General features: G+C 48.4%; 2 protein-coding genes and 1 non-coding gene across 3 annotated transcripts; 2 read left to right on the top strand and 1 right to left on the bottom strand.

Moving 5' to 3' along the window:
* Positions 1 to 5560: 5560 nt before the first annotated feature.
* On the bottom strand, positions 5561 to 63870 carry RET (ret proto-oncogene). The gene is made up of 20 exons (XM_019719108.3): positions 63552 to 63870; positions 41499 to 41762; positions 39508 to 39795; positions 37156 to 37397; positions 35746 to 35941; positions 29745 to 29944; positions 27503 to 27761; positions 26733 to 26858; positions 25970 to 26080; positions 25236 to 25358; positions 24090 to 24346; positions 21366 to 21513; positions 19838 to 19945; positions 18580 to 18794; positions 18377 to 18499; positions 12990 to 13060; positions 11642 to 11779; positions 10455 to 10554; positions 8897 to 9044; positions 5561 to 7596 (listed from the first exon to the last, which is right to left on the bottom strand). Exons 1-20 carry the CDS (start codon positions 63607 to 63609, stop codon positions 7439 to 7441), a joined length of 3333 nt encoding a protein of 1110 aa, XP_019574667.2. The 5' UTR covers positions 63610 to 63870; the 3' UTR covers positions 5561 to 7438.
* Positions 30639 to 30745, top strand: LOC141573007 (U6 spliceosomal RNA). The gene has a single exon (XR_012498592.1). It is a non-coding gene; the product is annotated as a U6 spliceosomal RNA (small nuclear RNA).
* A 36839-nt stretch (positions 63871 to 100709) lies between the features above and the next one.
* On the top strand, positions 100710 to 115226 carry LOC148755203 (KANTR integral membrane protein-like). The gene is made up of 2 exons (XM_088792653.1): positions 100710 to 100917; positions 115156 to 115226. Exons 1-2 carry the CDS (start codon positions 100710 to 100712, stop codon positions 115224 to 115226), a joined length of 279 nt encoding a protein of 92 aa, XP_088648779.1.
* Positions 115227 to 143440: the final 28214 nt, after the last annotated feature.

The raw sequence follows: 143440 nt of genomic DNA on the forward strand, positions 1-143440 counted from the left end.
AGATATAGAGATATAGAGATATAGAGATATAGATAATATAGACGTATATAGATATAGATATATAGATATTTCTTCTCCATTTTTGCACACAAGAGCCAGAATGTGCAGGCGTCTTGCTGGGTCTGCACATGTTTGTGCTGAGTTGACATTATTTTACCTTTTCCCAAATAAATCCTTTTGGTGACAGAATACCTAGTTGATATTATTGTTCAGTTGAGAGCCTTCCCTTGGCCTGGCCACAAAGGCTTATCCCCCTTGTCTTCGGGCAAATGATCTACTGCAAAATTTGTTGATGCTTCTGCTGAGCTGGTTCTAGGTCCCCCACTTGGCCTCATGGTTCTTCCTATAGGACAGACATTACTACTGACCAAGAACACAATGCTTTTCAGCCAGCTGCTTAACCTCTTATGAAACTGTCTTACTCTCTCCCTCTTACGTTACTATTCACTGCTGTGACACCCCCAAATCCTGACACTTTTCTTCCCCTATCAGAAGACAGAGAGCCTTGTGATTATTTTACCTCAGATAATTAGGGAACTCAGTACCTCACTCAGATTTATTAGTCTCCTATTGAGAACCCTGATCTAATACTGTTTGTGGGTGGATCATACCTCAAAACTAAAGCTAGAAGTTAACAAACAGCATATACTATCACTAACTTAATGTCTCTTTTAGAATATAGTTCTCTACCTGAGGTAAAATCAGCCCAGATGGCAGAGTCTATTGCATTTACTAGGGCTTGTCAACTAGCCAAAGACTAGACTGTAAACATATACAAATAGCAAGTATGCTTTTGGAGTCGCACATGACTTTGGAATGGTAGAACCTCCACCAAAATGGACAGCAAGTTAAGCAACTTTTAGATGCACTCTACTTCCTAAAGAGGTGGTTAGTACAATGGCTGAAAGCCATGCAAAAAGAGATAATGTTGAACTAAAGGAGATATCCTGCCAAACAAGCAACCTTAACCAAGGTATGATCCTATCTAAACCGTCAAAGGATAAATCTCCGTAGGGGCTGAAAGAGGTCATTGTAAAATATCAGTGTTTAGCTCCTGATTCTGAAAAGGAAGAGTGGGAAGAATCTGATTGTGCTCTTCATTTGGGTAACCTCTGGTGCCCTCAAGATAGCTGCTGGGTAGCACCAGATGAGGTCAAATGAGTATTAGCTGAATTTCTCCCTGAAACCACTCATAGGGTACAAATTGATTACTAGCTAAAATCAACACTGGCAGAGAAGCGTTAAAGATTCTAGAGGTTATTTTTTGGGTCATGTGTCACCAGTCAACAACATAATCCTAGAAAAACTTTAAAGGTGGGATATGGCCAGGAAGCAAAGCTTCAAGGGCCTTTTGAACACCACGGGATTCGAATATGTCCCAGAAATGAAACTTCAGGGCATCAATCCTTGGGATTCACATTTCACAACCACAACTAAGGAAGAGATCTGGAATTCCAAACAACTGGAATGCTGCTCCAAAAGACGACTCCAAACTGAGGAATCTCAGAGAGCCTCTAAAAAACAGCTGATCTTCAGAAACAGGCAGGTGATTCAAGATCTGTAGGACGAACGCATGACCCAGGATAGTGGACAAATTCTGCCCAAGATATTGGACCAAGACCCCTGTTTAATCCTTATTTTGTTTTTAATCTGGTTGCATGTAATCAGTCTTATTTCCTATAAGCCCCTGGTTGTCATCCACCAGTAATGGCCCTTTTCTTCTCTTGTCGTACCTCTTTATATAATTGTTAGGTCAGAACATATTCTAATGCGATTGTTAGATTATCCCAAACAGTAGGCACTGCCCTAGGTCTTACCAACTGCTGAATCTGCCATCCATCACCAACCACCCAGAATGTAAACCTCTGGGAAATTCCAGTCTCATCAAAGGAAACAATAGGGAATTACATTCGTAGCTGATGGTAGATCCATTTGCAGCAACATGGAGAAATGACTTTAAACAAGTTAACCTGTGGCTTTGCAAGTATCCTGCTCTTCCCAAAAAAGAACCAGTTATTGTAATCTATTGATCAGAATTTAAGCCATTCTAAATTTGAATTCAACAACTGTCATAGTGTGATGAGCCAAATACTTGCAGCCTGTAAGAGACCAATAGACGTGCAAATATGTAACCAGCTAATGTAAGGCCTGTTTCTGGCCTGCTGTCATGAACAGATTCTTTTTCCTACATCTCCATATGTCCCTGCCAGATATTACATCTTTTGTAGCCAGGAACCTGGTCCTGTTTACTTCAGACTAACATCTCATGCACAAAGGAATAGTATTCTAAGACTTGTCTGTACACAGAGACCCTAATTATGTAAATCAAGGCTGAAAATTCTGATTCAGACATGAGCTTCAAAAGGAAGCCACCTTTGATTATTCACTACTCTTCCTGGAGGAATGACTGATTGTTTAGCAAATTCCCATTGGCAGGTATTATACGTACAGGATTGTAATGAACTTACCACTAACTCTGGCAGAAGTCATTAGTGGTACACCCTCTTCCCTAGATGGAACACAGATCAATCTCAACTCTTTGGCATGAGCAGTGATGGACATTGCTCTGGATTTTTTGTTGGTTTGTGATGGTCTGTGCCATTCCTAATACTATACTTGGATCAGCGAAACTAGGAGGGTGGGACAGGTGATATGATGCCTTAAGGCAAAAGCTACGTGCCTCTCTAAAGTGAATCCTCATGGCCTGTATATGACTGGTTCTGGCTGAGGGGTAAGTTCTTGGCTGAAAGCACCTTGTAGGGATTAATCGTTATTGTCTGTCATAGTGGTGCTGATGCTGGTCCACTGCATTCTATCCGGAGTCTGAAATGCTTCTGCGCAGCCACTTTCTCATCAGATGATCAGCACGATGACACAACAGCAAGGTCAAGAAGACCTCACAATACAGTTGCCCATGAAGATGACTAACAACCAATCTCTAAGTGGTGAAGATCTGGAGTTTTTCACTTCTCTGAATTTATCAACCTCCCAGCAAGAAAAGGGCCAAAAGTGGGGACTGGGAGAAAATATGCAAACAGACAACTGCTAGACCACATATAACTAAAGAGCTCCGACCCCCAATCTCTGTAGTCATCAGCCACGAATGGCCAAGACACGGTCTGTGACTATCAGCTTCCCTATGTTTTTGCTCCATTTCCAATTCAGAACCAGCCTGAAAGCAAAACGGTCCCCAAATGAACACATCAGATACCATTTCCAGCTTCCCCATGCCACCATCTCTGATCACATCACTCCTGAAACCTCCCCATGTCCTTTCTCCCCCATCATCAAACTTTCCCACTCTTCTGCCTGCCTTTGAGTCGGCCAAAAACAATGATAGTGGCGCATCCCTTGCTAAAGCAAGTTCAGAATAAATATCACTTCTGCTTTTTCTCACTTGGGTGGTCTTTATTTCTACAAAGCTAAAGAGTTATAGGTAATTGGACCTCTCTTAAAAAATACAATTTTCTACCACAAAACTTGTTTTACTTCTTTCAACGACTGTCTTGAGTGAGACCAGAATTCCTCCCTCCTCTGTATCATTCCTATTCTTAAAAATAATTTCCTATAATCTTCCTTTTTGTTTCCCAAATGCTCATGAAGTATCCCAAAACCTTGGGGTGCTCTTGGACTCTCAGGGTGTTGCCATAGACTCTCAGAAGAAAGGCACAAAGTATGGAACAAGTCACATGACTTTGGTGAGAAGAGCCTCGCAGCACAGGGGCTGTGACACAGGCACCACGTGGGCTCCCTGCAGTCCTCTGGACAAAGCCCCTTGCCTCAGGTAGCAAGAGACAGCATTAGTTCTTCCTTCCCCTGGGTTATTCCCTTCCCAACCCATGGGAATGACTGACTTTCCTCTGTGGGGGAAATGACAAGTGAAGAAAAGGACGAGTGCAAGTAAGAAACGGTAGCAGCCAAAAAGGATATGGTTTACTTTGGTACTGTTTACAAAATTGACAAAAATAAATAAAAACGTGCACTTAAAATGGACTTTGCACTTTTATTCAAGAACTTGACAGTTTGCATGGTAAATATTGTCTGTATGAAATCCAAACTGACTTCCTTTTCAAAAAATAATGATTTTTTTTTCAGGTTTAGAATGCACTTTCCTTACCTTGCTTGCCCACATTAATTTTGAACTTGAGTTGCTCAGTGTCATCTGAAAGAATGCAAGATTATGTTCTTTCCTGGTGTGGGACAGAACTTCTGAGGTCATAGTGGTTGGGGTGGTCTCAGGACAGGGCTCCCTCCACACGCCTGGTCCAGTTTCCTGTGACGATGTCCCTGCAGCCACCACAGTCAGATGGCCTCCCTGTCACTGCTCTCCTGCCTGGGCTCCTGCTGAGATCTCAGTTGGCTAGGTTCTATGATTTAGCACATCCCAGAAATATCTGCAAAAATATCTCATCACTTGACACAGTAATCAAAACCTTGCAAGGACTAAGTGCAATTTCTTTTGGGTGAACCCAAAACCTTCTTTAACTTGACAGGTGAAGCTTATCCTCCCAGCTGTCAGGCAGCTACCCATCCAGCCTTGTCTCACATGGCAATGTGCCCCAAATTGGAAACTTCTCTACCTTCATGTTCTGGTTTCTTATCATCTCAGCTAAGATAATCCTTCCTGCGAGTCCTAGCTTCCTAAAGAGGTGGGAGGTTCTAAAAAGTTCTATCTAACAAGGCATCAAGGCTGCTACATGAGTTGGTACCCTAGTAGAGAAGGGATGGGGCCAGAGCAGGCAGCCTCAGTGGAAAGGGTGTTTTCTGGATGTATGGAGCATGAGTAGAGGCTAACTCCACATGTGTCTTCATGCTGAGACATGAGGAGATGGATTTCCAGTGCCTGTGGTCCAGATTAAAACAGGAAGCTGAGAGCAGAGGGCCAGCACTTCAGGCCTGGGCAGCCCCTGGGTGAGGCACACATGTGCCTACGTGTGTACGTGTGCACCCAGGAAGTGACATGGACCCTTGCCATCTTATGCACAGTGCAACCACGAATCAGGTTCCTGTTGGTACCATCCCGTGTTTGCTGACTGGCCCGCTGGCCTCGCCAGGCACCTGAGGAGGAGCTCATGCAATTCCTACACAGTCCAACAGGAGGACAGAAACAGAAGCATTTAGTATTTTAAGCTTAATAGTGGTTCAGGGCATATTTTTTTCCTCCAACTTCCAATAGACTTTCAGTCATGACTGCATTTTACAACTTCTCTCCCACAACTGTCCAACTCCAGCTTTAAGAAATAAGCAAATTGCCAGGGAACTGCAAACACTGAACCTGACATTGGCTGCTGCTCTATTCCCAGGACGAAAACCTGAAGGGATTCCTTGAATGGCAGAACTAGTTGAGTTTTTAAGTCACTAAAAACGTGCCTATTCACACACATATTGTGCAGCTGATAACATCCCCAAGGACCACCTAGTCCTTCAATCACCATTAGTCCCCCAGTGGTCATCCAAGCAGATTCCCTTGTGACAGTTTAATCCTTGCACTGAAATTTCAGAGTCAAAAACCTCATGGTTCCAACTAAGAAGTTAAACATAGAAAAGAAGTTTACACATGTTATGATACATGATTTTATTTACATAACTGAAATTAGTTTCTTAGTCACCTTGATTTACAAAAGCAAATTAACACGGCATGATTTAATAACCTATCACAAATAGATTTTACAAACTTTAGTAACTGACAGATTGCTACTTAATACTCAGGAATACTTAATACTTAGTAACTTATGCATATACGCATATTAAAATTGTCTGATGGGACTAATAAGTACGAGTACTTTGATTACTCAGGACTAGACAACTCTATTATTAGTCAAGGGTTAATTCCCCATCGCTGGGTCAACCCCTTAGACCTGGAGTTCTCACCCGGCTGAGAATACACCAGCTGAGTAGGCATTTTTAATAATTTGAGAGAGTTTATCCTTATTTAGTAAGATAAGCATTAAGCACACCTGAAAACCAAAGGTTTACCACAACTAGATAGTTGTAAAAGAACGAATCATAGTGTATCTGAAAAACAGCCCCAACCACAGCCATGTTACAATCCAGTGAGTGTTTTTCCAGCTCTTTCTTTGGGTGTGTGTACATACGCACATACACAGCATGAGACTCCCACACATCCTCAGCCAAGCCTTGTTGGCCACAAAAATGCTGTCATTCTACTTCTTTTGTGAAATGCCTGTAAAACTCAACATTGTAACGAGACTCCTATAAGTTCTGTCACAGTGCTTTCTGTCTGAAGACCAGGCGTGTTTTGGTAACCAGTCCTCTCCTGGAAAGTCACAGCTCTAGACAGAATTGCCGCCACGACTTTCCGAAAGCCACCCCCACAAGACAGAGGAGTGCAGAGTGTCTGTGACCACAGACAAGCAGTAAAGAATGACAAGAAGCTTATGAGTCATGGTCAGAATCTAAGAAACAAAAATGTCTTGCTATAGCAGCATTAAGTTACAAACACAGGAAGAGTGGACACAGGTACCTTTGTGTAGAAGCTCTACAAGAGCCAAAACATTGTCTTTTATCCACATCACAATTGTCAATTTATATCAGTAGTCAAACCCCATACCTACTCCTAATGTGTGAGAGGAGGTTGGACGTGCAGTGTGCTGAGGCTGGTGGGTGTGCTCACAGCAGCCATGGCTCTGCTGTCAGCAGTCCCTAAATGGGAGGTCACTCCACTCAAATGCCCCTTTTCTTCATACTGTTCTTGTCGGGAGTTAGTGACCACTCAATGATGGGGCAAATGTGTTTGTGAGCCCTCTTCTCTCACGCCACCTGTCTACACAGCAAATATGGCATCAAATCTCTCCATTGTGCTAAATCTAAGAATCATTTTAACCACAATAAAATAAATTAAATGTTAGGAAAAGGTTTCTTTTAATTTTAAAAAGCCATTCTCAGCATCTTGAATAGTGACCGGAGACCTGTTCCAAGGTCCCCTTTCCTACTCAAGCTCTGGCAGGGTTATGACCACGAGGCCTTGCCAGGCTCCCATTCTCAACAAGGACAGGTTGTTTGGGCCAGTTTCTTCCCTGCTGTGTGTGTGTGTGTATATGGGGGGGGGGGGGGGGAGAAGGGAGAGAGAGAGAGAGAGAGAAAGAGAGAGAGAAAGAGAGAGAAAAACTTTGCATTTAAATCTTGTTGCCTTGTTTGGTGGCAAACAGAAAAATCAAACAGTTCAGGTAGTTAGTGAGGGACCCACACGTGCGAGCACAGAGGATGGTGATCTCTGATGAACACAGACCAACACTGGCCTTGCTGAGGGCTGAAGAGGAAGGAAGGACCTAAACTCTGGTCTCAGAGCTCCTGTCCAGTGCACTCCGTCTGCTAGGAGGGAAAATCACCAGCCAGCAGGAAGGGCACAATGAGGGGCTGGGGGCAGTCTCGGCGAGTTCTCGCCTATCGTGAGTCCATTACCTTTCACAAAGAAATGTTAACTATCAAACGAGTCCGTTAATTGTGCCGCTGAGGGTGAAACCATCCAGTTAGCATATACACTATCATTTGCATATCTTGGACACCCAGTGTTAGTGCCATCGGCTCTCGTGAGTGGTACAGGACTCTCTTCAGGCCAGTTCGGGTCTGACATGCCTAAAAATGAAAACAGATAATTTGTTCTGCACTGAAGGACCAAAACTTCTTGTGCAGACAGTAAGGCCTTGGCAAAACTCCCTTTGAGGTTCACACCAAAGTTCTGGTTCTGTGCCAATTACATGAATGGTTTGTGCTCCAGGTCTCCAGAACACACGTTTAGGGGAAATAGCACGTGCTTTCTTGGTAACTGTAACTCAACAGAAACCACCAATTTGACTTTCATAAGCTTCAAACTCACATCTGATACATATTTGTTGACATGTTTAATTCCTTTTCTAAGGCAGCATAAGGCGTCCTCAGCACTCGGCTGTGCCAAATTGCTCACTGCAGCAGGCAGCTTTATCAAAAGTTCTTGGATGTAAAGAAGCCAAGTCCACCCCAGATTAGAGGATCTTCCAGACCAAGGGCACACACAGCCGAGACCCACAGCGGCGACGGGACAAATGGCATTTAGCACTACACCCAAAGCCAGCAAGGAATCAAGTGACCCGGGAGGCATGCAAAAGGAACACTCTCAGCTGAGAAATGCTTCAAACTTGTAGATTTCAAAAACAATCAATGATGAAGTTAGAAAACAAAAAAAATTTCAAGTATTTAATTGAAGACAAAAGAAGGAGTTTTGGCAAGAACCGTATTTACTGTCCATTGCAAGACGACAGCACCACAGACTACGTTCTTTCAAAAAGCATTTGCTCCAGCTTTTAGTACCGACTTCTAAGTGACAGCGGTCATGACAGTGTGTAATGCAAAGGATGTGAAAACGGCAGCCTGCATGCGTCCTGCCTGACGGTGGGCACATGGCCGGACACCCAGCACCGTGTGGCCTCCAAGAGCTGCCTGCTTGTCCCCACGGCGCCTGAAGGGACCACTGGCTGTGCTCCCAGTGCAGGCACGTTGGTGCTGGCTCCTTTCTAAATTAAATGCCTCCCAAAGTGGGTACATTTATCCCAGTAGTTAAATTAGAAGTACTATGACTTGATACCCACTCCGGAAATGACTTATTCATCATTTTCTCAATATCCCAAGAGCTTGCCCTGCTCTTTTTTTCTCAATTTAAGATGATAATCTTAAATTGTGGGGCAGAGTGGTAATTACACTTCTTTTCACATCCTTTAAGAAAAAACATAGTTGAAAAATGCCTGAATGTAAACTGATGCAACACCAGGCCTTCACAAACTAAAAGGCTCAGAGCAGGACTCTCATTCAGACCAGGAGGACTCTTAAGCGTTACAGAGAGTAAGGACAGTGCAGGGAAGACAGTGTGGCTAGAATCTAGTAAATGCATGTGAAATTCTACCATAGAGTTTGTTTTCAATCCACGTGGAGGGGAGGGTGCGAGGGAGGGGAGCATTATTACAGTCCACCAGGGGCGTCTCCTCCTCTGAGAGGCCATCATCGTAAAGCAGGGAGTCGGATGGGGTGGACGCGGCCAGATCCAAGTAGTCCTGGAAGAGAGGAATGGCCAGTCAACGCCCACGCCCTCCAAGTGTGCCACTACTGGACATGCCCCTCCCACCCAAGGGCGGACGCCCTGGCCATGTCCCACTGCAGCCTGCTGGCTCCTCCCAGAGACCTGAGCCCAGCAGCAGAATGCCAGCACTGCGTTCCCCCAACCCCCACCTGGCCCGGTCCCTGGTCCTCATAGCTGCCTCTAGAGAGTCACCTCTTGGGGGCAGAAATGTGCTCCTCACTGTCCTGGCCCTACTCTGCAGCACTGGGTGCCGGCCTGTTGACAGGCGCGGAGGCTCTGGGAGCTCGCCGCAACCCTGTTACGCAGGTGGGGGTGCCAAGATGTGTTCCCCACCTGCGGGACACTTTCCAGCTTTCCTCCAAGGACGCCTGCCACCTAGAACACCACACCAGGACTCCGAAATTTGCAGTCACTGATGTGGGTTTTGCACAGGACACTGCATAGGCTTCAGTTCAGAAACCTGACACTCTGCAGGGCCTGTGACTTCCGCTGCCCTGGTTAAATGTGTGAAGGGCAGTCCCAGCGTTTTCCTGGATGCTTCTCAACCCTGTTCTAAGAAGGGCGTCTCCCGGCTCAGCTCTCAATTATTCAGGGTGAGCCTACATGCACAGCATTGTGAGGTTTCGTCCAAGTTATGCACTGGTGTTTCATTACAATGGCCTAGACTTTCCTGTTTGAAGAAATTTCAGCTTCTGGTAAATATGTGATGTGAGGATGAAGTGTCCATGTGTACACCAGGAGAGCAGGACCAAAGACAGATGCAACTGCTCAATAACTATTAGCTGAAACTTGTTGACTTGCCCGTTTCCTACAGAATTGCAAACAGTAGACGCACTGGCTGAACCTAGCCTCCCAGATGTGTTTTGTTTCGCCCACACTGGACTTTCAGAAATTTAAATGAGTTGCTAACATTAAAAACTGGGAAACAACATAAATATCCCTTAAAACTCAGAAGACCTGGTACGATGGCATTCATATTCCTATAGGTCACATGTGGCCACAGGAAGAGGTTCCTTAGAGGGCTGGTGTGCCACTCACTAGTCACTTCCCACCCCAGGGGGACCCCTCACAGCATCTGAATTTAGGACCCTGATGTCAACTCTACTTTCTCCTGTTCAGTTACTGGAAATGATTCTGTTCAGCTTGGGAATATTTCCCTCACACACCTGTCTGTTGAGAGCTCTTCCTAAGTGTCAAGCTAAGATCTTGGTTTCTTTATGATTTGAAAAGAAGCCCAAGGGGCCTGGTGCCCTCCAGGGTCAGCATGACCATCTTCCCTACACAGGGACCTCCGTGGACCTGGGTTGGGGCCAGAACCGCCCCCACCCCCAATGACACGTTCACCTGTATGTGGCCCACACTGGGAATCTGCTCAGGTACTCACTCTTCTCTTAACCATCATCTTCTCCAGGTCTTTGCTGATGTCGGCGAACACTGGCCTCTTGTCTGGCTCCTGCTTCCAGCACTGCAGCATCAGGCTGTACCTGGTGTGAAATGCAGATTGGCAGTTGCGACCCAGCAGGAAATGCCCTGTCACAACCCCCACCCAGCACAGTACCCAGAGCGGGGGGGCTGTGTTCCCAAACCCAAAGCAGTGTCTGCACTACTGACATCCTTCTCTGAGCTGGGCCAGGGTCTGAGTGGTCACTGAGGGCTCAGGGTGCCAGGCACAGTGGCCCAGCATCCTGTGAGCTTCCCTTTCCTTGAGAGAGATTTGTTTTCATATTCCTTTCAGGGACACAAGATGCCGTGTCCACTATGGTGGCTGAGAGGGAAATGCCAGTTCTTAAAACTCTTATGAAGGATGAATTAGGTGAGGAAACAAATTTGTGCCAATCACACCTCTTTCTTGTACTTTTATCACCGCTTCACCTCTGTGGGACCCCGGCGTGGTTGCGGGGCCTCCAGGGCCACTGTGTGTCGTACGCTGGCTAGCTGGCTGCCAGAGGGTAGTGCCACTCACCCTTTAAGCCCTGAGCGGTGCCCATGGCAGGCGCACACCGACTTTGTGGGAAGAACAGACCAGCACGTCTCTGCATGCAGGCAACCCCCTTCTCACGTGTCCCCCACCACCTGTCCTCGAGAGTCATCGAGCAAAACCTCAGTGTGTGAAGGCAGGGGCCTTGGGGCTGAAGGCTGGGCACTCTATCTACCCATGGCCTGCCTTTGCACCTTCACTTGGGTACTCCCCAATCTGTGCCCCATGAGCCATTCTGAATTACCTGCCCTCCCCAAATGACCCGGGCTCAGTTGCTCTCTCAGTCTGAAGTGTCCTCTTATCCTTCCCACCACTTTGTCCTGGGCTCTGCACCCCCATTCTCGTTAGTCTCCTCAGGAAGCCCGCCCAGCCCAGTGGAGTTGGGGTCTCCAGCAGCTGCTGTCTTGCTTAAGGGTGGTTCTACAACTTCTGCCTGTCATGCACTGCCCTGTCACTACCCCCCAACTCAGCTGACCCCAGGCTGGCACCCAGAGCTGCTCAGGAGGGGGATGGAATGAGTGCATGTGGCTCTACCCTCCCAAACCCGGGCGTCTGTATAGGAGAGACGCGGGGCCAAAGGAAAGCCTGCTCACATCTCCTCGCTGCAGTTGTCAGGCCTCTCCATCCGGTAGCCTGTCTTCAGAAGGTTGAAGAGCCGCTCAGGAGGAATCCCAGGGTAGGGGTTTCCCCCCAGGGTCACAATCTCCCATAGCAGGACACCGAAGGACCACCTACAGGGAGCATAACAACCGGTGAGTGGCCCTACCAGCCTGCAGCAGACATCTATTCCCCCTGCAGCTGTGGACCCCTCAGCCCAGCCTCTCCTCCCCATCCAGCGAGTGGGTGTCAGCCTGGGCCCCACTGCTCAGACAGATGGGGACAGAGGTGGGGACAGCTGTCTTGCCTGCCCTGCTCCCCACCACTGCGATGCTTCCCAGTTCAGCCCCACACCCACAAAGGGGCATCGGTAGGCAGGCCAAGGTGACTGACTGCTGGAGCATCAGAGATGGCCCAGAGCAACCCAGCAAGTGCAGCAAAAGGCAGGTGGGACCTAGGCAAGGGGTCAGGGCTCCTGGCACACTTCCTTCACCTTTTCTGTGTGCTTGGAATTTTCATAAAGTCTTAGAAGAAAAAAAGCATTGCTGTTGAAAAACACTTAACTGTGAGAGAAAATTGACTGTGAAGTGGGAGAAAAATCACATCACAAAACAGCATTATCACGAGCCCACTTACAGCGATAAAAAGCATATATCTTCACACCACGGAAAACACTAGAAGGCCATCCCTGCGAAGGCCAGCAGTAGTTACTGCAGTAGGGGTGGTGGGATCCAAGTCACTTTGTCTCTTCATCACGCTTTTCTCTACATTTTTCAATTGTCTTACAATCAGCTTCCATAATCAGAAAACGGTTGTTTAGAACTATAAGAACTGCCTTTTCACAGGCCACATTATTCAAGATATGCACATCTATTGATGGTAGAACATTTAAAAACAAGTCTGTTATGTTTTTGAAAATTATCAAGTCTGCATTTTGACCTGGGAGACTTGAATTTGGGTTCCTGTCTGAATAGTGTGGGGCATAAGCTCGAAGTCACTCCAGGCCACTCCTGCCCTGGGCCATGGAAGGGGGCTGTTTGGCTGGGCCAGTGTATCACTGAGACCCCCAGAGAAGGAGGGGAGAGGCAGGGGAAGGAAAAAAGGGGAGGCAAGGAGGATTTGCTCACTGCCCTCAGAATGCCACTGCGGCTTTCAGAACTACTGCTGGGCCCTGGTTGTCTGCTAAATAAACACATGAAACCCTCTCAGGGGTCCATGTGGATGGTTGGCATGAGCTGGCAGGCAGTCAGGGCCAGTGCTGTTCCCCAGCTGAGCTGCCGAGACTGGTGTCATGGCCCCCTTCACCTGTAACCTCCATCCGTCGAAGGCAGCATCCACACTTACACATCACTTTGGGTGGTATAGATATGATCGAAAAGGGACTCAATTGCCATCCATTTTACTGGAATCCGACCCTAAGGAAGGAGTAAAAGAAGGGCATTAATATTGCTCTGACACCCTGGGAACTGGAGGAGGAGTGTGGAGGAAGGTAGGGCCCTGTCCCAGGCACTTCCAACTCTGGTGGGAAGCTGAGTAACGACACCCAGAATGCTGCTGGGTACAGAACTGCCAGCACAGCTTTGGAGGGGCCTGAGCTCCAGCCTGGCCCTCCCAGGCATGGCTGAGATGCTGGGGACAGTCAGCTGGCCTGCCCACAGCTATAGGGTGTGCTTGTCACACACCACATCCCTCTGGAGAAGAAACCAAGAAACTGATACCAAACCCAAGTCAGGTCCCCTATGGCCACATCTGGGGAGCTCTGAGGCACCCTGGGTGGTGCTGCCCAATGGGCGTGCCAAGAGCACCATCCAGTACCATCTGCCCGGATGTCTGAGGGCAACCGAGTTTGGGAAACCAATATCTAGCGTTTCTGTCTTGGAGACTTTGGACGCCAACTAACACACTAAAGACTCTTCCAAGAAGCTCTGAGGGAAAAAATCTGTTTATGTGCCTTGAGATTCATTTTCCCCTTATTTTATGCCAGGGGCCTTTGAGTATCCTCTGTAAGAGTGCCCCCTCCTCCAACTGTAGAGGGGGTTCACCTACCAAATGCTTTCCAACCCAGCTTTTATTTTTTTATTTTAAAATTACAGTTGATATTCAATATTATATTACTTTCAGGAGTAAAGCATAGTGGTTAGACGTTTATATAACTTATACGATGATTCCCCTCATGAATCTTGCACCCACATGACACCATGTACAGTTATTACAATATTATTGACTGTATTCCCCTAGCTGTACCTTACATCTGTGACTATTTTGTAATTGTTAATTTGTACTTCTTAATCTTCTCACCTTTTCCACCCAGTCCCCCAACTCTCTCCCGTCTGGCAACCCTCAGTTTGTTCTCTGTATCTATGAGTTTGTTTCTGTCTTGCTTGTTCATTTATATTGTTTTTTCGGATTTCACATATAAGTGAGATCATATGGTATTTGTCTTCCTCTGTCCAACCTATTTCACTTAGCTCAATACTCTCTAGGTCCATCCATGTTGTCCCAAGTGGTAAGACTTCATTCTTTTTTAATGGCCAAGTTATATTCCATTTTACATATGTACAACTTCTTTATTCATTCATCTTTGAATTCAAGCACTTAATCCATTTATATTTAAAGTAATTATTGATAGGTATTGTTATTGCCATTTTATTGTTTTCTGATTGTTTTCGTAGTTCTCCATTCCTTTCTGATTCTCTTACTCTCCTCTTGTATGTTGACGACTTTCTGCATTGTGCATAAAGTCATTTCTCTTTACCTCTTGTATATGTCTTGCAGATTTTTGGTTTGTGGTTATCATGTGCTTCATATATTGCAAACTATGCATCCAGCAGTCTATTTTAAGTTGATGCTCCCTTAAGTTCAAACATGTTCCATAATCACTACCATTTTTACTCACCCCCTCCACATTTATGTTTTTGTCATTATTTTTTACTTCTTGTGTGTGTGTGCATGTTCATATATATCCCTTAATTTATTGTTGTAATTACACATGATCTTCCTGCTTTTGCCTTTTAACCTTTGTACTTATTTTAGTGTTGAGCTACTGCTTATATTATGAGTTTGCCTTTGTCCGTGAGAATTTTTTTTTTTGCATTATTTTCTTATTCATACTTTTGATTTTTTTCCTTCTTTTTTTTAAAGAAGTCCCTGTAATGTTTCTTGTAATACTGAATTGGTGGTAATGAACTCTTAGCTTTTTCTGGTCTGGGAATCTCTTTATCTTTCCTTCAATTTTAGATAGTTTGCTGGGTAGAGTAATCTTGGTTGTAGGTCCTTCCTTTCTATCACTTTGTATATTTCCTGCCACTCCTTTCGGCCTGCAAAATCTCTACTGGGAAATCAGCTGACAGTCTTATGGGATCTCCCTTGTACATAAGCAACTGCTTTTGTCTTGCTGCTTTTAAGATTCTTTCTTTGACTTTAACCTTTGGCACTTCAAATATGATGTGTCTTGGTGTTGGGCCTCTTTGGGTTTGCCTTGTTTGGAACACTGAGCTTCCTGGGCTTGTGTATCTATTTCCTTTGCCAGGTTAGGGAAGTTTTCTGTCATTATTTCTTGAAATACAGTTTCAATCCCTTGCTCTCGCCATTCTCCTTCTGTTACCCCTATGATGAAAATGTTGTTATGCTGATGTTGTCCCAGAGGTCCCCTGTCACACAACACATCACTCATTTTTTTGTTATTGTTCTGCTCTAATTGGGTGTTTTCCATTACCTTGTCTTCCAACTCGCTGATCCGATCCTGTTTCATCTAATCTACTGTTGGTTCCCTCTGATGTGTTCTTCATCTCAGTTATTGTATTCTTCATCTCTGACTGGTTCTTTTCTATGTCTTTTTTGTGTATGTTTATTATCTCTTTGTTGAAGTTCTGAGATCACCTATTCTTCCCCTAAGTTCATTGAGCATCAATGTTTTGAACTCTGTATCTGGTAGGTTGCTTGCCTCCAATTTGTTTAGTTCTTTTTCTGGAGTTTTGTCCTGTTCTTTCATTTGGGACATTTTTGTCTCCCCACTTTGGCTGTCTCCCTGTGTTTGTTTGTGTATTAGGTAGATCTGCTATGCCTCCCAGTCTTGGCAGGGTGGCCTTATGTAGTATGTGCCCTGTGGGGCCCAGTGGCACAGTCTCCCAGGTCACCTGAGCCAGATGGTCTCCAGTGTCCCTTGTGTGGGCTGTGTGTGCCCTACTGTTTTCATTGAGCCTTGATTGCTGTTGGCACTTGGAGCCGACCCTCAGGCTGACTGGCTGTGACTACAGTGGACAAGATGTTGTGTGGGTGCTGACCCCACAGAGTGGAATTTGCCCCAGGGGGGCACTGGTGCCTGCCGAGTCCACACTTTAGGTTTGTTGTTTGTGGCACTAATTGGGTGGTGCTCTGGTGTGATCTGAAGCTGGTCACCACGTATGTTGGTTCTGGGGCCTCTTGGGCGGGGCTATGATGCAGGCCAAAGTCAGCCATTGCCCATGTCTGTCCCAGGGCCACCTGGTAGGAGCTACAAAGTGATCTGCAGTTGGTGGGTACCTGTACTAGGCTTTGAGGAGCCTGGGAGTGGTTATACTGTGAACTGAGGCTAGTTGCTACTAGTGCCTTGCTTAGGGCTGCTTAGCACACTACTTAGGACACCCTGTGGTCAGTCACTGCTTGTTTTGGGTTTGTGGACCTTTCAGAGATTTTAGGAAAGTCCACAGTATGGGCCCAGGCCAGCAGCTTGTGTGGATTAGCCTCCAAAAGAGGTTCGGGCTGGGCTGGGTCTCAGAGAATCACCAGGGTGGGGCAAGAGTGGTGTTATCCTGGTCAATGGAGTGTCAGAGTTGGTGCCCGCCTGCCCCTGCAGGCTGGTTGAGGGCTGAGTGAGGGCTGCGCTCAACAAAGGAACATATACAACCCACAAATGGTGTCTGCAGGTATTTTGGTTTCAGAAAGAGCTGCCCCTCGATCCCTTGTACTGAAGCCAGACAATTCAGAATTCAATTTGTCCCTGTATGGCCCTGCTGCCTTTTGAACTGCTGTCCCTTTGCTGGAGCTTAGAGCAAGTATTTGTGAGTCTGTGTGTGGGCCCTATAAGATGATGCCTGGGACTCCAGCAGTCTTGTCTCAGCTGGATGGAATCCCTTATGATTTTCACAGCCAGATGTTGTGGGGACTCCTCTTCCGGGCACTGGTGCTCCAGGCTGGGAAGCCTGGTGTGGAGCTGGGGTCCCTCGCTCTTCAGGGGGGATCCCTGCAACTGAGATATCCTTCCTGATTCTTAATCAGCCCGTTTTGTGTCTCTGCCCTGTCCTACCAGTGTTAATGCGGCGTCTTCTTGTATCCTTAGTTATAGAACTTCTGTTCAGTGAGTCTTCAGGTGGTTATCCAGGGTGGTTGTTCTGTAGTGTAGTTGCCATTTTGATTTGATCATGGAAGAAAGTGAGCACAGCATTTACCTACTCCACCATGTTGTCCGGAAGTGTCCCCAATGCAAGCTGATGAACAGCTTTTCAGTAGGTAAGTCTTAAGGCACAAATCAATTAAGAATGGATTTTAATGCAGCATTTACTGTAATTACTGTTTAAAGCATTCTTTAGGATTCATTAATGAAGTGTGACTATTTCTGGGGCACATGTTTGTAACAACACTGACTGCAGCCTGTATTCTCAGGGGCCCTATGTTGGGATGCCTGTGTTTCTCGGCTCCGTGGCACAGTGCCTTCTTGGAGGACCAGTGTGACAACAGGAAGGTTTTGTCCACACCTCTCTATGGGGTAGGGAGCAGCCCCTCTCCACTTCCCCTCTGGCAATACTGAGATAGGCTGTCTCAACAGAAACCCCAGAAGTAACGAAACCTCATCCTCACTGACTGTGGCAACACAAGGGCTTCTCCTTACCCTTTGGAGCAAAGCTGAAGTGTATGTGGTTGCTTTTTTTGTGTTACTTTTTTTTGAGCAGTGTCTCTTCTGAATACTGGGTTAACCATGACTCTTGAATGGCCTGTGAGCTGACTCTGTCTGGTCTATTGGAGGTGGCTGCATGAGAGGAGCTAAGAGAGCAACAGAACAAAGAGGGCCAAGACAGATGCCACAGGAAACTGGACAATGCCAGGGAACCAGATTTCCCCAGAGGGGCCCCGACCACCTATTTCACAGAGATTTGGAGAAAGTTTCTGAGAACCCTATGCTGAGTCTCTGGCCCTGGTCTCTAGGGTCCTCCTTGTGTCCTCCAAACTCACCCAGCCAGGGGTGCCCAGGGGAACATCCACCTGTAAAGTGGTTTATTCCTTTCTGCAAAGAATGACCACCACGCTTAGGTTTATTTCACTTAATTTTCCTCTGTGCCAAGAGCTAAATTACACAAAAAGGAAACAATGACCTTTATTCTATAGAAGGAAGAGGAACACTGTGGAGAAAAGGGTAGTTATTTCCACAGCATTAGGTGACTTTCAAAAGTGATAGTGATTAAAAGCAAGAGAAGCTGCAGGGCTCAGCTCCCCAGCAGCTAGCTCTGGAAGGGTGGGTGTAGTCCTCAGGAAGAGAAGGAACAGGCTCAGAGATGAGTCCTGGACTGGGTCTCCGGAGACCCAGGATTAGGGGAGGATTTGGGGATGAGGCCTACAAGTTTATACTCTAAAAGTCTGCTTTATCCTCTCCAGGCCTGCTAAGGGGTCTGACCCCACCCTCTGAGGTCAGTGACCCACACTGACCTCTGTTCCCACCCAGCCTGGGGCCTCGGGTAGTACACCCCAGGACCCAATACCTTGCTCCTCTTTACGTAGGAATCCTCTTCGTACACATCTCGGGACAGGCCAAAATCCGAAATCTTCATCTTCCGCCCCTCGGCCACCAGGACGTTTCTCGCAGCTAGGTCCCGATGGACGAGCTGCAAGGAAGACAACAGCAGGAACCTCTGAGGCCCAGGCCGGCGCAGGCAGCTGGGCACTGGGCTGGGGCAGCACACACCTTCATCTCGGCCAGGTACCGCATGCCCCGTGAGATCTGCCAGGCGAAGGAGATGAGGTCGCCCATGGTCAGGGCCCGCTCGTCTGGGTTGTCCAGGTAGCTGGAGCCACGGCTGCCCCCGCTGCCCACATAGCCGGGCCCCGCCTTGCGGCTGTCCCGCAGGAAACACCGCAGGGAGCCGTACTTGGCATACTCCACGATGAGCAGGAGCGGGCCTGGGGGCACAAGGGGCTGTGGGACCTCAGCAGGCAGAAGTCAGGCCAGCTCCCAGTCAGTCAGGGGCGCCTCACAGAGCACGGGTGGGGGGACGCATGCCAGGGCACTCTGCACCCCACCCAGAAGTGGGCAGACAGACAGAGCATGCTATCGGTGGCCAGTGCCCAGGCTCCAGGCAGCTCCAGGACTTGAGCCCCAGCTCATTCGCACATCACTTCCTCTCCACCCTTTGAGGACTGTGCTGAAGCCAATGCCTGGGTGGCTGAGCATGACCTTCTCCCGGGGTGCCCACGGCAGGTGGCCCCTCACACTCAATGCTGCCTGGGGGTATACACCTCTGCCGCTGGGATGCCAAGCCTTCATGCCTCCCCGGTCGTGCACAGTATGGCCTGGGGATGGCTGACAGGGGCAGAGGTTCCGGATCACATGTGGCCACCTGCTCCCTGCTCCTGCCTGCTCTCAGCAGCTCTTGGGCTGCAGTGCTCAGGCCCGGCCCTGAGTCCTACTGGCACTGACCACCAGCCCTGCTGTTCTCTCCTTATTGGCTCCATTCCCTCACACTCCCAAAACACACATGCACACACATACACATGCACAAACAGTGAGAGGTCCCTGGCAGCACAGTGGGTTTGCGAAACCAACAGACCAGGCTGGTCTCCTGTGTCCTTATGTGAAAAATGACAACAATGCCTTGTCATGCAGGGCTGGAGTCAGGGTCACCTGGAGGTTACGGCATGCCTAATCCCCAGTAGGTGCCTAGGAGGCATCATCCATTTCTAGAGCTCCCTGCCCTGGGGCTCTGCCTGCAGCAGGGTGCTGACAACTAGGATGTCAAGAGAGACCTCCCAGAGCAGCAGCAGCTCCTCCCAGCCCTCTCTGACACAGGAGGCTCCGGGCAGGGCCAGAAACAGAAACCATGTTTTCAGGTGGACAGAGAACAGGGGCCAGAGGAGGAAAGGACAGGAAGGGGGAGGAGGAAGAGCAGAGCAGCTTAGAGTCCCTGGTCTGAGCCTGGCAGCTGCTGTCCCGTGGCTGGTCTCACCATCCTGGCTGCAGGCCCCGTACAGCTTGATGACATTAGGGTGGTTGACCTGCTTCAGGAGGTTGAATTCTGACAGCAGGTCCCGCAGCTCATTTGGGGATGCGTTCTCTGAAATGCACGTAAACAGAGCAGGTTGCCAACCCATCTCTTCTGGAAGCCCCTTCATATGGACCCATACCAGGGGTCTGCACAGACCCCATTATCTCCTCAGACACCCTAACCAAGGATCTCATAACTCGGGGCTACTGTCAGCCTGTGAGGTGGTTGACAATGGCCTCCTCTGCCTCTGGGGAATAAGAACCCCCAGAAGCCACCATGCACAGCAGATCTCTCCAGGGACAGCCTCCCAGGGCTAGACTGTGTGTAAGTGGCATTATTTTCCCACAATCACCATCTTCCAAAGAAAGTGGTACACAGATACTCCTCATTAATCTTTCTGGAAAGGTGAGGGGACTCCCTGTCCCCTCACAAGATAACCAAGCACTCAACAGCTGGGGCAAGGCGCTGGGGGAGATAAGAGCACAAGACCTCACAGAATCCCGTTGCCATGAGGTGGGACCCGAGAATGGGTGGAGCTGGGTTTGGGTCTCCACCAAGAGCCTGGTGTGGAGGCATTTTGAGTCAGAAGCTATGGCTAAAGAGTCCTGGTCAGCGCCACGTGGCCCACTGCCCAGCTATGCCACACTGCTGCCTCTGGTTTCAAACCTGTCTGGACACAGAGGGACAGCTTCCAGAGGAGACAGGGCACTGGGACGTCCTGTACCATGTGTGGGGACCCAGGGTGGCCTCACTGTGCCTCCTTAGGGCATGGGGTCTCTTGGGCAAGGGGTAACCCTAGTCTGAGGGCTGGGGAAGCATCTGGAAGCACTGCACGGTGTGGCCCCTCGACTGCTGCACTGGAACCTGTGTGTGCATCAGCCGACTCACACCCTGCACTGCCCCCAGGACTCGGTCAGTCCACTTGGGCCAGAGCCTGTTCATTGCATGGCAGAGGGCCATCCACCCAACCTGCTAAGAAACATGAGAGTGTGCGTGTGCATAAATGTGTGTGCATGTGTGTGTGTGCGTGTGCCTACACAGAGCCAAGCTTGTAGTACAACTGATCACTTGTGGCAAGACTGAGGCAGTGCAGTCCTCACAGAGGTTGCTTCACCAGGTCCCCGGGGACAGTAGGCTGAGAGGAATGAATGGAGCAGATGAAGGTGGGAAGAGCTCTTAGTTCAAAACCAAAGGGCTTTTAATTTTTTAAAAACTTGGATCTTCACCCAATGTTTGTATAGAAGCAATACCACTCTAGAACTTTCCAAGGGAGGAACATCCTCACCCTGCTTCTTCAGGGACCACCCTGGCCCAGGTCGTTCATGGCGGGGGTCCCCAGGCTGCGGACACTCAGGAACAGCCACAAGGGGCTCATGAGGGGCTGCAGGGATGCGCCAGTACCCTGGCTGGTGGGTGGCCTCATCTATGCCTTGGTGCGCCTGCAGGTGTGCATGGCAGGGCCACCCATGTGTGCTGTCTGGACAGGTACCTTTCAACATCTTCACAGCCACGGTTGTGTACCCTGCTTTCCCTTTTAGCCTGAAGGCTGTTGCTTCAACCACTTTTCCAAATTCGCCTTCTCCCAGAGTTTTTCCAAGAACCAAGTTCTTCCGAGGGAATTCCCACTTTGGATCCTCCTACATTGGGGTTAAGGGAAGGGAGAGAAAAGGAAAGGGGAGAAAGATGGTGAAGGTAAGAGGAAAAGAATAAGGCAAGACCCACAAACAAGCACCTGGTGGACAAGCTCCAGTGTGCATTGACCTTCATCTGAATCAGTAGGTGAAGGTCACCCATGTCCACAAGGGCAGGACCCATGGTTGGGCCCTGAGGTGCCGTTCCATGATAGGGTGCCCGCTTGACTCTGGAGGCCTGAACTCCACTGGTCTCTGGTTTATTGAACACACCCTGGGCCACCCTGGCCTGTGTCCTCGTTTCTCAAGTGAGGGGGTCAGGGCTTCCTCAGTCCCACAGGTGCTCACGTTGGAGCATGGCCTCACTGCCTTGCTTTGGACACCAGGCCCACGAGGCACCGACTGGGCTGCAGCCCAGGCCCTCATGTGCCCTCTCCAGAGAGGCACAGCATCCCCAAGATGACCGAATCAGCATACCAGTCGCCTCCCAGCCTAGGACTCCCAGCTACTAGGAAATGTCCTGGGCAGCATCCTGCATGGGAGCACCTGGACAGGTACCACTAGTCCTGGGGAACTGTCACCCACTGTGTTGAAGAGGCTGTTCCTCCCGGGGGCTGGCCACTGCCCCAAACCTGCACAGAGCTGCTCACCACACTCCCGTCCACACACCCTGCTTCCCTACTGAGGTCTTGTCCACATCGGGCCCCCTCAGATGACTTTGGAAGGCCTTCCCAGACACTCAGCCTGTGACTTGAACTCTAACTGGGGACGACAAAGCCTGTCTGGAACCTCCCATCCTGTGCAGGCACTGAGCGTCCATCTCCCCAGACCTTTCTGCAGCTGGTCGTGGGTGTGGCTTCTGGGTGCCCCTCGTGATGGGTTGCCCAGACCACAGAGATAACAGCACTAGGGACGCGTTGGCTCTGGATGAGCAGAGCCATGCTTCCTGATGTCTGGGTGCAGAGGCAGCCTCCGCTCAGCACCATAATCAGGGCCACCTTCCAGCCAGCCCCTGGATGTCCTGGTGTCTTAGGTTCCTCAGGAACCCACTCAGGGCCAGAGCTCACATCATTGTCATCACTGCCCTGGTGTCTTCACCTCCAAACCGCCCTGGAGAACTGTTTATAGCACACAGAGACCACACTGAGCATGTGTGGCTATCATCTATTTTGTCCTTTTAAAAATGTTAAATATCATTTCCCTACTTTATATAAGAGCAAACTGAGACCAATTAACACTTCTGAGACCTCAGAGCTGTTCACTGTGGCCCTTGGGCCTCAGGCTGAGCTCTGGTCACTCTGCAGTCTAGACTGAAGATGATGTGGGCCATGGTGGTGTGTGTCCACTACGTGAGCACCCACCAGCCCCGCTCGTCCAGCACACCTCACCACCAACTACCGGGCACATAAAGGAATCATATGGCTCATCCCAGAGGCAGCTGAGATGCTACTGGGCTGGGGTTGCAGACCCCACCTGCTCAGTGATTGGAACTAGGAAGGCTAGGAGGGAGGCTACAGTGGCTGCTGCAGCTCGCTATAGCCTCCAGGGCCCAGGACCTCACCAAGGGGCAAGCACCCTTTGGGTGGCACCACCTACGAACCAGGGCTGGGGACTGCCAGGGCCCCATGGCCCCCGCAGCTGAACTTCCTGCCTGGAGGTGCTCATGCTGCACTCTCACTTCCCAGCCTCATGGTGGGACTTCTGTTCCCATGTACCCTCCACTCTTAGCACTTTCCTCAGTCCCTCCCAGAGCCTGGCTTCCAGCACCTCAAACACTTCCCAGCAAGGATGTTGAAGGGGCAGGCCAGGCCAAGGGGAGGCCGGGCCAGGATGGGGGCCCTGAGAAGCATATGCTGACCACAGACCTAGGTCCTCCCACTGTGAGGGGGCCTCGAAAACCTGCTGGTTCTGGTAGGCACTCTGTCAGCTGGCCGGTCACAGAGCCAAGGACCCTGGCCCCACCACCAGGTGGCCCCTCCCTCCATGCTGCAGATAGACTCCCTTCCCCACTGCTGCCACCCCAGCCAAGCCCCTCCCTGCTGCCATCTCTCTCCTGGATGGAGACAGTGTCTCAGGACAGGCTCCCACTTCTGCACTCACCCTATAGACTCCCCAACAGAGCATCCTGCAGAAATGAAGGCAGAACACAGGCCTCCTTTACTCAGCCTCCAACCCCCAGGGATCCAAACCTCTGAGAATAAATCCACACTCCTCAGGGCCCCTCAGCCCTTGGGACATCTTCAGGAGTTCCCTGTTAGGTATGGCATGGCATGGCATGGCATGGCCTGCCCTCCACGTAACCTCAGGGCCCAAATCTCAGTGCATCTAAACCAGCACCCATTAGTTTCCACTTGCTAAACTGCCTCCACGCTCCTGGCCCCACAGGCCTTGGCAAGCAGCTCGGTGAAGGTGTGGTAGGATGGTGGTGCTGGAACACACACACTGGCTGTGTGTGGGTTGGACAGCCCTGCATGCCCACCTCCCCTCTGCAGCTCCCGATAGCTGCACGCCAGAGGCCACTGCCACCTGCAGGGCCACCTGCAGGGGCTGCCCCCAGCCCGAGGCCCCGTGAGGATCCTCACCGGGATCTTGAAGGCATCCACAGAGACCTGGTTCTCCATGGAGTCCAGAGAGGGCCGGCGGGCACTGGACGAGGAGTAGCTGATGGGGAAGGCCTGGGCTGGTCGGCGGAAGGTCATCTCGGCAGAGGCGATGGGTGGCTTGTGAGCGTTCTTGTGGTAGCGGTGAATACAGAAGGTGGACAGCAGCACAGAGGTGATGAAAGAGAAGAGCACGGCCGCTGCGATCACTGTGCGGCACAGCTCATCGCACAGGGGGTCTGTGGGCAGGGCAGCCGTGAGCGACACCGCTCCAGGACAGGCCCCTCCAGTGCCAACAGGAGCCAGCATGGCTCCAGCTTGCCACACCCACGGCAGCCGGGAGGCGGCTGCTGTGACAAACTGTGAGGCGGCCTGGCAAGTGCAGCTGGCATGAAGTGTAATAGTACCTGCAAGCACTGCAACAGCACTGACTGCAGGGCAGGTGTTGTAGGGACGTTTCCCCTACCTGGAGACTGTTCCCACCCCCTTACAGAAGGAACAGGCACGGAGAGTGTAAGCAGCCTGCCTGAGGCCAAAAGCACAGGCAGTGCACCCACTGTACCAGCTGTGGGATGGTGCACTGAAGCGAGTCAGCCCTGAGTGCTGCAGGGAAGTCAAGTTCTTCCTCTGTGTCCCCAATGTCTTTTATGTGTTTTTTTTTATAAAAAGTGGGGAGGGAAGGAAAATGGCTCAGGACCTAGGGCCATGCTGTAAAAACTCAAATACCAGAAAAGTGTCCCTGGCCTCAGGCAAGAAAGCTCCCCGTGTGCTCAGTGGGACCCCGCTGCCCACTGCACCCACTGTCCCAGCAGCACCTGCAGGCTTTGGCTGGAGGGTGGGGTCCCAGCTACGGCCTGGCACAGGGGCAGTTGAGCAGACACTGAGTTTTTGGTGGGAAGAACGCATTTTTCAGCCCAATCTTTGCCGTAGAACTTTTGGCCAGAAGGCACTCTACAGAGGCCCTGACGCAGCTCCCTGTCTGCACAGCTGGGGGAACCAAGGCTCAGAGAGAAGGATCTCCTGGATTTCAATTGCTTTCCTGCACTTTCCTCCCTGACTTGCAGGGAGGTGTGGGGACCCCTGCCCGCACTGGCCCCAACCTGACCCAACCGGACCGGACCGGCTCACCCTGGCTGTCTTCTGGCTCACAGAAGCACTTCTTATCCTCAGGGAAGCAGCTGCAGGTACCAAAGCCGGCTCTAATCCCCCCGCGCTCCCCTGGCTCGTGCCCACCAACGATGCTGCCGCCCCCTGGTGACAGATGAAGCCCACTCAGCCTCCTGGGTGACCTGATAAGCCAGGACCACCCAGATGGGAGTGTGAGAGGCCTTTCCTGGCCTGATGTCAGCTGCCGAGGGCGGGGTGGGGGGGGGAGGGAAATGGGGGGTGGAAGTGAGTTCAGCAGTTCCGGTCGTCTGGGCAGGAGTCTCAGCATGACCTGTCCCCAAGTCTGTTCCCCAGCCAGAGTGGGTAGGAGAAGGAACCCACAGGCTGCCCAGGGCCCTTGCCACGGTCCACATATGGCTACTTTTAAGAAACAGAAGGGGAAGCAAGGATGGCCAGCAGAATGGGGGGCAGGGTACTGTACCCCCATGAGATGGCAGAGTGACATTGGGCTGTGTGGATCAGGGTACCAGTCTCCAATGTTTTTTACAGGGGAGGGAGAAGCGAGTGGGCGGGAGGGCACAGAGCCCTTTATTCAAATGAAATGTCAGAGAAAAGTTGGGCACATACACCCAGGAACACAGCTGGCTGGTCTGGCTGAAGTGCAGGTGGGAGCCCAAGCCTCTCCCGCTCACTACCCCACCCACCAGGCCCTATCCAGGCTCAGGGTGACCGGGCAGGCCCAGTGGGCTGCTTACGCAGGCAGTCCTGGGGGCAGATGTTGGGATTTTTGTTCTCTACAGCGTCACAGTGGCCATCAGGGCAGGTCTTGATGCTGGGGGAGCAGGTGGAGAAGTTCCTGGAGATCCCTATAACACACAGCGTGGTGACTGCCACGTCGGAGTACCACCCTGGTCAGACTACCAGGGCCTCCCAGGCCAACCCTGCCCCTCCAAGGCCTGAGCAGAGAAAAACCACACATGAAGTCCCGCCAGGAGGGGCATCCCCCAGAGACGCTCGGGAGTCCTCAGTGCACAAGGGAAGCCGGGAGGCTAGGGATGGAGGGGCAGGGCAGTCCAGGAGGCTGGAGAGGCCAGACAAGGCCAGGCCCCTCTCAAGGCTGCACTGTGACAGGGACCTTCATAGTGGTGAGTGTGGCTCGGAGTCTGGTGCTGTCCACACCCAAGCCAGCTTAGGCCTTTCCTGCTCATGGCCACACTTCCTGGCCTGGGACCTTCCAGGTAGAGCCTCTCTGTCCCTTGCACACCCCAGCTTTGGCCCAGACCTTCCCAAACCCAAAACGAGCGCAGCCCTGGGCTCCTGTGGTCTCCCAAAGACAAACAGCCTGACTGTCCTCATGTCACCTACATCCTACACGTATGTCCAGCATCAGGAGCCACATGGGATAAAGCTCTGGGGAGCAGACGCGAAGTGAGGAGGGACCGCAAAGATCCCATCTGTACTCAGCCATCACCAGCCCTTGCTTGCCTGGCTGCAGGTCTCTGGCTCTGTGGGGCTTACCTTTACCATCTCCCTGTCTCCACTTGCACCTGCCCGTCAGAGAGCCCAAGCCGCCACACTCCTCACACTCCGGCTGCCTCTTGTTGACTGCGCAAGAAAGGGGGCAACCCGGCTCCTCAGCCACGTCTGGGGGTGGAAGACAACAGGTCACAGGGGGCCAGCCTGGGCCTGGTGTCCAGCCAGCACCGGAGGACAGGAGGCAGCACTGGCCAAGCTGGCCCCATGGGTTGAACCCAGAGGAGATGGGGTAACTCAGCACCGGATGCAGGGGAGTGATGGGGACCTGGGGCAGCACCGCAAGTCACAAAGGGGGGGGCTCCTGTGCTGGGACAGTACGGAAGGAGGATATGAGGGCCAGACTCGGCCAGCGACACGCAGTGTGCCCAGCTAGACCTGAATTTCAGATAAGCAGTGAATACCTGCTTTGCGCAAGTCTGTCCTACATTTCATTGGCATACCTAGAAATTTGTCTTCCAATAGACTGTGCAGAGGTTGCATGGAACATCTACCAAAAAACTGTTTTACCTGGCAGCCCAAAGCAAGTGTGGGATGCATCTACCAGGCAGCTTCTCTGGGCTCAGCAATCAGGGTCCTGTCACCCTTCCTGCTCAGTGTGGGTGTGCAGTTACTCTCATTTTACAGGGAGGAAGACTCAGGCTTGGGGACGCTGCAGATTCATGAGGGGAGCAGGACCAGGACCCTTCTGTCTGGGAGAAGCCCATGCAGTATCATGTCCCATCCTCCCCCCTCCATGGGGCGCTGGCACTCACATGTCCCCTCCATGGTGACGAGCAGTGGGGCCTGGGCCTGCCTGCGGGTCAGCCGGTCAGCGGCCACCACTGTGTACTGGAGCTGGGCACACTCAGGCCGCCGCAGGGCCTCTGTGTCATTCACAAACAGGGTCCCTGTGCTGTCCTCAGCCGAGGTGACGACACCCAGGGCACTACAGTTGGCACTGGAAAGCTGCAGCCTGTACTGCATGTGGATGCCGGTGAACTCCTGGCAGCTTTTCACACAAACTTTCCCAACCTAGGCGTGGGGCACAGGGTACACCTTAGCTGGGCGGCTGGACTAGCCTACCATGGTGGCTGGAGGAGCTCCCAGGCAGGCCGAGTCCCAGGACAGTCCCCTGATCACCTGGGAATGGCAGCACATCCTGAATCCCCACCTTCCATGGCCCCATCCACCTGCCTGGCCCTGCCCTGCCCAAGCCATCACACCACCACCCATCCTGCTCCTGGGGCCTGGATGGTGGAAGATCGGGGCACTGAGGTCTGGGTTAGAGGTTGGCACTCCAAGGCAGGGCAGCTACACTGGCTCGCTCCTCACTGGTTCTCATTCAGGCACAAAGGAAGACTGGCCTCCTCCTATGCACCTCCCAGGTGCTTCTGGCCTGGGGACCACCACTTCCCGTCCTCACCACCCCCACCAGGTCCCTGGCCAGGTCAGTCAGCATAGCCCCCACACATATGATCATGCAGAGTGGTTGCCTGTCGCGCAGGACACCAGGGCCTTTCCTGGCACTTTGGCTGGAACCCTTGGGAAAGAGGGGCTGCCAGGCTTGCAGCGCGTTGCTGGGGCCTGGAGCTGGGCAGCAGAACTCTCCTTTACCCCTCAGCCACTCTAGAGTCAGGGTTGCAGTTGCTTAAAACCAGGAGCTCTGAGTTAGTCAAGTTCCAGGGTGGGGCCCTGCCTGCAGCCACACAGCAGGTCCGTGCTCATATCCAGGGCAGAGCCAGGCTCTCTACGCCCACGCCTGACACCACAACAAAACCACCTCCTGGGTCTCTCAGCTCTTCTCTACACAAAGCATGCTCACTTCCACTCGCTCAGTGATCCTCAAAGGTCCCCAAAGTCACCATACCCCCAATTTACAATCATAAAAGCTAGGGAGGGGGGAGAGACCACAGTGAGTCTGAGGCTGGACTGGGACCAAGGCCCTGTGGCATCCTGAGGCTGCTGGTGCACAGGAAGCCACTCCAGCAATGGTTGTGCCCACTCGGCCCCCTTAGAGACCTCTCAGGCCCCTGTGCTTTGTCACCATCCACCGTCTTAGAACCCCACGCCCCGGCTCCTCCATGAAGACCTAGGTGGGCAGGTCAGGGAGCTTGAATGTGTCCAAGGGAGGGAAAAGACATCCTCGCCTTCCTGTGCTGGATCCAGGTGGATGCCAGGAGTGAAGGGGGCATGGGAACCAACCACAGAGACTGACAAAACCACTAAGACAGTAACAAGAGATGGCCCTGAACGTGACATTCTAAAGAGGATGTACCCACAGCTGCTCCGTTGGGAGGAAGCAGTACGTGGTCATATGCCTGCTGTAATTCCAAGTAAACTTTAAGAAGTGTTTACGAGAAATGTTCTGGAAAGAACTGCACTAAAATGCTAAACATCAGTTGATACGGGGAGAAGGGATCACTCCTCTCTATCCCTCATCTTCTTTGATAAATACTGATTATTTTTATTTTCTTCTATTTACAATCATTCTTTTCCAATGACAAATGCAAGGTAAGTTCCAGCAAATAAACTTCCAGAAGTGGAAGCTCCCCCACCTTTCCCTGAAGAAAGCACCCACTAAGTGCTGCCTGTATTTACACGCTTGCAAATTCCCAGCAGCTAAGATTTGTTTTTGAACATAGGGAGCCACGTGACCCCAACATTTCTGCAAACCACTTTTTCAGTTAACAATCCACCAGGAACACCTTTCCATGTATGCATATGTAGACTTATCTGGCCTTGGTCTTACATGAGCACAAAACGTGTTTTAAAAAATACCAAGAAGGGAGAGGACAAAAAGGGGCCCAGAGCCCACAAACACTGTCCACGTGACTCTCCTCCTCTCCTACAGCCCCAGCCGCCCGGCCTTGTGCCCCTGGCTCCCCCTGAGCCGCTCTGTGGACTTGGAGCCCAGGGAGCGGGTCCCGCCCACCTACTGTCCTGCTTGCACTCTGGAGACAGAGCACACCATTCTGGGGACCCCTGCCTCTCCACACCCACCTCTCCCCAGCTCACCTGGGCAAAGCGGTGGGCCCGTCTGCTCACGGTGAAGGAGTAGGCGCTGGGCAGGCGCAAGCTGACCGGCAGCACCGACACATTGAAGTGCAGGAGCAGGGCGCCGCCCCCCAGGCCTCGGAAGTCAGAGTCATTGACCAGCACGGCCAGCTGCAGCGCACGGCTCTCAGAGATGGGAAGGCTGCGGTTCAGAACCAGCCCTGCAGGTGGGGGCAGTGATGACGCCCACACCACTGCACACCTCCTCCCAGACACACCCCTGCCCACATGGACAATACAAACACATGCTTCCTCACACAGTGTAGGTAACAAACCTGACAGCTGCAGCGAGAACCACCACTTAAATGTCAGTTATGGGACTGAGCTGGAAGCCCAGAGGATCTTTATCAGCTGGGAGGTGTGTATGTGTGTGTGTGTATGATGTGTATGGGGTTTGGGTGGTGTGTGTGGGGTGTGTGTGGTATGTGTGGTGTATGTGGTGTGTGTGTGTGGTGTGTATGTGTGGTGAGTATGGAGTATGTGTGAGGTGTGTGTGTGTCAGGAGTGTGTACGGGGTGTGGGCACATATGGGAAAGACCTGCCACCACCAAGGCCCTGGGCAGAATGTGCTGGCCCTTAGCCCCCCAGAGAACTCACCAGCAATGGCCTCTGGTGGACCCTGGAACCCACAGGCCCCAGGGCCTCTATGCACCTGCCATATGTCAAGGCTGTGGTATTAGTTCAGCTGAGACAGAAGGATGGGGGTGGGGACCCTTACACACAGAGGACAGAGCAAGTGCCCAGGGCCTAGACGACAAGCTTCCCTTGCACAGGGCAGGAGGCCTTCAAAGGCTTGGTGGGGGAAGGGAGGATACCAAGTAAATAGAATCAAGCGATGCACAAAGGGGTGAAGTGGTGCTCACTTCGGCAGCACATATACTAAAATTGGAACGATACAGCGAAGATTAGCATGGCCCCTGCGCAAGGATGACACGCAAATTCGTGAAGCGTTCCATATTTTTGTGGGAATGGAGAAAATAAGCGTGCTGAAGAAAATGGAATACTCTAAATATCAAACTTTCTTTTACATAAACTTAAGCGTAACCACTCAAAAACAATCCAGAACTGAAATACATACTGTAATAAAAGAAGAAACAGAGGGAAACATCATAGAATACCACCACACAGAAATAATAGACAACAACAAAAAGGCAAAGAAACAATGGAGACACAGCCTTACCAGTAAACTAAAGATAGAATGACAGGAAATCCTCACATATCAATAATCACCCTAAATGGAAATGGACTGAATCACCAATAAAAAGGCACAGAGTAGCAGATTGGATCAAAAAACTAAACCCAACCATATGCTGTCTCCAAGAGACACATCTCAGCTACAAGGACAAGCATAGACTCAAAGTGAAAGGGTGGAAATTGACACTCCAAGCAAATGGTACCCAGAGAAAATCAGGTGTAGCCATAATGATATCAGATGAAACAGACTTCAGGGTGAAAAAGATAACAAGAGACAAAGATGGACATTTCATAATGGTGAAGGGGACTATACAACAAGAAGACATAACAGTCATCAATATTTATGCCCCCAATCAGGGAGCACCAAAATATACCAAGCAACTACTAACAGAACTAAAGGGAGAAATTGACCAAAACACAATTATAATAGGGGACTTAAATACAACATTGACAGCTATGGATAGATCATCCAAACAGAAAAAAAATAACGAAATAGCAGCCCTAAATGACACATTAGATGAAATGGACATAATTGACATATATAGAGCACTCCATCCTAACACATCAGACTATACATTCTTTTCTAGTGTACATGGAACATTCTCAAGGATAGACCATATATTGGGACATAAAATCAGTCTCAGCAATTTAAGAAGATTGAAATCATACGAAGCATATTCTCTGATCACAAGGCTTTGAAATTGGATATCAACTGTAAAAAGAAAGCGGGAAAAAACACAAATACATGGAGATTAAACAACATACTTTTAAAGAAGGACTGGGTCAAAGAAGAAGTTAGAGGAGAGATCAAAAGATACATAGAAGCAAATGACAATCAAAATTCATCCTACCAAAATTTTTGGGATGCAGCGAAAGCAGTTTTAAGAGGGAAATTTATCTCATTGCAGGCCTATCTCAAGAAACAAGGAAACTCCCAAATAAATAACCTCGTGTTACACCTTAAAGAACTAGAAAAAGAAGAACAAGTGAAACCCAAGGTCAGCAGAAGAAAGGAAATAACAAAATTAGAGCAGAACTGAATGAAACAGAGAACAAAAAGACAATAGAAAAAAGTAATGTGTCAAAGAGCTGGTTCTTTGAAAAGATTAACAAAACTGACAAACCCTTGGCTAGACTCACTAAGATAAAAAGAGAGAAGACACTAATTAACAAAATCAGAAACGAAAAAGGGGAAGTTATCACGGACACCACAGAAATACAAAGGATCATCCAAGAATACTCTGAAGGACTATATGCCACCAAATTCAATAACCTAGAAGAAATGGACAAGTTCTTAGAAACATATAGCCTTCCAAGGCTGAACCATGAAGAACTGGAAAATCTAAACAGACCGATCACCAGTAATGAAATCGAATCAGTCATCCAAAACCTTCCCAAAAGCAAAAGTCCGGGACCAGATGGCTTCACTAGTGAATTCTACCAAACCTTCAAAGAGGATCTAATACCAATCCTGCTCAAACTCTTCCAAAAAATTGAAGAAGAGACAGTACTCCCTAACTCATTTTATGAGGCCAACATTACCCTGATACCAAAACCTGGTAAGGACAGCACAAAAAAAGAAAACTACAGACCAATCTGTCTGATGAATACAGATGAAAAATCCTAAATAAAATTCTAGCAAATCGAATACAACAATGCATTAAAAAGATTATGCATCACGACCAAGTGGGGTTCATCCCCGGAGCACAAGGATGATTCAACATCCGCAAATCCATCAATGTGATACATCACATAAACAAAATAAAGGACAAAAATCATATGATTATATCAATTGATGCAGAAAAAGCATTTGACAAGATACAACATCCATTTATGATTAAAACACTTAATAATATAGGTATAGAAGGAAAATACCTTAACATAATAAAGGCCATATATGACAAGCCCTCTGCTAATCTCATAATTAATGGTGAAAAACTGAAGACCTTTGCTCTATGTTCAGGAACACGACAGGGCTGTCCCCTATCACCTCTGCTTTTCAACATAGTGTTGGAAGTCCTTGCCAGAGCAATCAGGAAAGAGAAAGAAATAAAAGGCATCCAAATTGGGAATGAAGAAGTTAAATTGTCACTCTTTGCAGATGACATGATGCTATATATAGAAAACCCTAAAGACTCCACCAAAACGCTATTAGAAACAATCAACGAATACAGTAAAGTTGCTGGCTACAACATCAACGTACAAAAGTCCATTGCTTTCCTATATACTAACAATGAAGTCTCAGAAAAAGAAATACAAAAACCAATTCCTTTTGCAATTGCAGCAAAAAGAATAAAATACCTAGGAATAAACTTAACCAAGGATGTGAAGGACCTATATGCTGAAAACTATAAGACATTTTTGAAAGAAACTGAAGAAGACACAAAGAAATGGAAAGACATTCCGTGCTCATGGATTGGAAGAATCAACATAGTTAAAATGGCCATATTACCCAAAGCAATATACAGATTTAATGCAATCCCCATCAAAATCCCAATGGCATTTTTTAGAGAAATAGAACAAAAAATCATCAGATTTGTTTGGAACCACAAAAGACCCCAAATAGCCAAGGCAATCTTAAGAAAAAAGAACAATACTGGAGGTATCACACTTCCTGACTTTGGCTTGTACTACAGGGCCACAATAATCAAAACAGCATGGTATTGGCAGAAAAACAGACACATAGACCAATGGAATAGAATTGAGAACCCAGAAATAAAACCACATAAATATGGACAGATAATTTTTGACAAAGAAGCTAAAAACATACAATGGAGGAAAGACAGCCTCTTCAATAAATGGTGCTGGGAGAATTGGATAGCCACGTGCAAAAGAATGAAACTGGACTACTTTTTGTCACCATGTACCAAAATTAATTCAAAATGGATCAAAGACTTAAGAATAAGACCTGACACAATAAACTGCATAGAAGAAAACATAGGTACTAAACTTATGGACCTTGGGTTCAAAGAGCATTTTATGAATTCGACTCCAAAGGCAAGGGAAGTAAAAGCTAAAATAAACGAATGGGACTATATGAAACTTAAAAGCTTCTGCACAGCAAAAGAAACCATCGACAAAATAAAGAGGCCACCAACTGAATGGGAGAAGATTTTTGCAAACAGTGCCTCCGATAAGGGGCTAATATCCAGAATATACAAGGAACTCATGAAACTCAACAACAAAAAAACAAACAACCCAATTGAAAAATGGGCAGAGGAGTTGAAGAGACATTTCTCCAAAGAAGACATACAAATGGTAAATAGACATATGAAAAAATGCTCAACATCACTAATCATCAGAGAAATGCAAATAAAAACCACAATGAGGTATCACCTCACCCCAGTTAGAATGGCTATCATCAACAAGACAAATAGTAACAAGTGTTGGAAAGGCTGTGGAGAAAAAGGAACCCTCATACACTGTTGGTGGGAATGCAGACGGGTGCAGCCGTTATGGAAGGCAGTGTGGAGGTTCCTCAAAAAATTACGAATAGAATTACCATACGACCCAGCAATCCCTCTCCTGGGTATCTACCCAAAACATCCGAAAACATTTATACATAAAGACACGTGTGCTCCAATGTTCATTGCAGCTTTGTTTACGGTGGCCAAGACATGGAAACAACCAAAATGTCCTTCCATAGATGAATGGATAAAGAAGTTGTGGTATATATACACAATGGAATACTATTCGGTGGTAAGAAAAGATGATATAGGAACATTTGTGACAACATGGATGGATCTTGAGTGTAATGCTAAGCGAAATAAGTCAGAAAAAGCAGAGAACCATGTGATTTCACTGATATGTGGTACATAAACCAAAAACAACAAAAGAGCAAGACAAACAAATGAGAAACAAAAACTCATAGGCACAGACAATAGTTTAGTGGTTACCAGAGGGTAAGGGGGGTGGGGGGTGGGAGAAGAGGGTAAGGGGGATCAAATATATGGTGATGGAAGGAGAACTGACTCTGGGTGGTGAACACACAATGGGATTTATAGATGATGTAATACAGAATTGTACACCAGAAATCTATGTAATTTTACTAACAATTGTCACCCCAATAAATTAAAAAAACAAAACAAAATAAAAAACTAAAAACAAAACAAAACAAAGGGTTGAAATGATCCTGGGTTCCCCTGGAGTCAGACCCCAAAACAAGGATCCAAGTTTGAGTGGGATATTTGGAAAGTGGTCCCAGAAAACATGGGCAGGAGGGCTGTGAAGGCAGGCAGGGAGGCTGGCAGATGATGAAGGTGCCCCGTTCTGTAGATGAGCATTGCGGGCAACTGGCACCTGGCACCTGGCCTTGCAGGTACGTGACAGGACAGTCATCTCAGGATCCTTGAGCTCAAGGGCACTGAGCTGCTGGCTGGGAGGGGGGCAATGTTCCCTAGGCACTCAGGCACCTGAGGAGCAGCAAAATAGGTGCCAAGCTCAGAGAAATGCCTCAGGTGATGACATACGTGTTTCCAGTGGGCTGTGAACCCCAGCATGATCAGCATGGGGAGGTGTGTGGGGTCCTGCCAGAGTCAGCCATGAGGCAGTTCAGGGAGAGAGAACAGCTTGTGAAAACCCACCAAGGGGGGTGAGGCGAGCCCAGCAGAGACAAGGAAGGGCTGGGTGGAAGCATGGAAGTGGCAGCTGACTGAGAATCAGAGGACCATGGGTGCAGGTGTCCATGTGTGCAGAGTACTTTCCTGCCCCGGAAAAGTGTCTGCCAGTTCCCGGGGGGCCCAGCCAGGACACACCCAGCCCCTCTTACTGTAGTCATGCACAGTTGCCCGTATGAAGCTGCCGTTGGCCTGGATCAAGGTCTCATTGGGCAAGTGCTCCACACGGAAGGTCTGGAGGGCCCAGGCATCCCTGGGGAGCAGTGTGCTTGTGTACCGCCTCACGAGCTCCCCGGAGGCTGGCACCACATCGGCATCGAAGACATGAAGTGTGGCCACCACAGTGCCCTGCAGAGAACAGGAGGTACCAGTCAGTTTGCTGCAGTCTGAGACTGAGGGAGGGCACGTGCCCCACAGCTAGACCAGCTATGCACAGAGCTGATTATAGGAACAAACTGACCTGGGTTCAAGTCCCCACAGGGCCACTTGTCAGCCTGGCCCAGTCACCCTCCCTGGGCCACTATGCCTCACCTGTACAACAGGTGTGATAGGCATCTACAGACTTCCATAAGGATGGCTTAGAGCAGATGCCCTGGTGCTCTGGCAGGTGTCGTCCAAGTCCCCACAGAACAGAGTGAACACTCCAGTCTCCCTAGAGGCAGACCTGCCTCACAGGGTAGAGGGGTTGGCTCAATGTCACACAGCGATACACAGCAGAGCTGGAATCCAAGCCCAGGTATACAAGAATGTTCTCCCAGCCTCTCTCCACCAGTCGGGAGGGCTTGAGAGGAAGGTTCTAAGCAAAGTCACAGGGCACCTCTTCTCTCTTTGCTAACCAGGCTCCCTACTGTCACCCCAAGGCGGCCCACAAGCTATGCTTTCTTGCCGCCGGCCCACTTACCAAACCTGTTCCTGGGGTGCCCAGAAAGGCAGGCAAAGACAACAAACCACCGCCCAGGCTCCCATTGCGCCCGCGGCCGGCCGTCTGCAAGACAGCTCCAGGCCCAGCAGGTGGCAGTCACGCTCCACCTGCCCAAACTGGGAGATGCGGGGCCAGGATGGGCGGGGCGGTGCCGAGAGTTGCCAACCCCGCTTTCCTCCGCTTCTGGGCTGCCCTCCAGGAGCCTCAAAGGCCGCTTAGTGAGGGCTGAGCGCCCGTGAAGGGCAGTGCTCTCCCGGCTGTTGTCCTGTCCCCTCCTCAGGGTATAGATGCACTCACTCCCAGGCGCGCACTGCGCCCACCCCTACCCCCCCACCCCCCACCCCCCACCCCCCCACCCCCCCACCCCCCCACCCCCCACCCCCCCACCCCCCCACCCCCCACCCCACCGTCAGGAGCCGTCTGGGAGCCGCCGGGGCTGGCCCCTCCTCTCCTCAGCTACGCCGGAGGCAGGCAGAAAGTCCCGACAGACAGATGGACAAACGAAAATAACTAGAGAGATGGTCAGCCACAAGGCTGGATGGCCGGGCGAACTGCTGATTAGCCCGACGAATAAATGGCGGATGGAGACACACTGAACAGATGGACGAGACAACAGACAAGCACACAGGCCGACAGGCACCTCCTTCCGCTTGAACTCGACCACAGCGCTGGCGGTGTTGACGCCCCCAAGGAAGGTGGGCGCCGAGTCGTCCTCATCGTACACGGTCACAGGGAAGGGCACCATCACCTCCTCCTCGCGCGCGCCCACGCGCACTGTGCACGCAGCCACCAGCTCGTACTTCTCCCGGTGCTCTCGGTCCAGGGCCCAGCGGGTGCTCACCTCCAGGCTGTCAGCCGCACAGCGGAAGGGCTGACTCTCACCTGCGCACCAAGCAGACCAGGAACCCCTGCGTGATCCTGGCCTGGGGAAAGCCTGAGCTGCCTTCCTCAGGGGCCCAGCAGGAGTGGTGGCAGGGAAGGGGCTCTGAGGGCTGGACACAGGTCGAGGGCCCTGGGCTTCTCCTGCACGCTATGCAGGGGGGCACAGTGCTCCAAGCGATCTGCAATGAGGATTGTGCGCCAATGAGTTTTCCTGTGGCGATAGCCTTCACTTGTGCTGATGAGGCACGGCAGGGACCACGAGGCCGAGGCCTGCGTCAGGTGCTCACCCGCATCACCTAGGGAGGGCCCTACGCACCCTTTCGCCCACCTGGCCTCAGCTGTGGGGACGGGTGGCACCAGCTCGTCCAGGCTGCAGGCCCAGAGATCCAGCTGCCAGCATTTGATGCTTTTTGAAAACGTTAGGAATTTTTTTAAATGATGGAGAATGTGAGAAATAAAGCCATGACCCCATCACTTGAAAACAAACACAGGGACATTGGGTGTATAATCTGATGTTAACACACGAACGTTTCTGACTGCCAGGTTTGCATCACTGCTCTACACCTAGCTGTGTGGCAGGAGACAGGTCGGTGTGCTTCTCCCTGCCTGTTTCCTCCCCAGAAGATGGGACGAGGAGACTAACGTGCCTGCTCTCTGCCACGCACTGTGGTACAGTCAGTGATTACCTATCTTCCCACAACGTGGTGAGGGGAGGACCAGTAGCAACAACACACTCTTCAACCCAAACCTGTCCTGTAATTGCATCCTCCAGAAAAAAAACAGAAAAGGGGACATGCTGACGGCTTGAAGGTCAGCACTGACCACCTCTAGCATCAACCACAGGAGGGTTACATCAACTCCACTTGATAGGAAATCACACATCTCTCCCATCAGAGCCCCACATTACATGTGGATTACACATGTGGGAAATGCTTATCTTACAATGTTTCCCTCTGTTGTTAATGGTTACAAAACACATGCTCAACAAAATTTCATTATGTAATTTTTAGCCAGAAAGGGCAGCGTGCTAAACCACATGCTTTTCAATAATCTTGCACAAAGATGTCTATCCCTGCCATAGTGGAAGTAATGCAAGGATGCTGGGGCAGTGTGAGTGATTACTTTTATTTTATTGAGGTTTTCTTTAACACTATTACTGGGTGTGTCAATAAACCGGGTGTGAATCCAGCCTCTACCCTTTTTGAGTCCCAGTTACTTTAGAATGGTTTCCTGCATGACCACCCAACTGTCTTTCTTAATCTGCACTGGGATCCAACTTCCTCCCTTTCCCCCTCACACCCAGGACCATCCTGTGGCATGGCCACCTCCAGTCGGCTGTCCTTGTAGCTGCTCAGACAGTATCCTGGAATCTTGTTTGCTCTCCTCTTTCCCTCAATACCTCACATTCAACTCATTAGGAAATCCTGCTGAACTCCTTCAAAACATGGCCCAGAACCTGCCTGCTTCTCTTTGCCCTGTGGCTTCCACCCTCCTCCCAGTCTACATCCTCTCGCTCAGGGGTTCTCCTGCAGCCTTCTAATTGTCTCCTTGCTTCCACCCTAAACCTCCCCTCCCCCAATCATCCCTAACACAGCAGCCAGACAAATCCTTTAAATATAAGTCAGGCCCTGTCAATGCCCCATTAAAAGCCTTCCCTGACTCCCCATTTCCTCAGTGGGAAGCCCTGTGCAGCCCCCAGCAACTTCTCTGCCCACATCCGGTACATAGGGGTCCCAACCTAGCACTCTCCAAGGCGCTAGCCCTGCAGCCTTTGCCCCAGTGCCCCCTGGTCACCCCATTTAGACAGCAGTCTCTAGCACTCCATGCCCTCTTGCTGTACTTCCCACCTAGCCCTGCAGAGGCTACCTGGTTTCTTTAGCACATGTGTGGGCTCCATTCCACAGAAATGGAAGCCCCAGGCAGGCAGTTTTGTTCACCATCACATCCTTACCCCTAGAATAGTGCCTGGCCCATAGGAGGCACACAACGGAATATTAAATGGATGGGTGGTGTGGTGGTGAAGAGAAAGCTGTGTGGCTCCTGTCAAGGGCTTGCAGTGCTGTGGGCGGCCCCCAGCAGCACCAAGGAATGGCCTCAGGAGCCCACTCACCTCCCAGGAGACTGTAGGCCACGCTGACGTTGGGGCAGAGGAACTGCACGGGCAACAGGCGGAGCTGGTGGAAGGTGCCAGGAGGCCTGTTCTCCCGAACGCGGAAGGAGAAGCCTGTCTCAGGAAAGCAGAGCTCCCGGGGCTTGAGGGAGCCGCACGCCGGGAAGGAGGTGTTCATGACGGAGAAGTAGACGCGGGCACAGCTTGGCCACTGGCAGTCACCCTCACGCAGGGATGTGGGCGATAGGAAGACCTGGAGGTAGACGGTGAGCAGGGGGAAGCCACCATCTGTAGAGAGAGAAGTCAGGCCCAGTGCGGTGTCAGCCACACCTGCCAGGTGGTGGGGAGCAGGTGGGGAGGGGCAGGAGCTCCAGGGTCGGTGTAAAGCCCAGTCCTCACTGTGGTCCGCAGGGCTCTGCTGGCCTCTGCAGGGCCCGTCACCTTCTCGCTCCCCACTGCCCTGGGCTGTGGGGGGGCTATCTGCCTCGGAGCCCTGTGGTCCTGCTCCTTCTATCTGGAGGTGCCTCTCTCGTCATTCAGGTCTCGGCTCGACACCCCTCTGCAGGGAGGTGCCCTAAGCGATGGGTCTGATTCCTCCCACCTCCCACAACCAGCCTCTATCACACACTGTCCCCTTCAAGGGGTGCCCTCAGCCCTTGGGTCTCAACCCACCAGGTGGATTGCTTCCCTAGGGCCACTGCTGCCACACCGTGGGCCTCCCCTCACACCCTCCCCCAGGCAGTTTCATCATGGAGCACCTCTGTAGAGACATACCCCATGGACAGACTTCCCCAGCACCTAGAGGTGGGATTTCCAGCAAGTTCTATCATGGAGGCACCTCAGTGACACCCCTCCTGAGAAGGTCTGGACCTGAGCTGGGGTGGGGAACTCCTCCTGGGCCTCCTCTTGGACCCGGGTAGTGGCTGCTCCTTACACCTGCTCTTCCCATATTCGTTAGTTCTCTGCTTCTTACTAGCCTGGTTTTCATTGCTCCAACCCCATTGTAGTTACTAATTCTCTACAATTTTCCCCGTGATTTCTCTCCTGACTGGGCCTGACAGGTGCACAAGGCTGCCCTCCAATCACAAGCGGAACATGCCTCCTCTGAAACTGTACCCTCAGCAAATTCCACTCTGGCCCCCCACCCCAGGAACCCTGGCATTTCAAGTTCCCACAGGGATAACTAAGTGTGTGCAGGAACAAGACCCATCTCAGATACCACCTCTCCCATGAACCATCTTTACTTGGGGACCCTGGTTTTACGTGGCAGGTGGGTGCAGTCATTCTGTCCCTGCTGGGCACTACTACCCACCCTGCTATCACAGGCACGCTGCCTGCCTCTTCCCCGCACACAGGTGTGAGCTCAGGGCTGGTGTGAGGGTCAAGTGAGGTCATGTCTCAGGGGAGCTCCTGGGTGTGCGATCAACAATTTATGCCCCACAACGCAAAACTCAGGTCCACGCCCCTCCAGGACCAGGGTCACTCATAGCCTTCACTTCAGCTCTGACTCTGCTCTGAGGAGGGGGTCTTCCTTCTTCTCTACTTTCCTCCCTGACACCAGACCCAAGTCCCCATCAGTGCCAAGGGCAGCTTGCTGCTGGTGGTAGTAAGACAGGCTTTCTGTGCAAACTGCTGCTTCTCCAGCAAGTTCTGAATCTACCAAATCAAAACCTTGGGATTTTTCCCCCGCCCCTCTTAATCCCTCTCTCACAGCCCTAAACCCTTGTTAACCGAACTGGTAAAGGCATCTGGGTCCAGCATGGACAGAGCACCCTCATGCTTCACACGAGTCCTCCAAAATCTCAGGCAGCATCAGCTGTTCCCAAACTTAACCTGGCTCCCTCTCCAGGCTGGACACAGAGGCAGGCCGGCCTCACCTTGCCCCTTGCACTTGTACACTGCAGGAGTTGGGGAGGCCACCCTGAGCCTGGCGGGGTATACCATGGGCTGTGGGAGGAGAAGACGGGGCAGGGGTAGGGCTGCTTCCTTACTGCGGATGCTGAGCTTCTCCCAGGACCTGTGGTCCAGGCTCCAGTTAAGGTAGAGAAGGCCTGTGTCCTCCTGGATACGGATCCAGTCGTTCTCGTGCAGCCGCGTGCGGTAGGCACCGTAGAGGTGCTGGCCCAGGCGGAAGCTGGGCACCTCTTCGGGGGCGTCACGCAGGGCATGGACATAGAGCAGGGGCATGCCGGCTGGCTGGTCCACATACAGCTTCTCCCAGTAAGCATCCCTGGAGAAGTAAAGTCCCAGCGGGGCTGCAGGGAGCAGGGAATCGTGTGAGGGATGAGGAGGATAACTATGGGCCTGGAGCAGGCCTCACAGGCAGGCCAGCTCCCCAGCAGCTTTTTTTCACACTTGGTAAGAGATGCTCGTGGACCAAAAAAAAAAAAAAATTCACTAATTAAAAACTCTGATCTTAGTAGGACTTTCTCATCTGTAGTGCTAAGAACACCACCACACAATTATTTGTATAGCTGAACATTAGCTGAAAATGTACTGCTTTAAAACAGAAAAAGGAGGAAGAGGAGCGATATACAAGAGTTGTGAAATCATTCTCAATTACCCAAGCTTGATACGCACGTGAACCATACAGAGGGGGAGTGAACTCAGGGTTCTGAACAGATCACCTGGAGCCAGAGTTTTCGAGTCTACAAGACTGCCAGACAAGCAGGGCAGCCAAGAGTCGCCAAAAACAAAGTACTTTATAAAAAAGTAATAAATTTTTATCTAAACACACTCCTACCATATGATGCAGAAATTCCACTCCATTTGTTCAAGAGAAATGAAAACATATGTCCATCAGATGACTTATTTACAAATGGCAGGGCCATTCACTGCCATGAACTGGAAGCATCCCCAGTGCCCTTCAGGTGAAAATGGATAAGCCAATGGTGCTTAATCACAGCCTGTCACCCTATGCAGCAATGAAAAGGGATGCGCTATCGACACACACGACCTGGATGGGTCTCGGACATCAGGCCAAGCAGAAGCAGCCAGGCACAAAAGAATACACCTGGCATGACTCTAGACTGATTTTAGGTGATAGAAATCAGACTGGCTACCTGTTATGGGTGGGGTGCAACAAACTGGGAATATCCTGGGGAGCATAAACGTTCCATATCCTGATAAGGAGGTGGGTCAGGTGGGTACATCCATTTGTCAACAATGTACCGTCATTATTTGTGCGTTTCAACCTATGTAAATTTTGCCTAAAAGACTGGTCACTGAGGGGCAGTGGGTAGAGCTGGGAAAGGCATGAAGAAGGCAGATGCTGACCATGGCTGGCAGAAGGGCACACACCAAGCACTAGCGAGCTGACATGCTGCCAGTGGGCCCCGACTCGCAGGCTGCAAGGAACCCATGACAGCACGCAGACCAGGGCAGCTGGGCTCCTAGAGGCCACCAGGCTACCAGCTCATCTCGGTATGCCTGACACCTCCATGGGGCTGGGGTCTTCATTCTCGCCCAGAGTACCAGCAAGGGGACACTGTGTGACAACTGAGCTTATGTCATGACAGACAATACAGCTCCTGCCAGCTTGTTCTCTTGGGACACATACTTTGGCCCTGGTCACTGGGTAAGAACCAGAGGCCCTTGGAGCCACCCTGCAGGGAGGGCCTTGCCGATGAGTCTCATTAGGGGCCCTACCTGCCAGGTAGTTAAGAGCCGATCCAGAACGGGGCTCCTTGTCTAGGGCGTCTCCCTGAGTGCATGGACTTTCCATGGCTCCCGGAGCCAGGAGGTGGGACAGGCCGAGCTCCCGGGAGCCCCTCCTTCGCTCCCTTCTGTGTCGATCCAGTCCCCCCCGTGCCCCCCACAGACCACATGTGCAAGGCAGAATGGGCTATGTCTGCTCCTGGCTCACAGAGCCCAGCCCTGCACAATCCATGTGGGGCCCAGTCTGTTGTTGCCAAAGGGATTTGTGGCCAATGATCGTGAGCAGAAACAGACTTAAATGTACTTAAGATGCCTCCCAGGTAGTCCCTGCAGCCGGGCATGGCTTCCTTAATGCTCCTCCTGTCACAAACACTTTTAGATGGAAAAACACATGCTCCAAGTGGGGGAAGGAAGAGGTGGGTGCAGGGCCAGCCTCCCAAGGGTGTAGCCAGGGGAGTCCCAAAGGGCCCGCTCGGTTTAATGCTCTGTTGTCACTGTCTTGAAATTCTTTATCATTCTAGATCAAGGGGCACACATCTTTCTTCCACACTGGGCCCCACAAATGATGTAGCCAATCTTTGTGGGTGAATGAGGGGAGCCTGGGTCAGGCCACTTAGCATCAGTTTCACGGGGTTCTGCAGCCTCTGCAGCACACTGGTCTTCTCTGAGCCTCAGTTTCTCCACCTGAACCACAGGAGGGCATGCTTGGAGAGGAGCAGACAGGGTAGGTGCAGTTAGGCCTCACCTTTGCACAGGTATGTATCTTATACACCTCTCACTTCAGGTTCACGACTGCCATGTGCAGATCTCCTCACTGCCCCACCTCAGTTAAGAACACAGGCTAGGAAGTGAGGCGCATCCCCCGAGTCAAACAGCTGGAGGGGCTCCATCTCGGGGTTCAGTACAACGGCTAACAGAGTGGTCGCAGGAGTCCAGATCAGGGCAGAGCTGAGACTGCGGGGGGCCCAGGGCCCCGCTGGCTGACCGCCCCTCACCGCTGGCACCTTTCTGCCAGGAAGGAATGGCTAGCCGGAGGCCCAGACTTGCCTCTGGTACTTTGGGCAGGTCAACAGCAGGACGTGCAACACTTTCCCACCCATGCCTTCTACCTCTGAAGGCCCTTTGGGGACAGAACCTTCCCCTGACACCCAGCCTAACATTCCTGCTTGGACAGGGTTGGCTGGCCTCATCCTCCATCCTCGTGGTTCTGATTACTCAGGTTGCCCCTGGGCCTGGCACCATGCTGAGGGGTGAGGAGATGGCGGGTCCTGAGACACCTGCCAAAGGTTACCCAGTAACCTTCGAGGCTTGTGTATGTGCCTGATGCATGTGTTTTGTTTGTGCATGGGATATACAGGAAACGGAAACAGGCAGAGGTGCAGTGGCCCAAGACCCCGTCTGCTCCTACTCTGCTCTAGCCTGTAGGGAAAAGACACAGAACTAATGTTCAATGGGATGAAGTGCCGTCCTGCTCCCAGCAAGGCCTCCTTTTACAAGCAAAGTCCTCACGGGTCTGCCAGCTGGGCACCGATGACTTCTGTCGCACAGCCATGGTTTTGCCTTTACCTCTTTGTAACCTGGCAAGGCAGGTTCCAGTGCTGTGAACTTGGCTGGGATGTTTCATTTATTCATAGTTAATGCAGATGGAACCAGGCCCGAGTCCTCTCCTCCCTCTCGTTTATTCAACTCTTCACAAGGGCACACACGTACCCGGAACTCGCTGGGCACCTCCTCTGCAGTGCGCAGGATGCTAGGCCTCCTGTGCAAAGTCAACTGCAGGCACACAGGGCTTCACTCCTGCTTCTGGTCGCCACACCGTGCTTTTCCTGGCTGCTGCTGCACAGGGTGTGGGGAAATCCTGAGTGCTCTGCCCTAGCCCAGGCAGTACCTCGGTGCCTGTACAGCCCATGCCCGAGCCCGACAATCACCTTCCCAAAGCCCCCAGACACAGACCCCTCTGTGTGCCCGTCCATGGCCTCGGTTCCCGTGTCCTGGGGGATGAGTCACCTCCTGCTGGCCTCATGACTGCAGCCCAGCCTTGGCCCTGGCCACCCCACCAACTTCTCCACATGCAGTGGGCTGCCAGCTCCTCCTGTGTGCTCCGACACCACGTGGGGAGGAGGCTCCTTCCCTGGGTGACCTCCCTCAGCCTGAGGTGCCCACAGAACTCTTAGCTGCCTCGCTATTGTTCTCGCATCTCAGCTTCATAACACTTATGTGAACTTCTCCAGTTTCTGTTGCTGTGTGGATGCTGTCTCCTGACTGGACCCAGAATGATACACATACCCTCCCCCTCAGCCCAGTCTCTCTCTCTCTCTCTCTCTCTCTCTCTCTCTCTCTCTCTCTCTCTCACACACACACACGGCCATGGTTGTATACTCTCACCAATGCATACATATTTTCACACTGTTGCACCCACCCGCTCCCCACCCCCACTCTCACTTAGTGTAGACACACTGAGCCCAGCCAGGCCTGACCATGGGCTCACCTTTGTCAGCTCTCCATGGTCCTGGCCAGTGCTGGCACCAGGGGCCACACATAGCTCACCTGAGTTCCTGCGACTTCCTCACTGCCCTCCGTAGTGGATGTACTGCCATCCGACCACGCAGGCACCTCCTGGCCAAAAGCCCTTGGTCTCTCATCCCTCTGCTCAGCCTGCTCTCCAGGTCACTCTGATCATCAGTGAGTCACACCCACGGTGGTCACCCTGCCAAGGAAACCCATAGAGCCCCAAAAAACTGAAAATATCCTAGGACTGCCACACGAAAGCCAGATTTGGGGTCTCAAGAAAGGAAACAAGTTGTCAAGCAGCATGATCCAAACAGCACCTGTGGTCCACAGCAGCACCAGCATCTGTGTACAGGGCACGCCCTTCCTACAGACCCACACACCGGGCAGCCTGGCTCCCACTCTTGCCGAGTGCCAGATGGTGCAGGTGACAGTTTTATTACGGCACAGCAGTCTCCCTAACAGATGATTTCCTAATGCCATCATCTTCACTGGGAAAGGAAACAGACCCCATAGGCTCCTCCCCGCAGCCCCTCCCCCGGCAGGCCAGCTGTCCCTGTGTGGGGGGGGTCCTCCCAGCCCCAACCCAGGGCCCCGACACCAGCACTTGGCACCATCAGCCTCTCAGGATGTGGCCTGTCCACCCATGGCCCCTCCTCCCATATTCTATTCACGTTTTCTCGTTATTTTATTTGAGTATTTGATACATAGAACGAATATATTTTGGCAGAACATTTATGATGAAAGCAGACACTGCAGGAACCCATGGGCAGCCTAACTGGATACTACACAAAACTGCTGCCCCTACGCCCTACCACCCACTCCAACCCAGTCACAGCAAACAGCAACCTGGGTCTGTGTGTCTCTTGCTTTTTTTTAAACAAAAATACTTTTACCTACTCTAGACTTACCGGGTGATCGCTTTGTAAGGCATATAACTGCCTAATCGTTATGCTATACATCTAAAACTAATATAATACTGTAAGTCAACTGTAATTGAAAAAATTTTAAAGTGAAAAATACTGTCACCTCATTCTTGAAAGGCACTTTAGCTGGGCAGACAATTCTGCAGCACAGTTATTTTCTTAGTCCTTTATAGGCACGATTCTGCTGCTGCTGAGCACTCCAGGCTCATTCGAACGGTCACTCCTTGGTGTTCTCCCTGCTCGCCGGTGGCTTTTAGGACCTCCTGTCTGCTGTTTGCCAGTTTCACGATTAGCCAGCCCGCTCACCTCCATGCTGATCTCCTCTAGGTGACAGGAGCTCCTGTTCTTTCCACATTTTCCTCCAGCACATGGCACCCAGTCCCATGGCTCTAATTATCACCTCTCCTGACACAGCAGGGTTCGTCAGTTCACATATGACCTCTAGCCCACGTGCAGACGCGTATGTCCACTAACCTGCCCCATCCACGGCCACTTCCCAGTCTAATGCAGGGGACGACCTGGCCTCCCCCTGCTCCTCCTACTGTTCCCACCCCCTTCCCCATTTAGGCCAAACACCTCAGACTCACCCTGAGCCCTTCCCTCTTCCACCCCTTACACCAGCCCCCAGATTACCCTCTGCCATGCCCTAGCCAAGCTGCCACATTCCTCCCCTCCCCTCACCTACCTGGAGAGCACCACAGTGCTCAGCCAGTCTCCCTGAGCCCACTCTTGACCCCACAGGTCATTTGCCACAGAATAGCCAGGCTCAGTCGGCTCATACCACCCTCTGCCTAAGGCATAGCATTAACTGTCCACTGCTTGCAGAGTAAAACATAGCTGCTCATCAGGGGGGTGGCCCCATCTGCCCCACCTCCAACTCACCTCCTCCCCACTCTCCCAGGAGCCCACCTTCTAGCCACATTGGCCAACTCACTATATACAAGCTGAAAGAATGACCTCATGTCATGAATCAATGAATGCATCAATGAAGAACAAACGAATGAATAAATGGATTCATGAACAGTGGTGGGAAATGGCTGGGCACTTTTGGGAACTGTCAGAATTTGGGAGAGGAGGTGGGTGAAATCGGATGCAGCTAAGACACTCTGGCGGGCTGACCGACGCCAGGAGACACGGTGGAGAGTGGCCACAGCAGCACGACGTGCACAGAACCATGGGCATGTCCTCCTGGGCTCATAGGCGCATGTGGGCATGCAGTGCCCTCTGGCACACTAGCCGCCCTGCAAAGCCAGCAAACAGGTGTCCGGTTGAGGACACAATCACTGACCCCAGCTCAGGAGGTGACTTACTGGTGATGAGGGACACTGCCACCTGTACATGTTGGCCAGAACATGTGTGCTCACTCCTGCACATGCGTGTACACACATGTGTGCACACACGTGCACACACACGTTCATGCACAGGCAGGGTCACCTGCAGTGGGCTTCACATACCCTGAAACCACTGTACTCTGTCCCAGCTGGAGGCTGCTTTTACAAAGGACTGTAATATAATTTTGCTTTTAAAAAAAAGCACAGATCAGGGGAGGCTCTATGGCAAATAACAAATTTGGAGGGGCATGAAAGGGGGTCCCAGTTTTTAAAATGAATTGTGGTAAAATACACATAACATCAAATTTACCATCTCAATAACTAAGTGTACAGTTTAGTGGCATTAAGTACATTCACAATGTTGTGCAACCATCACCGTCATCCGTCTCCAGAAGTCTTGTCATCTTGTAAAGCTGAAACTTTGTCCCCATTAAACAACAACTCCCCATTCCCCACTCCCTCCCACCCTGGCGACCACCATTCGATTTTCTGTCTCTGAATCTGACTACTCTGCGTGCCTTCTACAAGTGCAGTCACATGGTACTTGCCTTTTTGTGACTGGCTTCTTTCACTTATGGTAATGTATGTCATCAAGGTTCATCCCTGTTGTGGCATGTGTCAGAATTTCCTTCCTTTTTAAGGTTGAATAATATTCTGTTTTATGGATAGACCTACATTTTGTTTACCAATCATCCATCAAAGAACACAGGTTGCTTCTACATTTTGGCTGTTGTGAATCGTGCTGCTATGAACGTCAGTGGACAAGTACCTCTTTGAGTTCCTCATTTCAAGTCTTTTGACTATACCCAGAAATAGAATTTCTGGATCATATGGTAATCATTTTTTAAATTTTTTTGAGGAATTTCATACTGTTTTCTATAGTGGCTGCAATTTTTTACATGCCTACTAGGTGACAGTGCGGAGGGTTCCAATTTCTCCACATCCTTACTCATGCTTGTAAACTTCTGTTTCTGATAGTAGCCATCCTGGTGTGTGAGGTGGTATCCGCACTGTGGTTTTGATTTGCATTTCCTTGATGATTGGTGCTGTTGAGCATCTTTTCACATGCTTATTGGCTATTTGTATAGCCTCTTTGGAGAAATGTCTGTTCAAGTCCTTTGCCCATTTTTGAATTGGGTTTTTGTTGTTGTTGAGTTGTAGGAGCTCTTTATACGTCCTGACTATTAACCCTTGCTTTATCAGCTATATGATTTGCAAATACTTTCTCCCATTCCATAGGTGGCTTTTTCATTTCATTGAGTGTGTCCTTTGATGGATAGTTTTAAGTGTTGATGTAGTACAATTTATCTACTTTTCCTTTTGTTGCCTGTGCTTTTGATGTCATAGAGGGGTGTCTCAGTTTTCAAGATGTGCTCTCTTTAGCCAGAATCAGGGCCAAACAGAACCAGGTAGTTCTTGGCCCCCTCTGGCATCCCACCAAAGCTGCCCTGGTGACCTGCCACAGGCCAGGTAAATAGCTGACATGGCTGGTTTCTGCTGCAGATCCTGTGTTGGCTGCTGGTCACTCACTGGACCACAACGCCCAGCTACAGGAGAGACCTGAGTGACTAAGGAGCTCGCCATCTGGTGTGTGCAGGGACATAGAGGCCAGTCGCACGGGCGGACCCTCAGCACTGGCCCAGTGGGCCTCCATTCCCGACAGGCACCGCCATTGTGACTGCTGCTGCGTGCTACCCCCAGAACCTACGGCCCAGCAGGCACAGTGAGCAGTGCCAGGGGCCCACACAAACTAGTTTTAATTTACCTTAAAATCAAAAAGAAGAAATAAGAATATGTAATAATAAAATGGTGTGGATTATACTTGTTTTTATACCAACACAGTCATAAAACACAATTACCTTTCTTATGGGAAAAGGGGCCCACGGAGGTCACAGGGCCTGGACCCACGGTGGTCACGATGTGGCCCTGCTCCAGAGAATCACTTGGTCCCTACAGAAAAGGCAGAGCCCAGAAGCAGGCCTGCCGACTTTGACTCAGAATACTTCCCTCTGCCTTTGTGGCCCTGCGTCCTCCCCACACATGCCAAGGTGCCCACCCCAGGCCCTGTACAACCACTCACATCACCCTGCCAGGAGCCTCCCTCATAGACCCAGTTCCTTCTTGCCTTCCCTGTACCCAGGAGTTCAGTGGCCTCCCGGGCTCCCACCTACCCTGGGCAGCCACCACACACACCTGTTTCCAGCTGTCTTTCTTTTCTTTTCTTTTTTTTTTTTTAAAGATTTTATTGGGGAAGGGGAACAGGACTTTATTGGGGAACAGTGTGTACTTCTGGGACTTTTTCAAGTCAAGTTGTTGTCCTTTCAGTCTTAGTTGTGGAGGGCGCAGCTCATCTCCAGGTCCAGTTGCAGGTTGTCACTTGCAGGGGGCGCAGCCCACCATCCCTTGCGGGAGTCGAACTGGCAACCTTATGGTTGAGAGCCCACTGGCCCATGTGGGAATTGAACCAGCAGCCTTTGGCGTTAGAAGCACGGAGCTCCAACCACCTGAGCCACCGGGCTGGCCCTCCAGCTGTCTTTCTGATCCCTTTGCTGGGCCTCTCATGTCCAGCCTGATGCCGGCAGCCACCATTAGAATGTCCCACCATTAGACCGTGGCTCTGGGCCTTGAGCTCACCTGTCCAACCTTGTCCATGGCTCCCAGGTGCATGGTCCTCTCCATCCTCGCTCCTGGACGAGACCCTGTGCAGCTCAGCCCTTTCAGCATGCCGCTGACCACACTGGCCTTTGCTCTCTTAACTCTCAGAGCTCCTACCTGATGCTGACAGAAGAAGAGGCTGATGTCCACATACTAGGCCCTGCTCTCAGCACAGTGCCTGCTCCACCTCATGGCACTATCTCACCCTCCCAGGGGCTACTCTCATTAGCACAATTTCAGGTGAGGAAGCTCAGAGAGGTCAGAGAGCTCATGGACCTGGCTGGGCCCCCCATGGCGTGGGTAGGAGCAGCAGGCCTCAGGTGCGAGCTGTAGCTGGCAGGGTTGCTTCCTCGGCAGCCCTGCCTGTGAGTGCACGGAAGGGCCCTGCAGGCTGGCCCCACTGTGGCACTGCATAGGTGGGGCTGACGGGACTCTCAGTGCCTGCCTGTGTGTGGCTACACCACCACCACCATCAGCACCACCATTTCCCCACTCCCATCAGCACCACCTATACTGTCACCACTACATAACCACCACAGTTATTGGAACCATCATCACCACAACCGTCATCACCTTCACCTTCCCACCACCATCTACACCATCATCACCACCTTCATTTTACCCTCCACAATCATTATGCTCACTAACCCCCATCACCACCACTACCCATCCTTACTTTGCTGGCCATCCTGAGGCTTCCCAATGAAAGTGGCCTTGCCAGGTTTGACCCACACACGTTGTGGGAGGAAAGTTGGGCTGTTTAAGGACCGACAGGGCTAGCACTAGGCCTGTCTTGTTCACTGTGTCAGATGCCCAGCACAGAGCAGGTGTTGAGGGAAGGCCTGGGCAGGCTCTGGTAACTTGAGGGTCCCCAGGCACCTCACTTTGAGAGCCATGTGCCTCTGCTCATGGGTCCCTGGCTTTCCTGAGCTGTACTCACTCACAAGCCAATGCTTCCTTAGGGGAAGTCGGACAGCTTGTCCCAATCTTGATACCTTGGATTTAAGCCTGTTTGCAAAACCTCTGAGGAAGAAACCCTGGCCTCTGTAGGTGTGCCCAACAGATGGACAGCTTCATGCATACACTGGGCACACAGCAAGTGCCAGGGCCAGCTAGTTCACTGGTACCCAGAGGGCGTACTAGTCAGTTTAGTGCAGCCTCAGTCCCACCCTTAAATTCCTTCTTCCCAAAATGCTACCAGCAGCCCTCACTGGGCACTGTGCCACTGTGGCCACAAGGCTGAGTGGCCTTCCTGGGCCAGGCTGGGCACACAGCAAGGGCAAGCTGGATTGGCCCAGCACACAGGAAGGAGCAAACAACTGCCCTGGCATACGCGGGCTGCCAGGCTCCCTAGAATGAGTTCGGGGCTCTCCATGCCCCTGAGAGTTCCACCCAGAAGAGCCCAGGGCTTCTGTTGGCCTGTCTGGTTGGGAGCGTCACACAGAGCACAGCTCTCAAGGCCCTTCCCACCTACATTCCTCTAGCCTGAACCCCCATGGTGTGGTCCATGGTGGAGGAGGGCAGGGGGCCAAATGTGGGGAGCAGTGTCTTCCCAGACCCCTGTCCTCCTGGGCCTTGGCTGGGCAGGGATGCTGGAGACCTGGCAGAGCAGCTGGTGGAAGAGGAGAGACCCGGGGGCCAGCTCTTGCCTCAGAGGCATGCAGGAACGCCATACTAGTGAAAAGCTCTTTCTTACATACCTTGCCTGAGCTCTCAGTGTAGGTCAGAGACATCATTTCCTCATTCGGCACTGGGAAACAGGCCCAGAATTCAGAATTCACCTCTTGCACTAATGGTGGTGGTGCAACCAGGGCCAGGGTCTCCTGACATCCCCCACCCGTCATCCATATAGCCCTCTGCCCAGAGTAGGGAAGGGGCCAGGACTCAGCTGAGGTTTCGAGGCCTGAGGTCTACAGCTCAGGAGCATGGGAGCCAGCAGTCCAGACTCACCCTCTGTCTGTAGGCCCCGGCCTTCTGCTTCTAGGGGCCAGGACCCCAGACATGCACCCGAGGCCACCTCCTACATGTCAACCCCTGCCCAGGCCAGCTGCAGTGGCCTCACTGAGATGATGGACACTTCTGTCCAAATGTGATTGCGCAGCTGCCGAGTTAATCACCAGCCTCGCCGGCAGTTCCTTCCGGCTTCCATGCAAAGGAAACTGCCAATTATGTTACAATTAATTTCTTACCCAGGGCAAGGCCTGGCTGGAAAAAGACTGGCCACCCAAATGGCCTGCTGATAACTGTGTGCGGTGTGCGGGTCACCAGGCCCCTTTGGCTCCAGGCTCTTGTGCCCCACAGCCCCGGCGGACTGCGTATACCAGCCCTGGCCTGAGGGTGACAAGCTAGGACACCACCGGATTTGACCCTGGTCCCTCCGCCTTAAACAAATCTGTCATCCCACTATCTCAAGCTCCTAGAACAGAGATGGTCCTGCACATTCCCACCCCCACCCCACCCCCACACGACCTCATCCCCCACCTCCCGGCCCAGCACCCTTCTCACCTGCGTTCAATATTAACCTGTAAGACTCCTACAGAGCACTCTTTGTGACAGGCACCATTCAGAGTACTTCGCGTGCGTTGTCCTACTTAATACAACTGCCAGAGGTAGGGACGATTATGATTCTTGTCTTACAGAGGGGGAAACTGAGGCAGAGAGAGGCTAAGTACCTTGCCCAAGGCCATGGAGACTGAATCAGGCCTTACACCCAGGCCCCTCCCAGGCCAGTGAGCATGGCCACAGGGCCCTGTGCTCAGTGGCCAGGCACACACGTACAGAGAAGTCAGGGCACCTAACCTGGGCCCCTGAGCCACCCACCCTCCTGCTTGCAGACCAGCTGGAAAATGCTACCATAAATAACCATCTGGCCTCCTTCACCCTCTTCTAAAAGTCAGGTGCCCCTAAAAGTTCCCTTGCATAAATTCACTGTTTAACACATAAGTGAAGTAGGGGGAAGGCATGGGAAGGGGTAACAGGGCAGGAGTCTGCTCAGGCGGCACCCGCCTGACAGGCACAGACACGGGAATGGCTGCTGCAGGGCACACCTGCCAGGGCCCCCAGATGCTCGGGGCCTGGCATGCCCTGCACTGTTGGGCATAGAAGTGAGCCACGAAGGGTCTTTCCAGCTGGCCCTGCTGGGTCCCATCACCACCAAACATCTGAGAAGGGAGACCCAGCAAGTTGGCTTCTGTACTTGGATGGTGACCCATGATTGTACCTGAGATGGGGTCAGGGCAGACCCTGGGAGAGCAGCACCCACACAGGATACCCACATGGGGTGACTGGGACAAAGGTGTCTCCATGACCCCTCAGCAGCCTGTTAGAGCTGGGCTTTGCTGGAACCACTGCAGCTCCAAGGGGAGCTGGGAGGCCATCCTAGGTCTGGATGCTCCTCCTTGTCATGTCTGAGAGGAATGCGGGGGCGGAGTCGGGTCTCTGAAAGGGAGCCCCATCTTCTAGGGGGCTTGTGGACTTCTGCCAAGCCAGCCTACCCTCCTGCTCCAGCATGCGTTCCCTCCTTCGTGAAAAGAGGGGAAGACTTGGGATGTCATAGTGCTCCCTCTGGGAGCCCCCCTCAGTCCCTCCCTGTAGCTTCGGGCCTGCTATCCTCTCCTCCCCCAACTCCTGCTGTGAGCACAGGATGTACAGCCAGGGTGGGCTGCAGGCAGGACCCCCAGGCAGGGCCACCACTCTCTGGAACAGAAGCTGGTCTCTTCCTCAGGCGGGGGGGGGGGGGAGGGGGGGGAACAAGGAAGGCCTCAGGGTATGCTCTGCTGGGAGAGTGGAGGGCAGAAATTTGGGAAGCCTCCAAGAGAGGCAGGTAGCAGCAGTGTAGACCTGGGCCAGACCAGTCAACGAGTCCAGAAGGCCCACTACATGCCCAGCAGACCAGTGCTGGGCACACACTACCTGTGTTTAGACGCTGTCATCTAGCCCCCTGGGGGCGACAGAGCTCAAAGACTCTCAGCTTCAATTGTGAAAAGGAACCCAACTCCAGGGCTGGTGTGGCTGTATGGAAAACAGGTCATGGTAACCAAGTCCTCAACTGATGCCTCCCCAGGTGACAGCTCACAGCTCCCTCTGGACCTCAGCTTTCCCATCTGTAAAATGAAAGGGTTACACCTGATGCTGAGGCTCCTTTCAGATCAGATTCTGATTCCCTTATGAGTCTATGTGGCATCTGTGCAGGAGCAGTCACAGAATGAACTTCCTGACCGGGGCCAAGAGGTCGGATGGTGGGCACGATGGGAACTAGGGTGGGCTTTGGCTTAGGTGGCCCCAGTGAGGTGAAGGACATGGGGCTGGAACACGATTAGAACCACACATGTCCTCCTTGGCCCCTGAAAAGGCAAGAGGAAATGAGCCTAAATTTGAAGGAGAGACTGCAGTGTGACAGGAGGAAGCAGAAAGTCGAGGGCAGACCGGGCTACGCTCCTTCACTGCCTGGCTGTGCAACCGGCTGGGCACGTGGCCTCTCTGGGTCTGTCCCCAGCTGAGAACTCCCTGAAAGTGCTGCTGGGACAGCCCAGGTAGAGAACACCTGCAGACAGAAGCTGGATCTCCTTTCTCCCCACCCCACCCCCAACTCTGGAATCAGACCTGCCATGCTTGTAAAGGCTTCCTGCTACCCCTCAGCCAAGGCCTACCTGCCCCACGCTGGGCTCCGGCAGTTGTGCATCTTCTGGGTGCAAGGTGGGGAGGGGGGTCACTGCCTCAGTAAGTACCACTGTCAAAGGACTGGCAGCATGACACTGCACAGTGGCAATTACAGTAATCAGCTTACCTCTCTGCCTGGTTATATTTAGACTCTGCATTGAGGCAAGACAGGGCAGCCCTGGGTTCCCCTGCAGCTGAGCCGCGCCTTGGCAGGTGGGCTGGTGGGTCACTGGTGCGTGGCACCCCTCCCTTCCTGTCCTTCACAGTGCAGTCCCCGGGCATCAGTGTCTCACACACAAGTTGTGACACAATTGCTTCTGGGTTGTTTAAGTTCAATGAGGCTTTAGGGTCTACGTCTTCTGAGAATGTCCTCAGGGTCCCTGTGGGGTCATGGTGACTCAACCCCCAGAGAAGGACATCAGATGAACTCTTGTCTTCCCCCAAAGGGACCTGGGGCTCAGACACTGACACATATGCCACTGGACGAAAGTGCTTCTCAGAAATACTTGGAGATTTGATAAAGCAAAGTAAACCCAACAACAAAAAGACAACTCACCCAATTAAAACCTTGGCAAAGGACCTAAATAGACGTTTCTCCAAAGAAGATACAAGTGGCCAAGAAGCACGTGAAAACATGCTCAACATCACTGATCATTAGGGAAATGCAAATCAAAACCACAATGAGATACCATTTGTACCCACTGGAATGGCTATAATTAAAAACAAACAAACAAACAGAAAAAAACAAACAAACCACCAAAACATAAGTTGGTGATGTTGTGGTGAAACTAGCATCCTCACACATTACTGGTGGGGATGTAAAATGGTTCAATTACTGTGGAAGAGTCTGGCAGTTCTTCAAAAAATAAAACTTAGAATTACCATTGGGACCCAGCAATTCCACTCCTAGGCAGGTACCTAAGAGAACTGAAAATAAGGATTCAAACAGATGAATGTTCATAGCAGCATTATTCACAATGGCCAAAAGGTGGACACAGCCCAAATGTCCATCAAGACATGAATGGATAAAGAAATGTGGTTGTATCTGCCACGGAACATCACTCACCCCTGAAAAGGAATGAAGTACCGACATATGCTACAACATGGATGCAGCTTGAAAGCATCAGGGTGAGTGAAAGGCCCACTTATGTGAAATATCCAAAGCGGACACATCCGTAGAGACAGAGCGGGAGTGGCGGTTACCAGGGGCTGGGATGGGGAAACAGGCAGCAAAGCCTAACGGATATGGGGTTTCCTTTTGGGGTGAGGACAATGCTTGGGAACTATGTAGAGGTGATGCCTACGCGACACTGGACCCCACGCCACTGAGCTGTTCACTTGAACATGGTTAACTTTACGTTACATGACTCTCACCTAAAAAAAAAAAAAAAAAAAGGAAATTGTAATCATTTGCCACCGTGACCCCCTCCCTCTCTTCCCCTAGTTGCTAGGCCTCACACAGGCCCCTGCTGTGCTGACTAGGAGATGTCACCTGGAAGAGCCAGTGCACAGGGGCACAAGTTCCAGGAGGGACCCCCAGGAGCCTGTGGCAGGGTTCCAGCCTGTGGAACACGGGCTGCTGGCTGTGGGCCCCTCCAGGCCGGCTGCTCAGAGTTCTGTGCCCTCCCTGTGCATGAAGTGGGTGACAAAGGCGCCACAAGCAGGACACACACGGACTATGTTGGGGTTTCTGTCACCAAGTGCAGTCCTGCCTTTCCTCGCAGAGACAGGCAGGTGGGCATCTGGGGAAGCAAAGAAGATTCCAAGGGGTCCTCAGTCAGGACCTCCCAGGGTTCCATGGAGTCATGTCCGTGGTCCCACTGCAGCAGGGACCACTCGCAATTTCCCCAACCGGGCTCACTCCCTCCCGGTGGTGCTAAGCGCACGGTCACCTTGCTTCCACAGGGGGGCGCTGCGCCACTCCACGGCAAGTGGCTGCTAGCACAGTGCCCTGTGCCTGACTCCACCCTTCTTCTCTCCAGAAAAGAGACGCCACGGTCAGTGTAGCAGGCAGGATGGGAGAGCAGGCTCGAGAAAGCCCGTGTCCAGCGCCAGCCCTGGCTTGTGTCTTTCACCGTTTCACTGTTTCTGTCTTTGCCTGTTGCACTGGCCAGAAAAGTCCAAGGAAAAAACTCAATAAACTCTCTCCCTCCACTCAGATGCCCACCAACACTGTGCCACCAGCTCAGCCCCACATTCACCCCATCCCCAGGTCCTGGCACAGAGCGCATATCTTTCCCAGTGTTTTCTAGCCATTGGTTAAATTTTAGGAAATTATGTTTTTAATTTTTCCCTTTCTGAAAGAGTAAGAATCATTTGAATTTTCTGGCAATCACACGGGCACATGGACGGTGGGGAGTGGATTCCAACCATTTCTGATGAGCATTGTCTTGGCACAGGCTTTCTGATTGTTTTAGCAACAGAGCTCTTTCTCACCAATCAGAGCCCAGATGAGGGCTGGAGCTCCAGGCAGGCTCGGAGCTCTGCCCCGTTGCCTTCCCCCGCGCCACACTCTCCTTCAGGCACCTCTCTGGAGCCCTTGGTCCTGCAGAATCCAGACATCTTCACCCTTGTCACAGAGGAGCGAAGACCCTCACATCTGGCGGGCAGGGGGAATTGGGGCCCCCAGGACCTGGACCTTCAGGGACACAGGTGCCACCCCTGAGCAGGTCTGAAGAGCCCCAGCCCCAGCCCCAAAGGATATCACTGATGTCATGGAGAGCCTGCAATGGCTGGTGCACCAGGTGGGCACACACCTATCCAGGTGCACAGGTGACCTTCCTGTGGTGGTGCCCTGTCTGCTATGCTTTGTGGAGCCACCCACAAAGCAAAAGCAAACAGAGGTATTTGCTTGAGGCTGGCCATCTGCTCTCTTTGAGGGCCCAGGTGGTGCCTGGACTGCCTCCCTCAAGGTCCACTGGCGTCAATTACTCCACAGGGGCACTTTCTAGGGCCATCAGCTCCAATAGGGGAGGAACTAAGGGTACAGAGACACCATGCGCCACCTCTTGCCTTACCCCCACCTTGCCCAGAGTTCTCAGGGTGGACAGCTTGGGGGTCCACTGGCTTCACAGCTTCCAGCCTTGGGGGAAGAGGGAGGGTCCCAGAGGCTCCCACAATTACACAGCTATGAGGCCAGAGCTCTATGGAAGCCCAGACCTCATCTGGTCCCAGAGCTCAGGGAAGATGAGCTGTGGAAGGACCAGGTGGGGAGGGAGGACAGGGGAAGGGCCCAGTCCACAGGGCCTCTAAGTCCTCAGGGGCTCTACACCCAAAGAGGGTCTGTCTTCTAAGATCCTCAAAGTAAGGTGGAGCCTCCCTGAAACCCCCAATGCCACCCCTGGGCTGCCACTCTCTGCCACTCTGGGGTGGGGAAGGGAAAGCCAGGTGGGATCTCGGAGGCCTAAGCCTTCTGACCCTTTCAAGCCCCCCAGGAGTGCCCTCCCCAGGCCCCCAGAGAGACTTCTTGGGCCTGACCTCTCTACGTCTTACTGACCCCTCCAGCTTTCCAGGGGCCAAATCACCCCACCCCATAAAGCTCAGAACAGGGAAGGCAAATGAGAAGGAAGGAAGGAATGGGAAGGAGGCGGCAGGGAGACAGATGACCCCTCACTGCCCTCACGTCCCTCGACCCATGGCCAGGATGGCCACTTCACAGTGTGGCTGCCCACCGGCCCCTGCCACCCTCCCCCATGGCCTGCCTCCTGCCTGGCCTCCATCTGAAATCATACACACACTTGAGATAAGTGACGGCTTCCTTTATTGCCCATGTCTCTCCCTGAAAGTAATAGCTATGAGGTCAAAGGGCCCTTCTGTTGTCCCCCACTGTGCATCCCTAGCCCTGGGAAGCTGTGGTAGCTCGCAGAATGTGTGTGGGCTAATCACTATTACTGGGACTGTTACTATTAAGTCATTCACTCAGAAAAACAACTGCATAAATGAGGAGGAGGAGGGGGAGGTCAGCCTCTGAACTGAGTGGCCACCAAGGTCACTGCATAAGACCCCCACACCAGGAAGTGTCCTCCCCCACACTCAGAGGAAGGGGGAAAGGGCTCCACAGTAGAAATGTAGCTACTACCACAGCACTGAAGGAAGAGCCACTTTGGGGAGGGGGCACTTCTTTCACACTGCCTTTTTTTCTGGGTGTCGCCTTGGGCGCTTCCTTCTCCCAGTCTGTCCTGGAGTCCTAGGGTGGAGGGTCCTGCCCTGGACAAGGGTACACAGTTGTACCCACGCCCCCTGAAGCCCAGCCTTGCCCCTCACCCTACCCCCTCTCTCTTCAGTGCAGTAGCTTCTGTCAGGTGCTGGGTCCCCAGGAAGAAGGTGGGTGCAGGGGACACACTTCTGGCCTGCACTACCAGCACACAGACCTCTTCCTGCCATACCAGAGCACACAAGCGTCCTCCCCTGGGGCTGGCCATGACAGAGCCATGCCTGGTGGCAGTCCCCAGACCCACAAGACTCCCAGCAATCAGCTAAAGCAGTGGTCCCATCTGAGAAACCAGCTGAGACCCCGAGGGACTCCTGTTTCAGGAGACTCAGCACAGAGCTATACTACACTCTCATACCTGGGCCAGGCTGCCCCCAGGGTCCCTGGACCAGGTGAGTCACTGGTGTGGGAGCAGGCTCAGGGCCACGTTCCCATCCCAGGACCCCTCCTCAGCCCCACCGTATTCCCACCACCTCTGGCCTAGAGAATGCGCTTGCTGAAAGTCAGAGACCTAGGGGTGGGGAGTCACTAAGTGCTCTCTCTGGGCTCAAGTTCACAGGCTACAGGAGCCTCAGTTGCCTCACCTGTGAAGTGGGAAAACAGGGTTTTGGGAGGACACAGTGAGCTAGCAGACAGGTGTGCTCAGCATAGACCAGCAGGCTGTGAGCCCCTTGTGGTGTGGCTGATGCTGTATCCAGTGATGGCCAGGGGAGGGAGGTGTCCTCTCTCAGGTCTCAGAGTGGGGGAAGGCCTCAGTGGGAGTGGCAGCTTCCGGGCCCTTCCTTCCCCTTAGTACCTCAGGCTCGGTTTTAACAGATACCATAATTTTTAATTAGTTTTCTCCTCCCTTGCCTGAAAGTCCATTAGCTCCCCATTAGGTGAATGAGTCCCATTTTCTTCACACCACCAAGGAAACTGATTTAGTTAGCCATTCCTAAAGCAATTTCATAGAATAAAGACAATTTAGCAATGGGCTTGCTAAACTTTCCCGTTAACTCTGCTCTCAGGCTCCACCCTAAGGAACCCACCAGCTGGCCCAGTCTCTGTCCGTGGGTAGGTTGGTCCCTGCTGGGGTCTAGGGCAGCCAGTGTGGGTCAAGCTCTCAGAGGCCAGAGGGGCTTAGCGGGGAGTCGGGGTAAGGGGATAGGGCCCAGGAGAGCCTGATGAAGCAGGATCCACCTTCTATTAGCCCCTGGCCAAAGAGAAGGGAGGAGCCAAAAGAGAAAGTAAGACTAGTGGGGCATCCTCCCTGACCAGGGGCCACTCAGACACCTGCTGGTCCAGGCAGGAGCACCTGCCCAGGCCTTCCTTGCAGCAAGAAGGCTGAGCAAAATGGGAGCTAAGGAGCCAGGCCAGGAAGATGAGAAACGCGATCCTGCTGAGGAGTTGCAGGCAGGCGGTCAAGGAGATGGTGCTGGACAAGGGGTCAGCCTGGGACATGTGCAGGTGGAGTCCCAGAAGCTGGGATTCTGACTCCTCATCTATGCCTCAGGGATGGCTGGACCTGAGCCGAGCAGCAAAGGGCCAGAAACTCTTCTAAGAACAACTGTTAGGTGGAGGTTCCCTAGCTCTGGTTTAAAGGTAGCCAGGGCTGATGGTTGGGGGCGGGGGTGAGGGCCAGTGTCCCTGTGTGCACATGAGGGATCCCAGTGTGTGTGAGTGGCAAGGAGGGGAGTGTGTGTGTCCACAGTTATCATGAACATGTCTCCTTGAGAAAGGACAGGAGTGTGTCCTGGTGATGACTATGAGTGTGAGCAAGAATGGATGTGGGAGTGTGTGTATGTGGGTGTGAGCACAAATACCAGGGTGTAAGTGAGAAGGCAAGTCCTGCCCTGCTCTGGTAGTCTGTGTCTGCGTTGGCACCTTTTCTGACGGTGTGTGCGGCTACACACAATAAGAGTAGGGGGAGGCAGGCTGGGGGGGGTGTGTGTCTGTCTATGTTCCCATGGCCTCGCTCTGGGTCTCCTTGGGTCCTCCAGCCCACCCCTGCCAGCCCGGAGGCAGCGCTGCTCCTTCCCTGCTCTCTGCTCATGGCCACTGACCCTTTCTGAGTCACCTCCCATACCTACTTCCTGTCAGTCCCCCAGCACCGAAGGGAGCTTCCGGTCTTGGGGAGGCATCTTGCCCAGCAGGGGATAACCTGCATCCTCTGGAGACCCAGCCCCTCCTCCCAACAGGTCAGGCACTGGAGCGCTGCATCCACAAGAGGGCGCCCAGAGGCCCAGCTGCTCCCAGCCTGGGCGGGTCCAGGCGCAGCTGCAGGCACGCTAGTGGCAGCGGGGAGCGGCTCACTGAGACCCGGGTTCCGGCAGTTCCAGGGCTGCTGCTCCTGGTAGAGGGCACCCACAGGCCTCTCCAAGGCCTCGGCGGTCTCTTCTTGTGTGGTGTGGGGCCACCGCTCCACTCTCAGTGCCACCAATCGTGGTTTCTTGTCATCCCAAGGGAAGGGTGGGCAGAGTTGGGGGTTCACTGGATTCGAAAGCCTGTCTTTGGCCACCCAACTCTGTGGGCCACAGCGATAGAAAAGCCACCTATTCCTGCCAAGTGCCACAGGCCCACCCTTGCAGCCCAGCCCCCACAGTTCAGCCCCCCCACAGTTCCACTGAGCACAGCAGCTAAGCACAAGGCTGTGGAATGGTATGGGGAAAGCCTCTGCAGGCTGCTAAGGCTGCACTCAGCACTCTGCTTCTGGCTCACACCTGACCACAAGCCCACAATTACAAAGTTGCAACCCAAGAGTTACAGGAGATCTCTATAACACCCTGTTCCTGTTTACTTCTGCCCTGCTGCCCCCAGGCTGTATTCACAGCCTCCTGCTGTCTTCCTCTAGCAGCACTGAGCCCAGAGTCCCAATACTGGAAACAGACTCCCTTCCCACATTCATCCCCACGGCAAAGAAAGGGCTTCTCCCCTGCCCTCTCTATGATGCACTGAAGAGGATTCTGGCTTCAGTATCTGCTCCTTGAGACAGGGATCCAGTCACACAAACGAAGCCTTGCGCAGGCCTGTGAACCCAGAATCTGTGCAGGACCTGGGGCTAGAGACAGGGTGCCACCGCCTGTTCTGTCCCCAAAGGCCATAGGGAGAGAAAACCCTTTGTAAGTAGTGTGAGGGAGGTGGCCAGGACTCTTGCCCTCTTTGAGGGAAACTTCATTCAGAAGCACAGCAGGAGGGGATCAGTCAGGGATGGTTTGAACGGAAGTAAAATGCATGGCCGAGGGGAGTCAAAGATTCTATCTACCGCCTTGGGGTTCATCCTGTCAGGGTTTGGGGGTGGGGTGGTGACCAGCCTTTGCAAGAGCATATCTAATGCTCCCAGCACCAACACTGGTGGCATACGGCCCTACACCCTACTCCAAGATGGTCAAAAGTGCTTATGAAATGTTGACCCAGAGCCGTCATATGGTCCCAAAGGCCGCACCTTCAGATGCCCCTGCCTGGCAGCGGCGTGCGACTCTAAAAAAGCCTGCCTGGTGAGGCTCGACCGCGGTGGGCCCTCCGTGGGCTGCGCTGGGCCAGTCTGAGTGGGCCATCGAGGGCAGGCTTCCCAGAAACCACAGGCTTTTAGATTTTTTAGAAGACTTGGGCGGCAAAAAACTCACGAGGGAAAAGCAACGTTTTATAAAAGAGGAGATCCCCTCCTCACCCCACTGCGGGCCAGGGGATCAGGGCAGGAGGAGGAATGCACCCACGTGGAGCGCGGAAAGGAAACCAGGACGCAGCGATCTTTTGCAGAAACAGAACTCCGTGCACCGGTCGCTGGCTTTCTAGGGCTACCTCACCCGTCCCGCGCTACCTGCGACGAAAGGGCGACAGTATCTGTCCGCTTCGGTCCAAGCGCGACCAGACTGCGACGCGCGGCTGCGGCTCGCACGGTGAACACCGACCTCGGCCACCGGGCCCAGCCCGCGTCCCTCTCCAGCCCGAGACCCGCCCAGCTTGGGGCCTGAGGCGCCCTGCCCGCCGCACCACCTCGTTCCCCGCCCCGCCCCTGCGGCCCGCAAAAGCGCTGCCTGCGGCCCGCGGCAAACAGAACGGCGTTTTCGATTGCGTCCACTCCGCCACTCCAACTTGGCCCTGGCCGCCAGCAGGACTTACCTTCGCCGAGCAGAGGCAGCAGAAGCAGCCACCGCAGCCCCGCCGTCGTCTTCGCCATCGCCCGTGTGCGCCGGGACCGCGGCAAGAGGATGGTGGCTCGGAAACGGGGTGTAGGCGGCGGGTGTAGTACTCAGCCGGGCCGCTCCATCCCGCCCGGGACGCGGCGGACGCGGAGGACACTGCGGGCGCGGAGCGTCGGAGCGCGACACCGGGGCGCTCTCCGTTGCTTGGGCCGGGTTCTGATCGCCGGACTGAGGCAAAGCTGGCGCGGGCTGCGCTGGAGGAGCGGGCAGGGGCGGGGCGGCGCTGCCAGGGGGGCGGGCCGGGCGGGGCCAGGGTGCCGGCGGGGTGCGGTAGGGGCGGGGCTCGGGATACCCGCCCGGCAGCGCCTGGTGCGGACCCAGCGAGGCTCGGGTGGCGGATCAGTGCTGGACGTGCGGTGCGGGCGTGGTCTAAGCGGAACAGGAGTAGGAGCGAGGTGTGGGGCGCCGGGTGCTGGCCTGCCAACCTCAGCGCCGTCCGCACTCACAGCCACTCTTTCTCAGCCTGTGCGCCCTCGCTGTACCCACCCTTCAACCTTCCCCGCCTCCCACACGAGACAATTAAACCACGCGGGAATGCGGTGTCTGGGCAGCCTGGCTGGGAAGAACCCGAGCGGACCTGAGGACCAGGCTCTTGGCGTGGAACGCCTCCTCCGCCATTTCTCAGACCTGGTCCTGGCGGCCTAGTGGGGTGCTTGGAGAGTAGCCACCCCTAAAAGAAGAGCTCTTTGGATGTCGAACTGAGTTGGAGAGCGAGTAGCAGGGAGGGACAGGAGCCTCAAATAATATAATGTTCGCCCAAAGAAAGGATACCCACAACACAATCCCAGAAAGGGGGAACTCAGTAGCCCTAACATGGAGTTCCTGGGATGAGGTTGGAGACGGGTTCTAGACCTCTGTGGGAAAAACCCACTGTTCTCCTCCTACCCCCTAGCTACCTTTTGAGGTCTGGCCTCCACCAGGGCCAGAGGAATGGAAGCCTTGGGGTGGGAGGGTCCAGCGCACCTTGGCCTTAGGGGCGCCCTTCAGGGTCTCTTCTTCCTGCTGTGCACAAGAGGCTGGGGCTCCACCCTCTTGCCTGGCTGAGCTCAGGGCTGAATACGAGGTCTGCACATCACTGCAGATATGAAGTCAAAGTGAAGTCAGCCTTGCAGGCAGGAGGAGGAGCTGCCAAGACAGGATGGCTGGGGGTTCTGCCAGCTGGGATGGCCAGAGCTGGCCTGTGGCAAGAGGCCAGGGCACAGCATGCCCGGCTCAGGAGAGCCACCCTTCAGCCATCAGACCTTGTGTTGCCTGCCTCACATGCCCAGAGCCCCACACCCTCGGATTTATGGGGCTCGTGGCCACAGGGGGCTCCCTTGTTTGTAGATAGACCCTTATTTCTGGTGCTAATGGCTACCAAGGCTGGACACTCAGGACTGTGCCCAGGGAAGGAACCTGAGTAGAAAGTGAGGGGCTGAGGGGGACTTTACTATTACAAACAGGCTCCTGTGGCAGGAAAATGCAGAAGGAAGAGGGGTGACTTGACCCATTCTTCCAACCATCCCCACCCTACTACCTCCCAGGAAGTACCCTGGCCTGGCCTTGGCTGACACTGAACAGGCTGGATTCTAGCTGGCTCTGTGTGTCCCATCTGAGGCTGTGCTCCTGCCTGGGTCCCCCTCCCCCTTCCACTCTCTTTCCATCTCCACCCTTGGGTTTTTTGTTGTTGTTTGTTTGTTTGTTTGTTTGTTTTTTGGGGGGTCTTGAATAGATACCTGACACTATGGTGTGGGCATTGCCCTCCTTTTAGATCAATGTCAGGGGGGGCCCACATGTGTACCATTGCACATACATGTACATATGTGTGCATATGTGCATATGTATGTACTAACATGTATGGACTTGGGTGCGTACCCTCCCCCACGTGCATGCCCAGGGACTTGTCTGGAGGGCACCCAGTAGGGGGCAGGAGTGAAGTCCTGGGCTTGCTGGCTTCGGACTACGGGCGGGGGCTGACTCAGCTCTGCCTAGGACTGTACATTGGCTTAAGATCAAGAGTATCAGAATGGCAGGAAGGCGCTTCTTCTCCCAGCAAAGAGGAAATGAATGCAGCCTCCCTGAGGTCCCACAGGGCAAGGTCAGAGCCTGAGCTGCAGCTGAATCCAAAGGTGCCAGTCTGATTCCCCAGGAAGCCCCTCCCTTTGCTGCACTTTGTCCTGGGGGCACCTGGGACAGTTGCATGGGAGAGTTTGCAGAAGGTTCCTGTTCTCTGTCCTGGCTTCCCCTAGTCATCTCTCTCTGTGCCTCAGCTTCCAACTATAAACATCCCCATCAGAACGGATGAGGATAGAAAAGGGAGTATGTGTGAGGGTGGAGCTCAGTGCCAGGCACAAGTGAGTGCTCCATAAATCATAGCCATGCCTACGCTTGGGACTTGGCTCTACCATCCTTGCCCTGTTGAGGGACATGGGCTCCTATAGGCATTGAGAAGCTCTCTAGGAGCTGGGGGCAGTGGGTACGTCCCAGTGTTGTCAGTGCTCTGCACCCAGCCCACAGCCCTCCTTTTATCATAGATTCCTGGGCTCCACCTCCATAAAAATCCGCATCTTAAAAAAGAGTCCCGCAAGAGGTTCTGATACAGGATTCTGCTTTGGAGTGAGTCAGTGCAGTTTGAATTTTGCCACTTACAGTCATGTGACATTGCACAAATCACTGTACCTCTCTGGTTTTGCCATTTCTAAAATGGGGGATGAAATAGTGCTCCCCCATCTGGATGGCTGGGAGGAGTGACTAAAATAGTGTTAGTGAGGCCTTGCTCTCAGCACAGGATAAGATGCTCCATGGGCGGGCAGCTCACAGGTTATTCCTGCAACATTCCTTGCCTCTGAGCAGGTGATGCCTACCTGGACCCCCTTGGGTCTGGCCCCAAAAGACAGCTCAGGGAAGGGAGGTCAAGCCCAGCACAGACAGAGATCCCATCTGGTGCCGGCTTGTCCAGGTGGGGAGGAGCTGCTGGTGAGGGTAGGGTGCTCTGTGATCATGGACCCAGGTGGCTGTGGCAACTCAGGGAGAAAGTCTGCTTTTAGGAGTGGAGACTCCTAAAAGGAAATCCTGGCCCAGGGGACCTTACAGGGATGAGGAAACAAAGCCAGGAGCACAGCCCAGTCCTGCAGGCATTAAAAGGCTAGACATTATTCCAGGAACTGCTGACTGAGGCCTGTTAGGCCCCTGCCTGGGGCCAGATGTGGTCAGAGGGGTTATGGGAGGGGGTCTCAGGCAATGTGACAGAGAGGCTGGAAGCATAGGGACTTTGGAGCTGACTGTGTGTACTGTAGCTGGTTGCTTGTTACTTAGTTTCCCCTCTGTAAGCAGAGGTAATAAACCGCTGCACTGTCACTCCACTGGGTGTTAAGGTACAGGCAGGTCTGTTTGCTGTCCTCTAGGTACAGCTGCAAGGAGAGCCAGTGCTCACTAGCCCGCTGGGAGGGCACACCGTGGGGCTCCCCATCCACTTACCTCCATTTCAAATATGCTGTCCCCATAACACACAACACACCAGGCTGGGGCTCCAAGGTGTGACTCAGGAACATCCTTCCCCTGACTATGGAGGCCCTGCCTGCCTTCCTCTCACCCACAGCTGGTATTTGCAGACAGGACCTCAGCCTGGCCAATGAGAGGACTCTCCTCGGGCCTGACCAGGAGCTGGGTGTTAGCTCAGGCAGGCCAATCTCAGTTGGGCTACCTTGTCCAGGCAGCCCAGGGCGCCAGAGCAGGAGCAACTGTGTCCTGCATACTGGCAGAGACCCTGAGGCTCAGACAGGGCCCACCTCCACCTGGAAGGCCTGACCTCAACTCTTTGCCCCAACTCACCCTTCCATGGACCCCACAACAGACTTGTCTCCTCTGAATTTCTTTCCCCTCTCTTTTCCCTCCCCTTCTCTGCTTTTCTGCCCTTCTCCTTTCATGCCTCCTCCCCTTCCCTCTTCTCGAGGAGGAATCTCAGCTCCATTCCTTTCCCCTAGCCCCAGAACCAGGCTAACTGCCTCCCTGGGACTTAGGCTCCTCATCTGTAAGCTGGGAGTGTCACACGGTTAGTGCCTCGCAGTGTTGTGAGGCCTTACAGCGTTGTGAGGCCACGCCCAAATGAAGCACCAGCACGATCTGCACAGCTCCTGCTCAGGAGGCCTTTTCCTCCCTCTTCTTTCAGCCTCCTCTGAAGTCCAGCGCTGTCTGGCCGGGAGGTGTGACGGCTGCAGGTGGGCTCTGAGCTGTGTCCTGGCTTTGTCTCTTGTCTGTGTGACCTGGAATGTCCCTGGGCCTCAATGGGAAAGTAGAGTCCCCTTCCCCCAGGTGCCCAATGACAAGTGAATCCCCAGACAGCCAATGAGTTGTCACTACTGATTCCCATCAGCTGTAGGAGTTGAGGCCAAGAGGCCACAGAGGTCAGTGGACATTGCTGAGTTAGCACAGAAAGCAGGTGGTCCCTGAATCCAAATGACTGCTTCCCTCGTGCTGGCTCTGCAACTGCACAGGTAATAGTGTACACCTGTCTAGACAAGGCAGCCCAACTGAGACTGGCCTGCCTGAGCTAACACTTTTCCTTCACCCTCCTACATGACCTGCAGCCTTCTCAGTGGAAGGAGAGAGCCCTGGAAGCTGAGAGTCTTCTTTGCCGCAGCAGTCCTTATCTCATCATGTCATTACACACTTGGGAGCCCCACCTGGCTCCTCAGGGCTTTGCCCACACTGAATCCACTGTGTCCCCACAGAGTCTCCAGCCCGAGGGCACTGCTGGCCCAAGGCCACTGGAGCTTGGCGGGGCCTCAGGCCTGGCAGTGCCAGCCTTTTGCATCACCTGGGCCCAGGAGAAGGCCAGTCCAGGCTCACAAGAAGCCATACAGATCTCAGGGAGCTCGGATTGGCAAGTCCAGCAAATATGGCTCGAATGCTTTTTAGAAAAAACATCTCCCCAGGCAGTTTCATAATCTGCCCTGTACTGCAGATTTAGACAAGTTTTTACGAATGCACTTTTTAAAATAGGTCTTAATGGATCCTTTGCAGTAGTTACAGTCCATTGCGTAAATGCAAACAGAAGGCTTTTTGAAAACATGTATTATTGATCAGAAATGCAGCAGCAATTAGAAGCCAGTGTGTCATATCATTCAATACGCACTTCCTATACAGCCCTGCTTGTACTTACTCATAACTTTCTGACAAATGTCCTGTCACTAGGAAGCCCTTTCACTTCTGTAAGTGGAGGAGGACCGCCTATTAGCTGGAGGTGAACGAAAAATTAGCTCACCTTTACCATCGCAAAACCTATTTAGGGCTTCTCTAGTTTCAGACTAAAATGGCAAAACCTTCAGGTAAGATGGTTGATGTTTCTCCTTGGTATATAGCCCACAGTGGGAGGAAAAAAAATTATTAACAAGGTAGCAGGAGGTTTGAGCTAGAGGCCTGCAGGGAAGCCTGCTTTGTGGGAAGGATGCTGAGGCAAAGGGGAGAAGTGGCTCAAATACCACCTGGCCCCCCCAGTGTCCCTAGTGTTTTTGTTTCCCCTCCCCAGTTATGGAACAAAAATGATTAACTAGCATAAAGGTGAGACTTACTTTTGCTCAAAAACTCATATGTGAGTCTGTATTTCACCCAATCTGCACATTTCCCATGTACTTGCCCTTCTTGAAGAGTTCATTTATTTAACAAACATTTGCTGGGCATTGTCTGTATTCCAGGTGCTGTTTCTAGAAATGGAGATACTACAGTGAACAAAACCAAGAGCCTCCATTGTGGTGCTTCTCAGACAGTTACCAGCACACCAAGCACACGTGATGCAGATGGTGAGGGACATGGGCAGTGTGTCCTCAACGCAGGGTGCCTTGGGGCTAACTTGGGCATAGAGGATGGATCTGTGAGAACAGCACTGCCCTCCCTGGAGATGTCAGAGGTGGGAAGGAGTCAGGGTGGACCCTGGAGACCCCAGCTGCCCCAGCGGGAAGGAGCCATGTTCAGGTCTCTCTTCCCAGGGAACATCTCAGCAGCCTACCCTTGCCCCTCTAGAAGCGGCAGCTCTGGCCTGAAAGATTACAGCCTGCAGGACTTGCAAAACAAATACTTTGGCCTGGGTGGTCTTTTGGAGCCTGAAAAACCTGCCGTGTTATTGGAATGCTGACAAATAGGAAGTCCACTGACTTAATGCTTGTCATGGCTTCTGAAGGCTCCTTGCCCAGGATGCTGTGGGCTGCAGCTCCAGGCACAGTGTACTACTTCCAGATCCATCTCAGGCCTTTGGGTGCTGAGGTGGTGTACTGGGAGTTGGCAGAGTGGGGAGAGGGACCCACAGCCCGCCTGCAGGCGAGTACAGAGTGTGGGGTACAGGCTGGGGGCTCCGCCAGACCCCTGTGCTTGCAGATGGGCCTAGGAGCACGGCACTCATTTGCCCCCAGTGCCGTTAGCCCCTGCACACCTTGCCCAGAAGCCACAGGGAGCTGATCTCAGGTAGATCACAGGTGCCCTCAGTGCGTCCTCTCCAGTACTTCCCGGAAGTTGCTGCCTGAGCCTAGGCCCACCCAGGGCTCCCACCCTAGCTATAGACCCCTCACAGAGGCCACATGGGGCTCCCTCGCTGCCTGCTGAGAAGGCCAGCCTGGCCTTTATCCCTTACGAGAGTGCTGTCCTATGGAACGTTTCCAGTGTTGGAAACAGTCCACACTGTGCTGTCCCATGTGATGGCCATGGCCACGTGTGGCCATTGGACACTTGAAATGTGGCTTTGTGCTACTGAGGAACTGGATTTTTAATTTTACTGGATTTATAATAATGTAAAATTAATAGTCACGTGGCTAGGGTTCTTACTGGTCATTGAAGTCTAAAACAGCTCCCAGCCTCTCCCTGGAGCTCCTGTGGGTGGGGCAGTCTCCTAGCACAAACCACCCACAGTGAAGTGAGAGTGGAGAAGCCAGAGCCTGCTGAATTGCCCAGCCCTGGGCCACGTGGGTGCTGTGTGGCCCCCATGGGCATTCCATTCGGATTCAGAAGGTTTCATTGTGTTTCTTGACTTCCTGTGGTTTAAAGAACCACAGCCCCAAGGAGAAGGGTGGCATTGCTGGGGTACACCCTGGACATCCCCTTGCCCTGGGAAATCTGTTTCTCTCTAAGCCCAGCTCTAGGCCTGACTATGCCTCCTGCAATCCTGCCCCCCTGCAGGCAGAGTGAGCCAGCTCAGCAGAGGCAGGGCCATGCTCTCAGGGGCCTCTTTGGAAAGGAGCTGATGAGCGAGTGCAAATTAAGATGTAGGATGAAGGGCTGTCAGGGGACTTTGTGCAGCCTGCGACCCAAGGACCTGGCCCCTCTCCATAACCCTCGTCCCTCTGCTCCTGAGTCCTGACCTGCCAATGGCCCCAGACTCCCCAGGTGCTCCTGGACACGGGCCCCTTCCAGCTGTTCCTTCTGCCTGGAAAGCTTTTCCTGCTTCCTCCTAGCTCTTTCTGTTGTTCATCTTTAACTCATCACTTAGAAATCTTGGCTCCCAATCCACGCTCAAACACTTCATGAAGACACTCCGAAAGAGGCTCAGGGTGCCTCCTGGTTTAACTGCACTGCATTTATCTCCAGGGTCTTTGAATGGGGACTAGGGAGGATTCAGAGTGCTGGCCAATGTCCTGCAGTGAGAAATGGACCTCCAGGGAGAGAGGACAACCTGGGCCAAGGCAAGGTGTGCTCAGGACCACAGGTGGGGTGGTTCGAGGCCTGCTGCCAAGACAGCTCATCCCCACTGGCTCCCTTGTGCAGCTCACATACCCTCCTGGGCTGCCTCGTGCCATGGTAATAGAAGCCACCTATACAAACCAGTGTAAGAACGACATGGCCAGGGGCGTGAGCTGGGAGAGAACTCGCAGGGAGAGAACAAGATGCCCCAAATAAATCACTTGAGGCCTGACATTTGGAGGATTTGAGTTTGAGACCAAACACAGATGCCTTTCAGATAAATACCTTTTTGAGAAGTGTTTCACTAAAGAAGTTTAGACTTTACTAGGTTTTTAGTGTTAGACAAGCATCAGGAAGTGTTTTGTTGAGAGATTTTCCCTTAAAAGTTCAGACCCCTTCTTTTCCCTCTGGCCCTTTAAACAAAAGGATACAGGATCCTCAGTGAGGGGAGCATTCACTTTCTTTAGGTTCCTTGGGGAGTTGCCCTGGGCTGGGATTGCTCAAATGAGGAATGCTCTGGAAGGTTCTGGAGACCTCAGTGCTCCAGGCCAGCAGGGATGGCTGATAGGAAGGTCTCTCAGGAAGATGATTCGGAAGCTTAAAGTGTCCTCACTCAGAACAGTTCGCCCTCCCTGCCCCAATCGCCTCATCCCACCCCAAGAGGAGTCTGGATGGCTGGTCCTCAGGGATGAGAATGGCTCTGTGTGGAGGATGTGGGTCCTTCCAGAGCTGGAAATTTCCTGTGGACTGGAAACTTTACAAAGTCCCCACGCTGAAGTCCAGGAGTGCACAGGAGCTGAGCTCACTGTGGGACCTACGCCAAAGAGAGGAGACACGAGGAAAAGGTCAGATGCAATCATGTCTGGAAGCTTCTTCCTTCCAGCTCAGAGACAGGCCCCCACCTGCCCATCCTGGGTTCTGTCTGCCCCAGGACCTCCAGGGAGCCCTGATTCCTACAGCCTCCCTCTGACCAGCTCTGGCTGGACACCAAGCAGCCACTTGGGGCTGGTCCCACTAGTCCTGTGTGCTGTTCTTCTCTCACCCGCCACCTGCGCCCTCAGGCCAGGGCCTTTGTTGTGAGGGGGGAGATGTCCCCTTTGCATTGCAACCCATCCTCGAATGAGGCCGGCACTGAAGAATGAAGAACAGTAGCCCAGGTAATGTGGCTGTGGCTCTGGGCCATGTGGGGTCCCCTGCCAGTGGAGTTGACCTCAAACTTGTCTTCACAGCACACGTGGGTGTGGGTGGGGAGGTGGCACACAGAGCCCAGGCAAGAGCAGGAAGGGCCACTTTGGAGACCCCGGATCTGGCTTGCAGAAAACACACAGGAGGGACTGAGAGGAAATCCTCACGTGCTTTGCAGTGGTGTGAGGTCCGAGGGCACAGTCAGGCCGCCTCGTACCACAGCTGTGATCAGCCCTGGGGGTGGTGGAGATCTGGAGAGAAAGGACCCCAGGCAGGACCCCTCCTGAGGGCAGCAGAAATGTCTAATCAAGCAATACACTAAGACTCAATGTTCATTGCCGGTAGGGGCCTCACATTTTACCCAGGTAACTTCTGTGGACACCTGGAACTTTTTATAACAACTCCAGCTGCTGTAACCAAGAAACTTGGCCTTGGTTTTTCCATTTTTGTGGCTATTCCACCCTCACACACTACCCCTCCATCTTGCACCCTTAGCCCTGCCCTTCAGGGCTCAGCTCAGATCTTGCCCCAGCCCCGACTTGTGAAGATCTCACGTCTTCCTGAACAGGAGGTTGCATGTGAACAGGGTCACGTGTGGTCAGTGGTCGGGTCATTTTATCCCTGCTGCCTCAGGCAGTGAGTAGATGAGGAGTTACTTGCTGAGAGGCCTGGACCTGGGTGCCCCTTCCCACCCTAAGTGTACTCCCCTTCACCCCTGTTCAGCCCCTGGGACTTGCCAAGACCCTCATCAGGAGTCCACATAATGGATGAATGACAGCAGTTTGGATGAAGCACCCACGATCCTCTGAAACTTTGCCCCTGCTTCATGCTTCATTCCCTTGCAGGATCCAGATACGGGTGCAGCTGATTTCTTAGTACCTTTCACAACAAAACTTTTTCTTTTTTCAGTATGTCTTGAGAGCAGCTGCCCACAAACTGAAAACAGCTATGAACCAGCTGTGGGGGCTTTTGTGGTCTTTCCTGTGTGGGGGGCAAGAGGGAATGACCCTGTTTTATTTCCCAGACTGATACCCAGACTGGGGGGAGTAATTTATTGGCATTCTCCAAATCCAAAAGATTTGGGGTTTAAGTACCCATGTCTGACCCTTGGAAGAAAGACCAAATGAGGTCGCTCTTGAAGGCGAAGGGGCGAATCATCTGCAGGCCTGAATCATCTGTCCTGAAAACTGAGGCAGGTTCGGGGAAGGTGGGTGCTAGTGAGAACAGCTCATGGCTGTTGGCTATGGAGAACCTGCTTGTGGGCAGCCCTGGGCTGGAGCCTCTAATTATTCAGAATCCCACTACCTGCTCAGGTGGTAGCAGTGTCCCATTTTACAGGTGAGGTCACTGAGGTGCGAGCCGAGCCCCCTTGTCTTTCACTGGAGCCCTGGCTCCATCCCACTCTAGTGGAGGGCTGGTCAAACACAAGTTAGACTTGCCCAGGTGCTGACTGTGGGTGTGGGTTGGGGTGAGAGACTCCACTTGGAACAAGTTCTCAGGGGCTGCTGATGCTGCTGCTTCCAGGCCCGTACTGTGGGGTTCATTGCTCCAGAGCACAGTGGGATGGGAGAGAGGTGGGTGAGGGTCTCAGGGTGGAAGGTGCCCACCCACTTCACCCTCCAGCCAGCATGCCTCATCCCCAGTGAATCTCTCCTTGTGCCCCACCTGCTCCCTGCTCCCAGCCTCTGTCCGCCCCTGACTTATGCCCATGGCCCTGGCTTTGCTGGGAGCCCACCCAGAGCTCCCCTTCTGCACTTCTCTGCAGGGACCCACCTGCATGTGCAGACAGTTTTCAGTCTCCTTCTAACACTCATTTCTTTGGCTGGGCCCCTTGTGTGAGGTTCAGACCCCCCAGAGGGGTCCAGCACCCCTACTGTGCAGGCACAAGGGGTGGTCATTTCTGTGACTGGGCTCGATTCAACCCAGGATCTGTGACCGACCCTTGTCCAGTACTGAGCTTCAGGAAATCTGCAGCAAACACATTTCCCTGATCTGCAGAGCAAGGCAGCTGTCGCCATCCTCCTGATGACCACGTGCTCAGCTCTGGGGACCTGACCTCTGCCAAGCCATGGTCACTTGGAAAAGGCTGACTCAGGACCTGTGTATGGCCAGTGGGGCCTGAGGAAGCCGAGTGAAGAGGGGAAGCCATGGGAGGCCAGGGAACCCTGTGCCCTTAGCTGGGGGTTCCTAGACAGCATGCACAGGTGGCGGTGGCGGCAGTGATTCTGGCTGGCCTGTACGTTGTTATTTCCAAAGACTGAGGCTTTGAGGAAAGGAATTTTCATTCTTTAATGAAAACCTTGCAGCCAGAGGAAACACGCCACTAAATGACTGATACTCAACGAGATATGCACTGCTCAGAAATGTTTCCTATTCAGTTGAATAAAAATTAATCTGGCAACTATAGAGATTAATATAAAAACATCAGATGTAGACTTCTAAAGGATGCCACCTTCATCTAACTCCCCCTGGATTAAATACCTTGGGGCAATGGTTTACATTCTGTGCTGCAGGGCTCTGCTGGCATAATCGACAGGGATAAGAATGGAAACACCTGGCTGTGCCTGCTCATGGGGAGGGAGGTAGCTGAGGGGACCACATGGGCTGCCCTAGAGGCTGCTGGGAGCAGGCGTCCACTTGAACCCACCAGCCTCCTTTCTTCCCCTTCTTCTCCCTCCCTGGTGAGCTCCAGGCCATTGGCTGACAAGTTCCCAGAGGCCTGGGCCATGGCACTGTCTCTGCAGGCTTCACCCCTGTCCCCCATCCTCCAGGGGCTGCAGGAGGTGGCTAGAAGAAAAGAGGGCAGGGCAGGCTGGGCCAGATGCTGCCTGAGACCAGAGCAGTGAGACCCCCACCCCGGCCCAGGGCTGGGTTCCTGATGGTAGTCAATCACACACACCCCCATCTTTGCTCTGTGACAACTACTGCTCCAAACTCCCAGTGTAGATGAAACTTGCCTACGCAAGCCTGTAGTCCCACCATTCCTAATTTGAGGTCCACTTTCCTTCAGGGAGATGTAAGTCCAAGCCCTTGCTGGCCAGTCCCTGAGTGCTTCTCTGCAGGAAGCTTCAAGCTGGGGCTTGTGCATAGTGGGAGGCAGGCCTCGTGCTGCTGCAGGTCTGGCCTTCCTGCTGTACCAGGTGAGCCAGGTGAGGGGTGAGGTACCCACACTCCTCCGTGCTTGCTCATTCTGACCCCCAGCCCCCTCGCCATTTTCGTGCATGTGCTGTACCTGGCAGGGTGGACAGTGGGTGGACAGGCAGAGTCAGGGCCAGCCTGCCCCTGCCTCCTGTGGAGGTATCTGCCCTCCAGTTGGCTCCCTGCTCTCCACCCTCCTCCGACCTGTTCCTGCGTGAGGAACACATTGCCATCTGTCCCTCTATATGAAGGACCTGGAGGAGACCAATGCAATGAGGACAGAGTGTTTATCCCACAGCCTCTCCGTGCCAAGCCCCACCTCCCCTTGGGGGTCCCTCTCCCTCAGCCATTCTTCCTGCCAGGCCTGGAGTTCTGGAAATCACAGGGGGAGGGGATACCAGTTTCCCACTGTGCTAGCATCTCCCCAATTTCTGCCCAGCCCTCTGGATTTACTTTAAACCCTAGTCAGTGCCCTTTGGATGTGCCCTCTGCTTCTGCTGGGCTCTGACCACACAGCCCCCAAGGAAAATCCCTGCAGGGATTAGTAGTGAGGAAACCGTCAGGGAAGGATCGGTTCCCTGTTCTTGATGACATGAGAAACTGGCCGTTCCAGGGAAGCCTATTGATGCCATCTTTGCATGTCCTGCCCTGAGCAGCCAATGAGAGCAGCCTGTGTGATGCTGACTTTGCTACCCATGCCCACACTGGGCCAGCCCAGGGCAGGCCCCCATACCTCATGTGGCCTAAAGCCAGGGACAAGTGACCCTGAGCAATCTCAGGGCTAGATAGAAAGGCTCTGAGAGACCACCCAATCTAAGCCTCATCATACAGATGGAGAAACTGAGGCCACAGAGAAATTAGCCAAAGCCACAGAGCAAAGCAGCCCTCCTGGCCCCCAGGTCATTGCCCTCCGCCCTCTGCGGGCGAGACCTCGCTGCAGTTGCCCATGACGCTGGTCTGGGCATCACAGAATCTTACTGAGAAGATAAACATAAACCCAGACCTTATTCTTTGTATTGTTTTATGGGCTAAACAGTGTTCCCCCAAATCCGTATGTTGAAATCCTAACTCCCGGGACTTCAGAATGTGACCTCAGTTGGAGATAGGGTCTTTATAGATGTAATCAAGTTACAGTGAGGTCATTGGTTGGGCCCTAATCTAATATGACTGGTGTCTTTATAAAAAGGGGGAGTTTGGAAGCAGAGACATGCACAGCGGGAAGATGAAGAGGCCCAAGCCAAGGAGAGAAGCATTCAACAGACCCTCCCTCTCGGCCCTCGGAAGGAACCAACCCTGATTTTGGGCCTCTGGACTCCAAATCTGTGAGTAATAAATTTCTGTTGTTTAAGCCACCAACATGCAATATTTAGTTGTGGCAGCCACAGGAAACGAATATAGACTGTATTAAAGTTCATGATAATGAACTTAAGAGCGCTGCTAGTTTTTGTTCACTTAAAAAAAGTTAGGGGGGAGGGTTGGTGTTTCAGATATGTATTTGTGCTTTTAATTTTTCAGTTTTGGTTTTTATGGATCCACACATTGGAATGTATTGATTAACACCAGAGGTTTAGAAGGAGATGCTGATGGGGAAGGCTGGCTGGTGCATTCTAGGGGCGATGGCCCTTACGGGAGGGGGATCCTGGGATGGAGGTCAGATGTTTGATGGATGTGTGGGCCATTGGAGGCACAGAGCCAATGAAGTGGCCACAGCCCACATCTCCTGCTGTCTTGGTGATGTTTTCCATCCCTGTTGATGACAGTGACATTGATCAGGAACCCCTTGGTGCCCCAACTAGGGCACCTCCATCCAGTCCAAAATGGAGGAGTGGGATCCCCAGTGCTTGCTAGTCCTTTTACACAACAGGCCAGTGGTATTTTAGTATATGTACTGCCAAAGTGAGCACATGCCAGTGGTATTTTAACAGAAAGCATTTCCTGGGCATTGCGGGTGTAAGCGTAATCATGCATTATGTGTTTTAAATAAAATCACTTTCGGTGAAACGTATTCCAGAGAATTGCAGCATGTTTAATGGCCCCACTGGCCCCCTGCTCAGGGCCAGTTTCTGCGCTCACAGCAGCCCTGTTACTACTGCTGTTCAGTGGAGGCTTAAAAAAAGCGATTTCTCCACAGGCCAGAACTCAGCTTGTTGCAAGTTCACAGGAGGGATTCAGACACCTCACAAACGTAGTGAAAAAGACCAAATATTTAATTCTGAAAGCTAATGCCTACCATTTTGCTGCAATGAAAACATTTCCCATTACATTGGAAACCTAAGACAGGGCTTTCAGGCATGAGACCCTTCCCCTCCCACGCGTGGCACATGCAGGCCAATGGGAGCTCCCTCGGACAAGGAGCCCTGTGCCCACCCAGGGTCCTTAGTCAGTCATGTGGGTGCTGCATCACTGGGACAGAGAAAGCCCAGGGAAGGCTGAGGGATCGGCTAGGGTGCTGTTCTCGTCTACTGCTGAATAACAAACTATCCCCAATGCCATCGTTTCCTTTGCTCACGATCTACCATTTGGTCTGGGGCAGCTTGTCTCGGCTCCACTCTGCCTTAGCTTAGGGTGGCATGCAGACAGGGCTGGAGTCATCCAAGGACTCCCTTATGTGGTTATGGTTGGTGCTGGCTGTCAGCCCAGACCTGTGGTCGTCCCTGGGGTGCCAGCCAGGGCACACACACACCGCTCATGTTGTAAGGATCTGGCGCTTCCTTACAACATGGTAGTCAAGTCATATCGCCTGTCACTGTCACCCAGCCTCAGAAGTCACCCTGCATCCTTGCTGTGTTCTGTTCCTTGTGTCAGTCCAAAAGGCCTGCCCAATTTTAAAGTGAGGGGAAATAATAGAATCCATCTCTTAATGGGAGTGGCAAGATTCTGAAACAGCATGTAGGGCAAGAATATTGCTGTGGTCATTTTGGGGAAATGCAGTCTGCCACACTGCCTGCTGGAGGTCACACCAGGGAGTCTGGATCAAGGGGCAAGTCCCAGCTATGATTCACCAGCAGGAGTTAGGGACACAGGCCAAGTGCCTCCCCCTGCTGCTGAAGTGAGTCTGATGGGTCAGTCCTCCACAAGGACCGTCTGTGGTCCCCTCCAGCCCCTGGGTCTGAGCACAGACACCAGCCGTGATCACGTGTCAGGACTCCCCAGCTCCAGCCGTGTGGGATGCCACCACACTCTAATTTGTGAAAAGAGCCGCCAATGGAATCTTCTTCAGGAAATCACCCTCACAAAGGGAGGATTTGTCATGCCTGGGGAATTTTATAAATCTTTATAAAATGATCTTGTTTTATAAATCTGCCAAGCTGTGATTCCATTAGTAACAGTGCAGCCAGCATGGTGATGTTGCAGGGACCTGTGACCTGTGGCTTGGGCCACCGCCTCCCCAGTCGGGGCCCCTCAGAGCCCACCTGCCCCAGAGAGGATCCTGGGTGGTCAGCCCCTCCCAGCCACAATGTTTGTCTGGGGTGGGGTGGGGTCTGCACACTCATCAAGCTTGCACATCTCTACTTGTGACAGTCGTGCAAGTGACTAAACCCTGAGCTGGGCTCTCCTGGGCCCCAATAAGAGGGAGGAGGATGCAGTGACAGCTGTTCAGCACATAAGGACCCAGGCCCACACTCTTCTTTTCCACTGCCTGGTGTGAGACAATGGTCACGGGTCATTCTGGGGTCTCCCTCCTTATGGGTCGCTTAGGTGGTACCCACCCTGAAGCAGTATGCGTCAAAGGGCTCAGGCCCAGGAGTACAGGGTACCAAGGGCACAGTGGCGCCCTGTCCTCCTTCTCTTGCTCTCCGCATGAGGTCTAACAGAGTGCTGGGCACACACGCAGTCCTAGGGGAGCACCTTGGGCCACAGGACCTGCGACCTCTTTTGTCTCCTGGTTATTCTCAGAATGGAGTGACCAGTGGCCACAAGTTAGGGCTGGCCAGGACCCTGGGAGGACCTGGAACCTCGGGGTCTCTGAGATGGGCTTGGCTTGGCTATGGCAACAGTCCTCGGCAGGACCACTGCAAGGACCCCAGAGGGGACAGGGAGAGCAGGGCTGCATTCCTGCATCTGGTTGGAGTTCCCTTCGAATGTCCACATTCTGGATCAGGACCGTGGGATTTGAGCCTTGGAAGAGACTTGGGCAATCTCCAAGGTCTGTAACAGGAACAGGGGGACTCCACTACTCATTCACCTGACAAGCATTTTCTTTTCTTTTTTTTTTTTTAAAGATTCTTATTAAAGTAAAGCTAATATACATATTATATTAGTTTCAGGTGTACCTACACCATAGTTATTCAACATTTACATACCTGAGGATCACCATGATAAGTCCAGCAACCATCTGGCACTGTACCATGTTATCACAATATTATTGACTATATTCCTTATGCTGTGTATCACATCCTTATGACTTATTTGTTTTATACTTAGAAATTTAAAACTCTTATTTTCCTTCACCTTTTCTCCTCTTTTTAATTTTTCAACTACAGTTGACATTCAATATTATTTTATATTAATTTTGGGTGTATAGCAAGTGGTTAGACATTTATATAATTTAAGAAGTGATCTCCCTGACTCGTCTAGCACCCACCTGATACCATACATAATTATTACCATATTATTGACTATATTCCCTATGCTTTACTTTATATCCACATGACTATTTTGTAAATACCAATTTGTACTTTAATTCCTTTACCTTTTTCACTCTGCTCCCAACCCCCTCCCATCTATCATCCTGATAAACCTGGTACCCATCTGACACCATATATAGTTATTACGATATTATTGACTATATTCCTTATGCTGTACCCTAATCCTCATTACTACTGTGTAACAACCAATTTGTACTTCTTAATCCCTTCCCTTTTTTTCACCCACACTCCTAACACCCCTCCCACTTGGCAACCATCAAAATGTTCTCTGTATCTGTGAGTTTGTTTCTATTTTGTTGTTAGTTTATTTTGCTCTTTAGATTACACATATAAGCAAAATTGCATCAGTCTTTCTCTGTCTGACTTACTCCAATTAGCACAACACCCTCCATCTCCATCCATGCCACCACAGATGTCAAGAACTCATTCTCTTCCATGACTGAGAAATATTTCATTGTATATATGTACACCTCCTCTTTATCCATTCATCCACTGAGGGACACCCAGGCTGCCTCCACATCTTGGCCATTGTAAATAATGCAGCAATGAACATATGGATGCACATGTCCCCTCAAAGAAGCATTTTGGATTTCTTCAGATAAATATCCAGGAGTGGGATTACTGGGTCCTTCTTTATCTCTGGTTATAGCCTTTGTTTTAAAGTCTAGTTTGTCTCATATAAGTATTGCTACTCCAGCTTTTTTTTTTTCATTTCCATTTTTATGAAAAAATTTTTCCATCCCTTTACTTTCCATCTGTGTGTGTCTTTTGATACGAAGTGGGGCTCTTGTAGGCAGTATATGTAGGTTTTTTTATTCTTATCCATTCTGCCACCCTATCTTTTGATTGGATAATTTAATCAATTTACATCTAAAGTAATATGTAGTCATTGCCATTTTATTATTTATATTTTTGATTTTGTTCTTTCTGTCTTAAAGAAGTCCCTCTAAGATTCCTTGTAATATGGCTTTGTGGTGATGAACTCCTTTATCTTTTTCTTATGTGGGAAGCTTTTTCTCTCTCCTTCAATTCTAAATGATAGCCTTGCTGGGTAGAGTAATCTTGGTTATAGGTCCTTGATTTTCATCACTTTAAATATTTTTTGTCAATCCCTTCTGACCTGCAAAATTTCTGTTGAGCAATCAGCTGACAGTTTTATAGACACTCTCTTGTACATAACTAATTGCCTTTCTCTTGCTGCTTTTAATATTCTTTGTCTTTAACCTTCGGCATTTTAATTATGGTGTGTCTTAGTGTGGGCCTCTTTGAGTTCATCTTGTTTGAGACTCTCTGTGCTTCCTGGGCTTGTATGTCTATTTCCTTCACAGGGTTAGGGAAGTTTTTTGTCATTCTATTTTCAAATAGGTTTTCAATCCCTTGCTTTCTGTCTTCTCCTTCTGGTACCCCTATGGTGTAAATGTTGTTATGCTTGATGTTGTCCCAGAGGCCCTTAAACTCTTCTTATTATTCTTATTCTAGTTATTTGGATTCTTTTTGCTGTTCTGATTGTGTGTTTTCTGCTACCCTGTCTTCTAAACCACTGATTCTATCCTCTGCTTCATCTAGTCTACTGTTGATTCCCTCTAATGTATTCATTTCAGTTATTGTATTCATTTTTGACTGGCTCTTTTTGATGTTTTCTATCTCAATTTTTATTGGTCCTATCTCTGTGTTGAAGTTCTCTCTGAGATCATTGAGCATTGTTATAATTACTGCTTTGAATTGTGCATCTGATAGATTGCTTGTTTTCATTTTGTTTGGTTCTCTTTTCTGGAGTTTTGTTTTGTTCTTTTATTGGGGACATGTTTCTTTGTCTCCCCATTTTGGCTGCCTCCCTGTGTTTTGTTTCTATGTATTAGGTAGGGATGCTATGTCTCCCCATCTTAGAAGAGTAGCCTTATATAGTAGGTGCCCTGAGGGGCCCCATGGAACAGTCTACCTGGTCACCTGAGCCAGATTCTGCAGGTGTTTCTTTTGTGTGGGTTGCGTGTGCCCTCCTGTTGTAGTTGAGGGATTGGCCTTCAGGCTGATTGGTTGTGAGGACTGTCTGTGACTGCAGTGGAGGAGTTATTGTGCAGGGGCTGACCCTACGGAGCAGGATTTGCTTCAGCAGGAATCTGGTACCTGCAAAATCTGCCTTTTGGGTGTGTCATTCTCAGAGGCAGCCAGATGATGCTCTGGCTCAATCTCAAGCGGGCCACTGTGTGTGCCAGCCCCAGAGCCTCCTGAGTGGGGCCTTGTTGCTGACCAAGTTCAGTCACAAAGTGTACCCTGCCCAGGGTTACCTGGCATGAGCCACAAAGCCATTCACAGATGGCTGCCACCCCTGCTAGTCTTGCAGGTGGCTCGAGAGGCCTAACTATGAACCAAGGCCAATTGCCATTACTGCCAGGCTTGAGGCTGTTTGTGTTTTGTGAACCTTTAAGGGATATTAGGAAAGTCTGCAGCATGAGACAAGACAAGCAGTTTGAATGGAAAAACTACTGGAAATGGCTTGGGTGGGCCAGCACATTGGGTTGGGCAGGTTCTCAGGGAATCACCAGAGCTGGGTGAATAAACAGTGTTAGCCAGGTTGATAGAGACTTTGATATGGCAGCCACCTGGGTCTTCATGCCAGGAGTGGGGAGGGCTCAACAAAGAAACCATGGATCCTACCAGCACTTCTATATGGGAGAAAGTTGCCCCTCTAGTTGCTCTGAAGCCACATAATTCAGTTTCTCCCCTTAGTCCCTGGCACCTTTTGAGCTACTGCCCCAGCGCTGGTGCTCAGAGCGAGTGAGTCCACCAGCAATTAAGTCTACGTGCAGGCTCTTTAAGAGGAGCACCTGGGCCTGCAACCACCCTCCATCTCACTCAGCCACAATCTCCACTGGTTTTCACAGCCAGAAGCTATGGAAATTTCTCTTCTCAGCACTGGAACACTGGGCTGGGGAGTCTGGTTGGGGCTGGGACTCCTTGCACTTCCTGGGGGGATCTCCTCAGCTGAGATATCCCTCCAGATTTTTAACCACCACACACGGGTGCAGGACCAGCCTGTTCTGCATCTCTGCCCCTCCTATAGTCTGTAGATGGATTCTTCTGTATGTCCTTATAGGTAGGACTTGGGTTCAGCTAGACTTCAGGTGATTCTCAATTATGGTTGTTCTGTAATTTAATTGTAATTTGGATGCAGTCATGAGAGGAGGCAAACACAGTGTTTACCTACCCTGACTGGAAATTAGGTTCTCAGGGAATTACCAGAGCTGGGTGAATGAACAGTGTTATACACCTGAATTGTCATTCAGATGGCAATTTCCTGCCATCCTGACTGGAAATTCCCAATAAACATTTTCTGAAGCCCACTGTGTGTGGAGTGTCTCAGGATGTGTGGGTCCTGGACTCCTTGGAGAATCTCCCACCCCTGATGCATCCCCCATGTTCTTCCAGGTCACAACCCCTGTGTCCCCTCACAGGGCATCTCCCCATTTACTGAACCCTTCCTCAGCTGCATCATCTGAGCACCCAATTCCCGTAACTCAGCAGCAAACATCATGTACTCAGCTGCAAAATGGGTTCAACCCAGTGCCCACCCTAGGGTGGCAGTGCAGCCAGCCACCCAGAACAGGGCAAGGGCTCTGGGAAGTGACTGGGACAAGGACATTCCATTTACATCTATCTCCTCCCCGTCATCCCCAAATAAAATAGTACACACTCCTGTCACCTGGCACAACCCAGACTCTGGATGGGCCCAGCTACCCTCTGCCTTACCCTTGTTGACACCAGGCTGCAGGAGAAGCAGCCAGGCTGCTTGTGTTCAGGACACCCCCAGGCTTTGCCCACATTGGGCACTCCGTCCCTGGTGACTGTGCCCTCCCTGCCCCTACACTTCCCTCCCCAGACTTCCCTCTCTCTTTTAGGGAAACACCCAGCCTTTCCCACTCATTACCTGTCCACTGGCATTTGCAGCTGTGCATCACACACTCAGCCACAGCTCCTGAACCCACCCTGTCCATCTTGCACATCCTCTTGCTGTAGCTTGAGAGCACCCCATGAGCCTACTGGACCAGAATATACAAATAGTCTCCTCATCCTGAAACCCAAACTCCAAAACCTCATGCCTCTCTCTTATTTCCCACTCCCTTGACAGAAAATAATGCCTCAACAATGTTATCTGTTATCTCCATTAACTGCCTCCTTTCCCAGCTCTGGGTCTCCACCCTCTTCTGATTCTGGCTTTGCCTAAGCATGCAGGCCAAAGGTCTCCAAACACTGGGGTCTGGTGACCCTGCTCTGTCCACACCACAGCCCCTGGCAGCACTGGACCTGCCCTCACCTGCCCCCTGGGCCTCTTCTCACTTGGATTCCCAGACTCCCCCAGGTCTCCTTTTTCTCATCCATGTGCCTTCCTGGTCTCCATTCTAAATACAGAAGTATCTGCAAAGGCGCCCCATCCTGGGCCACCCGCTGACCCCACCGTCACTCCTCAGCCACCTCATCCAGGCCCAGGGCTTTGAACCCTGCCAACCGCTCCCAGCAAGTCCAGCCTCCCCAGTTCCTTTCCTCCCCCTGAAGCCCACTTAGGGCTCCATGGCCTCTCCACATGGACACTCAGCAGCCATCTCAGGTTTAATGTATCCCACCCTAAATAAACTCTTGATTTCCACTCTTCTCACCCCCCAAATCTTGCTTCTCTCTCAGTTTTTCCCATCTTACTCAGTTTCTCAGAACAAAAAACAAAGAGTCGCCCATGACTCCTTTCTTTCATACCCCAAATCTGACCCAATAGAATATTCTGCTGATTCTCTCTTCAGAATATATTTAGAATCCCACCCACTCTCCTTGGTCAGGGCCACCTTAGTCCAAGATACCACCCTCTCCAGGTGGATTGCAGAGGCCTCCTCTAGTGCTCCTGCCCTCTCCCTCTTCCCCTTCTACTCTGTCTCCACACAGCCCAGAGTGATGCTGGAAAATAACCAGGCCCCAATCCACAGAGGAGGCAGTGGCCCCAACCCTGCGGGGGCTGATTCCTAACCAGTACACCAGTGTGACCCAAAGGCCAGCCTGCAGGACGAGTGGCTGGGAGCCTGCTTTGATGGCTGGGTGCCTGTGCATGCATCCTCCCCACCTCCCTGGCTTTACCTCCCCCTCCTCCTCACTCCGCTTGGGCCCCTCTGGCCTGCTATACTCTTACTTGAATACATCAAGGCCATTTGCACTTAGGGCCTGTGCATCATCTGTCCCCTCTGTCTGGAAGGTGCTAGCCCCAGATGTGTATGGTCCCTCTCCCTCTTTGTCCAGGAGTCCGCTCCTTAGTAGGCTTCCCCAGGCCATGCTATATAAAGCAGTTCCTCCATGCTATCCCTGCCTGCATTGCTCTCCTTAGAACTCCATTATATTTGCATTACTGTATTTGTTTGCATTATTATTTGCGTGTGTGTGTGTGTGTGTGTGTGTGTGTGTGTGTGTGTGGTCCTACCCTACAATGTAAGCTTCTAGGGGCAGCGAGTTTGCTTCTCTGTGACCCCTATTGCATAGAACAACACTTGGAACATAGTAGATGCTCAACAAATATTTGTTGATCAAATTAATTAGTAAGATGGCAACGTACCCACGTCAGGACATATGGTTGACCTTGGTCTTCCCAGCAGCTGTGTAGTACTCAACGGTGTGGATATGCCAAAGTTTCATTTACTGTCCTCTTACTGGGGGGGCATTTAGCTTTTCGATTCTTTTGCTACTATAAACAAAATTGCGTTGCATATTATCTTTGTACACTATCTTTGAATATGGTGAAAAATCAGTAATTCCAGGCTCTGGACTTACTGGGTCAAGGAGTATGTACATTTAAAGCTTTGGTGAATAGTGCCAACCTGTCCCCCAAGAATATTTTAAACAAATTACGATTTTTAAAATATTTAAAAACACACATTTAAAAGAGTGAAATTAGCGCCACTCCCTTTGGAGACTGGAGAGGATGTGGGACTAATTTCTTGACCACTGTGGCCGTGGTAACCAGGATGGCCCCAGCATTGGAGCCTTACACCTAGCCTTTCTCACTTGTACAGAAATCACCTGCACTACCCGTCATGAGATCACTTTGTAACACAGGGAAATAACAGTCACCGAGGGTAGATGGCTCTTATTCACCCTGCATTGTAAAGAACTTCCTGACGGTCACCTGCCCCAACCCAACAAGCACTTAGTCAGCACCTGCCATGGGCTATGGGATGCTCCTGTGGGTGATGAGGATGCAGTCTGAGTAGCACAGAAAAGCCCTGTCCCCAGGAGCTTGCATTCTACCTGGGGAGACAGACAATGAACAGAATATGTTCATTGAGCAAATCGTATGTTAGATAGGGAGAAATGCCATGAGAACACTGGCAGGAACAGTGTGGTACCAGTTCCAGAAGTGGCTTAGATGCTCCACCTCTTGTGCAGTCCCCTTCCTTTGAGTGGGGGCTGGACCCATGACTTGCTTCTAATGGCAGAGGTCACCTCAGGATTAGGTTACACGGGGCTGTGAGTCCGTCCTTGGCACCCTCTCCCTCTTGCTGCCTTGTGTACCATGGTGTTTCAAGCCGCACTGCAGTAGGCCCAGGTGCCAGTGCCTCTGCCAACAGCCCCCAAGAGCTGATTCCTGCCTGCAGCCTTGTAGGGACACCCGAGCAGATCCATCCTGGAGATGACCACAGCCTAGCTGACTCCTTGACCGAAGCCCGTGGGAGGCCCTGGGCCAAAGGAACAGCTAATCCACACCTGTATTCCAACCCACAGAAACTTTGAGGTAACAAATGTACAAATGTTGTTGTATTCAGCCATCAAATTTTGGGTTAACTTTTTACTCATCAGTAGCTAACGAAAACAAAGGGGAACAGAGAGAGCCAAGGTAGGGGTGAAGTTTAAAACAAGGTGGCAGGGAAGGAGTTATTTGAGAAAAGACTGGAAGAAGGGAGAGCCGTAGGATCCCAGGGGCAGAGCTGGATTTGGAGACATGAGCCTGTGGGAGCTCAGGAGACAGGGTGGCTGGGATGAAGCAAAGGGGTGAGAGGTGGGAGGAGGGCAGAGAGGGGTGGGGTGTTACATTAACATTTGGGCTTTGACTTTGAACTTGGGGAAAGGGGGCCTTTAAGACTTTGAGAAGTCGCATATTTGAACAGGGCCCAGGTGGGCACTAAGAGTGTCTGGGCAGGTCAAGGTAGCAGGGGGTGACCAGCAGGGACTGACGGGAGCTGTTTGTTTGTTGTTGTTGCTTTGTTTTGTTTTTATTTTATGTATTTATTTATTTTTATTATTAGTTTCAGGTGTACAAAACAATGTAATAGTTGGACATTTCACCCTTTGCAAAGTGATACGACCCCTCCCCCAATCTATTTCCCCTCTGATATCGTATGTAGCGGTTACAATTCCGCTGACTCTATTCCCTGTGCTGTGCTGTTCTTGCTTCAAAGGACAGGAGGTGGTGGGCAGGTCTGGGGAGACTTGAAGGTCAGAGTTCACAGGTTAAGCCCTAGACACCTGTGTGTCCTGGAGGGTCAGGCTGGGCAGCAGTAGAGTCTGTAGAATCCTGAGGAAGGAGTGAGTGTGGAGCAAGGTGAGGAGAGGGCTGGGGCCAGAGGAGCTGGGACAGGGAGTCTGGATGCAGATGAAGACAGTGTGAGGAGCAGGTGCTGAGGCACCGCCGACAGGGCACAGCAGACACAGGGATGCAATGGGAACCAGCTTTACTGTCAAGAGGGACAAATAGGGCAGCAGCTGAAGGGCAAAGTGAGTCCAACAGAGCGGTGTCATAGATGTGGACCCAACAGGGCCGTCTGGCTAGAACTGGGGACACCAGGATGTAGAAGCAGAGAGAGCAGTGGACGGATCAGTGAGGGAGAGGAAAGTGACCCTGGAGCCAGTGGGGAAATCAGCATCTGGTCCTCAGGAAATTCCAAAGGATGCAGGAGCCCCTGCAGACATGCTGAGCTTCTGACATCCTGCCACGCTGGCCAGTAAGTGACCCGGGGGGTAACCGTGAGAGGGACCTGGAGCCGAGCTGGGAGACTGCACTCGGAATTTCCTGACCTGGATGAGGTTCAGCTTTTAATCTCATGTTCCATCTATAGCCTTGTTTCATGTGGTTTGTGAGAAGCTGGAAAACAAAGGGCTGATAAGCTTCACAGAGGGGAGAGGCCAACCCAGGAAACCCTTGACTGATCCTCTGAGGTACTGGGGGCAGGACAGAGACTGGGGTGCAGCTGTTTGTCACCGCTGAGTGTGTGGCTGGGTGGCTGTCAGACTAGCCTCAGGTCCAGGCTCCTGCTGGCTTCAGGCAAGGCATGGCCTTCCCAAGCCTCTGTTTCTTTATCTGGAAAATGGAGTGAACGAGAGCCCAGCCTCACAGGCTGTGAGGGGGCAGGAGGGAGACCCATGGCGGCCATAGTTTTGCACAGATGAGTCTTTGCATCCAGAGAGGGACCACAGTGGCAGTCACAGGATAGGAGATGCCTGAATAGTCAAAGCATTGTTCCGTGTGGGGCCAGAATCACTATGAATGTGTAAACTTGCTACTGAATCGAGGAAAAACCCCTTGTTTGATGCAGCATCTGTTTCCTTTGCTCTTCATCTGGACCCAGGAGGATTTGGTGCCTTTTAATGGCCGAGAATGCAGGTAGTGAGAACAGGACCTGAGGGCTGGATATCTCAGCAAATTGAATTTTCCTTCTTTTCTGGCCTCTTGGGAGAGACATTATTTCCTTCATTGATGCAAATGTGTTCAAAGTGCACTTCCCACAAACTCAGAAATAATGAACCGCCTTTCCTCCAAGGGCTGGGACTGTGGCCATGGCCCTCCTTCCAAAGGTGGCCCATGACTGGCCACAGAGCCAGCCCTGGCTCTGGTGCACTGCCCAGGCGCCATGACGGGCGAGCAGAGCAACCCACCAGCGGCTGGACAGAGTAGAGCAGCCCAGGGAGCTGATCTGCCCCTTCCCTGGCTGGTGAGAAGACACGCGGTTGCCTGGGGCACCAGCGAGGCCTCGGCCCCTAGCCTGGCTCTCCTCCTCCACTGTCCATTGCAGAGCAGTCTCGTTTCTGGGAAGCAGCAAACAGTTTCCAGCCAGGAGTTGGTATTCAGCCAGGAGTTTGGGTTTCAGCCAGAAGTCGGTATTTGTTAAAAGACATGAAAAAGTTGAAACTATTATCAGGAGAGCGCGTGTGGGGTCTGAGTTCACTGCGGGGTCTCAGGAACTGGATACCATCAGCCTGGCCTGCCCCGCGGACATGAGGGAGGCTGTGGGTGTCACACATGGGAGCCACCCAGTCCCTGGCCAGCCTGGCGCGTGCTTCCAAGGACCCAGAAGATGGCAAACAAATGAACAGTTCAGGAGGAAATGAGCAGAGGAGACCTCGCTGCCCAGGGCTGGGTCCAGAAACCTGACTACTTGTAGCTCCCTCCATAGGCCTGGAGCTGGAAGCAAGGGCTGTCCTGTCAGAGGTGGCTGAGTTGGGAAGTTGGATTTGGTGGCTTTGGAAGGCTGGTCTGCATAGCTCTCAGCCTTGCTGAGTCCCCAGGAGCATGTGAGCTCCCAGCTGGCCTCCACAGCTGGAGGATCCCCTCCTGTTTCACAACGGGTGGACATCTATGTGGATGGACCCCAAGAGCAGGAGAGGGATAGAAACACTACAATGGTCCCACTGCTGAGAAAATAGTTGGTGAATTCCACCACCCACCCCCAATTCACTAAAACATGGTCACACAGATTTTTCTTTAGTGAGATAAAGAGAATAGCAGCATCCTTCACAAGGTCATTCTCAACCTCCTTTCCCTTGTGACCTGCACTATTGAGGCTGAAAAGCTAACTACAGTATATTCCCAGCCTGGCTTGAACTAAATGTGGTCAAATTACACAGTTCTGGTAAATGAGACATGATTGGCAGTCAGCTGAGGGATTCTGGGAAGGCTTTTTTTCTCAAAGAGCCAAATATGGCAGGTATTTCCAGTTTTCTCTCTATTTCCCTTCTTCTTCCTACCTGGAAGGTGGACGTAATGCCAGGAGCTGGGGAGGCCATGCTGTAACACTGAGGCATGAAAGAGAGGCTAAGCATTTGCTGAGACAAGGCCCTGACATGGATGAGCTCCTGAGCCTGTCTACTTGCAGGCTTCTTGTAAACGGAGACAAAACAAAACCTAATTTCTTTAAGCTGCTGTGTTTGGAATTCCTGCAGTTGAAAGCCTTCCTAGCTAGTGAACACCACCATGCTGAACTGTCTGCCAGGATCACATGTAACAGTGAAAGCTGAGGGACCTTCCCTTCTGAAGAAAGACAAGGGTGAGCCACGGTAACCTGTAGGATTGATAATAACACAAATAACGTTTCTTGAGTGCTCATTACACGTCCGCTCCTATCCTCAGCACTTGACATATTTACTCATTTGATCGTCCAGCAACCCCATGGGGGACATTTTACAGGTCGAAAAGTAAGACACAGAGAGGTGGAGGGAACTCGCTCAAGTTGGTATGCAGTCAGCCAGGATGTGAATTCGTCAAGTTTGGCTGCAGGATTTATCCTCATGATGTCATGCAGTAGTCTCCATCTGTCTATAAGCTCAGGACGTGGACAGAGCAGCACAGCCCAGGTCTGAGGCCTCCCATCCCGAGTCTCATGGCCACATTTTCTTCCCCACGCACCACTCCTAGGAAGCCAGTTACCTCCCAGAGGATGATGGTGAGCCAGGATCAGGGCCGGGGAGTCGCCTCAGGCTAGGACAGGCTGTGCGGCCACTTCACAGAGAGCCACGACCTTGGGCCACGGCCCTCGTCTGCTCCAGGGCACGATGAGTGAACACTGCCAAGATTTTCTCCTCCCTCACTTCTTCCTGTTTCCAAAGTTGATTAAAACCCTGCTTCTCATGAACATCCTTTTCCTTCTTTTTAAAGCTACTCTGGTGTTCAACAATACTGGCATGTCTTGTAGGCTAGGGAGCTGGCTGTCTCCCTTTCACCTGTTAGCCCTTAATGCTTTTCTTTAATTACAGAAGAAATACAACTGCTATAAAGTCTACAAATAGTTCAGAAATATGTGAAGTAAAACGATAATTTTCTGCTCCCATATTTTCAAACGCCACTCCCCTCCCCCCACAACTTAGAGGAGTAACATTGCCTACGAGATTGGAGCGCTCCTACACAAACACACTCACCGATGTGAGATGGACACATCTTATTTGAAATAAAAGTCAGCCTATGGCATTCCGTAAATTGCTTCCTCCCAATAATAATTCATAGACTTGAAAAATTCTGGCTCATTGTTTTCAGTATATGCTTAGTGTTCCTTAGAAAGAAAGTACTATGATTTCTTTAGCTCACTTGTGCCAATGGACACTATGGTTGTCTCCAATGTGTTGCTTTTGTGTACTTGTGTGGCAGTTTGGGTTGAAGAGACTCCTCCAGGTGGCCTGGCTGTGTCCACATGTGCACGTATCAGTGCTTGACAGGTGTGGCTAAATGTCATTCATCAGCTGCTGCACCTTCTACTCTGTCCCTTACTGAGAAAAAGCGTGCCCTTTCCCCATGCCTTCCTTAATCCTGCACACTTTCAATACTGAAAAATTTGCAGACATCTCAGTAACAGCATCTAGTGCCTAAATCTTGGTTTCTAAATATTGTCTCAACTAAAAGGAACCAGAAACCAGTGCTTCTTGGAGAAATGACTTGCTCCAGGGCAGGGGCAGGAAACAAAAGAAAATAAGCTTAGAAGAGTTTGCTGTGACAGAAAGTGAGGAAGTACTCAAAGAAAGATATGGACACATCAAAGGGATGCAGGAGCCAGCTTGAAGGGGCTCCCATTAACCAAACTGGAACATTTTGAGCATCAAAATAAATAATTATAGTAATGAATTATAACCGTTGAAATGAAAACTTTATGGGCTTATAATGATACTAAATAAATAAAAATAATAAAGGAAAAGCTTGTCTTTGTAGTAGAATGTTAGCTAATAAATGTAGATGAAATTTTTAAAAAATCATTTTTTGGCAACAATTATAATAATGGATCCAGACAAGAATCATCAGCAGATGCTAAATTTGTGGTGAAAAGTCTGAACAGGTATAGTGGGATCATAGTCTCAAAGTGTCTTCCCACAAAAGTCCTGGCTTATTATAACAGGAAAAATAGCAACTTTACATTGAGAAAGTTTAACAAAATAATCAAAGTTAAAGTCAGTGATGGAACAAACTTCTGCATCCATGATGATATGACAGGCTGGCGGGGGCATGGCAGCACTCCTGTGACGTCCTGCTGAAATGCCTGATCTGAACCTGATCCTGGGGAAACATCATGCAGACCCCAACTGAGACCAATTCACAACATAACCAGACAGTTCCCTTCACAGATGTCATAGTCATGCAAGCCAGGAAAGTGGAGGCTGTTCCAAGTTCCAGGAGACTCCTGGGTGGTGACAATCAGATGCAGTACCTGATCCTGGACTGGAAAAAATTGCTTTTAAGGACACTATCAGGACAGCTGATGAAATTAAAGTGACCTCAGATAATATATTAATGTGTGACTAATAGAGAACAATTGTATCAGTGTTAACTTTCCTGCATTTGATAAAAGCATCATGGTCAAGTAGGAAAGTGCCCTTGTTTGTAGAAGATAAAGGTTTAAATATTTAGCGATAAGGAGACATGGATGTATGAACCTTATTGCCAAATGATTCAGAAAAGAAATTACATATACATCCATACATATAGATACATGTACGCATGTATATGAGACAGAGAGAGAGTGAGGTAGAGAAAAGAAAAGAAATGTGGTTAGATATGAACAGTTGGTGAATCTGTTTCAGTGGTAAAAAGGAGTTCTTTGCACTGAGTTTGGAGTTGTTTCCAAATAAAATTTTGAGGAAAAATTATTTTGCCAATGTGTTAGGTACAAAATAGTACCTCCCAGATACATGAATTTGCGTTCACCTCATCACTGGCAATGCTGAGCATATGTTCACATATTAGCCTTTTCTAGTTATTTGTGAATTACGTCTATAATCTTCGCTCATTTTTTCTATTAGATTGCTTTTGTTTCACTAAATAGAAGGCTTTCTAAATCTGTATTAAAGTTCATTTCTATTTTGTACCTGGTGACTACTTCTCCTGTTTTGTCATTTGTCTTTTGATGTTTGTAGTGTCTTCAGTCTGTGCAGATGGTTTACATGTATAACTAATCAAATATATCATCTTTTTTGGCACACCTGTAAGAGTATAAAATACATATAACCTTGAGCAATTAAACAGTATAGCTAGGGCTCAAGTCTGCTTCTAATTTAATAATTCTTTTAATTAAAAGTTTTTATTTTGAGATCATTGTAGACTCCCACACAGTTGTAAGAAATAACAGAGTGACCCATACACCCTTCACCCAGTTTCCCCAGTGCTGACAGCTTCACAACTCTAGTGCAGCATCACCACTAGGAAACTGACATTGAGGCAGTCAGGGCACATCCAGCCCATCGCAAGGAGCCCTCGTGTCGTCCTTCACAGACATACCCACTTCCCTCCCACCCATATCCCTCCTTAACCCCTGGCAACCACCCATGTGTTCTCCATGTCTATAATTTTGTCACTTCCAGAATGTTATATAAATGAAATCATATAGTGTGTAACCTTTTGGGATTGGTTTTTATCACTCAGCATAATTCTCTGGACATTCATTCAGGTTGTTGCCTGTATCAATATTTTGTTGTTTTTATCTCTGTATCAATGTCCGGATGATGGCTTAACCATTCACCCATTAAAAGACATTTGGGTTCATTTGAGATTTTGGCTATTATAAATAAAGGTGCTATAAATTTTTGTGTACAGGCTTTTGTGTTAACACAAGTCTTCGTTTTTCCGGGATAAAACCCAGGAGTGCAGTTGTTGAGTTGTATGGTATTTATTGCATGCTTAGTTTTTGTTTTTGTTTTTAAGAAACTGTCAAACTATTCTGCAGAGTGGCTGTACCATTTTACATCCCCACCAACTATAAAAGTCATATATGAGTAATTCAATTTCTCCACATCCTTAGAAGCATTTCATGTTGTCACATTTTTTATTTTAGACTTTCTGATAATGATATGCCATTGTGGTTTTATTATTATTATTATTATTTACAATTGACATTCAATTTTATTTTGTATTAGTTTCAGATGTACAGAAAAGTGGTTAGACATTTACATAATTTATGCAGTGATCCCCCCAATAAGCCGAGTACCCAACTGGCACTATACGTAGTTGTTGCAACATTATTGACTATATTCCTCATGCTGCACTTTACATCCCTGTGACTATTTTGTAACTACTAATTTGTACTTCTGAAATCCTTCACCTTGTTCACCCAGCTCCCCAGTACCCCTCCTATCTGGAAACCATCAGGTTCTTCCCCGTATCAATGAATGTTTCTTTTCTCTGTGTTCATTTATTTTGTTCTTTACAATTCGCATATAAGTGAGATCATATGGTATTTGTCTTTTCAGTCTGACTTATTTCACTTAGCATAATACCCTCTAGGTCCATACATGTCACAAATGGTAAGATTTCATTCTTTTTATGGCAGAGTAATACTCCATTGTTTCAATGTACCACATCTTTATCAAATTGCCTGTTGGTGATCATTTGGGTTGCTTCCATATCTTGATTATTGTAAATAGCACTGCAATAATCATAGGGGTTCATATATCTTTTCGAATTAGCATTTTGGATTTCTTTGAATAAATACCCAGAAATGGAATTGCTGGGTCATAAGAAAGTTCTATTTTTAATTTTTTGAGGGACCTCCATACTGTTTTTCATAGTGACTGTACCAATTTGCAATCCCACCAACAGTGCACAGAGGTTCCTTTTTCCCCACATCCTCGCCAACACTTGCTGTCTGTTGATTTATTGATGATGGCCGTTCTGACAGGAGTGAGGTGGTATCTCATTGTGGTTTTAAATTACATTTCTCTGGTTAGTGACGTTGAGCATCTTTTCATATGTCTATCGGCCATCTGTATGTCCTCTTTGGAGAAATGTCTATTCAGGTCCTCTGCCCACTCATTAATTGGATTTTTTTTTTTTTTTTTTTTTTTTTGTGTTGAGTTGTATGAGTTCTTTACAACTTTTGTATATCAACCTCTTATCAGATGAATCATTGGTAAATATCATCTCCCACTCAGTAGGCTGTCTTTTTGTTTTGTGGATGGTTTTTTTTGCTGTGCAAAACTTTTTCATTTGATGTAATCTCATTTGTTTATTTTTTCTTTTATTTCCCTTGCCCAAGGAGATAGATCAGAAAAAATATTACTAAGAACAATGTCTGAGAGTTTACTGCCTATGTTTTCTCCTAGGAGTTTTATAGTTTGGGGGCTTACATTTAAGTCTTTAATCTATTTTGAGTTTATTCTTGTGTATGGTGTCAGAAGGTGGTCCAGTTTCATTTTTTTGCATGTATCTGTCCAGTTTTCCCAGCACCGTTTATTGAATAGACTATCTTTACCCCACTGTATATTCTTGTCTTAGTCATAGATTAAATGACCACATAGGCATGGGATTATTTCTGGGCTCTCTATTCTCTTCCATTGATCTATGTGTCTGTTTTTATGCCAATACCATGCTGTTTTGATTACTATAGCCTTGTAGTATAGTTTGATATCAGGTAGCATGATACCTCCAATTTTGTTCTTCTTACTGAAGATTGCTGTGGCTATTAGGGGTCTTTTTTGGTTCCATATAAAATTTTAAGATGATTTGTTGTAGTTCTGTGAAAAATGCCATTGATATTTTGATACGGATTTCACTGAATCTATAGATCGCTTTGGGTAGTATGGTCACTTTAATCGTGTTAGTTCTTCCTCTTCATGAGCACAGTATATGTTTCCATTTATTTGTATCATTTTCAATTGCTTTCTGTCTTATAGTTTTCCAAGTACAGGTCTTTTTCCTCCTTGCTTAAATTTATTCTTAGGTATTTTAATTTTTTTTGATGCAATTCTAAATGGGATTGTTTTCTTAATTTCTCCTTCTGACACTTCATTATTGGTATATACAAATGCAACTGATTTCTAAATATTAATTTTGTATCCTGCTACTTTACTGAATTCATTTATCAATTCTAATCGCTTTTTGGTGAAATCTTTGTGTTTCTCTATGTATATGGTGTCATGACATCTGCAAATAATGACAGTTTTACTTCTTCCTTTCCAATTTGGATGTACTTATTTATTTATTCTTCTCTGCTGTGGCTAATACTTCCAGTAATATGTTAAATAAAACTGGAAAAAGTGAACATCTTGTCTCATTTCTGAACTTAAGAAGAATGCTTTTAACTTTTACTGTTGAGTACAACATTAGCTGTGGTTTTGTCATTTATGGCTTATATTATATTATATTATATTATATTATATTATATTATATTATATTATATTATATTATATTATATTATATATGGCCTCTATTCCCACTTTGCTAAGAGTGTTTATCAGAAATGAATGCTGGATTTTGTCAAATGCTTTTTCTGCATTTTATTTTTTGTTTTGTTTATGTTGTGTATCATGTTACTAATTGATTTGCAGATATTGAACTAAACTTGCATTCCAGGAATAAATCCCACTTGATCATTCTATATGATATTTTTAATGTATTACTGAATTCAGTTTGTTAATATGTTGTTGAGGATTTTTGTATCTATTTTCATCAGGGATATGAGCCTATAATTTTCTTTTTTTGTAATGTTTTTCTCTGGTTTTGAAGTGAGGGTAATGGTGGCCTCATAAAATCAGCTTGGGAGCTTTCCCATGTCTTGAACTTTTTGGAATAGTTTGAGAAGGATAGGTGTTAATTCTTTGAATGGTAAAATTCACCTGTGAAGCCATGAGTCCAGGGCTTTTGCTTTGGGAGAGTTTTTTTTTATTATTATTACTGATTCGATTTAGTTAGTAGTAATTAGTTGGTTCATATTTTCTATTTCTTCTTGATTCAGTCTTGGAAGACTGCATGTTTCTAGGAATTTATTCATTTCTTTCAGTGTCCAATTTGTTGGCATATAAATATTCATGATATTTTCTTATAATGCTTCTTATTTCTGTGGTGTCAGTTGTCACTTCACTCCTTTTATTTCTGATTTTTATTGGGTCCGCTCTCTTTTTTTCTTGATGAGTCTGGTTAAAGGTTTATCAACTTTGTTTATCTTTTTAAAGAACCAGCTCTTGGTTTCACTGATATTTTGTATTGTTTTTTTTTTTTCCTTTAAGACTCTATTTTATTTATTTCCATTTAGATTTTTATTATTTCCTTCCTTCTACTCACTTTGGGTTTTGTTTGCTGTCCTTTTTCTAGTTTCTTTAAGTATAAGGTTAAATTGTTTATTTGACATTTTTCTTCTTTCTTGAGGTAGGCCTGTATTGCTATGAATTTCCCTCTTAGGACTGCTTTTGCTCTGTCCCATAGATTTTGCTTCATTGTGTTTTCATTTTCATTTGTCTCAAGGTATGTTTTGATTTCCTCCTTGATCTCATTGTTGAGTCATTCATTATTCAGTAGCATATTATTTAGCTTCCATGTGTTTGAGTGTTTTTCAGTTTTTTTTCTTGTAATTGATTTCTTTTTTTTTTTAATTTTTTTAAATTTATTTATTAAATTTATTGGGGTGACAATTGTTAGTAAAATTACATAGATTTCAGGTGTATAATTCTGTATTACATCATCTATAAATCCCATTGTGTGTTCATCACCCAGATCAGTTCTCCTTCCATCACCATATATTCGACCCCCTTACCCTCATCTCCCACCCCCCACCCCCCACCCCCCTTACCCTCTGGCAACCACTAAACTATTGTCTGTGTCTATGAGTTTCTGTTTCTCATTTGTATGTCTTGTTCTTTTGTTGTTTTTGGTTTATATACCACATATCAGTGAAATCACATGGTTCTCTGCTTTTTCTGTCTGACTTGTTTCGCTCAGCATTACTCTCTCAAGATCCATCCATGTTGTCACAAATTTTCCTATATCATCTTTTCTTACCGCCGAATAGTATTCCATTGTGTATATATACCACAACTTCTTTATCCATTCATCTATCGAAGGACATTTTGGTTGTTTCCATGTCTTGGCCACCATAAACAAAGCTGCAATGAACATTGGAGCACACGTGTCTTTATCTCTAAATGTTTTCAGATTTTTTGGGTAGATACCCAGGAGAGGGATTGCAGGGTCATATGGCAATTCTATTCGTAATTCTTTGAGGAATCTCCACACTGCCTTCCATAACGGCTGCACCAGTCTGCATTCCCACCAACAGTGTATGAGGGTTCCTTTTTCTCCACAGCCTCTCCAACATTTGTTATTATTTGTCTTGTTGATGATCGCCATTCTGACTGGGGTGAGGTGATATCTCATTGTGGTTTTGATTTGCATTTCTCTGATGATTAGTGATGTTGAGCATTTTTTCATATGTCTATTTGCCATTTGTATGTCCTCTTTGGAGAAATGTCTCTTCAAGTCCTCTGCCCATTTTTCAATTGGGTTGTTTGTTTTTTTGTTGTTGAGTTGCATGAGTTCCTTGTATATTCTGGATACTAGCCCCTTATCGGAGGCACTGTTTGCAAAAATCTTCTCCCATTCAGTTGGTGGCCTCTTTATTTTGTCAATGGTTTCTTTTGCTGTGCAGAAGTTTTTAAGTTTCATATAGTCCCATTCGTTTATTTTAGCTTTTACTTCCATTGCCTTTGGAGTCAAGTTCATAAAATGCTCTTTGAACCCAAGGTCCATAAGTTTAGTACCTATGTTTTCTTCTATGCAGTTTATTGTGTCAGGTCTTATGCTTAAGTCTTTGATCCATTTTGAATTAACTTTGGTACATGGTGACAAATAGCAGTCCAGTTTCATTCTTTTGCACGTGGCTATCCAATTCTCCCAGCACCATTTATTGAAGAGGCTGTCTTTGCTCCATTGTATGTTTTTAGCTTCTTTGTCAAAAATTATCTGTCCATATTTATGTGGTTTTATTTCTGGGTTCTCAATTCTATTCCATTGGTCTATGTGTCTGTTTTTCTGCCAATACCATGCTGTTTTGATTATTGTAGCCCTGTAGTACAAGCCAAAATGAGGAAGTATGATACCTCCATTATTGTTCTTTTTCCTTAAGATTGCTTTGGCTATTCGGGGTCTTTTGTGGTTCCAAACAAATCTGATGATTTTTTCTTCTATTTCTTTAAAATATGCCATTGGGATTTTGATGGGGATTGCATTGAATCTGTATATTGCTTTGGGTAATATGGCCATTTTAACTATGTTGATTCTCCCAATCCATGAGCACGGAATGTCTTTCCATTTCTTTGTGTCTTCTTCAATTTCTTTCAAAAATGTCTTATAGTTTTCAGCATATAGGTCTTTCACATCCTTGGTTAAGTTTATTCCTAGGTATTTTATTCTTTTTGCTGCAATTGCAAAAGGAATTGTTTTTTGTATTTCTTTTTCTGAGATTTCATTGTTAGTATATAGAAAGGCAATGGACTTTTGTGCGTTGATTTTGTAGCCGGCAACTTTACTGTATTCGTTGATTGTTTCTAATAGCTTTTTGGTGGAGTCTTTAGGGTTTTCTATATATAGCATCATGTCATCTGCAAAGTGTGATAATTTAACCTCTTCATTCCCAATTTGGATGCCTTTTATTTCTTTCTCTTGCCTGATTGCTCTGGCAAGGACTTCCAACACTATGTTGAAAAGCAGAGGTGATAGAGGACAGCCCTGTCGTGTTCCTGAACGTAGAGCAAAGGGCTTCAGTTTTTCTCCATTAATTATGAGATTAGCAGAGGGCTTGTCATATATGGCCTTTATTATGTTAAGGTATTTTCCTTCTATACCCATTTTATTAAGTGTTTTAATCATAAATGGATGTTGTATCTTGTCAAATGCTTTTTCTGCATCAATTGATATAATCATATGATTTTTGTCCTTTATTTTGTTTATGTGATGTATCACATTGATGGATTTGCGTATGTTGAACCATCCTTGTGCCCCGGGGATGAACCCCACTTGCTCCTGATGGATAATCTTTTTAATGCATTGTTGTATTCGATTTGCTAGAATTTTATTTAGGATTTTTGCATCGGTATTCATTAGAGATATTGGTCTGTAGTTTTCTTTTTTTGTGCTGTCCTTACCAGGTTTTGGTATCAGGGTAATGTTGGCCTCATAAAATGAGTTAGGGAGTACTGTCTCTTCTTCAATTTTTTGGAAGAGTTTGAACAGGATTGGTATTAGATCCTCTTTGAAGGTTTGGTAGAATTCACTAGTGAAGCCATCTGGTCCCGGACTTTTGCTTTTGGGAAGGTTTTGGATGACTGATTCAATTTCGTTACTGGTGATCGGTCTGTTTAGATTTTCCAGTTCTTCATGGTTCAGTCTTGGAAGGCTATATGTTTCTAAGAACTTGTCCATTTCTTCTAGGTTGTTGAATTTGGTGGCGTATAGTCCTTCATAGTATTCTTGGATGATCCTTTGTATTTCTGTGGTGTCCGTGATAACTTCCCCTTTTACGTTTCTGATTTTGTTAATCAGTGTCTTCTCTCTTTTTATCTTAGTAAGTCTAGCCAAGGGTTTGTCAATTTTGTTAATCTTTTCAAAGAACCAGCTCTTTGTCATATTAATTTTTTCTATTGTCTTTTTATTCTCTATTTCATTTAGTTCTGCTCTAATTTTTGTTATTTCCTTTCTTCTGCTGACCTTGGGTTACTTGTTCTTCTTTTTCTAGTTCTTTAAGGTGTAACATGAGGTTATTTATTTGGGAGTTTTCTTTTCTTGAGATAGGCCTGTAATGAGATAAATTTCCCTCTTAAAACTGCTTTCGCTGCATCCCAAAAATTTTGGTAGGATGTATTTTCATTGTCATTTGTTTCTATGTATCTTTTGATATCTCCTCTAATTTCTTCTTTGACCCAGTCCTTCTTTAAAAGTATGTTATTTAATCTCCATGTATTTGTGTTTTTCCCCGCTTTCTTTTTACAGTTGATATCCAATTTCAAAGCCTTGTGATCAGAGAATATGCATGGTATGATTTCAATCTTCTTAAATTTGTTGAGACTGATTTTATGTCCCAATATATGGTCTATCCTTGAGAATGTTCCATGTACACTAGAAAAGAATGTATAGTCTGATGTTTTAGGATGAAGTGCTCTATAAATGTCAATTATGTCCATTTCATCTAATGTGTCATTTCGGGCTGTTATTTCGTTATTTATTTTCTGTTTGGATGATCTATCCAGCATTCAATGATGTATTTAGGTCCCCTACTGTAATTGTGTTTTGGTCAATTTCTCCCTTTAGTTCTGTTAGTAGTTGCTTGGTGTATTTCGGTGCTCCCTGATTGGGGGCATAAATATTGATGACTGTTATGTCTTCTTGTTGTACAGTCCCCTTCACCATTATGAAATGTCCATCTTTGTCTGTTGTTATCTTTTTCACCTTGAAGACTGTTTCATCTGATATCATTATGGCTACACCTGATTTTCTCTGGGTACCATTTGCTTGGAGTGTCAATTTCCACCCTTTCACTTTGAGTCTATGCTTGTCCTTGTAGCTGAGATGTGTCTCTTGGAGACAGCATATGGTTGGGTTTAGTTTTTTGATCCAGTCTGCTACTCTGTGCCTTTTTATTGGTGAGTTCAGTCCATTTACATTTAGGGAGATTATTGATATGTGAAGATTTCCTGTCATTCTATCTTTAGTTTTCTGGTAAGGCTGTGTCTCCATTGTTTCTTTGCCTTTATGTTGTTGTCTATTATTTCTGTGTGGTGGTATTCTATGATGTTTCCCTCCGTTTCTTCTTTTATTTCAGTATATATTTCAATTCTGGATTTATTTTGAGTGGTTACCCTTAAGTTTATGTAAAAGAAAGTTTGATATTTAGAGTATTCCATTTTCTTCAGCACGCTTACTTTCTCCATTCCCATATTCCGGTTCAGGCCTTTACTCTCCCCCTTTTTGAGTTTTGGTTGCCACAAATTGTCCCTGTTGATGGTGGTCGAATAGCCTCCTTTAGTATTTCTTGTAGTGCAGGTCGTGTATTAGAAAATTCCCTCAGCTTCTGTATGTCTGGAAAGGTCTTTATTCCTCCTTCATATCTAAAGGATATCTTTGCTGGATATATTATTCTTGGCTCATGGTTTCTCTCTTTCAATAGTTTGAATATTTGGTGCCACTCCCTCCTGGCTTGTAGAGTTTCTGCTGAAAAATCTGATGATAATCTAATGGACTTTCCTTTGTAAGTTACCGTCTTCTTTTCCCTGGCTGCCTTGAGGATTCTTTCTTTGTCGTTGATTTTAGACAGCTTCAATACAATGTGCCTTGGAGAAGGCCTGTTGGGATTGAGGTAACTAGGTGTTCTATTTGCTTCTTGGATTTGAGGGTCCAGTTCTGTCCACAAATTTGGGAAGTTCTCATCGACAATTTGTTTGAGTATATTCTCTGTTCCCTTCTCTCTTTCTTCTCCTTCTGGTATGCCCATTATTCTTATATTGCTCTTTCTGATGGAGTCAGAAAGTTCTTGTAGAGTTCTTTCATTTCTTTTAAGTCTCAAGTCTCTTTCTTCTTCTATTTGTGTCATTTCCAGGTTTCTATCTTCGATGTCACTGATTCTGTGCTCCATCTGGTCAACTCTACTACCTAAGCTGGTTATTTCATTCTTAATTTCTTCTATTGAGTTCTTAATCTCCAGAAATTCTATTTGGTTCTCTTTTAAGATTTCAATCTCTTTCGTAAAATGCTCATGCTGTTCTTTGGTTGAGTTTCTGAGTTCCTTTAACTGCCTATCTGTGTTTTCTTGTATCTCGTTGAGTTTTTTCAGAACTGCAATCTTGAATTCTCTGTCATTTAAGTCACATATTTCTGTATCTTTAAGTGCCTTCTCTGGAGATTTTTCACTTTCTTTCTGAGCTGTCTTGTTGCCTTGGTTATTCATGGCGATTACTGGTTTACTATTTCTCTTCCTAGACATCTACAGGAGTGACTTCTGCAACAGGTTGATAGAAAGCGGTGTTTCTTTTGTTTGCCAGTACTTGTTGGTAGAATGTTTTATTATTTCTCCAACTGCAACTTATTTTTCTTCTCCCACACGGTAGTGCTATGTTTTCTCTGCACTATTCCAACTTCTCACACAATGGGGGGATTCCCTGGGAGATGGGCTTCTCCTCTGTTAATCGTTCGTCTAGGTCACAGGGCGCAGTGTCCCGGTGGGTATGCGGAGAGCTTTTGATATTCCAAAGCTCTTCCAGTTCCTGATTCAGAGCCCGTATGTTTTAGTAGTTGTGTTTACTCCTGCAGGGATCCGCCCAGATAGGTGGGGTCAGGGGCAGGGTGAGCTGTGAGAGGTGGCCCAGAGCAATGGCAGCAACCACCACCACAGCCGGTCCTGCTTCTACAGCTCTCTCCCCTTTGCCGGAACTAGTTGGGCTGTGAATTTGTGTTTGCGGTCCACAGTTTTCAAAACAGCAAATTTTCTGTTGTTTTGATCTGACACTGCTACTGTTTCGCTTCTAGCACCGGGCAGGTTGGGGCGGGGCAAGCTCTGGGAGGGGAGGGAGGGGGAGGCTAGTCTCAGTGCCTAAGGCTCCATTCTCTGCTCGGCAGTGCGGGCTTAAACCACCGTTTACAGCCTTTTTCCCTCAGTCTTTTCTCCGAGGTCTCTGCCGTGAGCGTTGCGTTCAGCCGTGTTATATGCTGTCCCCTCAGCCCTGTGGAGCCCTGGCGGAGCCCTAGCAGTCCGATCTCCCGCAGCTGCGGTGGTTCCGGGAAGCAGCGAGCTCGGAGCTCTGAGCTAGATCTGCGTCCTGCGCCCGCGGGGCTCTGTCTCTGCGCACTTCTCCCTTTCCTCCTCCCTCCACTCGCGCGGATCTCCCACCTGTAGGTGATTTCAGTCGGTAGTGGGCCTCTTCGTCTTGCCTGTCTGCTGTGCAGGGAGTCCTTTGTGGAGTTTTTGTTGTTCGATTCTTTGTAAATTCCAGGGGAGCTTTACAGAGGCTCACCTCACGCCGCCATTTTTCCGGAAGTCTGTGTAATTGATTTCTAGTTTCATACCACTATGATCAGAGAAGATGCTTGATATGATGTTAATCTTCTTCAATTAATGGAGACTTGTTTTGTGGACTAATATGAACTCTCTTGGAAGATGTTTCATGCATACTTGAAAAAATGCATATTCTGCTTCTTTGGGGTGAAATGCTCTAAAAATACCAATTAAATCTGTGTGGTCTACTGTGTCATTTAAGGTTGCTGTTTCATTGTTGATTTTCTGTTAGGTAGATTTTTCGATGGGGTGTTCAAGTTTCCTACTATGATTGTATTACTGTTGATTTCTCCCTTTATGTCCGTCAATATTTGCTTTATATATTTAGGTGCTCCTATGTTGGGTGCATCAATGTTTACAAAGGTTATATCCTCTTATTGGATTGATCCCGTTATCATTACATAATGTCCCTCTTTGTCTCTTATGATAGCCTTGTTTTAAAGTCTATTTCGTCTGATATAAGTATTGGTATGCCAGCTTTTTTTTTTTTTTGGTTTCCATTCTCATGAAATATCTTTTTCCATCCCTTTACTTTCAGTCTCTGTGTGTGTCTTTCGAGCTGAGGTGTGTCTCTTTTAGACAGTACACATATAGGCATTGTTTTCTTATCCATTCAGCTACTCTATGTCATTTGATTGGAGCATTTAATCCATTTGCATTGAGAGTAATTATTGATACATAGTTATTGCCATTTTATTATTCATATTTATGTCCTTATATTTTTTCCAGTTCTTAAAGAAGCCCCTTTAACATTTATTGTAATACTAGTTTGGTGGTGATAAACTCCTTTAGCTTTTTCTTGTCTGGGAAGCTCTTGATCTCTTCTTCCGTTTGGTTGTAGGTCCTTGTTTTTCATCATTTTGAATATTTCATGCCAATCCCTTCTTGCCTACAAATTTTTGTTGAAAAATCATCTGAGAGCTCCCTTGTAAGTAACTAGTTGCCTTTCTCTTGCTGCTTTTAGGATTCTCTCTTTTTTAACCTTTGGCATTTTAATTTTAATGTGTCTTGGTGTAGGCGTCTTTGAGTTCATCTTGTTTAGGACTCTGTGCTTCCTGGGCTTGTATGTCTATTTCCTTCACCAGGTTAGGAAAGTTTTTAGTCATTATTTCTTCAAATAGGTTTTCAATCCCTTGTGCTCTCTTGTCTCTTTCTGGCACCCCTACGAAGCAAATGTCGTTACACTTGACGTTGTCCCAGAGGTCTCATAACCTACCCTCATTTTTTTAAATTCTTTTTTTGTTTTTGCTGTTCTAATTGACTGTTTTCTGCTACCTGGTCTCCCAAGTCGCTGATTTGATCCTCTGCCTCATCTAGTCTGCTAGTGATTCCTTCTAATGCATTCTTCATTTCAGTTATTATATTCTTCACTTCTGACTGGTTCTTTCTCTCTCTCTCTCTCTCTCTCTCTCTCTCTCTCTCTCTCTCTCTGGTTTCTATGTTGTTGCTTTTTAAATACTTGTTGAAGTAATCTTTGTCGAAGTTCTCACTAAGTTTCTTGAGCATCCTTATAACCATTATTTTAAACTTTGAATCTGGTAAGTTGCTTGCCTTAATTTTGTTTAGTTCTTTTTCTAGAGTGTTCTCCTGTTCTTTCATTTGGGACATATTTCTTTGTTTCCTCCTTTTGACTGCCTGTCTGTGTTTGTTCCTATGTATTAGGTAGATCTGCTACATCTTCCAGTCTTGGCCAGATGGCCTTATGTAGTAGGTGCCCTGGGGAACCCTGGGACAGTATTCCTGGTGACCTGAGCCGGGTGCTCCAGGAGTATCCTTTGTGTGGGTTGTATGTGCCCCTGTTATAGTTGAGTCTTGATTGCTATTGGCACATCAGTGTGTGGGATTGACCCTCAGGCTGACTGGCTGTGAAGTTTAGCCATGTCCACAGCTTACAGGCTGCTATGTGGGGGGCTTACCTTGTGGAGCTGGAATTGCCCAGTAGGCTCTGGTGCCTGCTGAGACTGCCCTTTGGGTATGCCACTTGTAGGTTTAATGGGTGATGATCTGCTGTGAGCTGAAGCTGACCTCTAGGTATGTTGGTTCTGGTGCCTCTTGAGAGGGTCTCCAGTGCAGGCCCAAGTCAGCTACTCTCTGTCCCTGGCTGGGGACTACCATGTAGAAGGCACAAAGTGATCTGTGCTTGGTCACTGCCTGTCTGGACTTGGAGGCATGTTGGTGAGGCCATGCTATGAACTAAGGATAGCAGCCACCAGTACTGGGCCTGGGGTAGCTCCACAGAAAGCCTAAGTTACCCTGAGGCCTGCTGCCACCTACTGGCTTCCATGAAGCTCAGCTTCAATAGAGCCACTTACAGTATATGAGTTGGTGAGGCAGGGTCTCATGAAGTAACTGGAGTGGGAAGAGTTGTGTACACTAGGTTAATATAAATTCTGGTTTGGTGCCAGTGCTGAGCCTGGAGCTACTCAGCAAAAATCTCAGAGCACACCAACTGCCTGGGTACTGTGGACCCCTGAGAGTTCTCCAAGGAAGATTGCCACGCAGGCAGGACTGGCTGCTCACTGAGAAAGTGCCTTCAGCATTAGGTGAGTTGGGTGGGGTGGGTTCCCAGGGAGTTACTGGGGTGGAGCAAACAGAACTCATCAGGCCAGTGTAGATTCAGATTTGGCCGTGTGGGGGAGGGCTTAACACAGGAAAGATGGTGCCTTTCTGCCAACTGCCTAGGAGGAATATGCTACACAGGGAAAATGGTGACTGTCACTTTAGTTTTCACCCTGAACCATACAAGGCAGTCTCCCTGTATGTCTCTGATGCTTTCTGAGTCACTATCCCTCCACCAGAGCCCAGCATTAGTGCCTGTGAGTGAGTGAGTCTGTTCATGGACCCTTTAAAAGGAAGACTGGAATTCCTGCAGCATTCTTTCTCACCAGGAATCCCCACTGCAGTCGGAATCCCCACTGTTTTTCACAGCCAGATGTTGTGGGGGTTCCTCTTCCTGGCACTGGCACTCTGGGCTGGGAGCCTGATGTAGGGGACTGGGTTTCCTCACTTCTGCAGAGTGGACCTCAGTGGCCAAGATATCGCTCCTGATTCTTAACCTCCACTCACAGGTGTTGGGCTGGCCTGTTCTGCATCCCCACCACCCCTACCAGTCTCTACATGGCTTTTTTTTTTTTTTTTTTTTAATCCTTAGTTAGAGGACTTCTGTTCAGCTAGTCTGCAGATCATTCTCCAGGTTCTGTAATTTAGTTGTAATTTTAATGTGGTCATGGGAGGATGCAAGCATAGCTTTTATCTATTCTGCCATCTAGGATCTCCTTCAATGTCTTTGTGGTTTTAATTTGCATTTCTCTAATAACTTAAGATGTTGAATATATTTTCTAATGCTTTTTTAAACCAACTACGTATCATCTTTAGTGAAATGTCTGTTCATGTCTTTTGCCCATTTTCTAATTGAATTTTTTTTTTACTTGCTGAGTTTTGAGAGTTCTTTAATTACAAAAATGTTCTACAAAATGGCACAAAATGATATATTCTAGAGACCAGCCTTTTGTTGGCTATGTGGTTTACAAATATTCTCCTACTCTGTAATTTGCATTTTATGTTCATAGCAGGGTCTTTTGCAAAGCAAAAGGTTTAAATTTTGATGAAACTCAACTTACTAGATTTTCCTTTTAAGGCTCATGCTTTTGATATCAAGTCTAGGAACTCTTTGCCCTGCCCTAGATCTCTAAGATTTTCTCCTATATTTTTTATAAATTTTAGTTTTCAGTTTTACATTTAACTCTGTGACCCATTTTAAATTGGTTTTTAAAAAGATATATGGCTCAGTTTTATGACTATGGGTATTCAATTACTACAGTACCATTTATTGAAATGGTCATCTTTCCTTCACTGAATTCCTTTTGTACCTTTGTCAAAAATTAGTTGGGCATATCTTTTGTAGGTCTATTTATGCGTTCTCTGTTCTGTTCCATAGGTCTACGTGCCTCTCCCTTTGCCAATATCACACAGTGTTGATTATTGTAGCAACATAATACATCTTGAAATTGGGTAGATTGATTTCTTCACTTTGTTATTCTTTTTTGAATTATTTTAATTATTGTATTTCTTTCACCTCTCTATGAGTTTTAGAATAATCTTATATATAGATATATATCTACAAAAACCATGCTGAAATTTTTACAGGAATTGTGTTAGACATATATACCAATTTAGGTGAAATTGATGTCTTTAGTATATTGAGTCTTCTATTTCATGAATATGGTATGTCTCTCCATTTATTTAGAATTTCTTGATCTTTTTCATCAGTATTGTATAGTTTGCACCTTAATGAGTTTTGTTAGATTAACACTTAAGTATTTAATTTTTTAAATGATTGTAAATGGTATGATTTTAAAAATTTCAGTGCCCAATGTCAAAATAAATAAATAAATAAGTAAATAAGTAAATAAACAAACAACTTTAAAATGGAGCCAAAACTGCCATGCCAGAAGAACTGCCTTGCACATCCTATGCCTCGTTTTATCAAATGCATTTTCCTTATCATTTGATATGATCATGTGATTTTTCTTCTGTTAATACAGAGGATTACACTGATTGATTTCAAATATTGAATCAGCCTTACATTCCTGGAATAAACCCCACTTGGTCTTAGTATAAAATTCTTTTTCTGTATCATGGCATTCTCTTTGTTATTATTTTGTTAAGAATTTTTACATCTATATTTATGAAATATATTGGTCCATAGTTTTCTTTCTTTTTTTTGTACTGTCTTTGTCTAGTTTTGGCATCAGGGTAATACTAGCTTTATAAAATGAATTGGGAATAGTTCCTTCCTCTTCTATTTTTTGGAAGAGATTAATTCTTCTTTAAACTTTTAGTAGAATTCTCCAATGAAACTATAAGGGCCTGGCAATTTCTTTTGGGGAGTTTTTAAAGTTAAAAATTTAATATACTTGATAGTTATAGGCCTATTCAAACTATCTGTTTTATTTGGCTGAGTTATGACAGTTTGTGTTTTGCAAAGAATTGTCCATTTTGTCTAAGTTGTCAAATTTATATGTCTAGAGTTGTTCAGAATATTCCCTTATTATCCTTTTGATGTCTGCAGGATCTGTAGTAATTGCCCCTGTTTCATTGCTAATATTGGTAATTTGTGAATTCTCTCTATTTTCCTTTGTCAGTCTTATTAGAAGTTTGTCAGCTTTATTGATCTTCTTAAAGGACCAACTCTTTGTTTCATTGATTTTCTCTATTGTTTTTGTTTTCAATTTCATTGACTTCTGTTCCTATTTTTTTATTATTTCTTTCATTCTGTTTGCTTTGCAATTATCTCGCTCTCCTTTTTGTAGGTTCTTGAGGAGTTTTATGGGCTGAATCATGTTCCCCTCAAATTCATATGTTGAAGTCCTAAACCTGAGTACCTCAGAATGTGACTGTATTTGGAGATAGGGCCTTTGAAGAAGTAAGGCAAAATGAGGTTTTATGGATGGGTCATAATCCAATATGACTACTATGCATATAAGAAGAGGAGAGTAGGACACAGACACACACAGACAGAGAGACACAGCGAGACGGCAGCCATGTAGAAGCCAAGGAAGAGGCCCCAGAAGAAACCAAACCTGCTTCCACCTTGATCTTGGACTTTTAGCATCCAGAACTGTGAGCAAATAAATTTATGTTGTTGAAGCCTGTGGTATTTGTTATGGCATCCCTAGTAGACTAACACATGGGGGATTTTAGAGCTCTTTTCTATTATATGCATTAGGTGCTCTATATTTCCCTCTCATCACTGCTATAACTGCGTCCCACAAATTTTCATAGGTTACATTTTTATTTTCATTTACTTCAATGTACTTTTTTTACTTTCCTTGAGACTTCTTTCTTGATCCATGGATTATTTAGAACTATGCTGTGTTTCCAAATGTTTAAAGATTTTCCTGTTGTCTTGATTTATGGTTTCATTTCATCGTGGTCAAAGAAAATGCTGTGTGATTTCAATTCTTTTAAATTAATTGAGACTTGTTTTATGGTTCAGGATATGATGTGTTTGATATTTTTCTGTAGGAACTTGAAAAAATATGTATTGTGTTGTTGTTGTATATGTGTGTTCTATAAATGCTGGTATGATTTTGTTAGTTGACGGTGTTGAGTTCTTCTATATTCATGCTAATATTCCGTCAGTAGTTCTATGAATTGTTGAAAGAGGAGGGTTGAAGTCTCCAACTATAACTGTGGGTTTGTCTATTTCTCCTTTCAGTTCTATTATATTCTGCTTCACATATTTTGTAAGTCTGTTGTTTGGTGTGTTTACATCTAGGGTTGCTATCTCTTCTTGGTGCATTATCTCTGTCATTACATAACGTCTCTCTCTGTCTTTGGTAATTTTCTTTGCTCTGAAGTGTACTTTGGTTAATATTAATATAGACATTCCTACTTTTTTTGATTAATGCTTGCATGATATAACCTTTGTCATTTTTTAACTTTCATACTGCTTATATCATTATCTTTGAAATGACCTTCGCAAACATGACATAATTGGGTTATATTTCAAAATCCACTCTGCCAGTTTCTGTCTTTTGATTGCTATATTCCTACTACTTACATTTACATAATTATTGATCTGTTAGGGCTTAAATCTTCCATTTAATTTCTTGTTTTCTGTTTAAAATTTTTCTGTTTTAGATGACATGATGCTATATATAGAAAACCCTAAAGACTCCACCAAAAAACTATTAGAAACAATCAACGAATACACTAAAGTTGTCGGCTACAAAATCAACGTACAAAAGTCCATTGCATTCCTATACACTAAAAATGAATCTCAGAAAAAGAAATTAAGAAAACAACTCCTTTTGCAATTGCAGAAAAAGAATAAAATACCTAGGAATAAACTTAACCAAGGATGTGAAAGACCCATATGCTGAAAACCATAAGACATTTTTTAAAGAAACTGAAGAAGACGCAAAGAAATGGAAAGACATTCCGTGCTCATGGATTGGAAGAATCAACATAGTTAAAATGGCCATATTACCCAAAGCAATATACAGATTTAATGCAATCCCCATCAAAATCCCAATGGCATTTTTAAAGAAATAAAAGAAAAAATCATCAGATTTGTTTGGAACCACAAAAGACCCCGAATAGCCAAAGCAATCTTAAGAAAAAAGAACAATGCTGGAGGTATCATGCTCCCTGACTTTGGCTTGTACTACACGGCTACAATAATCAAAACAGCGTGGTATTGGCAGAAAAACAGACACACAGACCAATAGAATTGAATTGAGAACTCAGAATTAAAACCACATAAATATAGACAGATAATTTTTGACAAAGAAGCTAAAAACATACAATGGAGGAAAGACAGCCTCCAATAAATGGTGCTGGGAGAATTGGACAACCACGTGCAAAAGAATGAAACTGGACTGCTGTCACCATGTACCAAAATTAATTCAAAATGCATCAAAGACTGAAACATAAGACCTGAAACAATAAACTGCATAGAAGAAAACACAGATACTAAACTTCTTTTTTTATTAGTTTCAGATACACAAGACAAAGTAATACTTAGACGTTTATCATTTATATCCCTCACACTGTGTGAACCCTCCTCCACCATACACTATCCCTCTGACATCACACAGAGCAATTACATTTCCACTGTCTCTATTCCTAATGCTGTACTCCACTTCTCGTAAGTATATACATACATATAGATACATATATATGTATATATATATATATATATATATATATATATATATATATATATATATATAAAATTATAGTAGGCATTCATTATTGTTCAGCTTCAGGTGTACAGTGCAGTGATGCAGTGATCAGGCATCTACATCATCCCTGAGGTGGTCTCTCAAATGGGACAGTGTCCATCGGATACCCTACAAAATCTTTACAACATTAATGATTACATTCCCCAAATTAATTTCAAAACCCCACGGACATCTTGTGGTTACCGACTGTTTTCTAATCCCCTCACCTTCCCCTTTATCCCCACTCCCCCGCCCATCTAGCAACCCTCAATTTTTCCTCTATGTCTCCAAAACTGTTTCTGATTAGTTCATTCACTTATACTTTTCTTTAGATTCCACATATAAGTGAGATCATATGGTATTTGTCTTTCTCTGTCTGACTTATTTCACTTAACATAGTGTTCTCTAGGTCCATCCATGTTGTTGCAAATGGTAAGATTTCTTTCTTCTTTATGGCTGCATAATACTCCATTGTATAAATGTACTGCAGTTTCTTAATCCAGTCATCTACCGATGGGCATTTCGGTTGTTTCCATGTCTTGGCTATTGTCAATAGTGCTGCAATAAACATAGGATGCATAAAGATTTTTGAATTAGAGTTTTGGATTTCTCTGGATAGATACCTAGGAGTGGGATTGCTGGATCATAAGGTAGTTCCATTTTCAGGTTTTTGAGGTACCTCTATAGTGTTTTCCATAGTGGCTGCACCAATCTGCAATCCCACCAGCAGTGCATGAGGGATCCCTTTTCTCCACCTCTTCACCAGTACTTGTTGTTTGTTGATTTATTGATGATAGCCATTTTGACTGGGGTGAGGTGGTATCTCATTGTGGTTTTTATTTGCATTTCTCTGATGGTTAGTGAGTTTGAGCATTTCTTCATGTGTCTGTTTGCCATCTGTATGTCCTTTTTAGAAAAATGTCTCTACATGTCCTGTACCCATTTTTTAATTGGATTGTTTGTTTTTTTGGAGTTGAGTGAGTTTTTTTTATTTTTATAAATTTGTGATATTAACCCCTTATCTGATATATCATTGGCAAATATCTTTTCCCATTCAGTAAAATTTTCCCATTCCCTTTTTGTTTTATTGATGATTTCCTTTGCTGTGAAAAAGCTTTTTAGTTTGATGTAATCCCACACATTTATTTTTTCTCTTACTTCTCTCACACGAGGGGATATATCAGTAAAAATCTTACTCTGGGTAATGTCTGTGAAGTTTCTTCCTATATTTTCTTCTAGGAATTTTATGGTTTCAGGTCTTACATTTAAGTCTTTAAGCCATTTTGAATTTATTTTTGTATATGGTGTAAGGAGGTGGTCCAGCTTCATTTTTTTGCATGTGTCTGTCCAGGTTTCCCAGCACCATTTATTGAATAGACTGTCTTTACCCCACCATACATTCTTGCTTCCATTGTCGTAGATTAAATGACCATATAGGCATGGACTTATTTCTGGCCTCTCTATTCTATTCCATTGATCTATGTGTCTGTTTTTATGCCAGTACCATGCTGTTTTGATTACTATAGACTTGTAGTATAGTTTGATGTCAGGTATCGTTATACCTCCCACTTTGTTCTTATTTCTCAAGATTGCTGAGGCTATCCGGTCCCATATAAATTTTATGGTCCCATATAAATTTTAGGATTATATGTTCTATTTCTGTGAAAAACGTCGTTGGTAGTTTCATAGGAATTGCGTTGAATATGTATATTGCCTTAGGTAGTATGGACATTTTAACTATATTAATTCTTCCTATCCATGAACATGGTATGTGTTTCCATCCATTTGTATCTTCTTTCATTTCTTTCTTCAGTGTCTTATAATTTTCTGAGTACAGATGTTTTACTTCTTTGGTTAAATTTATTCCCAGGTGTTTTATAGTCTTTGGAGCAATTGTAAATGGGATTTTTTTTTAATTTCTCCTTCTGATGTTCTATTGTTGGTATATAAAAATGCAATTGATTTCCGAATATTAATTTTGTATCCTGCTACTTTACTAAATTCATCTGTCAGCTCTAATAGTTTCTTGGTGGAGTCTTTAGGGTCCTCTCTATATAGTATCATGTCATCAGCACATAATGACAATTTTACTTCCTCCATACCGATTTGGATGCCTTTTATTTCTTTTTCTTGTCTGATTGCTCTGGCTAGAACTTCCAGCACTATGTTGAATAGAAGTGGAGAAAGTGGGCCACATTGCCTTGTTCCTGATCTTAAGGGGAATGGTTTTAGCTTTTCCCCATTGAGTATGATGTTAGCTATGGGTTTATCATATATGGCCTTTATTATGTTGAGAGATGATCCCTCTATTCCCACTTTAAGGGTTTTTATCATAAATGGCTACTGGATTTTATCAAATGCTTTTTCTGCATCTATTGATATGATCATCTGACTTTTATACTTCATTTTGTTAATGTGGTGTATCACATTAATTGATTTGCAGATGTTGAACCACCCTTGCAAACCAGGAATGAATCCCACTTGAGCATGGTGTATGATCTTTTTAATGTATTGCTGAATTCTATTCGCTAATATTTTGTTGAGGATTTTTGCATCTATGTTCATTAGCGATATCGGCCTGTAGTTTTCTTTTTTTGTGGTGTCTTTGGCTGATTTGGGGATCAGGGTGATAGTGGCTTCATAAAAAGTGTTTGGGAGTCTTCCCTCCTTCTGGATTTTTTGGAAGAGCTTGAGGAGAATAGGTGATAATTCAGTTTTGAACGTTTTGTAAAATTCACCTGTAAAGCCATCTGGTCCAGGGCTTTTGTTTGTTGGGAGATTGTTGATTACCGATTCAATTTCCCTGGTGGTAATCAGTCTATTCAGGTTTTCTGTTTCTTCTTGAGTTAGCCTTGGAAGGTTGTACGCCTCTAGAAAATTGTCCATTTCTTCCAGATTATCAAATTTGTTGGCATATAGTTGCTCATAGTAATTTCTTAATTTTTTTTTGTATTTCTGCACTATCTGTTGTCACTTCTCCTTTTTCATGTCTGATTTTATTAATTTGGGTCCTCTCTCTCTTTTTTTTAATGAGTCTGGCTAAAGGTTTGTCAATTTTGTTTATCTTCTCTAAGAACCAACTCTTGGAATCATTGATCTTTTGTATTGTTTTTCTGGTTTCTATTTCATTTATTTCCGCTCTGATCTTTATTATCTCCTTCCTTGTACTCCCTTTGGGCTTATTTTGCTGTTCTTTTTCCATATCCCTTACATGTGAAGATTAACTGTTGATTAGTGATGTTTCTTGTTTCGTTAGGTAGGCCTGCAATGCTATGAATTTCCCTCTTAGGACTGCTTTCGTGGCATCCCATAGATTTCAGGTCATGGTGCTTTCATTTTCGTTTTTCTTGAGATATCTTTTAATTTATTCCTTGATATCCTAGTTGACCCATTCATTATTTAGTAACATGTTATTCAGCCTCCATGAATTTGTGTGTCTTCTAGTTTTTTTCCTGTAGTTCATTTCTAATTTCATAGCACTGTGGTCAAAGAAGACAATTGGTATGATTTCAATTTTCTTAAATTTATCAAGAATTGTTTTGTGGCCTAACATGTGGTCTATCTTGGAAAATGTTCCATGTGCGCTTGAGACGAATGTGTATTCTGCAGCATTGGGGTGAAATGCTCTGAAAATATCGATTAAATCCAAGTGGTCCAATGTGTCATTTAAGGCTGTTGTTTCCATATTGATTTTCTGTCTGGAAGACCTGTCCCTTGTTGTCAGAGGTGTGTTGAAGTCCCCTACTATGATAGTGTTACTGTTGATCTCTGTCTTTATGTCAGTCAATATCTGTTTTATATATTTAGGTGCTCCTATGTTGGGTGCATAGATGTTTACTAGGGTTATGTCCTCTTATTGGATCGATCCCTTTATTATTATATAGTGCCCATCTTTGTCTTTTAATATGTTCTTTATTTAAAAGTTTATTTTGTCAGATATAAGTATTGCAACTCCAGCTTTTTCCTTATTTCCACTTTCATGAAATATCTTACTCCAACCCTTCACTTTCAGCCTGTGTGTGTCTTTTGATCTGAGGTGAGTCTCTTGTATACAGCATATACAAGGGTCTTGCTTTCTTATCCACTCAGCCACCCTATGTCTCTTGATTGGAGCATTTAATCCATTTACATTTAAAGTGATTATTGATAGGTACATAGTTATTGCCATTTTTAAATTTGTAGTTAGATTGTTTTCATCTTTCTTCTATTTACAGAAGTCCTTTTAGTATTTCTTGCAATGCTGGCTTGGTGGTAATACATTCCTTTAGCTTATTCTTTTCTGGGAAGCTCTTTATCTCTCCATCAACTTTAAATGATAGCCTTGCTGGATAAAGCAATCTAGGTTGTAGGCCTTTGTTTTCCATCACTTTGAGTATCTCCTGCCACTCCCTCCTGGCCTTCAATGTTTCTGCAGAAAAGTCATTTGATAGTCTTATGGGAGTTCCCTTGTATGTAACCCTCTGTCTTTCTCTTGCTGCTTTTAGGATTCTCTCTTTGTCTTTAACCTTTGCCATTTTAACTATAATGTGTCTTGGTGTGGACCTGTTTGTGTTTATCCTGGTTGGAACTCTCCGCACTTCCTGGGCTTGTATGTTGGTTTCCTACATCTGGTTAGGGAAGTTTTCAGACATTATTACTTCAAATATGTTCTCAATCCCTTGTTTCCTCTCTTCACCTTCTGGTTTTCCTATAATGCACATGTTGTTGCGCTTGATGTTATCCCAAAAGTCTCTTAAACCATCTTCATTGCTTTTTATTCTTTTTTCTTTCTGTTGTTCTGTTTGGGTGATCTCTGCTAACTTGTCTTCTAAGTCGCTGATTCGATCCTCTGCTTCGTCTAACCTACTGTTATTTCCTTCAAGTGAGTTCTTTATTTCGGTGATTGTGCTCTTTAGTTCTAACTTGTTGTTCATTATGATTTCTCTATCCTTCTTTATGTCATCTCTAAGCTCCTTAAACATTCTTCTCATCAATGTTCTGAACTCTGTCTCTGATAGGTTGGTTACCTCTGTTTCATTTGGTTCCACTTCTGGAGGTTTCTTCTGTTCTTTTGTTTGGGACATGTTTCTTTGTTTCCGCATTCTGGCTGACTCTGTGTTTGCTTCGATGTATTAGGTAGATCCCCTAGAGTTCTTAGTTCTTGCTGGGTTTTCTTTTATAGTATGTGTCCTTTATATTTGACTTGTACCACTTCGTTCTTCTCCTCTGCGTGTGCTCCAAAGGTGACTCTTGTGTTGTGTATATTGTCCTGTTAAAGAAGGTCTTTAATTGCTTTTCGCTTGTGAGTAGGTTGGGTTAACTCCTAGGCTGACTAGTTGTGAGACTTGGCTCTGCCCACCGCAGGGTGTTCTGCTGCATGAGGGTTGACCACTTAAATATGGTTTGGCCTCTGTGGGCTCTTGTGCCTGTAGAGAATTCCCTCTGGGTGTGTCACTTTTAGGTCAATCCTGGTAGTACTCTGGTTTGGTCTGGAGTTGGCTTCTGGGTGTGTTGAATCTTGTGCCTCTTAAGCTGGGCCCTGGTAGGGCAATTTCAGAACAAAACAAATCACCAAGCACAACAACAACAACAACAAAGAAAAAATCAAATACCTTCACATGTAAAAACGACCGACAACCCCACACTCAAGACAGTCAAAGATATCAAAGATATACAGACAAAACAAAACAAAACAAAAGAAAACAAAACCAAAAGTAGCGCCATTCTTGGCTTAAGCCCACCAAGTAACCTCCAGGTTGTCCTCTGCTGTACTAGAGTCCTCTGCATATTGTGCAGGCAGAGCTGGTCACCTGGTGCCCAGATTGACGTTGGAACTGCAGATTTAGATGCGTGAGGCTGAGGGGTCTGGATGGTAGTTTCTACAAAGTCAGTGCAGTTTCTCCTCTTGCATGCACATATGCGCACTGTGCATAGCACCACCAGCCCTGTGTCCAGTTCTCCTGAGTCTTAGGGCACATCTTCTGTGTGTGTGTGTGGTGGGCAGACGATTTCTGAGCTGCGGAAAGCCAGGAGCTATGTCTGCCGCTTACTGCTAATCCCTGGGAATGCCTCCGCATTTGTAATTGCCCTACCCTAGGCAGGCCAGAAAGGGTGGGGCCTGGGGGTGGAGGGGTCTTCTCTTTCCCAGCCCAACAAAAATCACACTCTTCCCAGCCTCTTCCCTGGGTCAGAGCTGCACGCCAGTCTTCCCAGAGCCTGAGCACTAAGGCTCCTCTGTAATCTGACACTACTCCTCAGTTCAGGGGCCAGTTTAAGTCTCTGGAAGGGTGGGGGTAGGATTGGAAGAGTGGGGGGAGGGGCCCAGGTATGGAGTTTGTGTCCTTTGTCCAGCCTTGGGCCCAACTGGAGGTCTCACTGAGGTTATTGCCTCAAATGCTGGATATGCTTCCCCCTCGGCAGGAGAGATCAACTGTGGGAGGCAGGGAAAGAGCCCACCTCCTGTCTTTTGTGTTCTCTGTTCCGTCCTGGGATCCCCTGTGTCTCTGCAGCTGCAGATGCCGGCCGCGTCTCCACAGCCATAGGTGTGGACTGCGTTTCCACAGCCGCAGATGCCAGCTGTGTTTCCACTCCGCTCCCCTTCCTCTTCCCCTGCTCGCCCAATTTGCCCACCTTCAAGTAATCCTTGTACGAGTCTCTTAGCTGTTCTGCGTGATGAGCAGGGCATCCTTTGATAGTTATAGATGTCCCGTTTGTGATAAGATCCGGAGGAGAACTCAAAACGTGCGCCCTGCTGCCGCCATTCCTATGATGTCCAGATACTAAACTTCTGGACCTTGGGTTCAAAGAGCATTTTATGAATTTGACTCCAATGGCAATGGAAGTAAAAGCTAAAATAAACGAATGGGACTATATCAAACTTAAAAGCTTCTGCACAGCAAAATAAACCATTGACAAAACAAAGAGGCAACCAAGTGAATGGGAGAAGATTTTTGCAAACAGTGCCTCCGATAAGGGGCTAGTATCCAGAATATACAAGGAACTCATGCAACTCAACAACAAAAAGCAAACAACCAATTGAAAAATGGGCAGAGGACCTGGAGAGACATTTCTCCAAGAGGACATACAAATGGCAAATAGACATATGAAAAAATGCTCAACATCACTAATCATCAGAGAAATGCAAATAAAAACCACAATGAGGTATCACCTCACCCCAGTCAAAATGGCTATCATCAAGAAGACAAATAGAGGCTGTGGAGAAAAAATTACGAATAAAATTACCGCATGACCCAGCAATCCCTCTCCTGGGTATCTACCCAAAAAGTCTGAAAACATTTATACATAAAAACACGTGTGCTCCAATGTTCATTGCAGCTTTGTTTATGGTGGCCAAGACATGGAAACAACCAATATGTCCTTTGATAGATGAATGGATAAAGAAGTTGTCATATATATATATATATATATATATATATATATATATATATATATATATATATATAATGGAATGCTATTCACCGGTAAGAAATGATGATATAGGAACATTTGTGACAACATGGATGGATCTTGAAAGTATGATACTAAGCGAAATAAGCCAGACAGAAAAAGCAGAGAACCATATGATTTCACTGATATGTGGCATATAAACCAAAAACAACAAAAGAACAAGACAAACAAATGAGAAACAAAACCTCATAGACACAGACAACAGTTTAGTGGTTACGAGAGGTAAGGGGGGTGGGGGGTGGGAGATGAGGGTAAGGGGGATCAAATGTATGGTGATGGAAGGAGAACTGACTCTGGGTGGTGAACACACAATGGGATTTATAGATGATGTAATACAGAATTGTACACCTGAAATCTATGTAATTTCACTAACAATTGTCACCCCAATAAATTTAAAAAAAAATAATGCTAAGTGAAATAAGTCAGACAGAAAAAGAAGAGAACCATAGGATTTCACTGACATGTGGTATAAGAACCAAAAGCAACAAAAGAACATGACAAACAAATGAGAAACAAAAACTCATAGACACAGACAACAGTTTAGTGGTTACCAGAGGGTACCGGGGGTGGGGGTTGATAGGTGAGGGTAAAGGGGATCAAATATACGATGATGGAAGGAGAACTGAATCTGGGTGGTGAACACACAAGGAGTTTTATAGATGATGTAATACAGAATTGTACACCTGAAATCTATGTAACTTTACTAACAATTGTCATCCCAATAAACTTTAAATAAAATAAAAAAAATTTTCTGTTTTATATTTTCTGCCTTCCTTGTGTTACTTGAACTTTTTTTTTTTTTAAAGATTTTATTGGGGAGGGTGAACAAGACTTTATTGGGGAACAGTGTGTACTTCCAGGACTTTTTCCAAGTCAAGTTGTTGTCCTTTCAATCTTACTTGTTCAATCTTAGTTGTAGAGGGCGCAGCTCACCTCCAGGTCCAGTTGCTGTTGTTAGTTGCAGGGAGTGCAGCCTGCTATCCTTTGTGGGAGTCAAGGAGTCGAACCGGCAACCTTGTGGTTGAGAACCTGTGCTCCAACTGACTGAGCCATCCAGTAGCTCAGTGGCAGCTCAGCTCAAGGTGTGGTGCTGTGTTCAATCTTAGTTGCAGGGGGCGGAGCCCACTATCCCTTGTGGGAGTCAAGGAGTCCAATCAGCAACCTTGTGGTTGAGAGCCCACTGGCCCATGTGAGAATCGAACCAGCAGCCTTTGGTGTCAGGAGCACGGAGCTCCAACCGCCTGAGCCACGGGGCCGGCCCCTTGAACATTTTTTAGAATTCCATTTTGATTCATTCCTAGTGTTTTTGAGTATATCTCTTTGTGTAGCTTTTTTTTTAGTGGTTGCTCTAGGTATTTATATATATACATACATATATATGTATGTGTATATATGTATATAAATACCTAGGTATATATACCTAGATAAATATATATATATATATATATATATATATATATATATATATATATATATATATATATATAGCCAAAAAATGTATTCGCATTTTAAGAAAGGAAAAAAATATTAAAATTGTAATACTCAATATATATCAATTAACAAAAGATGAATATAAGTCAAGTTTGACTTCTGCAATTACAATAGGTGCTCAAAGTGGTTCTCATCAGCGTCTAGACATTTCTAATTTTGGCAAACTACTGCTTGATAAACGTTGATCAAAGTGTCCACTTGTATACCTTTTTTGTTTTATATATATTTTTAGTGGTTGTTCTAGGTATTACATTATATATAAATAACTTATCACAGTTTATTGGTGTCATCGTTTTGCCAGTTTGAGTGGAGTATAGAAATTTTTACCCTTGTTTCTGTCTTTTATCCTATCTCTCATATAACATAATTGTCTTAAATATTTCCTCTTCATACATTTAGAACCAGATCAGACAGTGCTATAATTTTGTTTCAACCATCATACATCATTTAGAAAACTTACATTCTTTCTTCCTTCTTGATGTTCTAAGTTTTCTTATTTGTTACTTATTTTCTGTTTAGAGAAATTCCTTTAGCAAATTTTTAGGGTAGGTCTGCTACTGACAAATTTTCTCAGTTTTCCTTCATCTGTGAATGAGAAAGAGAATGATATTTTCACTGGAGGAGTCTAGCTTGACAGCTTTTTTCTTTTAACATTTGAAAAACACCATGCCACTTCCTGCTAACCTTCATGGTTCTGATGAAAAATCCACTGTCTCTAATTTTTTTCAAAATCTAAGAAACATCTGAGTGCACAGAGATCAATTTCAGTACATGCATATCGTGTGGCATTACATGTGAATTGAAAAGGGAGTTATTCGCCTGAAAATCACTTTGTATCATGCTGAGAGTAAGCATACTGCCTTCACATGAACACTTGTCAGTGTTTCTTAATTATGTTGCCAGCAAGACACCCAAAATGAACATTAAAAAAATGTTAATAAAAAAAAAATCCACTGTCATTTGAACGGGTCATTTCTCTCTAGCAGCATCCATGATTGTTTTCTTTGCCTTTATGTTTTAAAATTTTAATTATCATGTATCTTGGCATGGATTTCTCTGGTTTTATTATTCAGTTTCTTATACCTGCAGGTTTATGTCTCTTGCCAAATTTGGGGAGTTTTCAGCTCTTATTTCTTTGACCACTTTTTCAGCCCACCCTCATTTTCTTTTCCTTCCAGGACTGAATGACACGAATGCTAGAGCTTTTTCTTACAGTTTTTCAGGTCCCTGAGGCTCTGTTCAATTTTTCGTTCCTTCTATTTTCTCTCTGTTATTCAAGTTAGGTAATTTCTATTTTATATTCCAGTTCAGTGATTTTTTGCTCTGTCTCCTTCATTCTGTTGAGCCCATCCACTTATTTCAGTTATTGTATTTTTCAGTTCTAAAATTTCATTTTGGTTCTTCATTATAACTTCTGTTTCTTTGCTGAAACATTCATTTTTCCCTTTGTTTCAAGCATATTTGTAATTGCTTGTAGAGTCATTTTTATTATGGCTTTAAAATTTTTTGCCGGATAATTCTAACACCTCTGTCATCTCAATGTCAGCATCTATTGAACATCCATTTTCATTTGACATTCCCCAGGTTCTTGGTATGACTAGTAATTCTCTTCAGAAACCTGGACATTTTCATATTATGTTGTGAGGCTCTGGGTCTTATTTAAACCTTCTGCTGGGTTTTTCTAACAGGGAAAGTAGGGGCAACGCTTCCTTACAACCAGGTAGAATAAGAAGTTCATGTTCCTCACTCAGCCTCTGTTGACGCCTAAGGTGGAGATGGGGTATTCTCACTATTGCTGGTGGGGTGGGAGTTCCAGCTTCTGTGTGGTTTTCACTTACACAGCTAGTGGGGATGAAAGTCCCAGCTCCACACTTGGCCTTCTCTGACATGACTCTGGCAAGGGTGTGTGGCTCTTCTTCACAGCCTCACAGAAGTGGAAATTTAGGACTTTGCTGCCATCGAAGTGGTTGGGGCCATAGTTTTTTCTATGATGCTTGGTTGGAGTAAACTAATTATTGTCTAAAACTTTCTTTCTTCCTAGGCTGCCCCTTTCTGGTCCTTTGGCTAGACAGAGCTGGCTTTTGTCAGAGCTTTTCTGGTCTGTTCTCATTGGGCTTTCTGGGTTGCTAACTCTTGAGGTCCGAGTCTGGCACCTATGAGGCAAAAAGAAAATTCAAGGAACCCACCACTGTGTCATTCCTTGGTTCCTGAGTCCCTCGCCAAATTGCCTTGCTTACACCACCTTTTTTGGGTCTTCTTATGTTTGTTTTATATATAATGTCCAGGACTTTGAATTGTGCTTAGCAGGAGGAGCAATGGCACACTCTCTGCTCATTGAGAACATGTGTACGTACTCACAGAACATGTGTGGCATTGTCTTGAGGTGATTTAAATATAAATTACATCATTTTGTATTATTACATAATTCAAAAGTTACTTAGAAAGCTTTTTAAAAATTTTTGAAGTAGATAGACTTTGAAGCTTATTTCTTCATTGCTGAATTTCTAATTTCATTTCATTGCTACATATAGTATGCTATCAATTGCTACAAGTAGTCTCAGGAACATTGATTTTTTTTCAAATTCATTGGAAGTTTCTTTGAAACTTAATGTATGATACTTTTACATGAAAAAAATACAAATTTTCTGATTTTTGGTATAATTTTATCACATATTTTATCAAACTTATATTAAGGTGGCATTATTAGGAGAAAAAGTACACTCCAAAAGGTTTGGAGCGGGCCCTGAGCAAAGGCAAAGCTCAAGAGGCTCAAAAGGGCCTGACAGGTGAGGACTTGGAGTTTTTATCCTTTTTTCTCTAGAATGGGCTGTTCCTTTCCAGGTATGGGACCACTTGATTGACACCTGTGATTGACAAAAGGCTATTACCTCATCTTTTTAGACTGTGCATGTTCTTTCCCAGAATTAAGTCTGTTATAATGAACTTCCGGGAGTATATATAATGATGCTATAATGAGGCCCAGGTGAAATGAAAGTCATTATGGCCTTTACTGCACAGGTGTGAGTGAGATAATTACAATGAAAAGGGGAAGTTTTGCACAGAAAGGGGAGGTCTTCTTGGCGGTGGCATCCTGTGGGTTGTGTTGGACATGCAGGAACGCAGAAACCCAATGTCTGTCTCTAACTTCCTGCATTGTTTTTTCCTTGAGAGACGTGATCCCCGTAAAATCTCTTTGGGAAGTTGAGGGACAGGAGATCTTTTCTTCTGTATCTGCTTCTTGCTGGGCAGGGACATAGAACTATCCCTATGTATTGGGGGATTCACAGAACTCTTGCCCTATCTGAATCTTAGATGAGAGGAAGGGGTCTCAAGATGCGCCTGGAAGACCGTGTTGGTTTTTTTGGTTGTGACTGGCAATCTTGCTGAGGTATCCTCTGTATCCCCAAGGCCCCTGAATGAGGAAAAACAGATTTTAATTAATAAATCCATTAGCTCTATAGAGCCTGTGGCCATTCGACCAGTCAGTCATTCAGGTGGCATCAATTGTCCAGGAGCTGGGTCCAGAATGTGTTGGAAAAACATTAGGCTTTAATGATTACAATTAACAAGTATACAGGCCTGGGGGAATGTTAAAGCCTATTTGGTCTCTGGAATGGAGTTATACAAGAGTTAGGTCCGGAATGGCTTGGGGGATGTTGGGAAGTCATAGGCTTTTACGTAGTTATCTGAGGCAGGGATGAGAGACATTCTGTGATTCAGGCTAGGTGCTCCTCTTTAGTCTAGGATTCAGAAACTGATCAGAAGAGTAATTAAAACAAGGGGCTAAGGATCTAAGAAACTATTGAAAAGGAGACTTAAAATTTTTATAGTGAGGGGGCTTTGCCGTATCCTATTAATATTTCACAAAGAAAACAGAAACACTTATGAAGGTATGTCTATAAGGTCCACTCACATCTATCCACCTGCCTGTGTCTGCTTCAAATATCCTCCATATTTGCTTCTATGGATAAACTGTCTTTGATCCTAGTAAGATCCCTTGTGCACTAGATTCCAAAATGTAATGCCTACTCCAGGATGTTTCTCCAGTTAATCTCAATTTTTCCCTTCCTATTCAATATATCCTAAAAAAACAAAACCATACAAAACAGACAATTATTTCTCACATCTTAAAAACAACCTCTTTCTTCACCTCTCTTAGCCTTCTAGCTGCTATCCAACTTCTTTTCTTCCCTGTAGAGCAAGATTATTCAAAACAGTCACATTGGCTTTAATCCCCCAAGCCATTAAAATTGCTCTAGTCAGGATTGCCAGTGGCCTCCATCTTTGAGACGCAGTGGTCAATGCTCAGTCCTTATCTTTTGTGACCTCTCAGCAGCATTTGACATTCCCTCTTTTCACTTGATTTTCTTCCTACCTCACTCGTTGTTCATTCCGATTTTTTTTGCTAGTTCTCCACATTTTTGGTATGGCAATCTTCTCTTTTCCATCTACACTACCTCTCTTTGTGATTTCATCCAGTCTTAGGCCTTTGAATACAGACTCTACACGAATGATCCCCAAATATGTATTTCTAGCTCAGACTTCTCCCACAATCCCAGTGTTACTGACTTATAATATCTGAAGCCATCACAAGCATAGCATATTCAAAGTTTAATTCTCAGTCTTTTTCCCCAAATCTGTTTCTTCCACATTCTTCCCCATTTCAGTAAATAGAAACTCCATTGGTCCAGTTGTTCACACACACAGCTTATATTAAATTTTTTTTGCTATGTAACAAGTTACCCCCAAATTTAGCAGCTTAAAATAACAAACATCTATATGTCATCATTTCTGTGGGTCGGGGTGGCTTAACTGGGAGGTTCTGACTCAAGGTCTCTCAGGAGAATGTGGTTGAGCTGCTGGCTGGGGCTGCAGTCTCACCCAAAGGCTCAACTGCAGGAGGATCCCCTTCCAAGCTCCCTCATGTGACACAACGCAGCTCCTTGCTGGCTGCTGGCCAGACTTCAGTTCCTCACCACTTGGGCCTCTCCATCAGCTGCCTGAATGTTCTGATGGTGTGATGGCCGCTTTTCCTAGACAATTGATTGGAAGTGAGAGCAGCCAAGGCAGAAGCCACAGTCTCTTCATAGCCTAATCTTGGAAGGTACATATCATTACTTCTGCCGTTTGCTATTCTCTAGAAGCAAGTCGCTAAGTCCAGCCTGCATGCAGAGGGTAGGGATTATACAAGTGTGATGACCAGGACATGGGCATCCTGAGGCCATCAGAGCTGCCTACCATATGACCCTCACCCAATCTGTCAGGAAACCCTGCCACCTCTGTTCAGACCTCATGTTCTCCACTACGCACCTCTCTCACTCTATTTCAGCCACATTGGCCTTTTTGCTGCACCAGTTAGGCTCTCCCCATCCCCTCTAAACCAAAGGTTTTGTGCTTCTTGTTCCCTCTGCCTGGGATTCTCTTCTCTCTGATTTACAGGATTTGCTAACTTCCCTCCAGGTCTCTACTCATATGGAGGCCTCTCCTGACTGATCTGTTTAAAACTGCAAACTGCCTCTGGAAATTCCTGATCCCTTTTCCAGATTTGTTTCCATAGCATTGATCACCAGCTAATATGCTGGATTATTTTCTGTTTGTTTCACAAGGATGTAAGCAGAGAATTTTGTCTGTTTGTTTACTGTTGTATTTCCCACACCAAGAATAATGCCTGGGGCATACTAAACTTTCAAAAAATTGTTTTCTCTGTTTTAACGTTTCCTTTACTAAAAGCCCCATTCTATTTTTATTTTTCTAATAGTTACTCTTAAATTAATACAAATATTTAAGTTTTTATAATTCCTATCAAGTCTAGATTTAAGCAGCAGTTATATTTCCTCTAGAAATAAAGATTGTAGTATGTATCTACTTTTCCTCTTTTCCCTCTCTCAACATCCCATGTTGCAATGATCTGGGATTTTAATTTCAGTCATTCTCTTTTCATTCAGTCAAAATTTATTGAACATCTACTAAGCTTCAAACTTTTTTTTAAACAATTTAAATGATCTACACATGTGTGACATGAATGTACCTATTTATCAAAATTGTATAGCTAATATTTAGGAGACAAATGGACAATGGCCAGACCATATATAAAAATAGAACTCTGACCCACAACCTGCAACAACCTGCCCAGGAAACCAACCCCTTCTTCACAGTAAGCAGCCCAGGAAGCCAGCCTGCTGGAAATCAGGCTTGCAGAAAGCCAGACTGCTGTCTCCAGTGACAATCCAAGAGGCTAAACAATAACTTCTGTAACAATTGGCCCCCAAATGGCCAGGCCCTGGCAGCTTCCCTAGTTTTGGTCCCCACTTTCAACGTGGGACCAACCAGAAAGAGCCAAATGAGCAACCCTAACCAATCACACAGGATGCCCCACCTCTAGTTAGCCTACCTACAGCTTCCCCAGGACAAAGGCCTCCAGCCAAGACACACCTGAGGTCTCTTTTTTCCACTATGGAGTTTTCTCATTCTTCTGCCTGCCTTTGAATCTGTCAAAAGCAAGTGACCATGGCCAACTATCTTGCTAAAATAAGGCCAGTTCACAATAAATAACCTTTGCTTTTCTCATCTGAGTGGTCTTTATTTCTACACGATGGCTGTAAAATTTATCCGTAAAATAGTAATGGAGTAGTGGGAGGAATTGATGGAGGTATAGTAACACAAGAATGACCAAAGTTTGACAATTGTTGAAGCTAAGTGATGGTACATGGGGATTTATTGTAATATTCTGTTTATTTTCTATGTGTTAGTTTTCTCCGAAACTGTGACCACTGCTTTTTCTCTTATTCTACGTTTTTCCTTTAGATCCATTTTTCATTTTGCTGGAAGTCACTCACTTGTTCAATGAAGAGAGATGTATTGAGTGTCTCCTGTGTGGAGTTCTGCTCTAGGTACTGGGGCATTGACCAAACAGAGCCAGTCTCGCTCTCGGGAGCTTGTGTTCTAGTGGGTGAGGCAGGCGACTAAACTGGTAAAAACGTGTGACATCCATCAGGTGGTGATAAGAGCTGCTCTTACGTCCCCACTAATGCCGAATCAGGAGGATGGAGGGTGTGGTGAGGGGCCTTCTCCATAAATAGGGACTCAGGGACAGCTCTGGATAGGGGACTTTCAAGCAGGGTCTGAAGGAAGCAGGTGAGGAGCATGCCACTAGGGGAGGCAGGACATTCCAGGCCAGGTCCTGAGACAAGGTTCAAACAGCAAAGGCCTGAGGTGTGAGCTGCTATGGCCTCTTGTCTTCATTCACAGCTGTGGGGACAGTTCCACAGGCTCAGGCTCCTCTCCACTCTAGTTCCCCCTCGGGCTATGCCCTGGGTCTTCCCCTTTTCTGCCTCCGGGCCATCCTAAGGCAGACTGGGGGTGCAGGGAGGTAAAGCTGCAACAACCCTTAGGCAGTGAGGTGGGAGCATGGGTAATGCTCAGCTGCACGTCCTCCCAGTAGATGATTCTGGAAGTTTCTCAGGGGGTTCCAGAGGTCCCCAGTCCCCAAGCATGACACACCACTTTACTGATTTTTCTCCTCTCTCTCCTGTGTCCTGGCATGGCCTCCTAAATCAACTACTTGCCCCCAAGTCCTTGTCTCAGGCCCTGCTTTAGGGGAACCAAGGCAGCCTGTTTGGTGGGCTCCAGCAGCCCCAGGAGGCCACAGTGCCTGCAGCATGGAGAGCAGCAAGGGTTTGGGAGATGAGGTCGATGAGGTGGCGGGATCGGTGCTATGGGCACTGGAGGCCGTGACAAAGGTGATGGGTGTTCCTGAGAGGGATAGAGACAGGAGTATGGGAGGATGGTGGCCAGGAGTTCACGGTCACCTTCTGCTTCCTCAGGACACTGAACTGAAAATCACTGGCAGGGGCCAAGTGTGGGGGGAGACTGACAGAAGGAAGTGTAGGGGTCTAGTTGAGGCCAGCATGGTTGGGGTCCCCCATGTAGGATTGGAAGGTTTGCTGATTGAGGGTGGGGGACCACAGTGGAATTAGCTCCCAGGGTTTTGAACTGAGCACCTGGAAGGACTAGGTTGCCTCCTCTGGGGAGAAGGTCTGGAGGTGGTGGTGTGAGTCTTGGGGATGGATCAGGAGTTAGTACAAGTTACCCTGGAGGTAACTTTTTGTGGATGGAATCAGCACACAGATGCACGAAAGCCTCAGCCTGGATGAGATCACCGAGGAGGGAGTGTGGAGAGAGAAGAGGACAAGGGGCTGAGGATCCTGGGACATTCCAAAGGCCACACGTACAGATGAACTGGCGGAACTGACCAGGAGCCAGGGGCAGGGGTCAGGGGTAGGTGAGGGGAGACCAAAACATCTGGGGAACGTGGTTTGGAACTCCCATGCACCACGACTCCTCGGCTGGTCCCAACCAGAGAGGAAACTGACTCACAGCCTCGGGGCAGTCAGCAGTGCAGACACTCCCCCAGATGCACTGAGAGGCAGAGAGGAGTGGGACCTGCCCTCTGGGCCTTCCCATCTCTGAATGTCCCCACTTTTCCTTCCCATGTCATTAGCACTCAGGGGAGGACAAGAGACTCTTTTTCTTTATGGTTTTCTATTTCTTGGTTTTCTGCTTTGAACAGATGTTATTTTTGTAGCAGAAAAAAGAACCCACTGAAGTTTATTTTATTTAATAGCAGAGTTAGTTATGAGAGATGTGGATCCCCAAAGCTCGGTGATGGGCTTATGATGGCCTCCTGGCCCCGAGCAGATCCGGGGGCTCCACACCCCGCTGAGGGCAGGTCACCTGTGCACTGGTTTGTGGGGCTGGGCCTCCCGGTGATCCTGAGAAGCATCCCCTGCAGAGAAGCAAACACCTGTTTCAGGTGGGCCGTGTGGCCTCAGGGACTCTCTTGGCCCCTCTGTAGCCGTTCTGACCTCTGTCCACAAGGACGTCATAGCAGTCTCTGTGCACAGGCTGGTGTGAGGTGGAAAGGGTGCCACCACCATCATTTTGTGCACCTGCAGTGGCCTTTGTGACCGGGGAAGGCATCCAGCTCATTGTCTCACCTCCAGGACTAGCTCAGAAAGACTGGTTGGCAGCCATTATAAGTGTTCACGGTCAACATGGATTTATGCAGTATTCACCTGTCACGTAGTCACTGAGTACCCAGCAGGTACCACCCTTTGTTCTGGATGCTGGGTAGGTAGCAGTTAACTGAAGATGAGGTCAGAGTGGAAGCAGGACCAGTGGGATGGCTGTGACTGTGGATGTGAAGGGCAAAGGTGGGCCTGGGCCCCGGAGCTGAGCTTGTGTTGCATCCGACATCCACTGTGCTTCCCCATGGCTGAGAATTGGGAGTGGTCCTGGAAACCCCTTGCAGAAACATCGAGGTCTGGGGGAGGAGTCTGAGGCCGGAGAGGGAAGGCGTGGCCCATGCCACTGTGGGTACCTTTCTGCCAGGCTCAGGCCCTCTCTCTGTTCCCTCCCCCCCTTACCTAGTGACCCATGTTCCCTCACCCTAATTATCCATGACAAGCCCTTGTCCCTATGGACAACTGGCATTGCTGGGGGAAGATGACCTTGATGTATGCCACATGGACAGGTCACAAGCAGTGCCTCCTCCACAGGACATGTGTCCAGGAGCCACCGACAAACACAGCTTTAAAGGTCAATGCAAATCGCAGGAGCTTGCCAAACCAGCTAGATACCAATATGGTAAAGCAAAAACCAAAAACATTACAGTTTACTTTTAAAGACAATGGAAGCAGCTCTGGCTCAGCCTGGGTGGTTTAGAATATGTTCCCAGGGCTACCTGCCTAGTCCCAGGGGTCCCTCTGGCTACAGCCTGACCCACTGCTGGAGCTTCTGGGTGTTGGCAGGGCAGGTGGTGAAAGGGGTTGCCTATTCATTTACTGCAGGGCCTCTTGGTTTGCTCCTGTAATCGTCTCCCATTCTCCCCCATTTTTGCCCCTTTCCATTTTTATTCTTCTAAAATGACCAAAAGAAATACAACCTCTGATTTCAGTGAAAAAAAAAAATTCATCTAAGTAGGTTTTTAATAAAAACAGAGGCTCTGTCTTGATCAAAGAATCAATTAGTTGGTGGAGAATTTTATTAGTCAATCATGTAAGTAATTAAAAATATTGGTTCACGGGTTGCCTGTGGCTGAGAGCTGAGCAATGTGGGGCAGTGGCTGGCATGGTGACCTAGGGGAGGGGCTTTTAAATCACTCCCTAGTGTGCCTCTTGCAAGGTCATTCCAGGACACATTAGACAAGGGACATGGCTGGCCCTCAAGCCTGTTTTCTCATGTGAAAAATAACAGTCCTGACTGTACAGGGCTCTCTTATGGATTAAATGAGACAGAGTTTGAACAGTGAGGGTCTCAGGCTCTGGATCGTGACAGGTGGGGCCATATTCTTGTGGGCCAAGAAATTCTGGATTCCAAGTCTAGCCATGTCCCAGGGTCTCAGGCTGGGAGAATGGTTACTGGGGGCCTCTTTCCTGAGACAGGGGTCTCCCAGCTTCGTCTGAGGAGAAATGGGGCCAGTGATGTTGGCACTCAGCCTACCATTCTCAGCACCCAACTCAGGAGTCCAGGAAGAGAGGCCCAGCTCCGGGATGCTGCTGCTGAGCTGTTCTTTTCCTGATACATGCCAAACCAACCCACACCTTAGTGGCTTCAAGGACAATGTTGATTTAGTTCACAAAACTTCAAGTTGACCAGGGTGTGGTGGGGACAGTTTGTCTTTGCCCCATTCGGAGTAGCTGAGATGGCTGGAGTCATTTGAAGAGTCGTTGCTCCCAGTCTGGCCACGGTTGCTGTTGCTGGCATCTGCTGGGGCTGTCAGGCAGGACACCTCCACATGGTCCCTTGGGAACCCTGGAACTCCTCACAACATGGCAGCCAGCTTACCAGGTTGAACCTCCCGAGAGAGAACCAGGTAGAAAACAGATCACCTTGTCTGACCTAGTCTCTGATTTCACTTGATGTCACTTACGCCAAATTCTATTTATCTAACCAACCATTAAGGCACCTGCCGCCTGCCATCCCTCCTCAAGGGAAGAGGAGACAGACTCCCTTTTGGTGGGGGAATGTCAAGGTTCTGAGAGAGTATGTGGGACTTGAAATGCTTTTGTGGCCATTTTTGGACATTACCATCTGCCATACTGGACCCCGTCTCTCAGAGGCCCAAGGATTGTGTCTTCAGCAGTGAGAAGGGCCTGCCTTGGCACCCGCTTCTGCAGGACTGTGGGGGGGGTGGGGGGGGGGAACCTCCACTGAGTGCCCTGCCACATGCCTGGCAAACAAGCACATCATCCTGTTTTCTCTTCCTAACAGCTTGCGAGGTGGAAGTCATTTCCTGATTCACGATGAGGGCATGGAGGCTCTCAGAGGCTCTGTGTCCTTCTGTGGCGCATCAGAGGCAGAGCTGAGATTCAAGCCTGGCGCCTGGGACTCCAGAGCCTACACCCCTCCCCCCATACCATAGCCCCTGAGGCCTGCCTTTGCTGGGAAGCTGACCACTGGCTTTGGTAGCCCTGCCTATGGTGGGCCCAACCTCCTTTTTCGGTGACAGGGAAGTGTGGGTGCTCACAGTGAGGGCCAGGCGGGCTACCTTCCTGCTATCCTAAAAGCGGCCACTGGCTCTCTGAGTAGCTCCAGCCTTCCTGCAGAGCCCAGGCCTTACTCTCCTGAGGTGGCACTGACATGTTGGTTTCCCCACACGTGGCTCTTGCCTAGACATAACCCACAGAGGCCGTCTGAACCCACACAGGGCCCAGCACCCTGGAAACCCTTCTGAATTGTGGCAGCAGCCTGGGCCCTGCCCATCCTTGCCTTGCATGTAGCTGCAGCTGGACCTGCCCTTTAAGGAGTGTGGATGCCCATGGCCTGCTCTGAGAGGCAGGATCTCAGGGACACGGAACTCTGAATGGATTCTGCTCCCTGGATGCTATTGGGGGCTGAGCCATCAGTGGCTCCCCAGACCCCGCCAATGTTGGTCAGGCACTGACTATAAGTTCCCTCTCTCTCTGGCCCTCCTTCCCCCCACCTAGTGGGTGTAGCCAGAATTGGAGGACTTCCCACCTCACCTTGGCAGGCCCCATGAATGCTTCCCTTAACACAGAAATCTGCATGATGGACAAGAAGGAAGATGGGCTCCAGGAAGTAGACCCCTGCAAGGGGAGGGGAGGGAGGGACTCCAGTCCTGAGAGGAATCTGCTGTTACCCAACCCCAACCTCTCCCCTCTGTGTCTTCAGGAGGAAGCCCTTGTCTGTTGGGAGCCTGGCTACTCAGGGCTACCTAGGTCAGTCACCCTGCACCAAGCCCGGGCTCCACCTGAGCCTTCCTCTAAGGGACTCTGCAAGCCCTACCCCTCTGGGCTCAGTCATCATGACCCTAATGCTTGCCCTACCAGGAAGAATTCCAAGCTTCGTTTCGGGCACACAATTTTCCAAAGCCTCAAAAAGCGGGCCCTGGAAGCACTTGTGCTTCTCCTCTGTAAACCTTGGCTATTTGTTTAGACTAGCTGACATTTCCATGGTCTTTTATTAAAGAAAATATCCTGGGGAGATGACAGGATGTTTGCACAGAGCTTATGCCTTCTGCCTCTGGCCCCAGCGCCCCACAGCACATGTGCCTGCATACCACTGGAGGGCAGGTGGGCGGGTGAGGTGGCTGGGGTGCCCACCTCTTCCCTGTCCTTCTTCCCTGAGAAGGAGGGGTGGCAGGTAGCCCCCTTGGCGGGCACAGGGACTTGCCATCCCTCCAGTCTCTGCTTGGCCCTGAGCTGGGTTCTGAGAGGCAGGATAGATGGAGGGCCAGGAGAGATCACAGCTTTTCTCCTCAGTGGGACTGCAGTTCCTGAGCCCACACAGGTCTCCATGCAGCTCCACTGGCCGTGCCCTATGTTAGAGTCTGTCTGTGCTTTGGCGCACTGTGCCCTTTTCTCTCCATCTGCCAGGGGTGGAGTGGCTGCTGGTGGGCACCATTTTGAATGAAAAAGCATGATTCTTCTTCTTCTTCTTTTTTTTTGGTATCATTTTTCTTTTTATTTATTTATTGGGGTGACAATTGTTAGTAAAATTACGTAGATTTCAGGTGTACAATTCTGTATTACATCATCTATAAATCCCATTGTGTTCACCACCCAGAGTCAGTTCTCTTTCCATCACCATATATTTGATCCCCCTTACCCTCATCTCCTACCTTCCACCCCCCTTACCCTCTGGTAACCATTAAACTATTGTGTGTGTCTATGAGTCTTTGTTTCTCATTTGTTTGTCTTGTTCTTTTGTTGTTTTTGGTTTATATACCACATGTCAGTGAAATCACATGGTTCTCTGCTTTTTCTGTCTGACTTATTTCGCTTAGCATTATACTCTCAAGATCCATTCATTCTGTCACAAATGATCCTATTTTACCTTTTCTTACTGCTGAATAGTATTCCATTGTGTATATATACCACAACTTCTTTATCCATTCATCTATCGAAGGACATTTTGGTTGTTTCCATGTCTTGGAACCATAAACAAAGCTGCAATGAACATTGGAGCACACATGTCTTTATGTATAAATGTTTTCAGATTTTTTGGGTAGATACCCAGGAGAGGGATTGCTGGGTCATATGGCAATTCCATTCATAATTTTTTGAGGAACCTCCACACTGCCTTCCATAACGGCTGCACCAGTCTGCATTCCCACCAACAGTGTATGAGGGTTCCTTTTTCTCCACAGCCTCTCCAACACTTGTTACTATCTGTCTTGTTGATGATAGCCATTCTGACTGGGGTGAGGTGATATCTCATTGTGGTTTTTATTTGCATTTCTCTGATGATTAGTGATGTTGAGCATTTTTTCATATGTCTATTTGCCATTTGTATGTCCTCTTTGGAGAAATGTCTCTTTAGGTCCTCTGCCCATTTTTCAATTGGGTTGTTTGTTTTTTTGTTGTTGAGTTGCATGAGTTCCTTGTATATTTTGGATATTAGCCCCTTATCGGAGGCACTGTTTGCAAAAATCTTCTCCCATTCACTTGGTTGCCTCTTTATTTTGTCGATGGTTTCTTTTGCTGTGCAGAAGCTTTTAAGTTTCATGTAGTCCCATTCGTTTATTTCAGCTTTTACTTCCCTTGCCTTTGGAGTCAAATTCATGAAATGTTTTTTGAACCCAAGGTCCATAAGTTTAGTACCTATGTTTTCTTCTATGCAGTTTATTGTGTCAGGTTTTATGCTTAAGTCTTTGATCCATTTTGAATTAATTTGGTACATGGTGACAGATAGCAGTCCAATTTCATTCTTTTGCACATGGCTATCCAATTATCCCAGCACCATTTATTGAAGAGGCTGTCTTTTCTCCATTGTATGTTTTTGCTTTTTTGTCAAAAATTATCTGTCCATATTTATGTGGTTTTATTTCTGGGTTCTCAATTCTATTCCATTGGTCTATGTGTCTGTTTTTCTGCCAATACCATGCTGTTTTGATTATTGTAGCCCTGTAGTACAAGCCAAAGTCAGGAAGTGTGATACCTCCAGTATTGTTCTTTATTCTTAAGATTGCTTTGGCTATTCGGGGTCTTTTGTGGTTCCAAACAAATCTGATGATTTTTTGTTCTATTTCTCTAAAAAATGCCATTGGGATTTTGATGGGGATTGCATTGAATCTGTATATTGCTTTGGATAATATGGCCATTTTAACTATGATGATTCTTCCAATCCATGAGCACGGAATGTCTTTCCATTTCTTTGTGTCTTCTTCAATTGCTTTTAAAAATATCTTATAGTTTTCAGCATATAGGTCTTTCACATCCTCGGTTAAGTTTATTCCTAGGTATTTTATTCTTTTTGCTGCAATTGCAAAAGGAATTATTTTTTAAATTTCTTTTTCTGAGATTTCATTGTTAGTATAGAGGAATGCTGTGGACTTTTGTATGTTGATTTTGTAGCCAGCAACTTTACTGTATTCGTTGATTGTTTCTAACAGCTGAAAAAGCACAATTATTCTTTAGCGTCTATCTCAAAGTCTACATCCTCCCCGAGGAACCCCCAGCCAGGCCCACCTGAGGCCTGAGAAATATTCTCCCTCAGCCCTCTCCCAGTCTTGGGTCTGTCTCCTCCTCAGCAGTAGGCAACAGTGTCACAGTCACTAACTGAGTGAGGGTCCCAGCTCTGCCATTTATCAGCCTGTGGCCTCTCAAGCCCTCTGCTTGCTGCTGGCTTGGGCTGCTGCAGGGTGTGCATGGGCACTGTGTGGAGAGCCCTGGGCACTGGCTGCACATGCTGCACTCTCTCCAGGGAGCTCAGCGAGATCTCCATCTCCTCGACTGTGCCTGCAGTGCAGTCCAGCTGTGAGGTATTAGAGTCCTGCCTGCAGACAGAGGGAACGTGGCACATTCCAAGGGGACATTCCAACCTTCATGGTCCTGGAATAGAGGGAAGAAGGGCCATTCAGCAGCACCATCCAGTGATGCCCAGTTAGCACAACCAGAGACTGTGACTGATTTGGCATTAATTAAATCACACGAAGGCCTAGACTTGCTGAGATGATTCACTTTCACTCCCGGGAACTTTCTCAGGCAGTATCTTTACATGTCTGTGTAAACATCCCCACACCCTCACTCCAGCCCCGCCTGCAAATCATGGGAGGCATTTCCATTTTAATTGACCCAAGGCTCTAGTTGAAACCAACTGCTGATGAATTTAGTCATTGCCATCCTCAGTCTATATGAGAGAGCTGTGCGTTTGCCAATAGGAGAGCACAGCTGCCTCCTATTGAGAGTGAGCCAGGATTGGGGCTGCCCTGGGCCAGGCTGAGCAGTGGGATGGGGTGGGGATGGCTTGGGCTGAGCAGTGGGGTGGGGATGCTCCTGGGTTAAGCAGTGGGGTGGGGTGAGGACGCCTGGTGAACCACAGTCAGTTCAGATTCCACCTGCAGCTGAGTGCTGTCTGAGGGGTCAGGACAGAACTTGTGGCATCCTCACAGGAGAGGAGGGAGCAGGGACAGGGGAAAGGAGGGGCAATGGGAGAAAAAGCAGAAGGGCACAGCATCTGCCTGGATAGTGCATGGAGTGTTTCTTAGCACACAAAGACAATGAAGTTTCACAGGCCCACGTTCACCCGGCTTTTCCCTCCCAGGGCTCTCTTTCCACATGGGAGCTAAAGAACCATCAGAGTCCCTGGGACAGGGAAGAGGCCCATAGGGGTCTGGAGGGGGTCATATGTGCCTCTCCAGATGCTAGAGTTCCCATGTGGAATCTGTTTGGACATCCCCACACAGCCCAGGTAGTCAACGGCCTCTTGCTTATGGCTCTCAGCCTCCTGGGTAAGATCTGGGACCTCGCTATTGTAGAATGGCCAAGGTCCAGGAGGGAGGACAATGGGAAGGCATTTACCAAATGGAGGTATCCCACCTGACATGGCAGGTCCTGGGCCTGTGAGGAGAGAGACGTGGATGGTTCTGGGCATATCCTGGAGCAGAACCAGGACCCAGAGCAGGGGGAACAAAGACACATCTAGCTGGGGGTTGGAGGGCTTTGTGTAGACAGGGCTTCCTGGAGGCACTGAGCACCTCCCACCCCACTCCATGGGCCAGGGACTAAGACACATTTCGCTTCTGGCCAGTGAATGGAAACTGAGGTCTTGGCAAGGATCTTAGAATCTGGAAGGTGAGTGCTGGTGGGACAGAGATTTCATTTCTAAATACCGATGTCCCCATTGGGGGTGCAATTGTTATCAAGGGTGGCCCGCAGGGTGCCTGAGGTGTCTCCTGGGACAGTGCTGAGGCCCTCACAGCACCCAGGCTAGCCCGTCAGGGCACCATGGACATGGAGCAACTGAAGGGAGGAGGCAGGATCAGATACCTGGAAGCTGCTGCCCTGACACTGCTGACTCCCACAGTGTGGTCTCAGTCCTGAAATGGGTCTCCATGCTTCAGGTCTGGGGCCGGTACCAGGGAACCCACAAGAGTTGCCCTGTTTGTGCCCCTACTCCATCTCCAGTGAGGCCCAGATCCCCTCCAGATGCATGCACAGACCAGGGTTGCTCAGATTACTAAGAGCAAATCTTGGGGTTCCCCAACTGAAATGGGTGCAGGACCAGGGAAAGAAGGTAGAGCCCTTGGTGTAACCTTAGAGAGTTTCGGGTGGTGTGATCTCCAGGCCAGGCTGACATTGGGCTCAAGAATACTCATATGGGGAATTCTGTTGGGAATCCAGTTTGGAATGAGCTTTTCAGATGCAGCAGCCAGCAGCGGGGCAGAAGCCAGCTGTCTGCCTCCTGTGGTCATCAGGTGGCAGCAAATCCTGGCCTTGCCCCTGCCTGCTTTGAGCTTGGGGAGGTTGCACCAGCTCTTGGGATCTTGTGGCTGAGATGCTGAGAGGAGCTTCAGAAGCTGGGAGGTGGCGGGACAAGCTGGGCTGATCCAGGGTGAGAAGTCATTTGGTTGTAGCCTCTCAAATGGTAGGCCTGCTCCCCCACCCCTAACACACTCTTCTATGGCTGCTTCCTACCTGGGAAAATCCAGAGGCCGCCTCCCCACCAGTCCTCCACCTCCCTGACCTAGTATCCTCAGGAGGATGGGGGAGGAGCCACTGTAGCTGGTGACAAAGCCAGAGACTTTAGGGAGGGAGAGACTTCAGGCTGGGTACCAGGTGAGGGAGGCCTCGGGTGGGAGTAAATCCTAGTAGGTAAGTAAGCCCTGGGCTGGTCTCTGGTGTCCTTGAATTGCCCTTGCCCTACCTCTAACTCACTGTGTGTTCTGGGCTACCTGCATGCCCTCTCTGGACACCAACTGGATGAACTCCAAACCAACAGAGCTGGCCTACTCCAAGGTTCTCAAAATATGTTCCATGTTTCCCAAGGGTTCTCAGGAGGTGCTTCAGAGCTTACAGAGGGATGGAATGTAGTTTATGGGAGGTTGGGGGCCGTTCTGGGTTCTAATCTCACTTTAGGAGATTGAAAACCACAGGGCCCTTCTCCACTGAACTTCTTGAGATCCTCTGATTCCGATCCTACCCCTGAACTCCTCTTCCTTTCCTCTCCCTTCTCAACTCCCGTTCCTAAGCTTGCCGACTCCTCACTCTTGCGTGGATGGCACCTCCCCACCACTGTTCTGTCAGCTTTTCTCCTCCCCAGTCAGCCCAGAAGGCCCTGCTGGCTTCCCGCAACCTCTCCCTCGGACCCCTCACTTCTCTCCACCATCACCACCTCTATCCCTCCTGCTCACTACCATCTCAATCCTGGCCAGAGCAAAAGTCTGTCCCTGGCCTCCTTGCTCCCTCCTGGCCCCACAACACCCCCTTCCCTTACTTAATTCACACACACGGGACAGAGTGAGCTTTCCAAAATGACAGTCAGACCCTAACACTCCTTCATGCAAATTCCCAGTCGCTTCCTGCTGCTAGTAAATAAGTCCCACATTCATTCTGCTGCCCCTGTTCCTTCTTTAGCTTCTTACTTCATTGGGATGAACTGCCCACCCATCTTCCCTGCCCTTTGCCACCTGGGGACCCTGAACTTTTCTTTCTGCTACCTAGGTCCCCTTTTTTCTCACCTGTCTGGCTTGTTCTCTCCCTTAAGCCTCAGCTGAGCTATCCAATTTCCAGAGGCCTTCCCTGAGCACTCCCTGCCATCCTGTGGGAATACCACCTCCCTAAGGAACTTTGCCTTTGGTCCCCTTCACTGTGCCAGCTCATCACAGTCGGCTGGCATCTTCTTTGTTGACTTGTTGGCTGCCTTTGTCCTAAAAGAGGTAGGGACACACTTGTCTGGCACATGCACTGTGGTCATTACTTTGGCATTAGCTTTCCCTTGTCTGCAGGTTGTCAGCTGGGTGAGGCCGGAGACTGCGTGTCCTCTTGTCACGGATGCCATTCCCTTGTGTCTCTGTGATGACTTCACACATGTGGCTCAGCTCACTGAGGGTCATAATGTGGATATTATCCCCTTGTACAGACAAGGAACACTGCCTCAGACAGGGAAGCCTGTGTGCTAGTGGGGGCTTGAAGCGGGGAAGTCGTGGAGCCAGTGCTGGCTGGAGGCCTGTGCTGAGTGCCCTGTGTGCCCTGGTGAGGTCCTGCCCTGGGCTCGCTGCAAATGGCCCAGTGCCTGGCTGCCCTCCTGCTGTGGAGGACATCTGCTGCAGCTGGGCCTGAGGCACTCTGCCTTGGACCTCCGCTGGGGACATCCTGATGGTGGGGGATCGAGATGTCCTGTGATGTAATTAGCTCCCTGGAGCCTGGAGAATGGCCCTGTGGGTGGTGGGCAGAGGGTGGGTTCCCCTGCAGGTGTGCACGTGCACGCATGTGGGGCTGCTCCTCTGGGACTGAGGGGTCTGGAACAGAGACAGCAGAGTCTGATCTGCTCTTTAAAGAGACAGTGTCAGGGGCTGCTGAAGCAGTTTGGAAACTCAGAGGCCCATTTCCTGGTGCAAGAACCTAACCAGTGACACTACCTCTCTCATGTCTCAGTTTGTTCATCCATAAAATGGGGTAACAATTCTACCTTACCATCAGGCTCTCTGTGAGGATTAAAAGGCATGACAAGTGCTGCGGGCTACACCTGCCCAGAGAAGGTGCTGGAAAGTGCTATTGCTGAGCAGTGAATGGCTTGTGCTGAGCGGACTGGGGTGGAAGCAGGAGGGGGACCCACTGAATGAAAGAACACAGGCAGGCTGGTAACCTCAGAAGTGACCTCCTCTTTCCCGGCTACCCTGGGAGGCAGTTGTGAAGGTCCTGTGATTCGACATGTGCCTGAGAAGCCCAGCCTGGGGACAGACGCTGAGGGGCCTGCCCTTTCTTCTGAAGCCTCCTTAGATTTTCCAGGTTGGGAAGGTGGGGGGCACCAGCCCTCAGGGGTCCTGAGGGGGGAAGATGGGGAACACCAATCCTCAGGAGTCCTGAAGGGTTCTCTGGAAGATGGAGAGAAGCCAGAGGCTTCAGAACCTGCCATGCTGCAGGAAGAGAGTGACTGAGCCCCTGCAGCCGTGCTGAGGGGTTTTCTGGGGCTCCCTGGGGGTGGGAGCTGGTGTCACACACCAACCCCTCAGTCCTCGCCATGCAGGACACCAGTTCACCTGCTGCCGCCTCCTCCAGGGACGCCTGCTTAGTGCATCTGCCAAGGGAATTCGGGGCCCATGGCGCTCCCCAGATGCTCCCTCACCTCCCCCAGCAGCCAGGCTGGGCATGTGGGAAGGATTGAAAACAATAGGGGCATCTGCCTATGCCTCCCAGGCCTCAGCTGTCTCATGGAAGTACTGCCTGCCCGCCCTACCTGCACCCAGGGCTGCCTGAGGTCCACGTGGCGGTGTTGTGTAAAAGAACAGAAGTAACAAAAACGAGTCAGCTCAGGTTATCGTTGTGCCCCCTGTGCCCGTGTTCTGGCTCTGGGCTTAGCCGAATGCCTCCTGCATGGTAAGATGTTGGAACAATTTACTCCCCTGTGTATGGCTGACCAGACCCTCAGCCTGGGGCTCCACAGTCTGTGCCTGGCAGGCAGCCCCCACCTTATGCATGTGGACTGTGGGTGAGCCCTTCCCTCTCTCCCTTGGTTTCTACCTCTGTGAGGTAAGGCCCTGGCATCGAATAGCCTTGGCTCTCTCTCTTCTGTTCCGAATTGGGCAATGTTTTTCCTGAGTTCCCAGGGTCCTTCCAAGCTGGCTTGCCTTGAGGCATGACATGGATTGTTCCAGCTCTCTAAATGCCTGCACCCTATTAGAACACAGGAGATGGAGAATATGGCACCTCTGGCCCCATATTTCTTGTGAACTGGGCACATCCCAGAGCAGGAGACAGCTCAGCTGACAATCTGTGTTACCTGGCCATGCCCTCTACTGTGTGGGACTCCCAGAGGGTAAGACAGAAGATGGGGCACCTCCTCTAATCTCCTATCCAACACCACTGTTTTGGTGCCCTGTGCCCCCTACCATAGCTCTGAGCCCCAGAGCTTCTGCACAGAGGGCTGTCCCCACAGGCAGGAGGCAGATGCTGGAGAAGTCACCCCAGCCCCTTCAGAGGTGGAGGATCAGCATCCCCTCACCCACACGAAGCCCCCGCCCTGGCCAGCCATGGCCTAGGCCCCTCCCACTGCAATCCTGAGGCACCTCAGTTTCTCAGCTTTTGTCCGGGGTTTATGCCTTGTCTGTGCTGTGCCCTCTGCTGAGGTTGCATATCCTGCCTGTGCCCCCAGGTATTCCTCCTCTGTGAAACCTCCTGTGAATGCTGTGCAGGGACCGGGCCAGCTGCCTGCTTCTCTGTGTCTCCCAACTGTTCTTCCCCAACCTGCCCCGTCCCAGGCCCATGCTGGCAGGTTGACTGACTGAGTGCTTGGTATCAGGTTTCTGTCCTCTCCAAAGTCCTGCCAGTCTGGGCTGGTGGGCCACAGACATGATGATAAGGTCAGCATCATAGATTCCACCACTAGGCCAAGCTCCTGGTCCCCGCCTTGGGCATCCTGGACAATCAGCTCAGGAACCCATTGGTGGGCACCATGTGGATAGTCCCAGGTCCCTGAGCTCCCATCCCAGCTTGCTCTGGAGCTCAGCTGATGGCAGGTTGTGGTTGATGGGACAGACCCTTCACTCTGTGCCCAGTGTTAGGTGGGCCAGGACAATCTTTTCTGAGGAACTGGGGGAGGGCAGTGAGTGGCTCCAATGGGGAAGGTGGAGCTTCGAGACAGGAGAGCAATAGTTGTAGAGAAGGTATCCAGCTGACTCCAGGCCACGGTCCTGTGTGTCCCATGGAAAGCAGAGGCCTGTGCCTCAAGACACCTGGGAGTGTCATTGCCTGGGCCACTCTTGGAGATTCATATAAGAAGTTCTGAGAAGCCATGAGATGAAAACCACACATAGGAGCAAAAGCTTGTGCAGCTTTAAAGAACCCAGAATGTCGCAAACACCGAGGATCCCTAAGACCTGGTGAGTGTGATGGTTAATTTTATGTGTCAACTTGACTGGGCCAAGAGGTGCCTAGAATAAACATTATCTCAGTGTGTCCCTGAGGATGTTTCCCGGTGATACTGGCGTTTGAGTTGTAGACTCAGCAGATTACCCTCCAGAGTGTCTGTGTGTCGGGGGTGGGGAAGGGGGGGGGCGCATATCCAGTCTGCTGAGGGCCTGAATAGAAGAAAAGGTGGAGGAAGAAGGAATAGCCCTTTTCCTTCCTGCCTGACTGCTTGAGCTGGGACTTTAGCTCTTTTCCTGCTCTTAGCTCCCCTGGCTTTCGGGCCTTTGGGGTTGACCGAAGTACACCACTCGCCCTCCTGGGTCTCCAGCTCTCAGATGGCAGACTGTGGCACTGCTCAGCCTCCATACTTGCGTGAGTCAATTCCTTATAATAACTATCTTCCTGTGTACATATCCTATTAGTTTTGTTTCCTTAGAGAACCCTAACTAATATACAGCCAGAGAGCGATACCACACCTATTAATACACCCAAAGCCCTCCTGGAGATCCCTTTGGGCAGCACTGGGCAGAGGGTGTTAGGGTGTTATGAGTCTAGGGGAGCCCATGCCCTGCCTGGGGAGCACACCCACCTGTCCTGGGAGACCAGCGAGACCCTTCATAGCCCC

Source organism: Rhinolophus sinicus, chromosome 15 (genome assembly GCF_057876585.1).
Source record: "Rhinolophus sinicus isolate RSI-liver-muscle chromosome 15, RSI-T2T, whole genome shotgun sequence".
Lineage (NCBI taxonomy): Eukaryota > Metazoa > Chordata > Mammalia > Chiroptera > Rhinolophidae > Rhinolophus > Rhinolophus sinicus.

What these genes read in the sequence shown, in the direction of transcription:
- RET (XM_019719108.3), bottom strand. Translation starts at nt 63,609, where the DNA reads ATGGCGAAGACGACGGCGGGGCTGCGGTGGCTGCTTCTGCTGCCTCTG. An exon ending in TATACCACCCAAAGTGATGT is followed by an intron (nt 11,780 to 12,989) that starts GTAAGTGTGGAT and finishes TGCTCCCTGTAG; the next exon opens with GTGGTCCTTCGGTGTCCTGC. An exon ending in GATTGAAAACAAACTCTATG is followed by an intron (nt 7,597 to 8,896) that starts GTAGAATTTCAC and finishes TTTCATTTTTAG; the next exon opens with GCATGTCAGACCCGAACTGG.
- LOC148755203 (XM_088792653.1), top strand. Translation starts at nt 100,710, where the DNA reads ATGATCCTTTGTATTTCTGTGGTGTCCGTGATAACTTCCCCTTTTACG. An exon ending in ATTTAGTTCTGCTCTAATTT is followed by an intron (nt 100,918 to 115,155) that starts TTGTTATTTCCT and finishes TCCGCTCTGATC; the next exon opens with TTTATTATCTCCTTCCTTGT.